This window comes from Macrosteles quadrilineatus, unplaced genomic scaffold (genome assembly GCF_028750875.1).
Source record: "Macrosteles quadrilineatus isolate MER2022 unplaced genomic scaffold, UCM_ALF_1.0 Scaffold_4__1_contigs__length_99947679, whole genome shotgun sequence".
NCBI classification, from domain to species: domain Eukaryota; kingdom Metazoa; phylum Arthropoda; class Insecta; order Hemiptera; family Cicadellidae; genus Macrosteles; species Macrosteles quadrilineatus.
The window spans coordinates 61,066,371-61,186,263 of NW_026542597.1; the positions used below are offsets into that span (position 1 = coordinate 61,066,371).

At 35.3% G+C, this 119,893-nt stretch overlaps 3 protein-coding genes and 1 long non-coding RNA gene across 7 annotated transcripts; 2 read left to right on the forward strand and 2 right to left on the reverse strand.

Annotated features, from left to right (window-relative positions):
- Nucleotides 1-14,617: 14,617 nt before the first annotated feature.
- On the forward strand, nucleotides 14,618-43,507 carry LOC128991434 (zinc finger protein 160-like). Of its 3 annotated transcripts, XR_008490646.1 has the most exons (5): nucleotides 14,618-14,863; nucleotides 19,678-19,768; nucleotides 21,054-21,196; nucleotides 28,652-28,789; nucleotides 43,364-43,507. XR_008490646.1 is itself a non-coding variant. In XM_054414303.1 (4 exons), exon 4 carries the CDS (start codon nucleotides 29,153-29,155, stop codon nucleotides 30,458-30,460), a length of 1,308 nt encoding a protein of 435 aa, XP_054270278.1. In that variant the 5' UTR covers nucleotides 14,620-14,863; nucleotides 19,678-19,768; nucleotides 21,054-21,196; nucleotides 28,652-29,152; the 3' UTR covers nucleotides 30,461-31,855. The 3 variants fall into 3 exon arrangements, 2 of the variants coding, with proteins under 2 accessions (XP_054270278.1, XP_054270279.1); XM_054414303.1 differs by lacking the exon at nucleotides 43,364-43,507 and having other exon boundaries at nucleotides 14,620-14,863; nucleotides 28,652-31,855; XM_054414304.1 differs by lacking the exons at nucleotides 21,054-21,196; nucleotides 43,364-43,507 and having other exon boundaries at nucleotides 14,620-14,863; nucleotides 28,652-31,855.
- On the reverse strand, nucleotides 36,548-86,246 carry LOC128991431 (transforming growth factor-beta-induced protein ig-h3-like). 2 transcript variants are annotated; one of them, XM_054414301.1, is made up of 14 exons: nucleotides 86,078-86,246; nucleotides 82,378-82,476; nucleotides 81,323-81,387; nucleotides 77,418-77,563; nucleotides 76,685-76,861; nucleotides 69,327-69,458; nucleotides 68,969-69,137; nucleotides 67,169-67,378; nucleotides 66,252-66,389; nucleotides 65,275-65,390; nucleotides 63,298-63,518; nucleotides 60,845-61,001; nucleotides 56,762-56,884; nucleotides 36,548-36,683 (listed from the first exon to the last, which is right to left on the reverse strand). In XM_054414301.1, the coding sequence occupies exons 1-14, from the start codon at nucleotides 86,191-86,193 to the stop codon at nucleotides 36,582-36,584; spliced, it is 1,971 nt and encodes a 656-aa protein (XP_054270276.1). In that variant the 5' UTR covers nucleotides 86,194-86,246; the 3' UTR covers nucleotides 36,548-36,581. The 2 variants fall into 2 exon arrangements, with proteins under 2 accessions (XP_054270276.1, XP_054270275.1); XM_054414300.1 differs by lacking the exon at nucleotides 36,548-36,683 and adding an exon at nucleotides 53,533-53,786.
- LOC128991438 (uncharacterized) lies at nucleotides 71,230-74,074 on the reverse strand. The gene is made up of 3 exons (XR_008490647.1): nucleotides 73,784-74,074; nucleotides 72,020-72,131; nucleotides 71,230-71,618 (listed from the first exon to the last, which is right to left on the reverse strand). It is a non-coding gene; the product is annotated as an uncharacterized LOC128991438 (long non-coding RNA).
- A 6,078-nt stretch (nucleotides 86,247-92,324) lies between the features above and the next one.
- LOC128992971 (DNA repair protein RAD51 homolog 3-like) lies at nucleotides 92,325-117,702 on the forward strand. Its single transcript, XM_054416718.1, has 8 exons — nucleotides 92,325-92,424; nucleotides 93,184-93,293; nucleotides 93,807-93,934; nucleotides 98,375-98,481; nucleotides 99,733-99,917; nucleotides 102,996-103,124; nucleotides 109,788-109,976; nucleotides 117,516-117,702. Exons 1-8 carry the CDS (start codon nucleotides 92,325-92,327, stop codon nucleotides 117,543-117,545), a joined length of 978 nt encoding a protein of 325 aa, XP_054272693.1. The 3' UTR covers nucleotides 117,546-117,702.
- The last annotated feature ends 2,191 nt before the right edge of the window (nucleotides 117,703-119,893 follow it).

Sequence of the window (119,893 nt, forward strand, 5' to 3'; positions counted from 1 at the left end):
ACCTTTCTGCCAGAAAGGGCAAAACAACAGCTCCTGACTCAAACAGTCTATAGGGTACAGGGTCAATTCGAGTCACTTTCAGATTTCATTATCCAGGTGAAAGAATCAGCAGAAATCCTAATACCAACAGAATACGACTTACTGGAGGTAATATTGACAGGTATAAACGCGACAAATAGGGCACGTCTTGCGGGATTCCCGCCGCCGACCAAACTTGATGATTTAATAGCGCTTATCCCAAAATTAGAAGTTGTGAGACAGTTAGAGGAGGGTAGCAACTCGCAATCACGCCGATGGGAAACCAGAGCAGAAAATAATAGGCAATTTACACCTCAAAACAGGCAATTCGCACCTCAAAATAGGCAATTCACACCTCAAAACAGGCAATTCACATCTCAAAATAGGCAATTCACACCTCAACATAGGCAATACACACCACAATACATGCAACAGCCACATGGGCAACCAAGATTCCCAGATCGACCACACATGCAGCCAAGTACATACTATAGGACACCAGTGCATAACAGTGCATATCACGGCGCACCGAGGCAGGTCAATGACCCCACACACTACCGCCCGCCCACCGACACTACGAACCAACACACACCTACACACAATACACAGTTAAACTCCAGAGGAGGCCGATAATTGGCGCTCTCGCACCTCCGACACGTCATAGCGCCTATTCACACACAACAATCAACCAAGACACACACACACATAGCCATAAAAACAAAAATGCTCCAAACTTTCCTAAATTAAAAACATGTACAATACCAATTTTTTTCGGCGACATTGAAACAAATGCACTCATAGATACAGGTTCTACGACGTCAATTTGCTCACGATCCTTTTTTGATACAATCAAAAATAATCACTTAATTACAAAATCAATCACTCCGATCAATCAATTCGCTATTTCAGCCTCAGGCGACAAGGTAATTTTCTCACACATGGCAAAGCTACACTTTAAAATTAGACACTTCTCTTGGACATTCAGTTTCCTAATAGCACCTAAATTGCCAATAAACATTGTATTAGGGTTAGATTTCCTCACCAAAACAAAAGCAATCATAGACGTGGCGAATCACAATGTAACATTTCCATACGGGACAAGACCGGTCATGGCCATATTACACACAGACCAACACGATAGTAATCTACAAGAAGACAAAACTTACACCTTGGGCGATAATTTGACACCAAACCAGATACAACAAATACACAAACTATTACAGTCATTTCCAAACACAGTATCGAAACGATTAGGGCAAACAAAATTGATACACTACGACATAAAATTAAAATCTCAGCAGGTTGTAAGGAGTAGGCCGTACCAATTCGCACCGCCAAAACTCGAAGCATTACGTAAACAAATCGACGACCTATTACAAAAGGGCGTGATAAGACCATCATCCTCCGAATACAGTAGTCCAGGATTTGTAGTCCCCAAAAAAGGAAACAAAACGCGATTTGTAGTCAATTACAAAAAGCTCAACGACTTGATTAATTTAGAGTCTACGCCAATGCCAACCGTCGAATCAGCATTTCAATATCTAGGTCAAGCGAAGTGGTATACATTATTGGATTTGAACAGCGCATACATGCAAATACCGTTGACAGAACAAAGCAAAAAATACACAGCATTCGTCGTCCCATTTGGGGAATTTGAGTTCAACGTGGTACCATTTGGATTAGCCACAGGATCACAGGTTTTGACAAGGTTAATAGATAAAATATTTGGAGACATAAAATACAAATACATTTTCAATTTTTTCGACGACTTGGTAATTTATTCAAATGGGTCATTTTCAGACCATCTCAATCAAATAAAGGAAGTAATAACTAGATTACAAAACGCAGGTCTCACGATCAACCCAGAAAAAATGACTGTAGCATCTAATCACATCGAATTTCTAGGCCACATTTTTCGCAACGGCACAGTTACATTTGACACACAAAAAATTCAACCAATTCTTAACTTCCCAACCGGCCAACCCCCAAAAATGTCAAACAGATTTCTAGGCTAATTGGGATGACAGCGTATTATGCTAGGTTCATACCGAATTTCTCACACATTTCGGCACCATTAAACAAACTCAAACGCAAAGATACACCATTTGAATGGGGCTCTGAACAGGAAGCCGCCTTGCAAAGTATTAAAAAAGCTCTAACGTCACAACCAGTTTTAAGACTCCCAGATTTCAATAAAAAATTCATCCTACAAACAGATGGTTCAGGCACAGGACTAGGAGCGCAATTAGCACAGGCACACGAAGGTAGTTTATTACCAGTAGCCTACGCATCGAGACCACTAAGCAAACACGAAGTAAACAAATCCACAGTTGAATTAGAATGCCTAGCAGTCGTATTCGGATTGACAAAATTCCAACAATACCTCGAACACAGGGAGTTTACACTTCAAACAGATTGTTCAGCATTAACTTGGCTTCTAAATCATCCACGACAAGTAGGTAAAATTGCGCGATGGATAACATTCATTAACTCTTTCCAATTTCATTCTGAGCACATAAAAGGCAGTGATAATCCAGTCGCCGACTGTCTATCTAGGTTATACGAGGACGCCGACACACAACCAACAGTAGTAACACTAAACGATGACACTAATACACATTCAGTAAACATTTTGATGAAAATTCCAGAAGCTTTCAAAAACATCGACGAACATCAAAGAGACGACCCCACGTTGATCAAAATTATTAGGGACCCACATAGAAACCAGGCATATACAGTAAAGGACGGAGTGTTAATGCATTTAGCACCCGGCCAAAAGACACCACGAATAGTACTCCCCACGAAACTAATTGACATGATTTTCACATACTACCATTTAGCACCTACATCAGCACACCTAGGAATCAAGAAAACTATACATAAAATAAATCAATTTTTTTGGTCACCAAATTTAAACAAAATAATAGCCGACAAAGTCAGAACATGTCTCTCTTGCCAAAGATCCAAACAAGCTCCGAACACCAGGGTAGGCGAATTATCATCCGATCTAGCAACAAAACCATTCCAAAAAGTGTACATTGACTACGTAGGCAAACTTCCTAGGACAAAGTCAGGCAACTCATACCTACTATCTGTGGTGGACGCATTTTCAAAGTTTGTAATTCTTTTACCAGCTAGAAACGCGACAGCTGCCACCACAACTACACTTCTCACAAAACACATATTCTCACACTACGGTTTCCCGCAATACTTAGTATCAGACAACGCACCATCTTTCAAATCAAAACAAATGAAGGAAATGTGTTTAAACTTCGGAATCAAACACATATTTACATCACCGTACAACCCAAGCGCAAACAACGTAGAGAGAGTCAACAAAAATCTCAAAGTTGCTATGAGAATATATCACAATTCCGACAACCAAACATGGGATCAAAACATTCATTGGTTTCAAATAGCATTCAATTCCGCTCAACATGAAAGCACCGGTTCGACACCTGCAAGCTTATTTTTGGGGAGAGAAATAAACCATCCACTACAATTAGCCTGGGATTTAAATAAATTAATTGGGGAAGAACCTCAACCAACCACAGACAATCGCTGGCAACATGCACTTGATAACCTACGGAAGGCAAGAGAAAAACGCACACAATATTATAACAGCGGTCGTCAACCCAATCCTTACAAAGTAGGCGATTGGGTAATGTATAAAATGCACCCACAGTCCAAAGCAATAGACAACGTCAATTATAAACTCCAATACGCCTGGTCAAAACCGTGCGTGATTGACAGTTTCTCATCACCAGTGTCAGTAAAGCTAGTAAACCCCTCAACAGGTAAGATTGTGACAAAAGCCCACATTTCACAATTGAAACGATTTTTTCAACCAATTTATTAATCGAACGTCGTCGGAGTGCACAGTAGAACCTTAGCCTAGTTTAATTAGTTATAAGTAAACATCTAGCAAGAAATCTCGAGTAACTTGACTGACTACAACAATACTTAGCAACAATACTTCTCAACAATACGGTACACAATACAACCCCGGCACCGGCTGATAAGAGTGTCGAGAGTTGAGTCTAAGGCGTGTCTTTACCGAGGGCACGCTTACAGTTCTAGGCGCACTACTTGGCCGGAACCGGGAAACCAACAACAACAATACATGGCAAGTTGGCAGCGAAACACGTCATAGTGTTTGTAATTAATATATGCATTTCAATACCCCAGTAATCAACAACCTTTTCAATCCCCTTAAAACCTACAATCTGAGCAAAAGACTAATTTTTTTTTAAGAAATTTTTTATTTTTAATTTGCTCAAATTGGCTATGACGGGAATCGTTCGCCATAACACATTCTTATGACAGATTGCAACTGTCATATGAATAGTGCAGCCGACAGCTTACTTATGACAACAAACACTCACTAACAGTACTGGACTGAAAAATGACAACACATGAACGAGACAACTGACTACAGAACAAGCTAGACTTTAAACTATGGTAATTAGGCTAAGTAGAACTAAGTAGAATTAAGTAAAATTAAGTATTTCTGTGTTAATATAAGCAATTGAATCGCAAAGGTAAATACAACATTACATAAAAAGTATTAAGTAAGTAAAGTCATCCACGTATATTAAAATAAGATATATGGTATTTAGGCGTAATACAATCGTTATCAAAGTAGATAACAGCGCACACGACAATCCATATGTTTGTAAATAACAAGCAGAATTCTGAGCGTAGAAGAAGAGTTTATGTATTATATATTTATAAAGGGTAATTTAAATGTTTATTATGTGTTATACACTTGCATGCGTTAAAATAAAATACAAAAATATAGATAAATATATTTATGTTGCTGAGCGACAGAGAAGGAAATGGACTAGTAGGAAACAGACAATAGCAAGCGCCAGGCACGAGATAACACCGTCGTTATCAGTACAAACATCTGTTCCATTCAAACCTCTACTTCCGCCCTATATAAATAATCAAACCAAGCACCGATCAATCCTTCACATTGAAGGAAAATATTAAAACAATATTTGTTTAAAAAATTAAATTGTGCTAAGCCGTCGGTGAAATAAATAATTATTATTTAATACCTCTGTGCATAATTCTTGATAATTGGCACTAGAGGAGCTTCGAATGAATGTACACTTACAATAACACTATCATTCCTTACATCAACCAACAGATTTTCGAAACTCCATTCAACCATGAATAGCATCCAAACGGAAAGAGTGTATAATGTGTGTCACACTAGTTAATTAATTTATTATTAGTAAATCAACAGAAACTTAGTAATATATCTCCCAGTCAATCAAATCCATAGCATTTAAGTAGATAAACATTAGATTTTTTCCCTTTTATACTCAGTAAATTAAATTCCTTTTTTTAAATTAAGTAGAACAATTTCTTATTATTAGTAAATTCATTTAGATCATAAGTATCTATAGTAAACTTAAGTAGAGTAGTCGCGATCAATTTTTACCGAATATTTAGGGAATATATCAGTGATAACTAACATCAAAATAATTAATCATCAATCAAAACAATCTCCAAATTCACATCTGAGTAAACGTATCATCAACCTCATATCAACTTCAAAACCCAACGCATTTCATCCACCATTAAGAGGCGTCCAGCGATATAATTAGCGCCCCGAATTTAGTAAGGGCTCAAGAGCTAATTACGAAATTACGTCACATCACATCACAACAGTATACCTTCAAGAACTTCAGAACACTACTCCAGCTTCATTCATCAGTTTACACAACTTCATTCTTCATTCTTCATTCTTCCAACTACTCAACTTCAAGAAACTCATCAAACTTCAGCAACCTTCCATATTTACCAGCAATTACCAGCAATAACCAGACTTCAATACATCCATCTAATTTCATCAACCTTCAGTATTTCAACAACATTCCCAAATTCATCATCAATCATATATCCAACTTCATCAGCCAACAGATCTTCTCAACCCAACTTAATTAAATCTATCACTGATATACGCCCGCCCACATTTCTTAGAGCAGGTTTAGATTAAGCAATCCCACCAAACATAGTTATAAGAAATTCATTCAAAACCATAGTTACCTTTAGTTTATAAAAAAAAAAAAAAAAAAAATAGTTAATAGTTTATAAGCAAGACCGACACACATTATAACCTCAAATGAGTCAAACCAAAAGGAGTGCAGAAAACTGTTGGAACATTTCCACACCGACATCGATGTCACAACGACACAATCTCACGGCGAGCACAATAAAAATTAAAAAAAAAAAAAAAAAAAAAAAATTTCTTCGTCCTTCATCTTTCCCAAACCCCAAAATCACCCCAAAACTAGGAAAAGAAAAAAAAACAACCCCACCGGGGGGAGGATGTAGCGGATCGCTACAATAGCGCAAGTCACATGACTACGATGCGCGCGCAGTCACCCGGGTAGGCACGCGCAGCGAACCAAGAGCAGTACAGTGTAGTGTCGAGCGCCTGGAGCTGTACATCTAACTGGATAAGTAACTGTAGCCTAAGATGTCTAGCTAATAGAAGTAGGGGTTGGGGAAGGGTGTAGGTTAGGGCAGGAGTAATTAAATTATGTAACTTATTGGATTCTGGAATGGTCGTGGTCTGGCAATTAATATCATAAATTAGAATTCACATTTGCTAAGTCTAGTAACCTTTTTCACGAATTAGAATAAGTCCATATATATATATTTCTCTGTTCACTATATTATAATTAGATACATTAAGAACATAAAAGCTGGCTGTGATAGGCAGCTAAGGTAATATTGTGCACTTTGACGAGCTAAATTAATTCCTTGCAATAGAGTTGGGTTTCGACAGAAAATGTGCGTGATTTGGCAGTGGTTAGAGGAAGATATATAGGGCCCAGGTATCTTCATTTACACTCATACTACACCACATCATCACATACGGAGTGGAGTGATCAAGACCACTGGACTTACTTTATTGACCTAGCTGACCTGACCAGTGAGAGTGAATTGAATATTACGAGACCGAGCCGAGAAACGAGAAAGAAAGCGAGACCCAGAACGGAACGGAGTCCAGGAGACGTCCACCGACACAGGAATGGGCACACGGGAGGGACTAAGGCTAAAGGTGTAGTCATATCACCAGTGGCTAATGTATACTCTTGAGGCAACACGATTACCGTAACGAAACGTTGAGTTCTCAGCGGCGTTCGTGGCATAGTTAGTAGCGTTTCGATTTGATGATCTGGAGGTCCCGGGTTCGAATCCCGCTATGGTAACATCAACTTTTTGCCAACAAATTTTTCATATCAGCAAGTTTGGTTGGTTAGGTTAGGTTTAAAAAAAAAACCTAACCTAACCAACCAAACTTGCTGATATGAAAAATTTGTGACAGTTCAATTTTATAATACTAAATTTTAAAATTAATTAAAAATTATAAGTAATCATTAATTAGATTTTTATCTTATACAGTTTTAATATTAAGTTATCAGCAAGTCTGGTTGGTTAGGTTATGTTATGACAGTTTTATTTAAAAAATTAAAAATCTATATATATAAAAGACAAAGCCCTCACTGACTGACTGACTGACTCACTCACTCATCACTAATTCTCCTACTTCCCATTTACCTAGGAGGCTGAAATTCGGTACACCGATTCTTTGGGCATTAAATAGGACAACTAAGTAGTTTTTATTCTGATCGGGCTTTCGGGCTCCGCCCCAGGGGCCCTGGAGTTTCCCATGTCAACCTTATGATCTTACTAATATTATAAATGTGAAAGTTTGTGTGTTTGTTTGTTTGTTTGAAGTTCAATCACGCATAAACCACTGGACGGATTGGGCTGAAATTTGGCATGATGATAGCTTACATTCCCGATTAACATATAGGCATATTCTTATCTCAAAAATCCTTTCGGGCTCCGCCCCAGTGGCTCTGTAATTCCCCATGTTAACCTTATGAGTATTCATATTTAAAGGGAATTAAAGAATTTAGTCAGCTGTTTCAACTAAAAAAGTTGGTTTTATGATATGGAAATACATGAAAAAGTTTTTAAGATTTACCAACAGGGTGCAGCACTATATTTTTTTGCATTTATGAAAACAGCTAATTTGAACTAAGCAGCAACAAAAAACTGTGATTCGCAATGAGAACTGTCAAAGTAGGATTGTTTACAGTTATGTATATGTTTTTCATTTCATGAATAATTTGATATTTTGCGAATTGATAATTTATTTTTCTCTATTGTTTAGGTAAAATGGTAGAACATTATCCGGCTATGGTAGATGTGTAATACTATAGAATACTGTAAATTTAAAAAAGCAAATTTTATCAAACTGTGTCCTCCACCCATTGCAATCGCAAAGCTTGAGTATAACTGCAATAAGCATTTTATACTTATATTCCAACCCCGTACGAAGGACGGGTACTCTGCTAGTGTTTCATATAAGGAATTAATGAATCTTAACAGCTGTTTCAATTAAACAAGTTAGTTCTGTTCTATGATGTTCAATAGCATTAAAGTTACAAGGATTACCAACAGGGTGCAGCACTATTATTTTTACTTTCTCCCCCTATACCATAGTATATGGAGAAAGTATTGTTTTCGTCAAAATTTTCGAGTTTGAGTTTTGAGTGGATATATTCGTTTTGGGTCCCCCTGGACCCAAAAAAGTGGTTTTCGAAGTGATGTCTGTGTGTGCTTTCGTGCTGCATAAGCTGTGGGGACATGAGTGTGAATGTGACCAGACTGTGTGGACCTGGTCGCTTATGTGGACATCACACACGTCCACACAATTTTCACAGGAAATACATTAACTGTGTGGACTTAGTGATGTCTGACTAGTGGCGCTCCTACAGACTTTTTGGTGAACAAGGAAGGCTGCTGGCGGCTACTAGCAATGGGACTTGAGTGTTTGGCTTCCCAATTTCCTGATATAGAATACTCCTTGTACAACATTTCATAATAAATGAATAACCCAACCAACTATTTAAATAATTCTTACAGTTTGGTTAAACATAGCATAATTATCATTTATATATATTTATTTATCTATATAAATATTATTTTTTTTTAATTTTTATGCCACTTAACATTTTTTCATAGTTATTTATTTCACTATTTGTTCTTGTGATTCCATTTAGCTCATATTTTCATCCATCTTCTTTCATTTATTTATTTTTTCTATTTGATCAAATAGAATTAGATCAAAAGGTTAATTTAATTTATTCAGTTCATTGCACATTTATGTTTTTCTTTTCCATTAAATATTTGTGTACAATTTTTGTAAATACTTTGTTGGAATAAATATATAATTCATTCATCATAATAAATATAATGAGTGTGTGATATAATAAATCATTATGACATTTAAATGTTACATATATTATTCAATATAGTATTTAGTAAGTAAAAAAAACAATTTGCAAGATCCATTTGCAACAATTTGCAAGTGAATAGACAGTGCTGGCCAGACTTCACAGTTTTATCATTTTTTATTCTTTTTTTTATAATTTGATCAACATGACTATTTTTAACTATTGTGATTTTGACAGTATTTTAAAGAATCTTTTGACATACCACAATGTTAATACATTGATTATGGTTGCATAATTACTTGACGAAGTTCTAAGGAACGAAACTAGTCGTCATACCAGCAACTGTGGTTGGATGAGGTAATCCTTATATATTATTAATAAAACTTGTGTGTGTGTAATGGAAGCAAGTGGTTTACTAAGAACAAATAACAGAAGTCATTTGATTCATCGTTTTTGTCGTGAACGTGATGCAGGTGAACGTTTTCGTAAATGTATTTTTGTAAATAGCTAAAATCTTGTAAATAGGGGGATCAGTATTTTGTTTTGTCTTTAGTTTTAAGTTAGGATTAGTTAATTGACAAGAGTCATCCTGTAAAACAGTTTGTACTGAGGAGCGCTTGCTAATAAAGACATTTTTATTTATTTATTATTTCGTAAGTTTTTACAAAACATCAGGAAACATGAGGACAACGTTTTTTTTTTTATACTATCGTATGCCAGCCCAGTCATTCGATGAGCTTCTTCAGATCATGAGGCCTCAGATAACAAAAATAAAACACACATTTTAGGAATGATATTCTATGCTATCAGAATATTATTATGCCTGTATGTCCCACAGTGATAGCTGGCCGTGAACATTTTCGATAAACTTATCAACATTAAACATTTCTAGTAGATTCTAAACAACCTCACAACGCAACAGGATAGTTTGCACGAACCCCCGAGACTGAACGAGTTTTAGGTCTTTGTCTGGTCGTACTAAGATGATTGATTAATGCACTAAGTTAAATTTCAGTTGTGACAAAATTAGTCAGTACAGTTTTTTATCCCTGTCTTATTACATTCTTCCATTACAAAACCCATCATTAATTAAATGGCCATCATTAATTGTCTTTACTTTCTGGTTAACTGCGTCCTTAAGTACGGAATTTGTGAGTGTAGATGCTAAGTTTGAGAACGCATCACAAAAGAAATTTACACACACTAAAATCTGGTGATCAATAGTGGAAATAGGGAAATAGTGGAAATAGGGGCCACGACATAATATCACGACATAAATATTGGGAAGGTGGAATAAAACATTCTAGAATAGAAATATAATAAATTTAATGAAAATTGAATCCTTATGGGCAGTGAATCTTGTTAAATTAACATTTATAAGGTTTAATGTATCTAACGTTGTTGTCTCACCTGTGACATAAAAAAGAGCTTAATCAACAATAATTATGAACCACAGCTTGACACAGGGCCGTCCGAAGGGGGGAGGGGGGCACCGGGGCTAGTTGACCCGGGCGCCGCAGCAAATTTTGTTTGTGGTATTGTAGGTTTGCATGAATTGTAAAGGTTATCAGATTATGGCGTCAATAAATACGAATCTGAAAAATGAGGCAGTAGTTAACAATAATTTGTAACACTATAGGTGTAATCAAAATGTAAACGTAATGTGGTATGAAGCTTACATATGCGAATGCGACTAGTACTGGGGGGGGGGGCACCGCGACTAAATTTTCCCGGGTGCTAACAACCCTAGGGATGGCCCTGGTTGACAAAGCGTTTCGACATCTACATCATCCTAACAGTTTCTTTAGAACCGAACGGCTGCATTTTCCCGATAGATTCCGTTTTCCTAAAATTCATTCGTACGGACATAATTCATTTGAAAAAAATAGAAAGAATTCAATAATAAAGTGAATTACAATTACAAAATTGAGAAGACAAAATGTTTAACTTTCCTCTAATCGTAAGCGGTTGTCGTCAAGATGCTACCCCAACAAAACGCCACCATCTAGATGACCGAATGCTGGGTTGACTGTAGGTTGCAATTTAAGTGCCGTACCGACAGTATAGTCATTAATTAAAATATATACATTTTCCTTACGTCCGTCAGTAATTTTAATACGTGAATATGCTTTATTTCTTCTCATAAAACCTTTTGTACTGCCGTTGATTATGGACGCTAACTGACTACAAGTACAGGTAATGTATCATATATAAAGGGGGAGACGTGATTCTATGATAATATTTCTTTGTACTATCGCTCGCTGATTACTGTACAGAATCATCTTTTTCCTACCAGCATTAATCCATTTACACTATCGCCGATTATAGGCGCCAACTAGAGCTACAGTTCAACATAGTCAAGCTATAGTCAAATTTGAAACTGAATTGAGTACCTCATCTGAAAGGGCTTTCTGTTCAGAGACAAAGTCAGTTGGTGTCATAGATTAAGTCAAAATCAAATACAGCAAAGTATTTAATTTATATATTATTAATAGGCTTTATAAAATATTCAACTAATATTAATTAATAAATCAATATTGTAAAATAGGTACTTTCCTGTTAAAGGGAACATTCATTATTATCGATGATTTATTTTCGATATATCGATATTTTTGTTTTACTTCACGATTGGTACTTCTGTTTTAATATCTTCAAACGCATTTTGGCATTTAAATTACAAATTAAGAACCAACCTTGTTTTAGGCAAAAATAATAGCCTATATATTGGATTAGGACATGAAACTATTCCAAACTAACCTAACATAACTAACCAAACTTGCTGTATAGGCTAAGTTACCGTTTCAAAATTCCATGTGATAACAGAAAAGGCATTTTATGGGGAATAGATAGCCTATAAACGGAATTTTGAAATGTTACAGCAAGTTTGGTTGGTTAGGTTAGTTTAGAACAGTTTCATTTCAATATATTTTTTTTAAATTGTTTGTTGATACTGAACAATATTTATTTACTGTATTACTTGTCAGCTGTTATGTTTCAATTTGTTACTATCAATATATCGGATGGAAAACAAAAATATCGATATATCGAAAATAAATCATCGATAATAATGAATGTTCCCTTTAACAGGAAAGTACCGTAAAATATTAATATGAAATTAATATTATAAAATATTCATATCAAATTATACAATATTAATATATAATATTAAATTATATTAGTAATATGGAACCAAATCGATTGTATCACTGAAAAATATCGATAGTTCTAAAGCAATATCTTTATGAAGACATTGCTGGTGTTTTGGCCTGATATTTTAATCTGACGAGAAACTGTATTTCTTACTTATTAAATTTTTTTACAATGAATTAGTACATGAATATTGTTATTTCATATGCTACATAGCAATTCGGATGTGACTAATATACAACGATTTGTTTATAAAGAAGAGTGGAGCCATAACCTAAATATACTGTCAAAATGCAACCAGTGAAATTCCCAAACTGTGTGGACATTAACACCTTCAAGCGAAAAAACACTCGATTGTGTCAACATTTGCATTATCTGTGTGGACATGTGTACTAGGTTTTGCATTACCTGTGGGGACATGACCGACTCCTGCATTAACTGTGGGGACGTCCACACAATTTTCATGATTTTTTTACTACATTTTGACCAATAAACAAGGAGTGTTCTTTTATTCATCTTCAGTTTGAGGTTAGAAAGAACCTAGGATATTTTTTTTAGCCGTGTGCCTTGATGTCCACATAGTTTGGTTAAAATCCCATGTCCACACAAGTATAGGGATGGCGTGTATGTGTGTGTATGTGTGTGTGTGTGTGTCTGTGTGTCTGGATGTGTACAGAGCTAGAGACTACACCTGTGGTCCGATTTCGATGAAATTTGGTATGTAGGTTCTAATCTATGGTATCTCCAGGCGTTTTTTTCATTTTTTTTGAAATTTTGATTTTTAATGGGGATTTTCCCATAAAAACCCATAAAAAACCGGAAAAATCGGATTTTCTCAAAAATGGCCCGAACGATTTTGATAAAAATTTAGTATGTTGTAGCCCTTTAAATTCTGAATAAAATGGTACAAATCCCATATCTGTAAAAATTACGGTTCAAAAGTTATGGTCAAATATGTTATTTTCCCTTAAAAGCCCCATAAAATAATGAAAAATAGGATTTTAGAAAAAAATACGGTTTTGATTTAACATAGTATGTTATAGTCCTTACAATTTTGATAGTTTTTTTTTTAATTTTTTAGAAATTTTTATTTTTAATAGGGATTTTCCCATAAAACCCCATAAAAAAAACGGAAAAATAGGATTTTCCCAAAAATGGCCCGAACGATTTTGATAAAAATTTAGTATGTCATAGTCCTTTATATTCTGAACAAAATGGTACGAATCCCATTTCTGTAAAAATTACGGTTTAAAAGTTATTGTAAATTATGTCATTTTCCCATAAAACCCCCATTAAATAACAGAAAAATCGGATTTTCCCAAAAATGGCCCGAACAATTTTGATCAAAATTTAGCATGTTATATTCCTTTAAATTATGAACAAAATTGTACAAATCCCATTTCTGTAAAAATTACGGTTCAAAAGTTATTGTAAATTATGTCATTTTTCCATAAAACCCCCATTAAATAACAGAAAAATCGGATTTTCCCAAAAAAAAGCCCGAACGATTTTGATAAAAATTTAACATGTTATATTCCTTTAAGTTCTGAACAAAATTGTACAAATCCCATTTCCGTATATTTACTCTCACCGCTTACACATGATAAAGGTTGTTGACAAACTTATGGGAGAAAGTATGTGTCAGAATGCTGATACCGTTTATTTTATTTATGACAACAGCTAATTTGCAACCAAAAGGTGAGTGAGCGTAGCGAACGAACATCAACCTGGAGGCGAGTTAGAGTAGCGAACGAGCTAGCCTGAAGGCAAGTGAGCGCAGCGAACGAGCTCCAACCTAAAGGTGAGTGAGCGTAGCGAACGAACTTCAACCAGGACGTGATTGAGCCATGCGAACGAGGTTATCTTGAAAATTAATAAGTTAAACGGGGCAAAGTCCGCGGGTATAGCTAGTTTATTTTATAATTTTAAAACAATATTTTATAATTAAAAAGTTAATTTTATAACTAAATTTTTTCAAAGAGGTTCTAATAATTTTAGCTCAGTGGCGAACGCTGACACTAATGTTAGCCTTAGTCCCTCCCGTGTGCCCCACCGTCCTCACACATCTTTGTTCTTGTCGTTGTCTGTTGTCTTTTATATGGCCTCATGAATTTTATTCAAGGCCACGCCACATTTGTGCCATTTAGAAAAAAAAACATCTCAGTCAAATGATTTGTTTTTGTTTGTACCTTCTTGTACCTAACTTTGTGTGTCGTGTGTGTAAACTGAGGTTATGTCTACGTTTTTCTTTCTTATTTATTACCGTCCAGCCATAGCCAATTGGAATTGAGCCAACAGCCAGTTAGTTCCTACTTTGTCTTATCGAAAGACTGATTGTTTGTAGTCTGTTTTTTCATGGTTTGTGTGATATAAGATCAAGCTTCCATTAATTTGATCTAATTTCTCCAAAGCACACAATTTTTCAGCAGGTATGTTGGTAGCAAATGCATGCTCTTGGCCAATGTCTTTACCTAGGCCATTGAGTATAAACCTAACCTATAAACCTAAGGGTTAGGTTTATACTCAATGCCTAGGCCTAGGTAAAGTGTTTGCTAGGGCAGGGTTATTGTGATATTAAACTAAGTTAGTTTATAACAACCGAATGAGTAATATTGATTATTAAATTGTGTAATTTGATATATCGTTTGGTCAGTTAGGTTACGGTAGGTTAACCTTCTCTAGGCCTACCTAACTAACCAAACAATATTATCTAACTTAATAATCGATATATCGATATTTTCATTTGGTTGTTTGTGCAACAGATATGGAAGTGTACCCCAGCCGTTTGCTTGCAATTTTGAGCGGAGCTAGCAGATTAATTCAATGTCAATGATATATTTGTCTCACTTAAATAGAATGCCGGGTACCCAGAATGCTTATTTGCAGTTTCCAAAGTCAATTATGAGTCTGGTTGTTGTCCACGTGAATGAATTGTCTACTTGCAGGAACAAAATTCTATGTTTAATTTGGTTCTCATATTAAGTTACCTAAATAAAAGTCTAGGCTAGGCCTACTTGCAGTATCCAATGTCAATGATATATTTCGTTCACTTAAATGGAATGCCTATTGACAGTATCCAAAGTCAATGGTTCGCCTGGTTCATTTAAATGAACCAGTTAGATCCAGATTCCCCATTTACTAGATCACAACTGTTGTTCACACACAAGAATACAAATTTACAACTAGTGTAACAACAGATCCATTTATGTCTGAGATGACATCTTGGTTGCCAAGCTTAATTAGCTGTGACAAAGCTGGAGTAAGAAAAAGACAATTACCATCAATCACATAGCTTTGTAATGAAAGGAAATAGTCATTTATAATGCTGTCATCAACCCATTTGTCCTTCAATATAATGTTTAAATTAGTGATCTCCTGTTGCACTAAACTATTCTTAACTTTAAGATCTACAATAACGTTCAATTGTTTTTTTTTTGTCTGAGTCGATTGTTTTCATAGAATTTGTCACTTCCACCAATTTTACATTTATCGAGCTGTTCTCGGCCATTAAGGAAGTCATGTCATCTCTTTCTCGGAGTTTCTCCTCCAGCAGCCCGATATGTGATGTCAATGAAGCGATCTGAACAGCGGCATCGTCTTGAATTTGAAAAGAAGTGTTCATCTCGTTTTGAAGACGGTCTTTTTCCCTACATAGTTTGGAAGACATAGTTTTCACGTCAGCCATACACTCTTGTAGATCATTAGCCTTTTTTCCCTGTCATCATTTAAAAGTTCAAAGTTTTGTCAAATTTAGAAATATGTCGGGAAAGCTTAACCAGAGATCCATCCGGGTAGGTGGCTTGTATACTATTTATCTCTTTGGTCAGATCAAGAAGCGTAACGTTCTTGAAACTCTTGTATTACCGGTACGTCACCCGATTCGGTTTCATTAATAAACTCATCTCCGCTATTCATTGTCAATAAGTTGGAAGTATTAGTTTGGTCAATAATATAGCGTTTGGTTAGTTAGGTAAGGTTTAACCTAACTAACCAAACGATATATCGAATTAAACAATTGAATAAACAATATTAGGCCTAGGTACTCATTCGGTTGTTTGTGCCAACAGATATGGATGTGTACCTACGGTGTGTCATACACTAAAGGCATTCTCTGTTCTTCTGTCACTTTCTCGACTTCAGTTCTTACTGCTGCCAAACACGCCCGTTTAACCCAAATTTCGTGCGGGAAATCGTAGTACACACCGTAACCCGTATTTTTCAAGTTTTTCACCCTACTTATTATGTATTCAATATCTGAATCATAAGGCAAGTGAGCAACAATAGTGTCTTTTTCCTTTCCTAATGGATGTACCGGCCTATTGATGCAAACTTGGTTAATTCCAAAAATTTCACTACAAAAGGCGCCTACAACGTGCTTAAAATCTGATGTTCTTGGACCCCATATTAGTCCCCTGAATATAAGGTTATTCCTTCTGGCTTCCAACGGCTTTCCAAATCAAGCAACTTATCCATAATAAGCCTATTTTGGACCTCAAGTTCCCTAATCTGTTCTCTTTTGGAATAATTTTCTTCCTGCAGGACTGCTACTTGGTTAGATAGGTTAATTAAATCACTTTTTGTGGCCAAAGTAGTGAGTTTGGTGTCAAGAAGCTCAGACATAACATCTCTTAGAGCACATCTTAATTGACCTTTAGTTAGATCACCCACTTTTGCCTCGTCGTTTTCCATGTCTATGTCGGTTAATCCAATACACTTCTGAAGATTACCTGGTGAGGCAGGTGACGAACGGGATCTTCTCCGATTTGCACTTCTATTCGGAGTAAAAAAGTCACTAATTTTACTTTCAGTCATTAAAATTGGCACTGTAATAACTGGTAACTACTGTAGATTATCACAGGAACCCGCACTAAAGAACAGTTCCTAGAACGAACTAGAACGAAATTGTCCTCGGTCTCGGCAACACACAAACACGCAAACCTGTCCGTCTCCGACCATGTGCGGACTGAACCACAACTACTGATATCTTAACGACCAGTTCACTTCCCGACCCGAATTATCAGTCAATATCTTCCTTGAAGTTATAATTTTCGGTAAACACAGTACTGATAAACAACTCGGTAATAAACATTTATAGTTTACCAAATTATCGGTAGCTATCGACAAGCATGTCATACAACAACTGCACCAGTGGTGCCAACCTGGTTGATTACTATGACTGCTAAGTTTCGTGCAGATTGCTTCAGCCGTTCAGGAGGAGTATTTGTAACAAAAGCAGGAGTGTAGTATAAGAGCAACACTCGCTTCGCTTCGCTCCACTGAACAAGATGGCTAGGATACTATTCATACAACAGTCAAAAGAAGGGTAATTATCTATCGATCATGGACGAGTCTCGCTAAAATAATATTTTTGTCCCTTTAATTATGCTACCGTAAATAAAGTCCTGAATTGAAAAAAATGGTTGTCATTTTCCCCGAAAAAGCAGATAAAAGGAAAACAACATTTTTTCGAAGTAGGTCATGTGGGTTCTCAAATTAACCGGCGGAGTGAGATGAACAAGAATATGCAAGACTTTTCAAGATCTGATGGTGATTAACGGAGGTATACGGAAAAGCGTAGGAAAATCCAGTTAGCGCAAAAATGACAAAAACTACTTAAGCTAGGTTGGATTAGGTTAAAATAGATTAGGTTGGGTTAGGTTAGACAATAAATTAGATTAGCAATCAAAACCAGAATTTTGTCCCCTGTTCATATAACTAGCGTTTACACAACTGTAGATGTACAGCCAGGATTTTTACCCTCGGATTTTCCCCCCCGGAATTTTACCCCCAGGATTTTTACCCTCCGATTTTTACCCCTGGCCAGATATACAAATTATTGAGAATGATTAATTTTCTTCTTTCAGTTTTAATTTAATAGTAAACATTTTTATTATTATAGTAGTCTATGTTAATTTATTTGTAATCTCAACTAAGTAAACAGGATTTTGCTGTTTTATTTTGATATTCAGGATTTGGGTTTCTGGGGCCAACTGTTGGTATGTATGTAATAATCAAAGTAACTAATTTAAATGATAATTTGGTGAACAATTCTTAAACGATTAACCGTGGAAAAACAATTTATTTCAATTCTGTTGTACAATAACACAATATATGCCTTTTTGTTTCTTAAGGCACAAACCATAAGCTATTTATGAACTGAGGTAGGTCATCGAAATACCTGTTGTAAAATGTAGTTTTAGGCACCCGGTACAAAGAATTCGACCAATTGTTGTATTGATAAGGCCTACTGCAAGGACACCCAAATGTTTGTATATAAATATTTAACCAACAGTTAGCCCTAAAAATCGAATCCCAAAACTCGAATATCAGAATTGAAATTCAACCCTGTTTGATTAGTTAAGGTTACAAATAAATTGAAGTACAACTTATCAAATGTGTACCTACTATTAAATTAAAACTTAAAGAAGAAAATTAATCATTCTTACTTATTTCTATATCCGGCCAGGGGGTAAAAATCCAGGCCGTACATTTTGAGCTGACCTCATGAAGGGGGTAAAAGTCCGGAGGTAAAAATTCCGGCCCGTACACTCTAGGTTATTATAAATTTATGTGTTCTGATAAATTCTCATCCGTGAAAATATACGTTTAAATCCATCCAGGACGATGCCACTGTTGGGACGGTTGGGTCATTTGTAGCACTGCCTGGCCCTATTTATTGTATTGACATTGATTATTGTAATTAATAGGGCCAGACAGGGCTACAAACGAAGGTTAGTACATTAGATAGCAATATTGAGATAGAAGATGAACATTTTTCTGGTTATCCGACATTCAATAGTGAAGCAATATTTCACTTAATGGGAATGGTTAACAAGCTAATGTGTGGATTTAGGTATCTGAGGCTTGGCATGTATGTATGCAAAAATAAGGGATTTGGCCAAACTGAATGTCGTTTGTGAGGTGTCAAAGAACAAAGTGTAACTGATGTTGCACTCCAGTCATGATGGAGAAATGGTTAATTCCCCAACCTGAAGGTGACATGAAAGACTGTTGAACCAGGACGGGGCTCCACCTCGGCACTACGATGTCCCAAGTTCTTTTAATGACAGACTCGCAGATGGTTTGATTGGCCTCTGTGCTGAGAATTGCTAGGCTCTCTCCTAAGGATCTAGTATAAACTTTTGTAATATTTTTAAATAAAAGCTTTTGAAATTAAGTTTAAAAAACTAGCCTACCTGAAGGTTGCAATCTATGTATATGTAATAAAAATGGTCTTTTTCAGAATAGGCAGTCAAATTGAAGAGGAAAAGGAACTTATATTCATGTCGCAAGAAAGATAATTGACATAATCTGATATTTAAGTACATTAAACGGTAGGTAAAAAGCTTTTACTATACTAAAAGTACTACACAATGGAAGTAAGTTCACTATGTAAAACTTAAAATTCAATTTATGCATAACTTTTATATGGCTGATGCAATTTTATTTGAAAACTACATGAAATATAGTTTTTGAAACAAAGTTTTCTTAAATAGGCTAATTTAACTTGATGGAACATCAAAGTCAAGACAAAAAAGCAAATTGCCTCGAATAGGCTATGTTGTTTGATAATTAATACAAATACTATTTGAACAAGAGTTGATGAAATGTTATTGATACATATATATAATAACTGTTCAACATTTAACAAGTCCTACAAAAAAAAGACATATATTTAAATAGAAATGCAGAGCCAACCGACTAATTCTAATTAGTTACTAGCTTGTCTGTAAGAAATCAGAAATAAAAAAAAAAACTTAAAAATGTTGAATATCACTGAAATGCCTCTCATTAAGTGTCCAATATATAGAAAAATGTTTCCAACTCTATCAACAATGAAGTGTCATATATACTTATGACCTCATGAATGAGCGCACCACATCTGGAAGATCCATCCCAAATAGCTGCAATATGATGTTTCATACATTTACATTAATTCATTATTTGTCACTTCCTGGTTATTGGCGTTTATTGGTTTCCTGGCTGTGCGTTTAAATATGATTTTTAGCGAATTTCCCTATGAAGTAGCTATTACCGTAGGCCCGGGACCGATTTACTTTTTCATTTTGATGTCCCCAGAGGCCAAAAACACCATTCGTTCAAATTTTTTATATATATAGCCTATATATATATATATATATATAAATAAAGATATATATATATTATTAAGTAAATCAAAATACCACAGTACCCTAAAAACATTTTATTTTATATATATATATATATATATATATATATATATACAGACTTAATACATAGGTGTGCTATTCCCGTCATATGGTGACGTCAATCAGATTGCATACACCATTTTTACCATGTAGAAAAATGATAAAAAAATAAAAATCAAATCAAAACAAATCTAAATAATTAATACGCTACATGAATCTTTGTCGGTTGAACTCCTCCGCCATTTTTTTGTGCGGTGTCGAAGACCAAAGTGTAACTGATGTTGCATTTCCGTTCGAACCATGTTGGAGCAATGGTTGTTTCCCCAACCTGAAGGTGACATAAAAGACTGTGTTGAACCAGAAAAATGATTTTGAAATTAAATTTTAGAAAACTAGCCTACCTTAATGTTTACAATCTATGTATATATTTAATAAAAATGGTCTTTTTCAGAATAGGCAATCAATTTGTAGAGGAAAAGGAACTCATATTCACGTCGCAAGAAAGATAATTGACAATCTGCTATTTAAATACATAAATAACGGCTAAAAAGACAGAGTTTTTACTGCCTATACTAACGGTACTACACAATGAAAGTAAGTTCACTATTTAAAACTTAAAATTTAAATTATACATAATTCTAATATGGCTGATGCAATAATATTAACAAATCCAAAAAAAAAGACAAATATTTAAATAGAAATGCAAAGCCAACCGATTGATTCCAAATAGTTACTAGCTTGTCTATTAGAAATCAGAAATAAAAAAAAACTAAAAAAAATGTATAATATCAATAAAAAGCCTCTCATTAAGTGTCCAATATGTAGAAAAATGTTTTCAAGTTTATCAACAATGAAGTGTCATATATACTTACACACGGGCGAGCGTCCCTTTAGATGTTTGACTTGTGATAAAACATTTATTAAGCTACACCAAGTGAAATGTCATTTGTTGACACATTCTGGGAAGTGTCCTTATAAGTGCACTACATGTGGAAAATACTTCAAAACCAAGGCCACTATGAAGAATCATACAATTATTCATATGGGAGAGCGACCTCATAAGTGCACTATATGTGGAAAATCCTTCCAAACCAGCAGCAACATGAAGATTCATACATTAGTTCACACTGGAGAGCAACCTCACAAGTGTAATATATGTGGAAAATCCTTCAAAACCAAGGACAGTATCAAGATTCATACAATGATTCACACAGGAGAGCGACCTCATAAGTGCACTATATGTGGAAAATCTTTCCAAACCAGCAGCGATATGAAGAAACATATATTGGTTCACACAGAAGAGCGACCTTATAAGTGCATTACATGTGGAAAATCCTTCAAAACCAAGAGGGAAATGAAGGCTCATACATTGGTTCACATGGGAGAGCGACCTTATAAGTGCACTATATGTGGAAAATCCTTCAAAACCAAGGACTATATGAAGATTCATACAATAATTCACATGGGAGAGCGTCCTCATAAGTGCACTGTATGTGGAAAATCCTTCCAAACCAGCAGCAACATGAAGATTCATACATTAGTTCACACTGGAGAGCAACCTCACAAGTGTAATATATGTGGAAAATCCTTCAAAACCAAGGACAGTATCAAGATTCATACAATGATTCACTCAGGAGAGCGACCTCATAAGTGCACTATTTGTGGAAAATCCTTCAAAACCAAGTATGAAGTGAAAGTTCATACATTTGTTCACATGGGAAAGCGACCTCATAAGTGTACTACATGTGGAAAATCCTTTAAAAGCAAAATAGGCATGAAGCAACATACATTGGTTCACACCAAGTAGAGACCTTATGTGTACTATGTGGAAAATCCTTTTGATTTAGTGGCAATATGAAGAGACATTCATTAATTATTCACATTGGAGGACCTCATGAGCGCACCACATCTGAAGGATCCATCACAAATAGCTGCAATATGATGTTTCATACATTCATTCATTATTTGTTCATTCATTTCATTTGGTTAGGTGTTCTCAAATTCTACTATTAAGAAAATGAAAGAGTCAGCATTTCACGGCCACTAAAAATGTTTCTGGAGCCGCACCTGTCTCTAGACCTTTTAAAGAGCTTAAAAAAAAAATAACTTAGTATATCAAAGTGTTTTTGTACAATCATTGGTAACGAAGAAAATTAAAAAAAAAACTGTAAATTTAAAATTTCTATGTTATTGTTATGGAGAATATTGTAAAATGTTGTAGTTTGCTTGTTTATGGATATACTAGCTGTACCCGCGGGCTTTGCCCCGTTTAACTTCTTAATTTTCAAGATAAGCTCGTTCGCATGGTTCAATCACGTCCTGGTTGAAGTTCGTTCGCTACTCTCACTCACTTTTAGGTTGGAGCTCGTTCGCTGCGCTCACTTGCCTTCAGGTTAGCTCGTTCGCTACGCTAACTCGCCTCCAGGTTGAAGTTCGTTCGCTACGCTCACTCACCTTTTGGTTGCAAATTAGCTGTCATAAATTAAAAAAAATAATAGTGCTGCACCCTGTTGGTAATCCTCGTAACTTTAATGCTATTGCACATCATAGAACAGAACCAACTTGTTTAATTGAAACAGCTGTTAAGATTCATTAATTCCATTTAAATATGAGTACTCATAAGGTTAACATGGGAAACTCCAGAGCCACTGGGGCGGAGCCCGAGTGTCCGATCAGAATAAAAACTACTTAGTTTTCCTATTTAATGCCTATAGAATCAGTGTACCAAATTTCAGCCTCCTAGGTAAATGGGAAGTGGGAGAATTAGTGATGAGTGAGTGAGTGAGTCAGTCAGTCAGTCAGTCAGTCAGTCAGTCAGTGAGGGCTTTGCCTTTTATATATATAGATTTTGATCAAACTTGGCAAATTGATTTATTGTATACTATCCTTAAGTTTTACCAAAAAACAAACTTTATTAATTTCCTTGTAGCAGCAAACCCAGATACTCATTACACCTAATGTTTTTTTAAATAGATTTAATTGAAAGTCAATTGAGACAAATGGAAGTTTGCTTGGTTGGAAAGTTTACTGTGGCGGGGGTATTTTTTACACTGAACCCTGTTTATTGTATTCTTAGAGGAAGATGAAATCTTAAAAAAAAATAATTTGTTTTGGATTTCATGTAATTGGTGCTCAAAGTCAGCGTTTTGGTTCATAAATAGGAAAAAACAAAATTGTTTTTAACAAATTTTAAAAATACTACACACCCTCCTACATGTACCTTAAAAACCTCAATCAATTTATATAGCAAATATCAAAATATAATTTTTTACAAGCCCAAAGAAACCTACATTTAGATCTGATAGTTTTAACTTATCAATTAAAAATGTTTACGTATTTGTATGATTTACGTGTTATAGTTGAGTAAAGTTTCAGGGTGTCTACCAACCGGGAAAACCGGGAATTGTACTTAATTTTTTATTGGCCATGAAATGTACGGGAATTGTCCTTAAATGCCAGACTATGTCCTTAAATTTTTATTGGGCCATAATTTTATTGATCGCTAGTTGGTTAGGAGCACATAAAAGGTTTATCAGATGTTTGTTTACATTTTCATAATTTATTACTATAGTTATTATGCAATAAAAATCCCATTAGCAATTTCAAACCCATTAATATTTTATCACGACAATCAAGTGTCAAGTCAAGTACTTCCAAGAACTGTTGACTCAGTTATAGCTCATAAAAGTTGTATCACTTTTATTCCTTTACAACTTCTTTTTTTATTACTAGGGTAATTATTATGAGATCCCAAACCTATTTTATCGTGAAAATAATAGATTTATAATGGCTGTTAAATTTAACTTCTTACTTGTACTTTGGCTTGAAGATTCGATTTGCCGCGGCCATTGCCTAGTGCCATAAAACTGTTTATAGTTTCATATTAAACATGTAAATAATCTACAGTTTTATTTTGTAAGTTAACCCTTTTTTTATGGATATTTGATCTTTTAATTGACAAAACCACAAGCAATGTTGTTTGCATTAATGTTTTATCACTATGTAGGCCTGCTTGGTTTCAAGTTATGTCATTGCATTTTCTGTATCTTTGTCTTATATTGTTGGCTATTCAGGTTTCAATGTTTTTTGTTTCCCATATATTTATTTATTTTGAGTTGTATGCTTTAAGCAATCTAAATCTTATGAACTAGAATGATGTTAGTGACTTTGCTGCTATTATAACCTCATTGTTTGTTACCCAGTTTATATAGGCCCTCCTAAATAAATAGGTCTAGGCCTGGGTATTTTGATTCTTGAAAGAGCTGTAAAATATATTAAGAAAATGTAATTGAGCCTAGATAAACAATTAATGATTGCTATGTGTCTATATTAACTTTGCAAATGAAAATACAATAATCTTACTCTGTGCTTATTGCTTATTGGTAGCCGCTTACCATACCTTGATTTTGTACTAAGAACTGAGTAACAATATGCATTAAAGATTTTTTTCAAAAGTAGTCGAGAGCCTAACGTTGTGCCAGGGCGAATCATGCCAAATTAATCCGCCTGGATTGGATAAGCTATGTTATGAAGTTTACGTGACCGATGGAGATATTTGTCGCTATTGCAGGAGACAATGATTGCGTTTCTCGGTTACACTATAAAAGCTTTACCTAAAGTATAGGTAGGCCTATACTTGTTTACTTTCAATAAATTTCTATTTTGAAATTTTTAACTCTTATCTATTGTTATTTACTGTTCTCTCTGGTACAACTACAGTAAATAACAAGATTAATACAGTTTGACAAATCAGGAAAATTATTCGAAAGACCTAATGACACCGACAAAGGTTACGACAAAGTGTCCTTAAATGTACGGGAATTGTCCATGAATTTTTTATCCAGAATGTAGTAGACACCCTGAGTTTGGTTTGGCTATGTAAGTTGGAGATAACCTGGTTCATGTACCTTTAAAGCCATGTAAAACGCTCGGTAGATCAGGCACGCACACTAAGATAGTTTTACAAGCGCTCGGACTCGCACGCGCCAGTATCTCCCCCCTTCACCCCCTCGCCACGCCCAGCCGACTCCTCCGAGTTTTTATTATATTTAACCTATTTGTAAGTTTATTGAACGGAACATATCTTTACTTAGAAATCTCCTCAAAAGTGGATAGCTTCATTAAGTGCACATAAACAGCGGGAACTGAGCAAAGGACGCAAATTTACAAATGGCGGGTCACATCACTTTTGTTCGTCTCAAACTTAAGTTTAAATAAACGGATATTTCGCTTGTAACCGGAAATGTGCATTTCCGTTTGGTCATTATCTAATGCACAATTGAACAGTACAATAATCAAATCTCAAACAAATCTCTCTCTGTCCAGTAGGGTTTCAGCTCTCTGGATTGGAACATCACAAAGAACAGAACAGAAAAGAGAGGTTAAGGTACTGTAAACAACTTGACAGTTTAATTTACTGACAACAGTGACAACCTGCGTCTTTTGAGGCCGTAGTAGCCTACAGCACTTTAACACTCTCGCAGAATTAAATTGTACTAGTGCCAATCTTTGACGAGTATAGTATAGATAGTTGAGTTCACGCGCTCGAGGATCGATGAACGATGACATGCTAATTGTACAGTTAACCAAATAGGTTAATACGTTGGTTTCCTTTAGTTTTCCTTAAAATTACTAACAAGTATTCTTCCACGAACTAAACATTAGTGTGGAAAGGCGAAATTTCATATTCCATATATAATATTTCAAACGCCTGACCTCCAAAGCGGGACATTTCTAGGCGTCCCCTGGCCGATTGTAGCGGGTCGTATGGCCACGTTAACTATGGATGTTAAGATTATGATACATTTGTCTTATAGAGGTCACGTTTGTCTTGTAGAGGTTTTGTGCTAAGAATATTCGTTGTATAGAGGTTAATCAGTCCTAGCCCATGTCACAAACAAATTCGTCTTATGGAGGGTTTTAACTTAATTACTACGTTGTATAGAGGTGTTTTTAGCATTAACCTATATGAAAGTGTCAAGGGGATAAAAAAAAATCGTCTTATCGAGGAATTCGTTTTATTGAGGTTCGTACAAACAAGGTTCAACTGTACTAAAAAACCTAACACTTTTTGAAATGAACAATGATTTTATTGATGTAGAAATTAACAAATGATATTAGTGGACAATATAATTGAACTATGGTGAAATAAATTGCTAGAACTAAACTAATGCGGTTGTAACTAAATGTGAATTAAGACCAAAAGTGAGGTACGTGGAGGGAACTGCCTCTTACGTCCTATACAAAGCTATGTGAAGTTAACAATGTGATTATATATATAGATAGACTAGCAGAGTACCCGTTCTTCGTACGGGGGTGGCGTATAAGTATAAAATGCTAAGTGCTTATTGCAGTTATACTCTAGCTTTGCGTTTGCAATGGGGGAGGATAAGGCTTGTGAGAATTTGATTCTTTATATTTACAGTATGCTATAGTATTACATACTGTATATATTACTGTATAGTATATTCAATATAGTATTACTAATCTACCATAGCCTTTCTGTTCTATCACTGCACATAAACAATATAAAAAAGTAAATCATTCACACAATATCACAAATTATGTATTAAATTAAAAACATAAACATTACTTTAAACAATCCTACCTTGATAGGAGACTGATTGGGTTAGACACCAGCTACCTACGCACACCCCCGTGAACACAATGGGGACAATAAATGTGGTAAGGTAATAATAATGAATCTTATCACTTTGAGATCGATAGTTGGTGTGGTGTGTGCACTCAATGCTGCCTCCCACTTCCTAGAACATTCATTTGCTCTCGGCTCCTGTTGTATTAAACCATTGACTAAACATAACTTGTACAGTACATGCCGAGAAGGTTAGGTTTCAGCAGTCTGAACCCACTGTTCTAAAATATAATATTACTAGCTGTTTTGCCACCTCTTGGTTCGGGTAATGTTTTGTAAAATAAATTTTAGAAATACAGCTGTAAAAACTCAGACGACGGAAATTAACTGCCAATTAAATGGTGTACAAGTCTAATCACTTTGAAATACAGCAATGGAACCATATACAGAGTTATAAGAAGGATGGAGGACAAAGTCAAGGATTATACATAATTTATTTTCTCCAATTACTATCCACTAGTCATTGCGGGTAAATGTGGTTGTTCCAATCGCCGGTCCATCATCCTGTCATTGTGTCTCTTATTTTGTCATCTCTTACATTGTCAAATGTAGTTTTGTAGTTTTATTTGTAACAGTTTTCGTGCTTCTGTTAAAATTAAACTTATGCTAACATAATTTTTCACAATATACAAATTAATTCATATAGATATGAAGTATTCTTGTTAATTGTTGTTAATATTAGCCGTCAGTCATGGTAAAAAATACAAGGTGTCTGTCAGTTGGTTAAACTAAATTTCAGTGACTTGAAAATGAGATGGTCAGGCATGCAATAAGCCTATTTTTAAATGGAATATTATTTATTTACTCAGTCAAAGTAAAGGCCACAAGGCCCGTTTTTATTTTGTGCCGTATTGTAACAATATTGTTTTTGTTTAAAATGGCTGACATCTAAGACAAGTTGTAGCTCTTGGTCTCAGTGCAAATAGGGACATTGGGACTATTTTTATTTTTATACCATTTGTATCGGTCTCGGTATCGAATCAAGCGATACCTGATCGGTATCTAAAGAAAATACCCAGTTTCGGTATTCCATGATATATACCATGACTGAATGTCTTTTGTGCGGTGTCAAAGACCAAAGTGTAACTGATGTTGCATTTCCGGTCATGTTGGATCTGTGGTTTTTTCCCCAACCTGAAGGTGACATGAAAGACTGTGTTGAACCAGGAAAATGATTTTGAAATTAAATTTAAAAAACTAGTCCACCTAAATGTTTTAATCTATGTATATATTTAATAAAAATGAACTTCAACCTGGAGGCGAGTTAGCGTAGCGAACGAGCTCCAACCAGGACGTGATTGAGCCATGCGAACGAGATAATCTTGAAAATTAAGAAGTTAAACGGGGCAAAGCCCGCGGGTTACAGCTAGTATTTAATAAAAATGGTCTTTTTTCAGAATAGGCAGTCGATTTGAAGAGGAAAAGGAACTTTTATTCATGTTGCAAGAAAGATAATTGACATAATCTGCTATTTAAATACATTAAACGGCAGCTAAAAAAAGTTGTTACTACAATAAAAGTACTACACAATGAAAGTAAGTTCACTATGTAAAACTTAAAATTCAATTTATACATAACTTTTACATGGCTGATGCAATATTATTAAAAAACTACATGAAATATAGAAGCAAAGTTTTCTTAAATAAGCTAATTTAACTTGATGGTACATCAAAGTCAAGACAAAAAAGCAAATTGCCTCAAGTAGGCTATGTTGTTTGATAATTATAATACAAATAATATTTGAGCAAGGGTTGATGAAATGTTATTGATACATATATATAATAACTGTTCAACATTTAACAAATCCTACAAAACAAGGCATATATTTAGATAAAAATGCAAAGCCAATCGACAAACTCCAATCAGTTACTAGCTTGTCAGAAATCAGAATAAAAAAAATGTTTAATATCACTAAAAATCTTACAAATAAGTGTCCAATATGTAGAAAAATGTTTTCAACTATATCATCAATGAAGTGTCATATATACTTACACACGGGCGAGCGTCCCTTTAGATGTTTGACTTGTGATAAAACATTTATTCAGCTACATCAAGTGAAGTGTCATTTGTTGACACATTCTGGGAAGTGTCCTTATAAGTGCACAATATGTGGAAAATCTTTCCAAACTAACAGCTATATGAAGACTCATCATACAACAGTTCACATTGGAAAGCGACCTCATAAGTGCACTTTATGTGGAAAATCTTTCCAAACCAGGAGCCACATGAAGAATCATACATTGGTTCACATGGGAGAGCGACCTCATAAGTGTACTATATGTGGAAAATCCTTTAAAAGCAAAATATATATGAAGCGACATACATTGGTTCACACTAAAGAAAGACCTTATAAGTGCACTATATGTGGAAAATCCTTCAAAACCAAGAATGAAATGAAGCTTCATACATTGGTTCACATGGGAGAGCGACCTCATAAGTGTACTATATGTGGAAAATCCTTCAAAACCAGCTGCAGTATGAAGAATCATCATACAATGGTTCACATGGGAGAGCGACCTTATAAGTGTAATGTATGTGGAAAATCTTTCCAAACCAACGGCTATTTGAAGATTCATCGTACAACGGTTCACATGGGAGAGCGACCTCATAAGTGCACTATATGTGGAAAATCCTTCAAAACCAGCAGCATTATGAAGAATCATATATTGGTTCACACGGGAGAGCGACCTCATAAGTGCACTATATGTGGAAAATCTTTCCAAACCAGCAGCCACATGAAGAATCATACATTAGTTCACATGGGAGAGCAACCTCATAAGTGTACTATATGTGGAAAATCCTTTAAATGCAAAATATATATGAAGCGACATACATTGGTTCACACTAAAGAAAGACCTTATAAGTGCACAATATGTGGAAAATCCTTCAAAACCAAGGATAAAATGAAGCTTCATACATTGGTTCACATGGGAGTGCGACCTTATAAGTGTAATGTATGTGGAAAATCCTTCCAAACCAACAGTATTTTAAAGACTCATCATACAATGGTTCACATGGGAGAGCGACCTTATAAGTGTAATGTATGTGGAAAATCCTTCAAAACCAGCAGCAGTATGAAGAACCATCATACAATGGTTCACATGGGAGAGCGACCTTATAAGTGTAATATATGTGGAAAATCTTTCCAAACCAACAGCTATATGAAGATTCATACATTGGTTCACACAGGAGAGCAATGTACGTGATTGGTGGTTCTGAACCTGGAACCCTGACTGACAAATTGAGAAAAAATCTTATTCCTCTATAGAGCTATGCTCTAGAGCCAGCAACCTAATTCCTGCTAAACTCTAACTAAAATCTAACTAATCTAAAACTAAGGATTCATCTTGATGCCATCTTCCCTTAACCACACCCTAAATCAAATATCCAGCCTGTTTTAGGCCTGTGAGAAGGCGATCAAAGTGAGTACCTATGAGGAGATAGAAAAGATAAAATAACAGTTCTTCAGCTGTACCTAATTTCTGGTTTTATTAAGATTTTGAATAATTTAAATTTTATATAACTTGCTTTGAAAACTTAAACATGGTAGATACAAATTTAAATAATTACAAAACAAACCTATCTGTTTTTATGACACTGAAATTTACATTACAGTACTTGTAATTTTATATATACAACTAGCTGTACCCGCAGGCTTTGCCCCGCTTAACTTCATAAGTATAAATAATATAATGTACAGAACTACCTTAGCTTGTTAAATAATCATAGTTTTATATTTGTTGTACAAAATCCAACTAAAATTACCAACACTTCTAAAACGCTTGTTGATCATACTTTTATCACACATGCCAATTTAAATATATTCAATAATTAACTGATCACTGTTTATTAGGTTTAAAGATGTACTATTCAAATAAGAGCATTATATCAAAAGAGCAAGATAGTTCATCCTATTTTCAAAACACTGTGAACTATGATTTAGTGAATAGGAAGTGAAAACTGGGAAGAATGTTTCATTACAAATGACGTAAATTATAGTTACAACATATTTAATGGAAAACTAGTGTCTATTGCAAGTAATTCTATGTTAAGCTTCTATTTGAATGGTAAACTTTGGTCAACGGGAAATAAGTTCTGTTCTCTTTGTAATATGGGCGAAATTGAAACCACATTATATTTCATCGCTATATGTCCAATTTTAAGTAATCTTAGATTAACATTTTTACACAAAAGGGTCCTTTCTGAAGGGGATTATATTATTTTTTTAAATGGCAGGGATTGGCGAGTGTTAGTAAATTATTTAAAAAAACGCCTGGCAATACAGGTGGATTTTAATACAAGAATTTAACAATTGATAAAAATATCATACAAATTTAATCATCCAAACATCTCAACACAAAAAAAAACGATAAAACTATAGGAATTTAGAGAAACTGGTTAGATTGTATTTATATTTCTTAACTTAACTTTTTTATTTTAAAGGAATCCAATAACTGTTTTGTTAGATTTAGTTTTAGACGTGCCAACCCGGCAGACGACCTAGAGGTTATTGCTGTAGTGCGTAGGCACGTCCCCTGCGTGGGACAAATTAACTTGTATTGTGCACTGGGTATTTTGAAAATAAAACGCTTTTTCTTCTTCTTCTTCTTCTTCTTCTATTTTCAAAACACTGTGAACTATGATTTGGTGAAAAGAAAATTAGAAAGTGAAATATGGGAAGAATGTTTCATTACAAATGACGTAAATTATAGTTACAACATATTTAATGGAAAACTAGTGTCTATCGCAAGTAATTCTATGTTAAGCCGTAAACAAAACAGACTACATAAGGCAAAATCTTTCAGACGCTGGATAAATTCAAACCTGATTAAAAGATTAGATAAGTGTAAACAATTGTATGCTATACATAAAAAAGAACTTATGACTTAACTTTCAATAATTATTTCAATCGTTTCTGTGAGAAATTACAAACAGATATAGATACAACAAAAAATAATTACCTAACAAATAAAATTAATAACTGTAATGGTGATTCTGCTCAATACTGGAAGGTAATCAATAATACAATAGGCTGGAAAACGGCACTGTTTTAAGTGATCCAAAAAATGTGGCTGAAGAGATAAATAGCATAGATAAATCATACTTCCTTGCTTAGGCCTCTTTTATGCACAGCCTTTTCCGTCGGTCGGAATCTATCAGAATCTATCGGACTTTCCGTCGATGAGTGTTTTAACATGGTGTCAAATGGGACCCTTTTATGCACAACGGAATCTCCGTCGCGTTTCAGCGTTCCGTCGGCGCCGAGTTTCGGCGTTTCGTCGGAGCGTGTTTTTACATAGGTTCAAATGGAACCCTTTTATGCAACTGCGTTTTCCGTCGGGCGGAACGTAGTGCTGCCTGCCTACCCCACGCTCTGAATTTTGAATTTGAATTGAATTGAAAAATTCTTTATTGTTCTTTTCAAATACAACAGGTACAATACAATACATATTTATACACTAAGATTGTACATAAGTATTACATTAATATTACATGTTATTGTATTTATTCAAATATAAATTAAAAACAATATACTCTTCACAACATAACTAATTATTTTATTAAATAACGAACAATAAAGCCCTGAGGTTACAGAAGCTGTGCGGGAAACAAACATTTTTGGTAGTTGGAGCAACTCGTGGTTGGAAAGTCCAGCCCGTCTCCATTACCTCTGTCATCCACAGTATTGAAATCGCCTCATTATAAATAGATTATCATTATTCATTGTAATTGATTGAAGAGTACAAATAAAGAGATGTAATTGGGGAAAAATTACTCCGTTAGAATTACATTTCTGTTTAAATCCACGGAATAATACAAACTTACTGTTTTGTAGGAATAATACTACTTTATTCCCCAGACTGACATGGGAATTTTTGTATCAAAGGTATACCCGGGATTGATATGGGAATTGTTGTACAAATGGCAATCACACCATCTCATTGGCAACCCTGCAGTACTGCCAACACTGTCATTGCTTTCAACCCTAAGACTTTCATTCACCGGGTGTACACTGTACAACCCACCTCCATCGCCGCCGTCTTTTTTTCTTTACGCCACAAATGGGTATAAACCAATAAACATGGATCCATCTTGGATTAATGACTATGGAAAAATGAACATAGTTGGCAGCAATGACTACCCCCACTGCGGGCATCATAAAAAACTAGCATATTCCGCTCGGCGGAAAAACTGCATAAAAGCATAAAAGGGACAACGATTCCCCCTGACGATTTCGCCCGACCAAAAACGTCGTGCATAAAAGAGGCCTTAAGCTTGGTTTTCCTAGGCGCGGAAGCGGAGAGCAGAGAGAGGAATGCAGAGAGCGGAATAGAGATTAACATAGCATTCCACTCAGCTTCTAGGAAAACAGTAACATTAAATTACCTAGGACAAGTATTGTTAATTGCTTAAAAAACAAATAGACTGTTACAAAGATATAAGCATTTTAATAACATTAAAACCCTGACGCAAATATGCGACGGCAGTCTATTTTAATGTGACTAGCCGTCGCATGCAACGGCAGTCTATGGGTGGAAATCGGCCGTCGCAGGTCCATGTGAATGAAAAATTCCGTACCATTGCAGTAGCGAACGTGTTAAAAGACCAATGATCAGGAACACTTGGGTTCGGTTTCGACCTTCAAAAAGCTTACCATATGACTTAGGCGTAATCAGGATCAAACTGGAAACCTGCTGATTATAGGCCTACTGCACTATATCGACTCAGGTACAAAGTATGAATAGACTAGGTGGCGTGCGCAGAGGCATCCACAAAATTGAGCGGAGTCATCAAGGGTTTATATTATATTGTTTTGGTCATACTGCAGTAATACCAGTCGTTTTTAATGCATGCGTTGCGGGTCTAAAGTAGCATTTTTACTCTTTAGGAAGTAAAAATAGTTTTTATCCTCTATGGAGTAAAAATCAGCTGTTGTCAACTCAGTTGTAAATTTCTATTATAAACGATTGCATGTATCGAAATATGTATCGATTCGTGCTTCGTAATTATTTTAACCTACAGTCTACAGTCTCTTCCCATAGCGTTTTAGCATTGCAGATACATTAATCCATTCCCGCACTCAACACGCTCACCTTTACTACTTCCTTCACCACCCCCTACGTCGTGGAGCTATTTCCCTCTCTTCCCATAGCATTTTAGGATTGCAGATACATTAATGTAATTGCCAAAGACAGTTCCCACACTCTGCACTGCAAGCCTTCCTTCACCATTTCCTACGACATAGACTTGTTTCCTTCCCTTCTCATAGCATTTTTGGATTAAAGATACATCAATCTAACTGCCACAGATAGTTTTCACACTATGCTTATACTTTACTACTTACTAAGCCATTTCCTACATCGTGGACCGGTTTTCATCACTTTCCATAGCAGTTTATGATTGCAGATACCTTAATCTAATCGTCATAAACAGTTCCCACACTCCGGACAGCTTGCCTTGACAACTTCCTTCACCACTTCCTACGTCGTGGACCTGTTTTCCTCCCTTCCCACAGCATTTTATGATTGCAGATACCTTAATCTAATCGTCATAAACAGTTCCCACACTCCAGACTGCTCGCCTTTACTACTTCCTTCACCACTTCCTACGTCACGGACCTGTTTCCCTCCCTTCCCATAGCATCATAGGATTGCTAATACCTTAATCTAATGGTCATAAACAGTTCCCACACTCCGGAATGCTCGCATTTACTACTTCCTTCACCACTTCCTACGTCACGGACCTATTTACCTCCCTTTCCATAGCATTTTATGATTGCAGATACCTTAATATAATCGTCATAAACAGTTCCCACACTCCGGACAGCTCGCCTTGACTACTTCCTTCACCACTTCCTATGTCACGGACCTGTTTCCCTCCCTTCCCATAGCATCATAGGATTGCAAATACCTTAATATAATGGTCATAAGCAGTTCCCACACTCCGGACAGCTCGCCTTGACTACTTCCTTCATCACTTCCTACGTCGCGGACCCGTTTCCTCCCTTCCCTTATAATTTTTGGAATGCAGATACCTAAATCTAATCGTCATACTCCAGACTGCTCACCTTTAGTACTTCCTTCACTACTTCCTACGTCACGAACCCGTTTTCCTCCCTTCCCATAGAATTTTAGGAATGCAGATACCTAAATCTAATCGTCATAAACAGTTTCTACACTCTAGACTGCTCACCTTTAGTACTTCCTTTAGCACTTTCTACGTCACGGACCTCAAGCTAGTGTCATCATTTTATTATATTTATGATTCATACCGTTTCTGTTCTTATATCTGTGGAATAATGCTATCAGCTATTTCTTTTACATTCAAAAGTCAACAGCTGATCATATGTCTTTGTTTATGTGTCAAATACTGCTTCCATAAGGATTACATTGAAACTTTGAGACCCAGTGGGGCGGATTCCTGATAGACTTTTTTAACGCCATATAGATGTTGGCACTCACCGATATGGTCTTTATCACCATCCAAAATTTGAAAACGATTGATTCAGCCGTCTAGGAGGAGTTTGCGTATTACGAAATGCATAAAAGTCTACGTATGAGAGCTTCGCTCAATAAACTGAAAATATAACCTACAACGAGAGTTATAAAGCCTCCCTTACATCCACTTAAATTTTATTTTGTATGCCTATGCCCAACCTTCACATCCTAGGACGACAGTTCTAGCCCGGAACTGTTTTGTAAATTACTTCAGGATACTCCCAGAGGGTTGCGGCATTATCACATAGTAGATAAAATCCATTGGCAATTGGCAGGATTTGAACTCGGGCAACGAAGCCCCAAGATCTACCACTAGACCAGCTCGCTCCTCGCCTCTTCTCTCCATCCACTACATCCAAACTTTATTCCCAATCTTATGTAGTTTATATTATATTCATTCAGGTAATTCATGATTTACATTTTAAAATGACTGGATGAAAAACATATTTGTATTACTTAAAAAAGTATGTTTTCATTTACTGACCGGCAGGGCCGCGTTAAGGGTCAGTGGAGCCCTGGGCAAACCCAAAGCAGTACCCCCCTTTTTTCCTAGTGCGGGCAGGCGATGGTTGAGGGGCACCCTGTGAGCGCCCCCGAACCTCCGGCGCCCCTGGGCATATGCCCAGTCTGCCCGTTTATAAAAGTGGGCCTGCTGACCGGTGTAAGAATTAGGATTGCAGCAACAACTTTAGTACAAGATGTACAATTATAATTTAATTTTAACAAAACTAGTCTAACTTTTCAACTGAAGTCTTAAATAATAAACTAGCCATATTCTCTAAAATATGTAACACACTTAAGAGCCTTCACTAATGCACATTGTATTTTCTCAAACATCGTTGTTGTCTTCTGGTAGTAATACTTTGTCAATTTTGTGAACAACTCCATTTGATGTCAAAATGTCACATTCTGATGCTGTTGCGCCATTCACCTGAAACAAATCGTTTTCATAAATTATTGCCAATATCTTACTTGGGTTTAGAAAATGTGAAAGTATAGTTAAGTTAGAATGTTATCAATCTTTAGTTTTATTTGAATGTTGTTTTCTTTTCTTTTTGCGCTAACTGCTTTGTCTGTTCAATTTCACTGTTAGACATTTTAAGATTGTTGCAGTTGAGTAGCAGAGGAATCCACTTCGGAGTAAGAGCGAAACGTCTGGTAGTTAACTTGATGTGACAATATTAACAGAAACTTGACTGCTTTCTATGACTATTGCTTAAGGTGTTATGTCTATTGTGATGTAGAATTTTGTTTTTATGACTATATAAACTATTGAATTGATCGCTATGATTCAAGTCGATTGCTTCTAATTTTTGACATCTAGATTTTTTGGAATGTGATGAAATCTGAGAATGTTGGTACATCTGACCATACAATGTGGCTCTCCCGAAGTCTAAGCGTAGGGTGGGCAAGCTTCTTGGTCATTGTAAATATCAACAAAGTATCCTAACTTTGCACTGGTTGACCTAGTTTTTCTAGAGCACGTAAATGCTTGTTTACAGAATATATTAATGATCTTACTCTAATCCAGACTACCTTTCAATTTTGTTGATATTGTATAGAGAAGCTATGTGATTGTTGATGAGGATTCTTTTGTTTTCAAATCGTTACTATCAGGACACTGATAGCTGGACCGTGAAGTGATGTTTTGAGGTAATGAAACTTTTGTGTATCTGTTAGTGAGGTGTTGTCACGGACGAGAGAATTAAATATTTCTTGAAACGATGTCCACTCCTTGTATTTCCCACCACATGTGGGGAGTGTTATAGTAGTAGTAGGCACTTTGACATTGATGAGTTATTAGAAACTACAGAACTAGATGGGGTTGAAATTGGTTGGTTGTCGGTGAGGAGAGCTTCTGCTTGGGCAATCAATTCAGAATAAATGTTTTCAAACGATTCTCTTTCAGCTTCGTGATCTGATTCAGTATCAAGAAGCTCTATGTCTCCTCGTATCTGTTCAAATTCTTGTAAAAGAGGCTGAAATAGGGCTAGTCTTATTTTTAATTGGGACACGTCATTATCTTCTATTGCATCTTCATACTTTTTAAATCTCTAGTAAGTTTGGCTTTGGTCTGTCCTCGCTTTTGGCATAATGTTTTTAACTGATGTTCTGTCATATTTTGTGTGTGCAAAGAGGCTTGTAAAAGGATGAATGTTGTTTGAAACTGAACGTGATGAGGTTGGGAGTGACTTACGGTGCTGCAGCTGTGTAAATCCAATCAATGGACACTGAGTCACTTGAAGACTTGAGTTCACTGAAATCGCGACAGAGACGGTTCGACACGTTCTGATGACGAAACTATAATGCTTACGGTACAATTGTTCCACGCGATCACTGATAAATAATCGCGGCTCGATGGACCATGTTGCGGCACGTGATGTGCGCCAATGTTTTGGTAATACTAAAAAACCTAACACTTTTTGAAATGAACTATGATTTTATTGATGTAGAAATTAACAAATGATATTAGTGGACTGTATAATTGAACTATGGTGAAATAAATTGCTAGAACTAAACTAATGCGGTTGTAACTAAATGTGAATTAAGACCAAAAGTGAGATACGTGGAGGGAACTGCCTCTTACGTCCTATACAAAGCTATGTGAAGTTAACAATGTGATTATATATGTAGATAGACTAGCAGAGTACCCGTTCTTCGTACGGGGGTGGCGTATAAGTATAAAATGCTAAGTGCTTATTGCAGTTTTATACGTACTCTAGTTTTGCGTTTGCAATGGGGGAGGATAAGGCTTGAGAGAATTTCGTTCAATATATTTACATATGCTATAGTATTACAGATATAGTATAGTATATACAATTAGTATTACTAAATCTACCATAGCCTTTCTGTTCTATCACTGCACCTAAACAATATAAAAAAGTAAATTATCAAACATTCACACAATATCACAAATCTATTATATTATTAAAGTGATACAATCAAATTTTATGTAAACGGTTAAGGTCATTTAACAAATAAAAATATAGGCATATGGCACATCAAAATGAAGCTTAGAGTGTGTAGATTTGCCGAAAAGTATTGATATGGACGAATTTCCTGTGGGCTCTGCCCCACAGGCTGATTTTCAAAGGGCTACGCCTTGCATGTTTTAAAGTTAACGCTATTCGAATAATTTAGTGAACAACAGCTAGCCAATGCAATTGACAATATAGTTTGTTTGTTTACATTTTTGTTTACTTATTTTATTATTTACTTTTATGTCCTTAAAAGAGGTGCGGTGAATTAACAGTGAAGCTGAAGCTATTTCTAACTGTTTGATACAAGTGAGTGATTAAAGGTTTTCGAAACACGATGAATATGAGACTAACAAACCATGTATGTTGTTCGTTCTAAAAGGTTGTCACCGATCTTTAACAGGTCGCTATTTCATTGAAAAGTATTGAAAAAGAGCGGCGAGTTCAGGTACAACCGTACCCACCTCGGCCACCTTAGGACGTAAGGTATGAAGGTTCCACTGCTTTTAACATCCTTTCAGATGAGAATTCCTCGAACTTGGGCCCTTTAAATGAAATATAAAGTCAAAGTTGAATAAAATAATTTAATGGTCGCTTCTGTACATCCGTGAATTCGGGGGTAGAACCTCTTGTTATGTATTAAATTAAAAACATAAACATTACTTTAAACAATCCTACTTTGACAGTTCTCATTGTGAACCTTATCACTTTTTAATGCTATTGAGTATCATAGAACCAACTTGTTTGGTCGAATCAGCTGACAAAATTAATTTCTTTTAAATGTGAATACCCATAAGATTAACATGGGAAACTCTAGAGCCACTGGGGCAGAGCCTGAAAGGAGTTTTGAGATTACAATATGCCTATATGTTAATCGGGAATGTGAGCTACCATCACCCCAAATTTCAGCCCAATCCGACCAGTATTTTTCACGTTTACTTGTTACAAATATACATACATACATCCAAACTTTTTCACTTATAATATTAGTAGGAATAGTAGGATAATAATAAGATAGGCTATATAGATGGACTAGCAGAGTACCTGTCCTTAGTACGGGGTTGGCATATCAGTATAAAATGCTTATTGCAGTTGCACTCAAGCTTTGCGTTTGCAATGAGGGAGGACATAGTTTGATAAAATTTGCTTCTTTAAATTTACAGTATTCTATGGTATTACACATCTACCATAGCCCTAATGTTCTACCACTTCCCCTAAACAATAGAGAAAAATAAATTAATACAAAATTTGCATAATGTCGCAAATTATTCATGAAATTAAACAAATTAACATAACTGTAAACAATCCTACTTTGACAGTTAGTTCTCATTGTGTATCACAGTTATTTTTTGCTGCTTAGGTCAAATTAGCTGTGCAAAAAAAAAAAAAGTGCTGCACCCTGTTGGTAAATATTATAACTTTTTAATGCTTTTGCATATCATAGAACGATAGAACCAACTTTTATAGTTGAAACAGCTGACTACAGTCGGGACCAGCAAGTTTGCAGTTGAGGGAGGAGCCTATTTACCATATGGTTTTGAATGAACCAATGAGAACCGTGCGGTGTTGCCAAATCTAATAATACCAGCTGATTTGAAAATATTGCTCAGTATATTTTAATTAGTGTTGTCAACGGGCGATGTGGCAACGTCGCACTAGCCTTGTCTTGTGATTGGCTGCCACCAACTGCAAACTTACGTGGTCCCGAATCTCAATTCTTTAATTCCCTTTAAATATGAATACTCATAAGGTTAACATGGGGAACTACAGAGCCACTGGGGCAGAGCCCTAAAGGATTTTTGAGATAAGAATATGCCATATGTTAATCGGGAATGTGAGCTATCATCATGCCAAATTTCAGCCCAATCCGTCCAGTGGTTAATGCGTGATTGAACTTCAAACAAACAAACACACAAACTTTCACATTTATAATATTAGTAAGATGTATAACCAATGCAATATCATATCAAACAGCTGCTTGATTTATCACTTTAACACAAAATATTAGGATTAGGAGTTATTTATGACGGAATATAATGGCACTACTTATGTTAATAAAAAGGCTACTGTATTTGAAAGAGCTAGAAACACACTCATTTTTACTATCAATTTCTTATTTTCAACAATAAACCAATATCGTAGAAAGCTATGCCTAACTGATAAGGTTAGGCACCAGACCTACGCAAACCCCTGTGAACACAATGAGGACAATAAATGTGGTAAGGTAATAATAATGAATCTATCACTTGAGATCGATAGTTGGTGTGGTGTGTGCACTCAATGCTGCCTCCCACTTCCTAGAACATTTATTTCCTCTCTGCTCCTGTTGTATAAAACCATTAACTAAACATAACTTTTACTGTACATGCAAATCTTACACGGGGAAGGTTGGGTTTCAGCAGTCTGAGCCCACTGGTCTAAAATATAATATTACTAGCTGTTTTGCCCCCTCTTGGTTCGGGCAATGTTTTGTAAAATAAATTTTAGGAATACAGCTGTAAAAACTTAGGTTTATCATCAGACGATGGAAATTAACTGCCAATTAAATGGTGTACAAGTCTAATCACTTTGAAATACAGCAATGGAACCATATACAGAGTTATAAGAAGGATGGAGGACAAAGTCAAGGATTATACATAATTTATTTTCTCCAATTACTATCCACTAGTCATTGCGGGTAAATGTGGTTGTTCCAATCGCCGGTCCATCATCCTGTCATTGTGTCTCTTATTTTGTCATCTCTTACATTGTCAAATGTAGTTTTGTAGTTTTATTTGTAACAGTTTTCGTGCTTCTGTTAAAATTAAACTTATGCTAACATAATTTTTCACAATATACAAATTAATTCATATACAGGGAGCGGCAAAATAATCTGACGGTTTTCTTTGCCGCCCTGTCGAGCGAATGAGTGGCGTAGGGTGGTGGGAATAGGGGCATTACAAAGCCAACGTGTGAGCATTTTTAGTAGCCATGGAGCCGTGGGATAGCTGAGCAACATGTATTTGTAGTAGAAGTGTTTTTAAAAGTGGAAATTCCTGTGTAGCTGTTCAGTACACGTTTCAATGTGGGTCAAAGAAGAAAAGTCCCAAGTCGAAACACCATTTTGCTGTGGGTGGGTAACTTTAGAGCTACTAGTTCGGTGTGAAACTAAAGAGAGTGAGGAAGACTGTATGTTGTGGTTCAAAGTGTGATTCGTCGCTCGTAATGAAAATGTTGTTACGTGTAAGAAAATCAATCACTACTTGTTCTGAAAAAGAGATGCGCATTGCATCTCTGGGTTTCAACTGTTGCACAATTGCCATTTTGTATGATTGGAAATGCAGGTCGTATTGTAATACTCTTCTACCGAGCGGCCAGACAAGTACAGAGCTGCAGATTATTAACGTTTAGACCACTGAGGACTAACTTCCACAGCTTCTCTCACTCTCTCAGCGTTCTCTAGCGTCCGGGCTGACCTTGGACTTGGACAGCCTGTTGGCTTTTTTCAATACTGAACTAGTAGCTCTGAAGTTACCTACTCACTGCAAAATGGTTTTTTGAGTTGGGACTTTTCCCCTTGGACCCACATTGAAACGTGTACTTAACAGCTACACAGGAATTTCCACTTTTAAAAACACTTCTACTACAAATACATGGTGCTCAGCTATCCCACGGCTCCATGGCTACTAAAAATGCTCACACGTTGGCTTTGTAACGCCCCTATTCCCACCACCCTACGCCACTCATTTGCTCGACAGGGCGGCAAAGAAAACCGTCAGATTATTTTGCCGCTCCCTGTAGATATGAAGTATTCTTATTAATTGTTGTTAATATTAGCCGTCAGTCATGGTAAAAAATACAAGGTGTCTGTCAGTTGGTTAAACTAAATTTCAGTGACTTGATAATGAGATGGTCAGGCATGCAATAAGCCTATTTTTAAATGGAATATTATTTATTTACTCAGTCAAAGTTAAGGCCACAAGGCCCGTTTTTATTTTGTGCCGTATTGTAACAATATTGTTTTTGTTTAAAATGGCTGACATCTAAGACAAGTTGTAGCTCTTGGTCTCAGTGCAAATAGGGACATTGGGACTATTTTTATTTTTATACCAGTTGTATCGGTCTCGGTATCGAATCAAGCGATACCTGATCGGTATCTAAAGAAAATACCCAGTTTCGGTATTCCATGATATATACCATGACTGAATGTCTTTTGTGCGGTGTCAAAGACCAAAGTGTAACTGATGTTAAATTTCCGGTCATGTTGGATCTGTGGTTTTTTCCCCAACCTGAAGGTGACATGAAAGACTGTGTTGAACCAGGAAAATGATTTTGAAATTAAATTTAAAAAACTAGCCCACCTAAATGTTTTAATCTATGTATATATTTAATAAAAATGAACTTCAACCTGGAGGCGAGTTAGCGTAGCGAACGAGCTAACCTGAAGGCAAGTGAGCGCAGCGAACGAGCTCCAACCAAAGGTGAGTGAGCGTAGCGAACGAGATCCAACCTAAAGGTGAGTGAGCGTAGCGAACAAACTTCAACCAGGACGTGATTGAGCCATGCGAACGAGATAATCTTGAAAATTAAGAAGTTAAACGGGGCAAAGCCCGCAGGTTACAGCTAGTATTTAATAAAAATGGTCTTTTTTCAGAATAGGCAGTCGATTTGAAGAGGAAAAGGAACTTTTATTCATGTTGCAAGAAAGATAATTGACATAATCTGCTATTTAAATACATTAAACGGCAGCTAAAAAAAGTTGTTACTACAATAAAAGTACTACACAATGAAAGTAAGTTCACTATGTAAAACTTAAAATTCAATTTATACATAACTTTTACATGGCTGATGCAATATTATTAGAAAACTAGGCTACATGAAATATAGAAGCAAAGTTTTCTTAAATAAGCTAATTTAACTTGATGGTACATCAAAGTCAAGACAAAAAAGCAAATTGCCTCGAGTAGGCTATGTTGTTTGATAATTATAATACAAATAATATTTGAACAAGGGTTGATGAAATGTTATTGATACATATATATAATAACTGTTCAACATTTAACAAATCCTACAAAACAAGGCATATATTTAGATAAAAATGCAAAGCCAATCGACAAACTCCAATCAGTTACTAGCTTGTCAGAAATCAGAATAAAAAAAAATGTTTAATATCACTAAAAATCTTACAAATAAGTGTCCAATATGTAGAAAAATGTTTTCAACTATATCATCAATGAAGTGTCATATATACTTACACACGGGCGAGCGTCCCTTTAGATGTTTGACTTGTGATAAAACATTTATTCAGCTACATCAAGTGAAGTGTCATTTGTTGACACATTCTGGGAAGTGTCCTTATAAGTGCACAATATGTGGGAAATCTTTCCTAACTAACAGCTATATGAAGACTCATCATACAACAGTTCACATTGGAAAGCGACCTCATAAGTGCACTTTATGTGGAAAATCTTTCCAAACCAGCAGCCACATGAAGAATCATACATTGGTTCACATGGGAGAGCGACCTCATAAGTGTACTATATGTGGAAAATCCTTTAAAAGCAAAATATATATGAAGCGACATACATTGGTTCACACTAAAGAAAGACCTTATAAGTGCACTATATGTGGAAAATCCTTCAAAACCAAGAATGAAATGAAGCTTCATACATTGGTTCACATGGGAGAGCGACCTCATAAGTGTACTATATGTGGAAAATCCTTCAAAACCAGCAGCAGTATGAAGAACCATCATACAATGGTTCACATGGGAGAGCGACCTTATAAGTGTAATGTATGTGGAAAATCTTTCCAAACCAACAGCTATTTGAAGATTCATCGTACAACGGTTCACATGGGAGAGCGACCTCATAAGTGCACTATATGTGGAAAATCCTTCAAAACCAGCAGCATTATGAAGAATCATATATTGGTTCACACGGGAGAGCGACCTCATAAGTGCACTATATGTGGAAAATCTTTCCAAACCAGCAGACACATGAAGAATCATACATTAGTTCACATGGGAGAGCAACCTCATAAGTGTACTATATGTGGAAAATCCTTTAAAAGCAAAATATATATGAAGCGACATACATTGGTTCACACTAAAGAAAGACCTTATAAGTGCACAATATGTGGAAAATCCTTCAAAACCAAGAATAAAATGAAGCTTCATACATTGGTTCACATGGGAGAGCGATGTCATAAGTGCACTATATGTGGAAAATCCTTCAAAACCAGCAGCAGTATGAAGAATCATATTATATTGGTTCACACAGGAGAGCGACCTTATAAGTGTAATATATGTGGAAAATCTTTCCAAACCAACGGCTATATGAAGATTCATCATACATTGGTTCACAGAAGAGCAATGTACGTGATTGGTGGTCCTGAACCTGTAACCCTGACTGACAAAGTGAGAAAAAATCTTATTCCTCTATAGAGCTACTCTATTAGCCAGCAACCTAATTCCTGCTAAACTCTACCTCAATAGAAAACTAAGGATTCAACTTGATGCCATCTTCCCTTAACAACACCCTAAATCAAATATCCAGCTTGTTTCAGGCCTGTGAGAAGGCGATCAAAGTGAGTACCTACGAGGAGATAGAAAAGATAAAATAACTGTTCTTCAGCTGTACCTACCTAATTTCTGATTTTATTAAGATTTTGAATAATTTAAATTTTATATAACTTGCTTTGAAAACTTAAACATGGTAGATACAAATTTAAATAATTACAAAACAAACCTATCTGTTTTTATAACACTGAAATTTACATTACAGTACTTGTAATTTTATATATACAACTAGCTGTACCCGCAGGCTTTGCCCCGCTTAACTTCATAAGTATTTGCATGGCTCAATCACATCCTGGTTGAAGTTCGTTCGCTACGCTCACTCACCTTCAGATTGGAAATCGTTCGCTGCACTCACTTGTTTTCAGGTTAGCTCGTTCGCTACGCTTACTCGCCTCCAGGTTGATGTTCGTTCGCTACGCTAACTCACCTTTTGGTTGGAAATTAGCTGGTGTCATAAATTTAAATAAATGGTATCAGCATTCTGACACATACTTTCTCCCATAAGTTTGTCTACAACAAGTTTCTATACAACCTTTATCATGTGTAAGCGGTGAGAGTAAATATACGGGAATGGGATTAGTAAAATTTTGTTCAGAATTTAAAGGACTACAGAGGCCTACTAAATTTTTATCAAAATCGTTCGGGCCGTTTTTGTGAAAATCCGAATTTCCAAGTCATTCCTTTTATTGTTTATAATACTTTGATAAAGGATTTTATGTTTTAATATTTAACATTGGAGATTTTAAACGTTGTATATTGCACAGGTGTGCTGCGATTGGGGTTTAATACATTTGGACTTATTAAAGAGTAAAATTGTTTTCTGTGCTGCACCCTGTAGAAACACTGTGGCACTATTTCAAATCATGACTAATGCTAATACAGAATGTTGTGATTATTTAAACCTACAAAACAGTTGGTGAAAGTAAACATCTGCTTTTAAATTATATTTATTTGTAAACATTGTAGATCAAAAAGTCTGACATTGGCCCACTTAAAACCCTCTAGGGCAGAGCCCTTTATAAACATAGCCCTTTTGGTATGAAACAAACTCATGAACAAACAATTATAAGACTCCTAAAAAACCTTTTGGGCAACCTAAAGCCGATAAAAAGGTAGGAAATATTGTGTTAAACGAATTCATCAATCACGTTTTTTAGGGAAAACAATCGTCATACTTATCTTCCCTTCATTTAACTAAGATTTTAATGACTTCACTCTAGCCATCGCAATTAGCTGAATTTACATAAAACCTCAAGATTAACCGTCGATTTCGACGGGGTTCCACTAGTCTATATACTAATTTGAAACTGTTTTTCTTTGTGACAGCTATTTTGAGAGAACGGCTGGGCGTAGAAACACGGTAGAGGTGTCTAAAGAAAGGGCTTGGTCTGTAGATGAGCCATCAAAAGAGAAACGTGGTAAATTCCCTTGGGGCTCAGCCCCAGTGGCCTTTAAATTCCCATCCCATGTTATTCTTATGGGGGGAAAACGGGTTTTTGTCACAGCTAATTTCAGAGAAAGGCTGGGCGTAGAAACTCGGTAGGGGTCTCTAAAGAAAGGTCTTGGTCTGTAGATGAGCCGTCAAATGAGAAACGAGGTAAATTCCCTTGGGACTCTGCCACAGAGGCCTTTAAAGTCCCCTCAGCAGATTTGTTTACATTATGACCATATGTACAATTTTACACAAATTTTTAATGAAACAGCTGTTAATATTTAAATTGTGATTTACTGAATTTGTCAAAAATAAAGTATTTGCAATAGTTTTTTCTGATTTTAAAATCGATTTTCTTCTGCATCGTGTCATGTTTTGCAATATAATATTCTATTGCCAAATCAGTGGAAAATCCTAATATCACAGTAACTCTTAATATTATTTCTTATTGAGTTAACTTATGTCTATTGTATGGGTTGGTTTCTGCCTTTTTTACCACTTCTTGGAGATTGTACGTAGGCGTGTTGCACGTAGATGATATTCTTTGGCGTATTGCATCTGTAGACGATACTATGGGTTGGTGTAATTATTACAATGGAAAAAAATGAAAAATCCTGGACAATTTGATATAGGCCTACTGAAAATAAAACTGAATTAACACTGTGCTACATTTCTTTGGGCAATCATTGAAAGAGCCGATTTGCAAACAATGTAAACATAAGAATGTCATAGAACACAACCAAGTAGAAGAAATAGAAATAATGTTTTTTTTCTTCATTTATAATCATTATTATAGAGAACTAATGCGGCTATGAGTTGGAAATATTTGTAGAAAACTCTAAAAACAAGATCAGCTTTTGAAAAAAGATAAGATATTTACAAACAAACAAAGTTTGTAATGCTTCGCAATTGCTCGAATTCGAGCAACAGGTACACTAGTGTAAATGAAGAGGCCAATGTATCACAAATTAATATTGAAATGATTACGGCTGATGTTATGGTTCTGCAGGTAAAAATAAAAAAAAACACATTTTCCAATGTTTTTAGTATTTATAGATTGTTAATGTACTCTGAAATTACTTTTATAAATGAATTATCTGATAAATTAATTGATTTGAAAAATAATAGGCTACTATTATTATAGATGTGAATATTAATTTATTAAGTTCTAGTCAAAATAATGTACAGAACTACCTTAGCTTGTTAAATAATCATAGTTTTATATTTGTTGTACAAAATCCAACTAGAATTACCAACACTTCTAAAACGCTTGTTGATCATACTTTTATCACACATGCCAATTTAAATATATTCAATAATTAACTGATCACTGTTTATTAGGTTTAAAGATGTACCATTCAAATAAGAGCATTATATCAAAAGAGCAAGATAGTTCATCCTATTTTCAAAACACTGTGAACTATGATTTAGTGAATAGGAAGTGAAAACTGGGAAGAATGTTTCATTACAAATGACGTAAATTATAGTTACAACATATTTTGTCATCGTCAATTTTATTATGCGTGATTCGATCAACTCGATATCACGGACGATCAGTTATTATAAAATATCAGAAATGACAAAAATAAATGTGAACAAAACCCCATCTTCTTTATTTCATTCAAACATCAAACAACAACTAAACTATTTACTGTTTTTTAACAAAACAATTGAAAAACATATGACTGTTTATATATTAATTATTTAAACAGTCTTTTGGCAAACTTATATGAAATATATTGAGGGGTTTTCATTATCAATGATTAATCATCGTACGTCAATCATCCCCCCCAAAACCCTCAATATGTATTTCAAATCTTCTTCTTTCTAGACCTTAAGTTATACCCAGGTGAGGCATCGTTATGGTCTTCTGCTTCTTGCACATCATTTTCTGCTTGAGTTGCTTCACGGAGAGTTTGCGGGAGTATTTTTAACTCCGACATTAAAACCTTTTTAACATTAACCATAATTGGTGGATCAGACCTCAAGAGGTACACTCCCTTCCCTAGCTTGTGTTCCACCTCAAAGTATTCACACGACGTAACATTGAACGCAGGTAGTATCTTGGTGTCCGTTGCAGTTGACGTGACCACAGGAGAATCGGTCCGATGCAGGATCCCATCCTCGTCTCCTGAGATGGCTGATGAGTCCTCGATCATCTCTGTCCCTCGTAGGATCTCTTCTGCACCTCCTGTGATGACCGTTGAGTCCTCGACCCTCTCTGTTGGCCGCAGGATCTCTTGTCTATCTCCCAAGATGGCTGATGAGTCCTCGACCATCACTGTCCGTCGCAAGATCTCTTCTGCACCTCCTGTGATGACCGTTGAGTCCTCGACCCTCTCTGTTGGCCGCAGGATCTCTTGTCTATCTCCCAAGTTGGCTGATGAGTCCTCGACCATCACTGTCCGTCGCAAGATCTCTTCTGCACCTCCTGTGATGACCGTTGAGTCCTCGACCCTCTCTGTTGGCCGCAGGATCTCTTGTCTATCTCCCAAGATGGCTGATGAGTCCTCGACCATCACTGTCCGTCGCAAGATCTCTTCTGCACCCCCTGTGATGACCGTTGAGTCCTCGACCCTCTCTGTTGGCCGCAGGATCTCTTGTCTATCTCCCAAGATGGCTGATGAGTCCTCGACCATCACTGTCCGTCGCAAGATCTCTTCTGCACCCCCTGTGATGACCGTTGAGTCCTCGACCCTCTCTGTTGGCCGCAGGATCTCTTGTCTATCTCCCAAGATGGCTGATGAGTCCTCGACCATCACTGTCCGTCGCAAGATCTCTTCTGCACCTCCTGTGATGACCATTGAGTCCTCGACCCTCTCTGTTGGCCGCAGGAACTCTTGTCTATCTCCCAAGATGGCTGATGATTCCTTGACGATCACTGTTTGTCGAAAGATCTCTTCTCTATCTCCCAAGATAGCTGATGAGTCCTGGACCATCTCTGTACTATTCAGGATCTCATCTGTATCTCCCGAGAAGGCCAATGAGTCATCAAACGGCTCTGTCTGACGTAGGATCTCTATACCTCCCGGGATGGCCGATGAGTCCTCGGCTAACTCCAAGATATTTTCCCGATTGTTGAATTTGATTTCATTGTATTTAATTTCGATGTCCGATTTGTCTGTTTCATAGGTGTTAGTAATAAGTTTAGTTTCTGATTTTGATTGGTTTTGGTTTTCCGAAATCTTTTTAATGGAGGATGAAATTACATTTTTGATGCCTCCCAAATGAGTATCCAATTGTTTTGATCGAGTATCTAACTGTGCCGAAATCTTTACTAGTAACATACTCACCGGGTCTGCTGGTGGTTCTCCTAATTTTGTAATTTCTTCTTAAAATCCTGTCACGGTCGCCAATTGTCATCGTCAATTTTATTATGCGTGATTCGATCAACTCGATATCACGGACGATCAGTTATTATAAAATATCAGAAATGACAAAAATAAATGTGAACAAAACCCCATCTTCTTTATTTCATTCAAACATCAAACAACAACTAAACTATTTACTGTTTTTTAACAAAACAATTGAAAAACATATGACTGTTTATATATTAATTATTTAAACAGTCTTTTGGCAAACTTATATGAAATATATTGAGGGGTTTTCATTATCAATGATTAATCATCGTACGTCAATTTAATGGAAAACTAGTGTCTATTGCAAGTAATTCTATGTTAAGCTTCTATTTGAATGGTAAACCTTGGTCAACGGGAAATAAGTTCTGTTTTCTTTGTAATATGGGCGAAATTGAAACCACATTACATTTCATCTCTATATGTCCAATTTTAAGTAATCTTAGATTAACATTTTTACACAATAGGGTCCTTTCTGAAGGGGTTTATATTAGTTTTTTAAATGGCAGGGATTGGCGAGTGTTAGTAAATTATTTAAAAAAACGCCTGGCAATACAGGTGGATTTTAATACAAGAATTTGACAATTGAAAAAAATATACAAATTTAATTATCCAAACATCTCAACACAAAAAAACCGATAAAACTATAGGAATTTAGAGAAACTGGTTAGACTGTATTTATATTTATTAACTTTAAAATATTGGCCATAATTGTTAGTTTAAGGAAAGATTTCTAATTTTATTTTAAAGGAATCCAATAACTGTTTTGTTAGATTTAGTTTTAGACGTGCCAACCCAGCAGACGACCTAGAGGTTATTGCTGTAGTGCGTAGGCACGTCTCCTGCGTGGGACAAATTAACTTGTATTGTGCACTGGGTATTTTGAAAATAAAGCGCTTTTTCTTCTTCTTCTTCTATTTTCAAAACACTGTGAACTATGATTTGGTGAAAAGAAAATTAGAAAGTGAAAACTGGGAAGAATGTTTCATTACAAATGACGTAAATTATAGTTACAACATATTTAATGGAAAACTAGTGTCTATCGCAAGTAATTCTATGTTAAGCCGTAAACAAAACAGACTACATAAGGCAAAATCTTTCAGACGCTGGATAAATTCAAACTTGATTAAAAGATTAGATAAGTGTAAACAATTGTATGCTATACATAAAAAAGAACTTATGACTTAACTTTCAATAATTATTTCAATCGTTTCTGTGAGAAATTACAAACAGATATAGATACAACAAAAAATAATTACCTAAAAAATAAAATTAATAACTGTAATGGTGATTCTGCTCAATACTGGAAGGTAATCAATAATACAATAGGCTGGAAAACGGCACTGTTATAAGTGATCCAAATAATGTGGCTGAAGAGATAAATAGCATAGATAAATCATACTTCCTTGCTTAGGCCTTTTTTATGCACAGCGTTTTCCGTCGGGCGGAATCTATCAGAATCTATCGGACTTTCCGTCGATGAGTGTTTAACATGGGTTCAAATGGGAGCCTTTTATGCACGACGGAATCTCCGTCGCGTTTCAGTGTTCCGTCGGTGCCGAGTTTCGGCGTTTCGTCGGAGCGTGTTTTTACATAGGTTCAAATGGAACCCTTTTATGTAACTGCGTTTTCCGTCGGGCGGAACGCAGTGCTGCCTGCCTAGCCCACGCTCTGAATTTTGAATTTGAATTGAATTGAAAAATTCTTTATTGTTCTTTTCAAATACAACAGGTACAATATAATACATATTTATACACTAAGGTTGTACATTAGTATTACATGATATTGTATTTATTCAAATATAAATTAAAAACACAATACTCTTCTAATAATTTAACTAATTATTTTATTAAATAACGAACAATAAAGCCCTGAGGTTACAGAACCTGTGCAGGAAACAAACATTTTTGGTAGTTGGAGCAACTCGTGGTTGGAAAGTCCAGCCCGTCACCATTACCTCTGTCATCCACAGTATTGAAATCGCCTCATTATAAATAGATTATCATTATTCATTGTAATTGATTGAAGAGTACAAATAAAGAGATGTAATTGGGGAAAAATTACTCCGTTAGAATTACATTTCTGTTTAAATCCACGGAATAATACAAACTTACTGTTTCGTAGGAATAATACTACTTTATTCCCCGGACTGACATGGGAATTTTTGTATCAAAGGTATACCCGGGATTGATATGGGAATTGTTGTACAAATGGCAATCACACCATCTCATTGGCAACCCTGCAGTACTGCCAACACTGTCATTGCTTTCAACCCTAAGACTTTCATTCACCGGGTGTACACTGTATACCCACCTCCATCGCTGTTGTCTTTTTTTCTTTACGCCACAAATGGGTATAAACCAATAAACATGGATCCATCTTGGATTAATGACTATGGAAAAATGACCATAGTTGGCAGCAATGACTACCCCCACTGCGGGCATCATAAAAAACTAGCATATTCCGCTCGGCGGAAAAACTGCTTAAAAGCATAAAAGGGACAACGATTCCCCCTGACGATTTCGCCCGACCGAAAACGTCGTGCATAAAAGAGGCCTTAAGCTTGGTTTTCCTAGGCGCGGAAGCGGAGAGCAGAGAGAGGAACGCAGAGAGCGGAATAGAGATTAACATAGCATTCCGCTCAGCTTCTAGGAAAACAGTAACATTAAATTACCTGGGACAAGTATCGTTAATTGCTTGAAAAACAAATAGACCGTTTCAAAGATATAAGCATTTTAATAACATTAAAACCCTGACGCAAATATGCGACGGCAGTCTATTTTAATGTGACTAGCCGTCGCATGCAACGGCAGTCTATGGGTGGGAATCGGCCGTCGCAGGTCAATGCGAATGAAAAATTCCCTACTATTGCAGTAGCGAACGTGTTAAAAGCCCAATGATCAGGAACACTTGGGTTTGGTTTCGACCTTCAAAAAGCTTACCATATGACTTAGGGGTAATCAGGATCAAACTGGAAACCTGCTGATTATAGGCCTACTGCACTATATCGACTCAGGTACAAAGTATGAATAGATAAACTGAAAATATAACCTACAACGAGAGTTATAAAGCCTCCCTTACATTCACTTAAATTTTATTTTGTATGCCCAACCTTTACATCCTAGGACGACAGTTCTAGCCCGGAACTGTTTTGTAAATTACTTCAGGATACTCCAAGAGAATTGGAGAATTATCACATAGTAGATAAAATCCATTGGCAATTGGCAGGATTTGAACTCGGGCAACGAAGCCCCAAGATCTAGCACTAGACCAGCTCGCTCCTTGCCTCTTCTCTCCATCCACTACACCCAAACTTTATTCCCAATCTTATATAGTTTATATTATATTCATTCAGGTAATTCATGATTTACATTTGAAAATGACTTGATGAAAAACAGATTTGTATTACTTAAAAAAGTAGGTTTTCATTTACTGACCAGTGTAAGAATTAGGATTGCAGCAACAACTTTAATACAAGATGTACAATTATAATTTATTTTTTACAAAACTAGCCCAACTTGCCAACTGAAGTCTTAAATAATAATCTAGCCATACTCTAAAATATGTAACACGCTTAAAAGCCTTCACTAATGCACATTGTATTTCCTCAAACATCGTTGTTGTCTTCTGGTAGTAATACTTTGTCAATTTTGTGAACAACTCCATTTGATGTCAAAATGTCACATTCTGATGCTGTTGCGCCATTCACCTGAAACAAATCGTTTTCATAAATTATTGCCAATATATCTTACTTGGGTCTAGAAAATGTGAAAGTATAGTTAAGTTAGAATGTTATCAATCTTTAGTTTTATTTGAATGTTGTTTTCTTTTCTTTTCGCGCTAACTGCTTCGTCTGTTCAATTTCACTATTAGACGTTTTAAGATTGTTGCAGCTTAGTAGCAGAGGAATCCACTTCGGAGTAAGAGTGAAACGTCTGTTAGTTAACATGATGTGATAATATTAACAGAAACTTACAACTCAGTAATATTGACTTTGACTATTGATACAACTATAACATTACATCCTCATGTTTAAGTCGTCAACTGTTATTTTAATCAAAATCGTTATAGTTGATGTGAGCCACAGACAGATCATGCTGATTTTAACTACTGATATTTCTTTCGAAATCACAACATTTTAATACCAAGTCAAACAGATGGAACATCTTATTGTGAGCTTAGTTATAGCATAGACAAATAGAATAAATATAGACCGTCAGCTATGCTGCGGTTAGCATAAGTTCTGGTGTCCACCGCAAGGATTGTCGTGTTGTTACAGCGCATACCGCTGTAGTGCTGCTGGTAGCCTACGGTGAGGAGCCGACGACGGCAGCGAATCAAACACCAATCAGCACATAGCGGATCCTTCCTTTGCCAGTCTATATTTACTCTATTTGTAGTTATATAGAAACGGTTGATGTTGATGACTGAAATATGTCAGAAACAAAAAAAAATGTTTTTTAATAGGCCTAAATAATTGGCGACAGCTGGTCCATTATATAAGATGTCTACTTCAGTTCCATATCCAAAAGTCAGTGGTAGGCCTAATACCTATTTTATTGACACATTCAACAACAAAAAAACTTCATATTAGTTTTGAATATGTTGACACATTCAATTGGAATATTATCCAGGTGTAGTTTTCTGAAGCAAGAGTATTGCATTCCTTTCATAAGATTGCTTCGTTTAGCTCAGCCCTTGAGGAAAGATGACCCTATTTCAATTTTCAGTTTTAGCTTCACATTAAAATCGATAATATTTTCCCATTCTGATTTTGTGGTAGTTATATTATGCCCTGTATAAGTTGGTTTGGACGTCTCCTGAAATGATGATTTTTAGACATTATTTTTTTATTATATGAAACCCAGAAAAGCAAAATAATATTGAGACTATAGGACGCTTGCTGCTCCGCAGCATTGAAATTTATTTCATAAAATCTTAAGATAATTTATTAAACTGAATATTAGTTACTCAAATTAATAATTTATGTTATAAATAAAATTTGTTTATTTACACCATTACATTAAATAACAAAATAAAATATAAATACAAATATTAAATCATCTGCCTTTACAACACTTCTCTCCATACAATATTCAATGTGCGTCGTCCTTTTGGTTATATTTCCACTTTAACTTTTTCGAATGATTTTCCTCTCGATAAGGCGACATACAGCTGACCATGGCTAAAAACTGGTTCAGGCAAGTAGACTCCAACCCGATCAATTGTTTGCCCCTGCGCTTTATTAATGGTAATGTAAAATGCTACCTTACCATGGCTCAATTGGAAATTGTCTTCGCTTGAAAGAAAATGGCACAGTTGTATCTGAAGGCGAAAAATCAATGCGTGGCAGGAGTACTCGTTGCCCGATGTTCTTCCCCGTTATTATTTCCAAATCTAAAATATTTTTATGCATTTTCTTTACAATAAGCCTTGTGCCATTTAAAAGACATGTTGTATAATTTAAAAAAAGCAAACAATTAAACTTATGGGGAATAATACTGAAGGACCGAGTGAATTTAGTGTAAAAAAAACTTAATTTGATAAAAAACGTAAAGAGAAAAATGAGTAAGACTTATTAGAAAGAATTGAATTGTTGCAATGAAAAATACAAAAGTACATATGATTAATGTAAACAAATGTTGTTAAACATTTGTAAACAGCTGACATAGAGGAATATAAAATTAGTGTTTATTCCTTTACAAAGAGTAACTTTTCCTTAACATATCAAATTTATGTTTTTTGATTGTAATACAGTATTTTGAACATAACTGATACGAACGATCTATATCTCAAATGAAAGCTTGTATTTCTAGGAGTATTTTAAGAACAAAACATATAAACAAACTAAAATAAAAATGGGGTTATTGATCACTGGTCGTCGGTAAATCCCAAAATAATTACATTTTTTATTGTTTGGAATTCAGCAGCGCGCTTCAGGTACGTCCGATCTTAAAAATCAAGGGCTCAAATGAAAGCTGGTATTTCACTGAAGGTTCTTAGACCAAAACATATAGGATTACGTAATTATAACTGAGGAAACATATCTTCAATTGAAGTAACAATTTAAAAAAAATCTAATTTATGTTTTTTGGTCAAGTAATACTGTAGATAAATGAATGCTGATGCTTGATGGCAAATCTACGCGTGCATACCTTTAATTTAAGACCAAAATTATGAAAATCGGTCGGGTAGAAGAGCCGAACGGACTCGGAAAAGAAAAACCAAATTTATCTCCCATAAGAAATGTACAGGGAGCAAATTATGTTTGTGCATAATTCGAGTAATACGTCAGATAAATGAATGCCGATGCTTGATGGCAAATCTACGGGTGCATACCTTTAATTTAAGACCAAAATCATGAAACTCGGTCGGGCAGAAGAGGTGGACGGACTCGGAAAAGAAAAACCGATATTTTTTAAATATATAGATGAGTGACAGGCACCAGTGGAAATATGATTGAATTCCAACCCCTTTAATCAATTCACAGATTGCAAAGATTACCGTATGTCTAGATTTCTCCAATCTACATCACAGCTACCACTACAATATTTTTTTGGCAAATAATTATGTTTAATTTTTCAGCATTATTTGATCTTAGCATTGACTATATATACCTACAGGTATATATAGTCTAACAAATTTCAGCAGTGTACGGTACTAAGAAAAATGTCTCAATCTTACCTTTATCCTACCATCTTCTTGTGTCATTGAAAGCATGTTGAAATATGATGGAACACTGTAATGTAAATCTGGTTGGAGGTTGTCAGTCATCACCATCGTTTGACTTATGTGATTTTTCACCACCTGTTAAAAAGAATAATTACTTGACTATTGTATAAAACCACGCTGATTGTATAAAGTTAATAAGTCAAACTAGAGGTCACCCCTGTGGTCAAAAACTCGACCAAAATCTATATATATATAAAAGGCAAAGCCCTCACTGACTGACAGGGCCGGTTTAACCCATACGCGAACTACGTGGCCGCATATAGTGCCACAAAAAAGTGGCGCCAACGGAACATTTTTTTTTAACGTGAACAACGTAATTTTGTTTATTTTTGCTTAGAGTTCAAGTATTCAAAACACCACAAAAAGGCATTTATTCTGTTTGTACTAACAGCACTTGAAAAATGCGTATATTTGTACAGCACTACAACTCAAGGACTCGACTCAATGCCATTTGCAGTTTCGATTTGTAGTGAGCTGATGCTCGGTAGGCGGCAGCGTACAGCGTGGCCCCTGTGGGATTCATTTCACGACTCACTCACTAATGCACGAGATAAGCAAGCGCGCAGCGCCACTTGTCACAACAAGAAACTTCCCCCACCTTTCCCTCCCTTCTGCCTCTGATCCTAGAGCAGAACATTATTACGTTGTATTGCAGTTGTATACGTATACCGTATCGGTATCGTATTGGCGTTGTTTTGATGATTCATGATTGTTGATAAGTGAATGATTACGAGTGTTTTAAGTTTAATTTATAATTAGCGCATTAAATAAGAAGAAAGTATAAACTGAATGAATGAGTAAAACATATTGCAAGCCGATACTAAGAAAACAATGGCAGAAAAAAAGAAACCGTCTGGCACTTATAGAAAGCATGGCGAATTTGGAAGAGGAAGATAAAAAAACAAGGCAAATCAATGAGTAGATTTTTGTTGAAATAATCTGGTGGCGAGTCCAGTCAGCCCAAAGAAGTCACGATAGAAGACGGCAATGACGTAGGTATTTATTTATTTATTTTCCAAGGAAAGATTAAGGGTGTGCTCTACCTCAGCTCGGATTTCTCAATACGAAGTTGCCGAACGCCTATGTCCCTATACCATTGCATTGAACAGCACCACGAAGAGCGCTTGCAAGCCTTTCGAGTCTGGGTGATTACATAGTTATCCTTCAACTTTTTAGTTAACTAACTGCAGGTTCTTGTTTTTAAGGATCTATTTCACTTTTCCCGTTTTTTATTTTTTCTCTAAAAACTATTTGTATGCTTGTAAAACTTTGTAAAACTTGTGATAAAAAACGTGTATTTTAACATTTTTACCAACCTTTGAGCTCAACATTTTTTAAATTATCAAAATTTAAAAAAACGGCAAAACTACAAATATATTTAACGAAAAATATGACACCAAGATCATTTAAATCGGTTCCCAATTGGGGCTACAATCATACATCAGTGTGTAGGATACCGACCGACCAAGTCAGTGTAGCCGCAAACCTGAGCCCGTCCAGCCGTGCGCACGGTGTTATCACAGTATTTCGTTATCTAAATGTTTCGTACGTGTCGTGTATGTGTGATAAATGTAAAATGTTTTTGGACTATTTATTTAATATATTGACGCTGTTGCTACAAAGCAACATAGAATTAGATTCAACCTAGTGACAATGGAGCTGAGGATGACCTGATGGTTGAAACGCGTACTCCACAGAAATTCATGGATTGATGACGTAAGTTATTTAATTATTTGATAACTCAATCCGTTGTGCTACAATCTCAACATAATGTTTATCATAGTTCTACATATGTTTATTTGCTAATTTACATAACACTAGCTGTGTGCCCGTTCTACGCACGGGGATCTTATAGTAGTCAGTTGAAACCTTCTTATATTAAGATTAAGAACAGCAGTTAGTTTGCACATTTGCAGATATGCTGGCAAAACTATTATATACAAACCTTCGCAAATACAGTATCTGACAGTTCAAGCCAAAATAAATGCTTCGCAATTAAATTTCACCCGGATCGTTATGGTCCATATGTCCAATGATTAAACTAAAAAATGTTTTATAGATCCATGAAGCGTAGCCCTAAAGTAGGCCTATAATTGAAAGTTACTTTCCACATCGGTTAACTTAAACGTATTTAAAGTACTACCTCAACCTCACCATTTAACACTTTATTCCGGTTGACATTTTCAGTACTGTATCAAAGGTGCTCTTGTCCATTCCGTGAAACACTGAGGAATAAGGACAATGCGTTACCAACAGACATACACACAACAATCCAAAAAAGGCCACGAACTATTGATACATAAACAATATAAAGGCGTAAACAATTCATGATGGTTTGCCCAACAAATGTTTTACTCAAATAGGTTATCATTTTCTTAGCATACCGGGTAAGCTAAGATTTGGAATCCAGACGGACATCACTTAAATTGAATACGGACGGCTCTAATAAATAAGGTGCAACACCAACGATAACTAATTTGTAAACTACAGTGATGTGTTGGTACCTACGTAAAAATGATTCTAGCAGCTACCAACGGTTCTAAGGAAAAGAACCAGTACCTACGTAAGAACCTACCTAAGAACTATAGTACATCCGACCAATTAAATACATTAATATCTAGTCCCGAGGTTATTGATCTCTTGCTTTTGGATTTTCTCGTAAAAAGTTATAGCGTAAACTTATCGGTGTCAGTTTGAAAAAAAAAACAACCTTAAACAACTTTTTGTTATTTAATAGATTACGCATTCTCTAAACAGTGATTAGTATATCTATTAACATTAGAAGGAAATGTGACGAAAATCACACAATGTTGGGGTTTTGGTCATTTGTAATTATATTTCTTAAGTAGGTAGGCCATGTATTCTATGGAAAAGTACCGGTATCAAGGATCGTCGTCAAAAAGGTTGTTATGAATAAATATGTAGGCTTACGTACCCAAGATATGAGCTATGGGCCTATTGGCTGTATGGTCCAGCGATTGCATCACACGGTGAGTAGAAACAGAAAGTGACACATTGGAAAAGCGAGTTTAGCACTTCCTCTGTTAAACCTCTTTTACAATCACCCACTGCAGTGTGATTTTTTACTTTACACTTTACACAACCGCCATTGAAGCGCCGTCAATGAGTGGAAACCTTTTTTGTAAGCTATTGGCGACGATCATTTCAGTGTCCCAGCCCTATACAACACTGATTCAAGGTCTTCTTTCTGGTTGTCAAAACTCAAGAAACATTTTATACTCAAAGAATTTCTGGTTCCGATTTGGACGATGTCTAGTTATTTAATTTCATTTACGGTTACACTATTAGACTATATTATTGCACTTGCGATTAATTAAATCCGTTATGTAAGAAAAACGTTTTTAATCTCACTTGGTTGGGATTTGCTTTCAAAACGTGATTCGAAATGATTGCGGTATTTGTAAACAACATTTGTAAACATATCATTGACAGCTAGAAAAAAATAATCTTGATCCGAACAGCTGTTCGTTATTTCATAGACGATTATGTGATAAAAATTGAACGAAAATTTGACAAAAATCGCACAAAACTGCATTTTTGAACGTTCGTAATTTTATTTACAAAGTAGTGAGGCTATATTTAAATCACTAAAGACACTCTCGCCAATCCAGTGAATACATTCAAATGACTTGGATCTTGATAGGTACTCTGGTTTTCACGGAGAAGATTGCGTAAAATGCCATCTTGAGTGTTACAGACAAAGGGAAAGACAGACAGACAGACAGACAGACAGACAGAAATAGAGATAAGACTCGTTTCTGCTTCTTTAATGAATAAAACGTAAAAATAACCTAAAAGTATATAATTCTGAGCAAAGTACAGACAAAACTCTAATTTTATTTATATAGATTTACTAATTTAACTGTCTGTCAAAAAGTTTACTTCTAACTTTTCCTATAGACCCTAATATAAGAAAAAAAAACTAAAATACCATTCAAATTTATAGAAATAAATTTTTAAACATTGACTTATTTTGTGATTTACTGAATGTGTAAATCTAGTAGTTAGGTTTACCTTAGTCATATATAAAGAATCAGACAGCATTTGCTGCAGATGAAGTTTGCCGATCTTTTGGAAAGCTTCATCACTTGGTACAAAAAATGTTTTAGGTTTGGTGAAATCCAAGTCAGAATTGTCAGATGACACTTGTTCCATAGCCTTCAGGAAAATTCTGCAATAACAATAACATTATTTAGCATGAGTATAGTATATATATTTGTTGAAGAATAAATCTACACACAACAGTATTGCCAGCGTCAACTTTACCACTGATCTTCATTCGCATGATAATCAGAAGTTTTACAATAAACGGAACGTATTTGAACCATAGTATTTGAATCATAGAAGATATCGCAAAACCAGTAATCACATGATTTTTCTGAGAGCCATTTTGCAAGGATAATGTTGTTAGATAATAATTGTACAATACTCTTTTGCTCAAATCCGTTTAAATTTGTAGAGTTTTGATTCAGCCCGTGGAATTTAGATTTAGGCCTAAAAATGCTTTAAAACACAAATGCTTTAAAAGGAACGTGATTCAAATAATGTTTTGTGTACATGGCAATATACCAAAATATTAGTTTGATTAATTTCATATGGATTATACAACATTTCCCTGTAAATAGCCCTATTACTGACCGAAATGATTTTATAAACAGTTTAAGTACTTACCATCCCTTAAAACAATCATTGATTACTTTAAATGTTAATTCTGAGCAATTATTTGGTTAACCCCAATTTTTTTCATACTTCACTACGGTCATCTCGATGCTCTTAGAAAACAAGAAACATATAATTTAAGCCCCGCAAGGCCATCGTGCAGGTTGCAGAGCGATAAGAACTTTCAAATTCCAAGCGATAACAGTGGCTTGCCAAGGTTAGTATATAGGTTGCGGGAGATGTGCGGAAGGCCAGTTGTGACAGTACCGTTATGGCTATGGCTAGTGGTTCCTCCAATAATCGTTTTTTATGTGACGGGTGTGAGAACACGTTACTTAGTTTTAAGTGAAGATCAGGAAAAGTTAACACTTTTTTTGTACGAACACAGCGTTTTGCAACGTACCAAAGTGTGTCCACAATGTGGCAGGTTAATGACGTTAAATGAAGAAAAATACGACATGTTTAACTGTTGGAATAGAATCGAGTCTACACCATTTGTATCGGTGAAGTTTACAACGGAAAACCATCGCAACAGAACACTGATCCAGTTGCCGCTGACTCGGATGAGGACGTTTAACCCAGCGATTACTGAGGTAATTTCTATTTGTATATAACATATATTAACTTTTCGGGGCTGAATTATGTTTTTTTTAGTTTCACATAGATATCTCTAAGGCCAGTTGCGACAGTACCGTTATGTTTGGTTAGGTTAGGTTAGGTTAATTCATAACCTAACTTATCCTAACCTAACCTAACTTAACCTTGCGGGGCTTAAATTATATGTTTCTTGTTTTCTAAGAACATCCGGATGACCGTAGTAAAGTATGGAAAAAATTGGGGTTGACCAAGTAATTGCTCAGAATTACCCTTTAAATATTGTTACACATACATTAATGGCTGTAAATAAGAATTAATACCTTAAAATATAAGTGTCTGGTTTGGTCCCGAACATTAGTTTGGGCTCAGATGGAATTTGTCTTTAAGCTGTCAATTAATTATGCTATCTAAGAAAAGGTCAATGGTATCAAGACCAGAGTTTGCACTGTTCACTTTACAAAATACCCCTGGCGCAGCAAACCTGGGCGAATTTTCAATTTCCTGAATTGATTTTGAATTATATCTATAAAATTAATACTTAGGTTTAACAAGTACCTATGTTTATTGCTACAGGGAAACTAATAAAGTTTTTTTTTTAGTAAAACAGATAAAAAAGTTTGTAAAGTTTGATCATAATATACCATAAACAAGCAAAAAGAAAACTACCTACAACATTTTACAATATTCTCTATAAGACCAACATGGAAATTTTAATATATAAACTAAAAAGTTTTTTGAATTTTCTCCGTAACCAATAACCGTACAAAACATTTTGATATACTAAAGTATTTGTTTTTTAAGCTCTTTAAAAAGGTCTGGAGAGAAATTCGGAAATTTTGTGTTTTGATGGTAAAATTTAGAAAACCCTATTTTCCCCCATAAAACTCCCGTTAAACCCTGTTCCCATGGTCCAATCATGCTGGTTCACGAACTCATTTAAGTTTATGCCTCCCTACACCGTTAAAGCAAATTTCATCAAAATCGAATAAAAATTACTCGAGTTATCGTGTATTTACGGACACATATATATACACATTTATAACAATTTAAACAAATAGTGTTTTTGGCCTTTGGAGAAAAAAGGAAATCGGTCCCGGGCCTAGGTCTTACCATGCCACCTAATAGCTACTTCCATATAGGAAAATTCGCTAAAACATAAACAATTCCAATGTTCTTATAAATAATGTTATGAAGAGTCACATGCTGATTACTTGTAAGTTCCATTCTGATGGAGGTACTCCCCAGCTGTCTGGTTGACTGGGGACAGTGCCTTGTTGATGACATGGATAACTCCGTTGATGCACTGACGGTCAGCTCGCTGTACAGAGGCACCTTCCACTGCTGCCATCACACGAGGACCTACGTTGGTCGTTACACCTGCGCGGTACAGCTGAATACGCAACGGGTTTTGCTCGTCCAGGGACATTAGTACCTGGAATAGAGTGTTTATCGTAAATTATAAGTTAATTATATGACCAACTGTTATGTGGCCAAACCACAACGTGGCTGCTTTGAGGTTCACCCACCGTTACTTTGGGAGACCTAGCCCAGGCGTTAATTATAAAGAGCAATTGTATGTAACGTAGGTAAACCATAACGTGGATGCTTCAATTATCATCCATAATCACTTTAGGAGATGTAGTCCAGGAATAAAACACAAAACTTGTATAGAAATATTTTTTTCTTTGAAAATGTACAAAAAAACAAAGATTCTTAAGGTTGAGTAACTTGAAAAAAATGTGAATAGTTTGTACATCTATTCACTAATAAAAAATAATATACATCTACTAGCTGACCCGGCGAACTTCGTATCGCCTAAGTTATAGGTTTCCCCTAAGACAGACCGATGGAAAGAAAGTACCGTTACGTTTAATTTTCAAGATGATCTCGTTCGCATCGCTCAATTACGTCCTGGTTGAAGTTTGTTCGCTACGCTCACTCACCTTTGGGTTAGAGCTCGTTCGCTACGCTCACTCACCTTTAGGTTGGAGCTCGTTCGCTGCGCTCACTTGCCTTCAGGTTAGCTCGTTCGCTACGCTCACTCGCCTCTCTCGTTCGCATCGCTCAATCACGTCCTGGTTGAAGTTCGTTCGCTACGCTCACTCACATTTTGGTTGCAAATTAGCTGTTGTCATAAATGTAAAAGAAATAATAGTGCTGCACCCTGTTGGTAATCCTTGTAACTTTAATGCTATTGAACATCATAGAACAGAACCAACTTGTTTAATTGAAACAGCTGTTAAGATTCATTAATTCCATTTCTCATAAGGTTAACATGGGAAACTCCAGAGCCACTGGGGCGGAGCCCTTTTAAGAATTTCGAAACGGGAAATAGTTTACGTCCGATTCGCATACCTACAGAATTTACACACCAAATTTCATAACGATCGGTGAAGTCGTTCCGGAGGAGTATGTTTGTGACAAGTAAACGCAAAAAAACTGGTCGGATTGGGCTGAAATTTGGTGTGATGATAGCTCACATTCCCGATTAACATATAGACACATTCTTATCTCAAAAGTCCTTTCGGGCTCCGCCCCAGTGGCTCTGGAGTTTCCCTTGTTAACCTTATGAGTAATCATTTATATTAAAACTTGTCAGGGTTTTTTAATTTCACGATTCTGAATCAACCACTTGATGGATTTTCATATCACTACGTGTTGAAAGAAAGATAATTTTTAGAGCTAGGGAATGTCGAAGCTATTTTAGTTAAGGGTTTCAGTTTTTTAGATCGTATAGGCCTATAATCGGATGAAAGAAATAGGTGATCACTTGATATTTGTTTACAAAACGATTGTCCCTATTCGCAAAACTGCCTGAATTTTTCTTAATGCGTATAAACTAGCTGTTCTGAATTATATTCAGTTTTAATCGACTACTTGATTCCCGTACGTAGGACGGGCCATCAGCTAGTTATGTATAAACTAAGGGGTATCAATTGCAAAAGCATAAATATTCAAGATCATATCCAATTTTATTATTAAAACCAATAGTAATTCTATAAGAATTCCAGTGATTTATCCCTTGAAGCTCCTATTATTGTAGGAGGTAGCCTTTTAAAAAGAACATGGAAGAAATTTCAAAATCAACACAGTATCTCAAAGACCTTCATGTAACATCTGTGTATTAATAAAAAGAATGAATAACAATTAAAAATAAGTTATTAATAAAGGTAGCAGATTTTACTTACCTGATTGTTGTTCATTCTGTCTGTTTTTATTCGCCCCTGGGTTGAGTGGAACAAAACAAATTTACGGGCCTTCTCCTTGTTGTTCTTTAGAGAGCTGAGGATTTCTGCCGGGAGTGCTGTAAAATAAAGACTTAAGTTGCCTATGTATTATTAAAATTTTTGTTGGCATTTCTGCATTTGCTTATCCTGTATGTGCCTATCTACACCTTTGGGATGGATTAAAATGTTATGTTATGGATCACCCTAAACCCTAGGACTTTTATTATTTTAACCAGTTAAACTAGATTTTTCAATAAGCAAATGAAAGGAATGCTTTAGGAAATCTTAAAATTATTGATAAATGTCCATGTCACAAGGGCTGTCGGTAAAAAAAGGTAAGCTCCATAAGCTCCTTTCACAACCAAGTACTAGTTCAAATCGTAGGCCAGCTCAAAAATCCCCTAACTATAATCACTACCTTAAAGAAGACAAATGAACAACCATAACCTATACCGTGAAAATATCCGTAAAAAATTGTGAAAATGCTTAAAGCACCTCTATAGTCCATCCAGCACTCCTTATTCAATTACAAATATTATAATTCCTTATAATAATAATAGTAATTCCTTATACAATTCATAGGTTTAAACACTTTATCTCATTCATCTGGCGATGGATTTCAATAGTGGTTAACACCACACCTTAGTCCACAGAAATCGAATCATAAAACATTCAAACTTGGTGGGAACATTGATTTTCCTTTTCATTGTTTTGGCAGCTATGACACTATGAAACTATTGTTTATGCCTAACTGTAGCATAGTAGAGGATATGGCTGAGGTGATTAAAATATCGTTGATTTAAAAAACACCCTTAATTTTACAAATATATAAAGTAATATCTTTAAAGCAGCATATCATTTTTAAATCAGTTATTTTAAAACCAAATTAACTTAAAAAAAAAACTATCTAAATGAGATTAGTTCATACTTTGACTTACAAAACATAGCTGCTTCTGATGGCACAAATATTGTGTACTCTCCAAAGTTTTCAAAAGCATCCTCCAAGCCAGAGAATCGAACAAGCTGCAAGAAAGATGACAGTTTCTCCTCCTCCAATATTTGGATAATGCTTTTAGCTGGTGAAAAACAGAATAATATTTTAAGATTAATATTTTATCAGTTGTAACACATAAATCAACCTTTAATTTTTTAAAACCAACTTCACCTTGTAATCTTGTAGTCTTGTTACTGACTAAGTTTTAATAATTGACACCTACTGGCATACGTGATACGTAAGTAGATTATTATCTATAATAGTACTGACTAAGGTTGACATGTTCCTTAAACTTAAAAATCATGCTCTTGATTCTTACATTACATTTGCAGTTTTTGGAAACATTTTTGAGTAAATACAGTAGTAGATCACTCAGATAAATATTAGTTATTAACAAGGACGGTGGAAAACATAAAACAATCCAAATTGAACATAGAATGATTTAAGTCTTGTTTGTTTGTATGCCTAATGTAAACTGCTGTCTCCAATATTTGTCCAGCAATGTGTTTTACAAATTAGGGTTTTACAGGTAGGCCAACATCAGGTTTTCACCAAGTATATTTGGGATGCACTAGAATGCTCTTTAAAATCTTAACTTCTTTAATATATCAGTAGAGGTTTTAAAGACAGCGTTGGGATTTAGGATGGATGTTCATAGTCTGCTGTTTGTGATATAAATACAGTGAATAACTAGTATAACTATGACAGTGTAACTCACTTGGGCAAACTAGTGCTGACTTCAATGATAGAATAATGCATGCAGCAGTCACAATTTCAGGCTTATCAGCTCAAAGCACTACCTTCGATCTACTGTTTTTGATACAAGCTTGTTAAGTTTTTAACTAAAAACTTCATTCTCACCTCTATCTGGCATCAGAACGTTGTCTACCAAGTAAATTACTCCATTGAGTCCAAGTGTAAAGTCCGCTCGTAGCCGATTGTCATCTACTTTGACACCTTTCCTATCACAACTGATGGTGACCTTGCCAGAGCCCAGAGTGCGCACTTTGTGTTCGTCAATAATAGCAGGAGTACACATTGCATGAGGCACTATGTGGTTGTCTAGCAGTTCTGTAATCATACCAGTTGTATATTATTATTTGCTACTATGATACATAACATTTGGATTCTTTCTAATATTATAAATGTGAAATTTTGTGTGTTTATTTGTTTGTTTGTTTGAAGTTCAATCACACATTAACTAGGTACTGGACAGATTGGGCTGAAATTTGGTATGATGATAGCTCACATTCCCGATTAATATAAAGGCATATTCTTATCTCAAAAATCCTTTCGGGCACCGCCCCAGTGGCTCTGTAGTTCCCCATGTTAACCTTATGAGTAATTATATTATAAGGGAATTAAAGACTTTTTTAGTCAGCTGTTTCAAATAAAAAAAGTTGGTTCTATGATATGTAAAAGCATTAAAAAGTTATAAAATTTACCAACAGGGTGTAGCACAATATTTTTTTGCATTTATGAAAACAGCTAATTTGAACTAAGCAGCAATAAAAAACTGTGATTTGCGATGATAACTGTCAAAGTAGGATTGTTTACGGTGAAGTGGTAGAACATTATTTTATGACTATGGTAGATGTGTAATACTATAGGGTACCGTGAATTTAAAGAAGCAAATTTTATCAAACTGTGTCCTCCCCATTGAAAACTAAAGCTTGATCATAACTGCAATAAGCATTTTATACTTATATGCACACCCCGTACGAAGGACGGGTTCTCTGCTAGTTGTCAAATAATGTATGTAAAAGTTGAACAATTTATTTTAACATCAAAGCGTTTCTCTGTGTTGAAACTTTAAATCTACAAAACAATAATAAGAATGATACTTCCGTTTGGATCAAAAGCATAAACCCTTAACCAGGCGATGAGGGAAAGTTTTAGGAACCGATAAAAGAAAATGGAGAAAGAAAAACCAAGCGTAATAGGAAAGAAATGGATCCGTTTTAAGCACCAGACAATGTTGCTGAATCAAGAACTGGACGTGTTATAAGAAGGGGAGATGAGCTAGCAAAAACATGAGTGGAGATAAGTTAAATTAGTATAGATGAAAAAGTCGGATGGAATAAGATATCCGGGATGCTGGAAGAAGTAGAAAGATGAATTAACCAAAGACATGTAAATGTATAAAAAAGTGTTAGAAGTTAGTTTGCATGGCCAAATACTTTCTTGGGTGTAAATGGCTATGGGGTAGGGATACATTTTTCATTGAAATGCTTTCAAAAGTTTAGGTTTCTTAGGCAATTTTTCTATTTGGCTGTTCATGCCTTAGCTATATGTGTATTGTGGCTATCAAGAGGAAAAATAGATGTCCAATGTCATACTGGGCAAGGTGTGAAATTTCCCTAGTTATTGTTGTAAGTGGTTATAAAGCAAACTTAATAAATCAACTAGAAATTTACCTCACCTGTAGGGTTTTTGCTGCTGAGGTATTAATTTTGTTACAGAATATCAGCCGATTCTCTCGCCAGAACAGTCCATTAAATATGTAATGATTGGCAAAAGCTCAGTTCATTTTGAAAACATCTTTTGATTGGTTGGCAAGCCCTGCAGATATCTTCATCCAGGTTAATTAATTTAATTTTAATTAAATTTTTAATTTTTATATTTAGTTTAAATTTTAATAAAGGTAATTTTAGTTTTTACCTCTTAAAGCATTTCTGTCGTTCAGTATTTTACTAAGTCGTGAAGGTTGAATCTTCGTGAAAGCTTCATCTGAAGGAGCAAATATTGTGAAAGCCTGTTCTGGGTCACGCAGTTTGACCATAAGTCCTGACTTGTCCATAGCTCGTGATAGTTCTTGGAATCTACCGTCCTGAAAAATATTAGGTGAAAAATATATTAGGCTAGTTGGATAAATCTTATCAAAGGTCTTTAAAAATACTTGTTTCTTCTGTGTATAATTTTTTTCTAAATGAATAAACTTAAGTTGACTTATTGAGTTGAGCTGTCTTACCTTATACAATTATTGGTTGCTATTAAAATAGATACTTATCTGATTTACCTGAGCCAGAAGTTCTGCCAAATCCCTCTCCAGAGAGTAAGAAGGTTCCAACAGGCTGCTGATTATGTGAACCACTCCGTTGTTTGCTTCTTGGTCCTTGCGCTGCAGTAGTGCACAGTTCACAGTTTCTATCTGGTGGACAAAAAATTATTTCATAAAATTTTTTTAATGACCAACTTTGGGAACAATAGGGTACTTTGTTTTCCTGACCTGCTAAAAACAGCCAATAAAATTGAAAATGAAATAAGAAATAAAGAAGCGGTGACATGCAGGTATTACATGGAAGAATAAAAACTATTAAAAGAGTTCCAAACACCTGTCAGAAACATAAAAAAGGAGGGAATTAGTAGTTAAAAATTATAGTCATAATTCAACCAGTGTGTACGCTAGAGTATATGAGCATTTAAACAGTGGCCAAAACAACTTAATATCTTGTTAAAATGAAATATTGAGGAAAAGTTAATGAACATTTGAAGACAATGTGCAGAGTTTGAAGAGTATATTGAAACACAGATACACATAGAAGACCAGATGTTGAGATGAAGGAGAATTTTAGGTAGCTTCCCTAGTGAAAAAAATCCAGTTACTGGCCAGGTTCTGGCCCAGGTTCCAGAATTGGCAGGAACCTGGGCCAGAACCAGAACCTGGCCAGTACTGTTCCAGAACCTGGCCAGTACTGTTACAGAACCTGGCCAGTACTGTTCCAGAACCTGGCCAGTACTGTTCCAGAACCTGGCCAGTACTGTTCCAGAACCTGGTCAGTACTGTTCCAGAACCTGGTCAGTACTGTTCCAGAACCTGGCCAGTACTGGTTCAGAACCTGGTCAGTACTGTTCCAGAACCTGGCCAGTACTGGCCCAGAACCTGGCCAGTAACTGTTCCAGAACCTGACCAGTACTGTTCCAGAACCTGGCCAGTACTGGTCCAGAACCTGGCCAGTAACTGTTCCAGAACCTGGCCAGTACTGGTTCAGAACCTGGCCAGTACTGGTTCAGAACCTGGCCAGTAGGCCTACTGTTCCAGAATGTATTGGTTGTTTGAGCTTGCGAAGACGACCCACTTTTACATGAGAATGATGTGAAAAAACATAATTGTGTTAGTATTTTATCACGTCTTTCACATTTTCTCAAATTAAAATACAGTAACGTTTTTGTATCCATAGTTTTTTGTATTTTACGTGAATAACTCGTTAAAAATATTTACCTTTTTACATGAGGGAAAGGAATTTATCGACGGGTTTTCCAAAAAATTAAATTTGTATGCTGATATTTTTACATTATTGGTACATGACGATTGTTTGTTATTTCCATTTATATAACTCTTTTGTAGAAAATGATTGTAAAGGGTCACACTCTTGACTTACACTTTCCAATCAGACAAATACTGCCATTATCTTATCACAATTTCCACTCTTTTCTACTTACTGAAATCAACGGCAAGACTCATTAATTTTATATAGGCCTAAACCATGGTTATTGATGAGCATGATTACTTCTTACTGAAATGGTTGAGGACCCTATAATTCTGCAGTTTATGTAAGATTAGGTACTCAATTACAATAGACACTGTTATACCTAATAAAAAAAAACCTTTTTTGTTATTTCCGTGCTATTCAAACCGTGAAACAAAATGAAAATAACCAAATACATATCTAATATTACCATGAATGTATCTCTGTCTATATTAACCATGTCTAATATTAACATGAATCTCAATCATACCTAATATCAGACAATTTTACGGATTGATACACAATTTGTAATTGAGGTTAATTATCTTTTTAAAATATACCTAACAATATTGATTGTTAAATTAACTAATTTCTATTGAAACTGTTTGTAAAGATGGCTTTAGGCCAGCATTTTATCGATTTTTTATGTAGGCCTATAAATCTTAGGCCTACCTTAGTGACAAAATCAAAAGACAATGCACAATTTAACACAGGATTATTAGGTCTACTAGCTCCTTTGTTGGTAAAAGAATTATTATTTGTGAATTTTCTTCTATTTTAGTCAGCAAGGTAATACTGCTGTTAAATTGATCATCCATTACAAAATATTTAATTTTGTTAATGTTTATCCATAGGTATTTGAAAAATTACCTCATTAGCAAATGTGTAGGCCTTAATCAATATTCAGCATTATACTCCAACATGTATGTATTTAAAAATATTACATTAGATCTTTGCACTTATAAATAATAATGAATTTTAAAGACATAAAGATTATCTAAAGATTGAGTCCATGAGCCATTTATGGGATGCAGTCTTCGTCCTCCTCAGTCGTTTCTTTCCTGAAAAAAGTAACATTATATTATTAACATTGAATATTCGAAACTGGTGTTGGATGTAAATTTTTAAGAGATGACTCATGAACAGATTTCTTATTCTAAAGCAGAATCAGAACACCTGGCTTCTTTCAATTTACTGAGCCCTTTTTTGCCATTAACTCCTTAAACATATCATTTTGCTTTGGTTGAGAAAATGTTGCAGTTTCTAATAAAAAAAAGTGTTGGTTTTAATTTGTTTGTCTATAGGCCTACCTATTAGTTTTGATATCTTAGAGAGATAGGCTATGTGCAAATAAATCAAGCATCAACTCTGTAAGGCAAATGAAACATTAGGCTAAGTTTTTACATTTTGCTTTGATGGTGACTAACATCATCTATTAATCAATCATTAGGTATCAAATTACCTTCCTTCCTACTTGCTTACAATTCGATTTCATGACGGTCTTAGCCAATCTTTTGTCACCGTCTCGATGTTTCTTTTTCTTTGGCCTCTGGAAACTGGTTGAAAAACAGCTTCTGTAAGAAATAACAAGAAGTTTGCTATTATTAATAGTAGGCTATGTAGCACTAGTAACGTGTCAAAATCTAATCTCAAAACCACCAAAACTTTGAAAAAGGTTTCAGCTTGAAAAGGTTCCATCAGCGAGTTTCTAGATTCAAAACTTTAAATGGGGAAGACAGACAAAAAGAAGTTAAACCTTTGACAAGAACTTCATGCACACTTTTTTAACTTTATTTTTTTGCAATCTCATGTAACGGTGATTTGCCGTTGAGAATAAATAAATTTGATTGAATCAAAATCAGCTTAATATATTTCTCAATGCTGTAAAAGGGCCTAAAAATCAACCATAATAAAGTTTTCCCAGATCTACTCATGCTTAAATAGGGTACAGTTCACAAAACTCGGCATGGTGCAATAAGGTGCTTCGACAAGCATAACCCACGCACATAAAATGTGCCGCAGCCGATTCTCATTCAATTATCACAAATTTCAAAAGTATGGATACAATAACCAAGCTATGTAGGCTACATACATTTATTAACAACATAAAATTTGTTCTAGCCTAACTTACTTTCAGTTAAGAAGTAAACAGGCCTAGAAAAATCCATACCGCTGAAGAAACGTAACAGATTTTGACGCAAATTGGTTAGCTAGAACCCTTATATTTACTTATACTTAACTTAACCTAGGATATGTAAAATGTCGCAAAGTTCAGGTAAATTAGAACAAACTGGCTGTCACTGTCAATACCGTATGAATAAATTATTGGTAAGTTATCAGTCGAGAAATGTTACCAATAACTTAATTATAACATAAAAAAGGCCTCATCCATAGTGTGACAGTAAATAACAAATTAAGTTATTCTAGGAATTGGTCAAACAAATACGTTAGATAGGAGTACATTTTCGGTTTGTTGGAAGTTATTTTTGGTTAGCTTATGCTCCCTAGCCTAAGTTTAATTTACTGCCCTTGGCTCGATTTTATTTTTATCCTACCCTACCTAGCAGTACCGGTAGCCTATTTTTAACTTATGCCTAAGGAATTTATTTTATGAAATCAACTATCCTTTAAGGGTGTAAGAATTATTTAGGTGTAGGGCCTAACAATTGAGTTACGGTAGACTATTTAAGATATTTAACTTGTAACCTAACTTTTAATCTAGGCTTTGACTAAGGCTGACTGCATAGGTTTAAGAAAATGATTGTAGTAGGCTAAGTTAGGTATATTCCTATATAGGTTATTAAAAGTTGCAGATTTGAAACTGTGGCCAATGGTTCACCTAAGTAAGGTTAAAAAGTGACATCGCATTAGGACATGCAGTAAAACGTTAGGACTCCGTTCAAGTAAAAACCAAACTTTCAAAGAAAGCCCCATCAAGGCTATAGGCCTACTAACATATGTACTAAGATTAAATCCAATGCAAATTTGTTAGGTAGTCTAAAAACTTATAACTGTAAGCCAAAGCCTGGCTAACTCATTTAGGTTCGTTTTCTATAAGTAACTTAACTTAACTAGGCCTACCGGTTTATAACTGAACCTAACTTTAATCAGTTTAAAGAAAGACTAGCCTAGATGTTGCAGAATTTTTATCGAACCTAATTTTTGATGTGTAACTCACATTGAAACTTATTCTAAAGTAGGCCTAATGTTATTTTGAATTCCTTACCTTGGTTTGGGAGACAGCCTCTTCAATAACGATATTCTTTGGTGAAAGAAAACTAAAAAACTGAAGGTAAACTACCTAACAACAAAAATCTTAGGCTACTAATATAATATGGATACGATTATACACTATTACATTTTAATTTTAAATTGAAAGGACTAAGTTATACTTTTGCAAAGTCAAGAGGTTAGGCACAACAGCCAAGCAAAGATGGCGACGCCGATCTTTTGACAGTTGGAGTTGGAACAGAAAAATCAGTCCCCTCCCCTCCTCTGCCACGGACTGCACTGGACCCTGTCATTAGCTCTCAGTCTGGCGCGAAAATTCTTTTAAAATTTAAATCTTGCTCAATTTTTAAAAACAATACAGTAGTTATTTTAATCAATCTTTTATTTTGGTTGTAGAGATAATTAGGACACATACTTGTCCTATGTATGGGTATGTGGTAGTACTGTAGTAACTTTAATATTTTACAGGAAAAAATCACAAAAGTTGCAAAAAATATAAACCCTAATTTTCACAACACTGAGAGGTTGCACCATTTAAATTTAAATTATAAGGACCAAAATATACTAATTTTGATCAATATAGGTTAAAAAAACACAGTTTTCCTCTATTATATATAAAATAACATATAAGTTACAGTAGCTTTTAAACTGTAATTTTACAGTAATAGGCGTTGTAAAATTTTTTTCTGAATTTAAAGGGCTCTAACATACTTGTTATTTATAAAAAATTTTTGGCCAATTTTTTAAAATAAGATTTTGCTATTATTTCATGGGTTTTTATGGAAAAATCACCATTAAAAAACAAAATTTCAAAAAAGTTAAAACTTTGAAAACCCATGGTTTGGTACTTATTACTTGCTGAATTTCATCACAATCGGGCAACACTTGTGGTCTGTAGCTCTGTACAGATTTGCTCATTATGCAGGGGCGGCTCCAGGAATATTATCTTGGGTAGGCCTGACATATATCATGATAGAGTTTGATTGGGGGACGAGAGGTTTGAAGACTTTCCCCGCAAAAAGGAAGGAATTTAAAAATTTACATGCAAAATAATAAGTTTGAATGATTTCCCTTTATTTTCATATAATAATTTCTTTACTTATTTATAATTTTTTTTAAATCTACCAAAACTTTGGGTAGGCCTGGGCCAACCTGGCCTGCCCTCTGGAGCCGCCCCTGTCATTATGTATAAATTAATCGTTATCAGTAATCTCCAATTTACCAAAGTGAATAACTTGTAAAAAAACAACAAACACATATAATTGTGTCTGAATTCTGGACCAGAGGCCATTATCAGCCAAGAACACTGCCAGTATCATCCAGTACCAGCAAAAACCTGGCCAGTATCAGAATCAGAATATAGTTTTATTGCCATAATAATACAAAAATGTACTGGGCATAAGTCACTAAAACTATCAAGTAAAACCAGACCCATTAAAATAAAGATACAAACTTCAATATCAGCCCAGTACTAGCCAGAACCTGGCCAGTATCAGCCCAGTACCCTCCAGAACCTGTCCAGTATCATTCCAGAACCTGGCCAGTATCGCCCAGAACCTGGCCAGTATCACCCAGAACCTGGCCAGTATCGCCCAGAACCTGGCCAGTATCGCCCAGAACCTGGCCAGTACTTGTCAGTACTGTGGCAGAACTGGTCAGTTCTGTGACAGTACTGGCCAGAACCTGGACCAGAAAATTTTTTTCACTAGGGTTGGTCATGAAAGAAGAAGAGAGGACATTGTGATGATTAAAAAAGTGTAGGGGCACCAAAAATCAACTTGGATTTGAGTAAGTTTGTTATGGGTTTGTTATTGGCAGATCTTGTCTACAGGTTGTGCAAGAAAGCGCCATGTGGCCCTATCTTCGCCTGTACAGTTAAATAGTATTTTATATATGTTTGGCCAGACCCCAGAACACAAGATACATAAGACATATTTATTTTCAGTTGACATTTTTGCAATGTAAGTAAGATGCTAAGTTACCTTAGTATCGTATTGTGACTCTTATACCTCCTCAAAGGGCGGATGACGATCGTTATTTTTTTTAAAGAGTGGTGGCCTCTTTTAACCTTGTATTTCCCTGTCCACATTGACTAACTGGTGCAAGGATCGTATACAGCAAAGTGAGTGACCAAGGGGTGAGCCGATACAGTACAAAGGTGATAAAATGTTTACAACAGTGCCCAGGATCCGAACCCACGACATCGCTTCCTTCGGCCCGAAGTCTGTGACGCTACCAAATAAGCCACCGACTGACCCTAAAATTTATTGAAGACATTATTTAAATTGATTTGCCTTCTTCAGATCATATTCAAGAACATCAAACCTCAATTTTGATGAGGTCGTCGAAACATTAAACACACTTACACAAACAAATATACAAAACATAAAAACATTAAATATTTTACTTCTACTGTGGCCACAGGTAGGCCTTATGCACTGACTCTGAGGAGGTATAAGAGTCACAAGATGATACTAAGGTAAATTAACCTCTTATTTATATGTTAAGTGACTCGAGACTATACACAAATGAAATTTACGATGTATTGGACGAGTCAAACATTTTTCATGCAGAGCAATTGTCAAATTGAGAAGTGTTTTCTGTACTTTGAAGTCTACGATGAAAAAATTACATTTTAAGTTAATTAAATAGATGAGAAGTAGTGCTCCTCCCAGAAATAAATAGAATTTGAAAAAAACATTAACCAATCTCATCCTAGTTTAATCCATAAACCCCTTGAAATTCTTTCTACACAGTTTTATTTACAAACAGTTTGCTATTTAATATCTTGCTCAATTTGGCTACCAAAACGTTAATGTTAAATTGTCACTATTTCACTACAGTTAATTGGTCCTATACACATATTTTCTATATTGGCAGGTCACATGATACAGACCCGACTAGAGTACTTGTTGATCCGCAGTTTGTGTCCGCTGTATCGTGTTGGTACCAGCAGATCAGCCTTGAACTGAGCTGAAGTAACTCGGCCCTCCACCAGATGATACTCCAGTATAGGTCTGAGCTGGTCTGGACTGGCTGTGTCCAATCTGATCCTTCGGTCCCTCGGCAGATCCTAGGAGGAACATAGTTCTTGAAATGCCATTAGTCATTGGGCTGTTAATGATGCTATGTAACAAAAGGTTTTCGTTAGTACAGACAAGGAGACATAGTACTCATTTGTCTTTGAACTTACAGTGTTGCAGTCGTAAATTTTCCAATGCGGAAAAGCTTACCAAGGTCGCGGAAAAATACAGGTCGCTTACCTATAGCCTATATAGTTTCTTTAAAAAAAGCAGAGTGGGAACATTGATCCCACGTGTTCCCATCCCCACCAATGCTTTGGTAGTAACAAGACAATGATTTGGGCCATCCCTCACCAAAATCGTCATAAAATGCTAATGATGTAAAAGTTTATAAAATAAAATACATCCCTCACCGTTAAGAGTCATCGCAGTGTTCACACTACCTTGAGGACAATTTGATGATATTTTACTATATAACCTGGATTCAATTTAACTCAAACTGTACCTATTGTTTAAACAAACCAGGAATATTTTTGCAAGTATTTGATATACAGTACAGTACCTGTAACAAATTTAAAATCAAAATATTAATTTAGTCAGACTTACTTTAAATACTTCATCTGATGGTACAAAAAGAGTGAATGGACCATCGTTACTCAGTTCCCTTGTTAGGCCAGCCTTTTCTATATATTTGACAAACTGACTTGCACCAAGCTTCTTGGCTGTCTCCAGCACATTCTGTAGAGGTGTTACTGGAACCAAATAAAATGAATGTGCAATTCAACTTTGAATAGAAATGTCAACATAGATTGTCCCATAATGCAAAACTGTCACTCGATTTATATAAAAATGTTTTGTCTATGTATTACATAGAATCATGAAGTTTTGGTTGTTTTTCTGTTTGATAGCAGGTGTTTTGGACGTAAAAAGACAGAGAAAAATGGAAAAGGAAGAGTGGTAGAAAGAGTTTTCTACTAAAGGATCAAGTTTTAGAAAAGTTTGAGGCAGAAATTCAGAAGTGAAATACAGAAGAATTTGATGATGGTGGTTTTGCAGGAGAGATTAGCTGATGGATGATGGTTGAGGTTATCAAGGAGAATAACTCAGTCGATGATGGAGACAGGTGGAAGTTCTTTTAAATAAAAACTCTAGATTCTAGATGAAGGAGGATTTCGAAGGTTCTTGGAGAATATTAAAGTAGATGGATGGTGGTAGTTCTAAAAGGGAAGAATGATTCAATGATTGAGTTATAAGTAATTGAAGATAGAAGTTTCACAGGAGAAGAAAGGGTGTGGTAGAGGTTCTAAAAATATTTCAAGAGGAGGTATAAATTTTGGAAGTGCCAAAATTGGCAGCCATTCTTTTACTTCTAAAATATTCATAATACTTCATAAATTCTAAAAAAATATAAAAGTACTTATCAAGAATAATATCAAATAAAAAAATTAACAAAATAGTTTCTTTGTTATTTATCGTGGATAGGCTTTGATTGGTAAAAATAAATCCAATCAGGATACCAATCTTTAATGGTTTCTATTTTATTTTAAAATATAGCACTTTCCTAGTAGGTACATTGAACACAAGTAAGTCGTGGAATGATGGCAGTTCCACAGTAATGAATTAAGAGTAATATTAAAACTCTTCATAGGCTAGTCAAATTAAGGGTAAAAAAGGTTTAACATCAAACTAATTGTAAAAGAAACAAAGTAAGGTTTTTTAGATGCGGAATGGTGTCTTGAACAACATATCAAAAGTCTACCAAAATCCACGCAGGGGAAGTCCACCATATTGGCCGCCATCTTTGATTTTTCAAAAAATCTGAGACTTATGAGTATTATGGCTCTTGAACGACCAAATATCAACCGAATAAGGCAAACAAAGTGTCTATTTAATATAGAATTAAACCAGCTTTTTGATTATGCGTAACATGTAGACATTTGACAAGGCAAAATTTAGCAAATCCTAAAAAAACCTCGAAATAAAGGGATTTTTAAATATTTTTTCTCTTTAGTCCCCTGAAACTAAATTATTACTCAATTTAAAAATTGATCAAGTCAATAATATTTTTTTTACATTCTAAGAGGTTTATAATAATATATATATACCAATATATCATCAAAATTGTTTAAGCCAAACTTCAGTGAACCTGCTTTCTCATACTATGAACACTCAGCTCTTCTGCTGTTTATAGGTAGTCATGAATAATGGTTGTTAGAACTAAAGAGCTAATATGTAAGTTTACTAAAACACATAATATAGTTTAACAATTGACAAAAATAAATATTAACACGGGTTTTTTTAAGTCGAAGTGGTTTATATCAGTAAATAAAAAAAAAAATACCAGCACTTATAACCCAGTAACCTTGTTATAAAAAGCAAGGTCTACCTTGCATGAAATGGGGTAGTAGGTTTCTTTTTTTTATGTTGTTTGTAATAGTACCGAGATGCTAAATCCAAATTTTCGACCTCGGCGACCTTCCGGATCACCACGAAAATGCTGAAAAATCGGCGGAATTTCACACTATTTTTACGTTTGTGCGATTTTGACTCTGAAGCATCACTTTTTCATGTAGAACAACAATAATCATTTTTAAAGTACATTACATTACCTATCGTTTAAGACCAAAATGGTTAATACAGGCCTAATAGTTCTCAAGATATGACCCAGCAAACAACGGCTAAAATTATCAAATTTTGAACTTGTTTAATGTTTGGCTACGTTAACCCCAAAGCATAATTATTTAATATTTTTCATTAAAACAACCATAATTACATTACAACTACATTAAATTACTCACAATTTAAGATTAAAATGGTGATTATAGGCCTAACACATTGAGAGATATGCCTCTTCAAGTTTCCTAAAATCTGCCATAAATGATTGTATTTTAAGTTTCAAACTACTCAATTTGGTCAAATTTTGTAAAAGAACCATAATAAGAAATAAACAAATTTATTTCATTTCAACATTAGATTGTTTTATAAAAAAACTTTTACTGTAAAATGGAAACAAATCCATCGTATCTATCTACATAAACACACACGCACATTGTTACTATAAATGGTTCTCGTGGATAGAACACAGGCCTGGGTAGAACGGTATTTATTGTATTTGTATTGTCGCGTGAGCCGGTTGGAGAACACTGAGGGCGATGGCGTCTGTGATTAGGTGATACTTGTACCTTTGGACATGAACTCGTCTTGTGGGGGTATCAGTTGAAGATTGACTTGTATGACTAACTTGAGACTTTTGGATGTGTGCACTATAATTTAGTTTTTCAATCGATTGAGACAAGGGTAATGGTGAAAATCTATGTGTGAAGAAGTGCTTAAATCTTCATCCGACTGCTTCAGGACACATAACCTGTGAAACAATGTGAGGGAGCCAATAGTCACCTTTATATTGCCATCAGTCACAGTATTAACTTAAGGATAAAGATATACTACATATTCTTCCTTTTGTATCTGACTTATTCATATTTTTCACATAAAACTCTTATCATCGCTTCCTTGTCAATATCTCTAGCCATTGAAATTTCCCCTCCAACAATTCCACTGCTTAAGAACATTATAACACCGAGGTCGAAAATTTGGATTTAGCATCTCGGTACTATTACAAACAATATAAAAAAAAGAAACCTACTACCCCATTTCATGCAAGGTAGACCTTGCTTTTTATAACAAGGTTTCCGGGGTGTAAGTGCCGGTATTTTTTTATTTACGATATAAACAACTTAGACTTAAAAACCCGTGTTAATATTTATTTATGTCAATTGTTAAACTATATTATGTGTTTTAGTAAACTTAAATATTAGCTCTTTAGTTCCAACAACAATTCATGACTACCTATAAACAGCAAAAGAGCTGAGTGTTCATAGTATGAGAAAGCCGGTTCACTGAAGTTTGGCTAAAACAATTTTGTTGATTTATTTGTATATATATATTATTATAAACCTCTTAGAATGTTTTAAAATATAATTTATATAAAAAGTATTAAAAATATTATTGATAAAATATTATTGATTTGATCAATTGTTAAATTGAGTAATTATTTAGTTTCAAGGTACTAAAGAGAAAAAATATTTAAAAATCCGTTTATTTTGAAGGTTTATTTAGGATTTGCTAAATTTTGGCTTGTCAAATGTCTACATGTTATAACAAATCAAAACGCTGGTTTAATTCTATATCACATAGACACTTTGCTTGCCTTATTCGGTTGATATTTGGTCGTTCAAGAGCCATAATACTCATAAGTCTCAGATTTTTTGAAAAATCAAAGATGGCGGCCAATATGGTGGACTTCCCCTGCGTGGATTTTGGTAGACTTTTGATATGTTGTTCAAGACACCATTCCGCATCTAAAAAACCTTACTTTGTTTCTTTTACAATTAGTTTGATGTTTTTCCTTAATTTGACTAGCCTATCAAGATTTTCTTACTATTTGCTTATTAATAAGTAATTTTAACCTTAAAAAAATGTTTTGGAATGGTACATCTTTGTAGTTGCATTACCTCCTGTACATCCGTGAATTCCTGGTATTTGTCTGAAGCCCTCACAACATTCATATCTCAGCAATCTAAAAAATATAGATGATTTATATTGAATGTTTCAGATTTTATTTGTAACTAAAGGGTTGTTTTGTTAGAATTTGGGTTGTGAATAGTGCATATATACTTTACTGCAATGCAATCTTAACAAGTTTCTTGAAAGAAGTAAGTTGATACTGTTTAAGCTTTAATTGAAACCAAGGCTCCATTTCAAGGGGCAGGTCCAAGTCAAGTCCTAGTAAACTTATGTCCAGGTACAAACTCCTAGGTGTTGACAAAAATCGTAACACAATAATTGTGCTGCAAAGTCACACCTCTTAACATGGCTGAAGGGCATTATTTCTACCTAACATGCAGACGTACATATTTTAAGTGACAGCCTCAATAAAAAAACAATTCAAACATACTAATTGTTATTATCTCCAGCGGTCACGTCAAAATCGTGAAGTTCTTCCGCGATTACACAGCTATATCCCACAATCATGGAAGCATTATACACTTTTTCGGCGATCACGGAGACATTGTGAACGTCGTCCGCGATTCCGGTGAATTCCTGAGTATCTTCCGCGATTACGGCGCAATTCTGAACAGATTCCCCGACTACGGATACGTCACACACATCTTGTAATGTTATGAAGACGTTGTGAACGAACATCATCATCCGTGATCTGATCACGGAGACTTCATGGTCATTTTCCGCGACCGTAGCAAAATTCTGGCCATCATGCAATTCCCAACCACAATCCCCTTGACTACCATGATTTTGATAGAGTTTAAAACTAACCATAACAATACTTGCTAATATTGTACATTAACATCAGCATAAACAGAATTTTAAAACTAATATCACAAAATCTAACTTTCTTCTAAAACAACAAAAAGTTTAAATGTTTATTTATTTTAAAACATAACGTAATAGCAAAAATAATTTTGTATAACCCCTAAGTGATTTTCCACTTTGTTAAAACGACTTACTAATAGGCTGAAACAAATATTTTACTTGTACAATTGCTACTCACGGCTTTGATCCACATACATCTCGGCTGTTCCAGTATTTACACTCTGTCCAGATCTGATGTTTTGTCTCTGGGATCTCCTCCACCACACATGCGTTTGGTCTGCAAACATAAAAACATCTTGGATAACTAAGGCTAACGTCAAGAGTTGTCAAACACCAATAACTACATCACTATTTGTTAATTTATGTCAACAGTTGGATGTAATAATGTTTCAATGGAAAATATATCATTTAGGTTGGGTAAATATAAAATAATAGTTTGATATTAATGCGTGATCGCTCTTACACAATTCCCTCGGAGACCTTTATTTCCATTGCTTTAGTGCACGTGTGTATTATACTGTTGTCGATATTGAAGGAGCACCCAGTTTGTCAGGCAATCACCCAGTGTGTCAGGCAAGTATCGATCGGTCGCCGTCGCCGATACTGTATCGACGTCGGTACTGTATCGACGTCGGTATATTGATGTCGGAGGTTGGTCTGCGTTGCTGTACAGTAGTACCTATGCTATATATTTGTTTTGTACTACTGTCGCCGATATTGAAGGAGCGCCGAGTGTGTCAGGCAAGTATCGATCAGTCGCCGGTACTGTATCGACGTCGGTATGTTGATGTCGGAGGTTGGTCTGCGTTGCTGTACAGTAGTACCTATATGCTATATATTTGTTTTGTACTACTGTCGCCGATATTGAAGGAGCACCTAGTGTGTCAGGCAGGGAAGCAGGTATCGATCAGTCTCCAGTATCGACGTCGGTATGTTGATGTTGTAGGTTGGTCTGCGTGATCGCTCGCAATCGCTCTCTCGCGTGACATACAGGTGTTATCTCCATCTTCGTCTCGGCTCGGCCAAATGCCAACGTCTTCGACTGTTCGACTTTTGCCATTACGTTCGCCCCTCCTCCTGAACGTCGATTTCCATCGATAGTTAATTTGCTTTCAGTCGTTATAGCCAGCGTAATTGTGCCTGCGAAGTTTATATATATAAAGAACGTAATGAAACCTTCTGACGAATATAGACATTTACAGAATGAAAGGTACATTCTTCCATAATATGCAACTGCGGACCTATTTAATCGGTATTTATATTTGTATATATGTCTACAGTCTGTATGATGGAACATGTACCTATCTTGACCCGTTCTACCCGGGGGCTTGCAAGTGGTTCAAGGGACGGGCCACTGGGCCAGTTCCCAGGTCTGGATAGTCTGGAGACAGGTTCCATCATACCGACTGACGGTTCGATTCCAAACCGTGTCCTTTATAGAAAAGCAATTGCGATATTGATTGAGATACATTAGTTATTCAGTTATCCGTTACAGTACACTGTTACTATATAATGTTAGCATTGAAACCAACCTGAGCAGCTACATGGACTTTGGGTTTGCGTGACACAATATTGGCTGAATCATTTCAAATGCAGTGCGACTTTTTCACAAAGAACGATAAATTCTCAACTGCATTCGCTGCCTAGCACGGTTGCTGTTGCGTGTTAATACAGATCACACAACACATTTGTAATCCAATACTTTCAGCGTTGTATTGAAGTAACCTAAATAACTGGCTAGTAAATTATAGAACTTAACCATCATTGTAAGTGGTTAGGTTGTCTTTCACTATCGTAGATATTGTGTGCGTCTCGTTGATGCAGTAGGATATCGGCATAAAATGATACGATAAAACAGGTTATATAGATAACAAACTTAGCAACTCTCCACGAACATGACTCTTTTCCACTTCGTAATTTTACCACCCCGATTTCTGAGCAAATTTTTACATACAATTACCTTACCAATTGAGATGGGCTCGCCATCTAGGTGCGTATTTCAATCCAAATTTGTGTGAAGGAGAAGTATGCGTGTGGTGATCTGTGTAGCTTTGTTACTGGCTAAGATCAGCTGTTTAATTAGCCGGGATCACTACTATAACCACTCAGCTACCCAGCCAATCTCTCTTCTCATAATCGACCCAAACTTCTGTCAAGGCCCGTAGATATGGCAAGGTCTGTTTTGGTAGTATAAGCCCAAGGAAGGACACAATATGATGAATGTCATGGTACATCATACTAGTTGACCCTTCAATTGACCAACAATTAAACAAAGCGCCGGCGCCTCGCCTCGTGTCGCTCGCCTATTGTTTATTGCTCTGTGTTGTAGGCTTACGGCCAGGAAGTGCTCCTCGTATATGTTTGTCGCTACATTAATTAGTGTACAATGTCAAACGAATTGCATTACTGTAGTTGGATACCCGAGTGGTTAGAGTGTTTTTAGTCTTAACGTATTCAGTTAAAAAATCGAGCTGTTTTCAGGTTAAAATCATGCCAATTACCAGGTCTTCGCTATAATACCTTTAATACTTTACCTACATTGAAATGGCGACCATACAAAGTAGGGTTTTTAAGCCTGGAGATGAGTGTAGTCCATGCAATAGTGCCACGATCTTCTGGGTCTCGCCTGATGTAATGTGTAAAATTCTAGGTTGTTAAGTTAGTATGATAAAATAATAATAATAAACCTAGCCGGTTCGATCTCAAAAAATGTTTGAAGTACCTACTTATTAAAGTTCCATGCCTTTGGCCTTCAAGCTGTGTAGCCAAATCAATTTAATTGGGCTTTTAGATTATTATGATCAATGCATCAGCAGGTCTTCGCAAGTATCGAAGTTTTCAATTATTCTACTTTCGTTTTTCTCTCACACCGTGTGTCAACGTCGTCCCAACATATCACCACAGATTAAAGAGAGAGAGAGAGAGGCATCTTTCTTGTCTGTAGTAGTGTAGTACATATCATGAGAATAAAGATATATAGCTACATGTGTCATTTTGTGATGCCACCAAACAGGGAACACAGTTGGATGCATTTCCCAAATAAAAAGGAATTATGAGTTAGGCACGGGTTTCTATAGCTAATTCAATGTAATTATTTCATAGCCCAAAGATTGAGGATAGCACGTCCGATTTCAATATACTGTATCTGAATATCCTCCTCTAATCCTTCTGAGTAGGCCTACTACTAAAAAATTAAAAAAATCTAGTATGCAGGCATTTTAACCTCTCAGCTAAACATACCAAGCAGTATCCGAGCAGTAATATAATATATAGTTATTGATGTTAAATTAAAAGAATAAAACCACTTATAGTTAATCAAAGCTTTTGGCGTGTTTTAATGGCAGAGACATTCGTAAGCGTTAGGGACTTTCCAAAAAGAAAATCTCTGGTACCGGTATTATTTGTGTGGTAGCTTATTGTTATTTAAGCTTAGAAAATGGCATTTATAACTAATTTGAATGTTTTATTGTAGTGGACTACTTACTAAAGCTGAATCCAGTCGCATAGTACTGGAAAACTATAATGTTGAAAATATTTTAGCCATTTCGTCATTAGTTTAAGCTTGTGAAACATATTTGTTCAGTATAATACAAATTAACAAATCCATTAAAATTAAATAAGCCCTGCCTCTTTTAATTTTGCATTACAGCCCATAACATCGACGTGCTACTGGGTAATACAACATTTTTTAAATGCATAAAATACACCAAGCCACTAAAACAGCCTTAAGAAACACCAAAAACAATTGGTTATTAATTTTTTTTTTATTTAATTATTGAACAGTGTTTTTTTTTTTTCATAACCAACGTAATGCAAACTCACTAGAAACGCTAATTACTTAAATTTTCTACTGCTCTACTAAAAGTGAAAAGAATTACCCTTGCTCCTGGGCAAGTTTGATGTTCCACCAAGGGATGGTAGACCCGGAGACGTTACTGGAGACGAGCAGCAGGACGAGGAGGGTACAGAGTGGTGCGCCACTGAGCCGAGACATGACTGCACTAGTGCCACTGTCACTGACACTGGTGGAACGCCACCTCCGCTACCGCCGCTGCCACTACTGCTACAGTGCTACTACTTTACAGTTACGTTACAGTGGCGTAGTAGCAATCGATAGGTCAACTCGACTTCGATACCATCGATAATTTGTTCTTAAAGAGTTTAAGAGACGAATGGGAAGCAGAATACCAATTAAGCTAGTCTGAGGTAATCGATAGGTTGAGTCAACTTCGATGCCGTCGACGTTATGCTCAAGTAGAGTTAATTAATAGTAACTAATCGATAGGTAATAGATACACAATCGATAGGTCAAAGTCAACTTCGATGGGACGTTATGTTTGGTTTACCTATTTCATTTTGTGCCGTTGCAAAGGAAACTGTCCAAACCCTAGAACGGCTCACGATTCGGCGCCGGCGTAGGCGCAATAAGAAATCCGATATTACTTTATGTTCTCAGACACTATCATAACCCAATTTTGAACGTGCTATAAATCAAATTGGGTCAATACTACAAATTGTGGGATATAGGCTAGTTAGAGGTCGCGTTTAAGCGATATAATTGTAGGGGGGACTTGTTTTTTATTAACCATAACTATAAATGCGTCTAACATGTACCACTATGAAGCCCAGATCTCTACGAATAAAAGTTTCGTCGAGATTGACACGGCCGTCGTCTGAATACCCCGAATCTGCAATAAGTGATCGTAGAAGCACATCCAGGAATACTGTTTCTAATGTAATTTGAATGGTGAATGGAACAAGTTTCGTCACTGACGTTTGCATTACTTTCATAAATAAATTCGCAAGAATAATTGATGTAAAGTGGCAATTACACTTCGGGAAACGAATTAGTAAAACAGATGTCAAACTATGTATAGGCCTAGCTTACATTTTTAAAACCGTCCTATTTATTTGGAAATTTCTATCGGCCTAGTGGATACATTTTTGGTTTGTAATAATTCCCACATTTTGGATAAGTTTAAGTCCAATATCTTCTAGAGTTAACCACTCATCAAGTAAAAGTCCCTATTCCAAAGGAATGTCCCGATCTCGTCGTCTGCTATTCACTTACTTACCACCTTGTTAGTAGCTTGCCTATTAGTCCAGGCGCTAAACGGGTTGAGTATGCACTGAAAGTCTGACAAAATTTGACTTTTGATTATTGTTGGGGACATCTAGTAGATGAAAAAAATCGATGATGTCGCATTTCTAGGGTGGTCACAACTCGGGGGGGAGGGGGGGAAGATGCGCGGGTCATCGGTTTACGTTTCCGCGTCTAACTCACAAACGGTTAATGATAGAAAGGTGAATTAAGCGTCTATCTACGCCTAAAGATATTGTCTTTTAAAAAGTAAGTACAACCTTTCTTCTATCTCTTATACTTTAGGCGCTAATCAACATTTATTGCAAAAAATAAAATATAAAAATACTTTAAAATGAAATATCGGAAATATTGCGCTTGTTTAGGGCATGTTACAAACTATTTATGGTTAGAAAAACTAACAAGTAGTACAACAACACCAAGTTTAAAGAAATCCGTGCAAAAACAACAGAGCTACGTTGATTTCAGTAAGAGTAAACGTGGTAAATTCGTAGTAGTATCGAGGCGCGCATGGATGGTACACGTAGCCCACAGTCAATATAGGTTTGATGTTGTAAGTAACTATGGGAAAGCTGAATTTTTCTATGCTGTTAGACCATGTTGAGATGAGCATTTTCCCAAAAGTCCCCACTCCTACCCCTTTGTGCTTTCCTCTACCCCCCCCCCTTTAGATAAATTTACAGTCTCTTAGAAATTAAGCTATAACTTAAAAACGGGTAAGGATACTAACGCAATATTTTATTAATCATTTTGCGTTACGATATTCTACAAAAAGTGTATTTACCATGGTATCCTAAATATTCATAGTTAAAAAATATCATAAACATAAAAAAATATTTTTTACGGATTAATTTATGAAACATTTCTTTGTCGATTTTTTATACGAGGTCGCACAACAAAATGTTTGATACAAAATTTGGGGTGCATAGTTTACATTTTAAAATGATACATAGTTATTAACAGTTTGTTTGCATATAGTGGTTATAGATACAGTATACATAGATGTTATAGATGGGTACAGTAGGTACAGTATATTGATTTTACAGGACTCTGGCTTTTTTGTGCACCGCAACAATGAAAAAAATTACGTATATTATGGTTTTTGTATTTGAATTTGCCGCTTTATATAGATTATATTAACGTTATGTAGCTCATTCAGTACATATACAGACTGTAGTGGATACATATGAATGAATATCGTGCATTTGCTGCTGTACGCCAGAGCCTCATTTTATTATACAGGGTGTCCCACCTAAAGTGAACCAATAGATAACTTTTTTTATTATGAGATATAGAGTTAACTTCTTATGGCACACTACCCTTTATTTTAAGTTGTTTTTTTTAGTGGTTTCGAATTTTAAAAATATGTTCGCCATTTTCCAATATGGCTGACAACTTTGTTAGTCCTATGGAATACCCTGTATTTTATGATTGTTTTAGAATGTAAACGCACAATTTTTAAACCTTTTTATTCTTGACATTTTTTTCTAAAGCTACTTGTTTAGGAGTTACATCGAAAAAGAAATGGTTTGTGAGTACATCCTGCATCCTGTAGCTCATAAACGAGTAAGTTTGAGAGCGGAAATACAAAGAATAAACAAGTTTTCAAATCACATCTACATTACCAAAAACCATAAAATAAATTGTTCCAATATCAAAGTAAGCTAGCATTTTTGAAAATGGTGGCCATTTTTAAAACAACAAAATCAGTATTTTTTAACGTATTTTATATATTTTTTTAAACGAGGACTTATATGTGACTTATTTATTCTTTGCACTTTCTCTCTCAACTTACTCGTTTATGAGCTACAGGATGCCGAATGTACACCACAAGCCTTTCTTTTAGATATAACACGCTGTAACTCCTAAATGGGGTAGGTTTAGAGAAAAAATGTCACAAATAAAAAAATAGCTTTTAAATTCTAAAAGAATACTAAAATACAGCGTATTCCATAAGAAATAACAAAGTTGTTGGCCATATTGGAAAATGGTGGATATATATTTTTTATTCGTAACCATCCCTAAAAACATTTTTTACAAATAAAAGGGGTCGTCTAATAAAAAGTTAACTCTATATGGAAAATAAAATTTATGTATGTTCACTATGTAATCTCAGCCGGGATGAAACGTGTACCCTTTTATAGCAGAGTGTCCAATTTAAAAAAAGATACGTCAATTTTGGTCTAACAAGTTATATTTAAATGAATATGAGTTTTTTTGAATTTTTAAATGGCAAAGATTGGCGGGCACTTGGAAATTATCTTAAAGAGGCATGGAGTAAAGGGTGGGAATTGATAATGGAGTATAATTATTAAATTTAAGAATTGAGATATCAATACAAAAATTGGAAAAATCTATGTAATTTAAAAAGTTTATAACATATTGTTAGTTAAGTATCTATCAAAGTAAATTATAAAAGTAACAGGTTTGTTTTATGAATTATTAACTGTTTGTAGGAAAAATTCAGATTCTCAGTAGGCTACATTTAAATTTTATTATTCATTCAATTGATATCTGATCTATTAGTATGTAGTGCTATTTGTGTATGTTCTGTAGTGAAAATCAGTTTATTTTATGAATAATTGTATGTGATTCATGGAATTTTTTTAAACTGTTTTAAAATATTTTAAAATCAGTGTGTCTAACACAAAACAGACGGTCTTTGACCATTGTTCTTTGCATTTAAATAAAAAACACTGTATTGATATTTTATTACAATGAACACATTTTCTTCTTCTTCTTCTTCTTCAGAAATCTATAATAATTCTTTTTTAATATTTATTCATCTAATAGTTCTTTTTGTAGATAATCGTAACGCAAAATGATTAATAAAATATTGCATTATTATCCTTACCCGTTTTAAAGTTATAGCTTAATTGCTGAGAGGCTTTAAATTTATCTAAAAAGGGGGGTTAGAGGAAAGCACAAGGGGGGAGGAGTGTTGACTTTCGGGAAAATGATAATCTCAACATGGTCTAACAGCATAGAAAAATTCAGCTTTCCCATAGTTACTTACAACATCAAACCTATATTGACTGTGGGCTACGTGTACCATCCATGCGCGCCTCGATACTACTACGAATTTCCCACGTTTACTCTTACTGAAATCAACGTAGCTCTGTTGTTATTGCACGGATTTCTTTAAACTTGGTGTTGTTGTACTACTTGTTAGTTTTTCTAACCATAAATAGTTTGTAACATGCCCTAAACAAGCGCAATATTTCCGATATTTTATTTTAAAGTATTTTTAAATTTTATTTTTTGCAATAAATGTTGATTAGCGCCTAAAGTATAAGATATAGAAGAAAAGTTGCAATAACCTTTTTAAAAGACAATATCTTTAGGCGTAGATAAACGCTTAATTCACCTTTCTATCATTAACCGTTTGTGAGTTAGACGCGGAAACGTAAACCGATGACCCGCGCATCTTCCCCCCCTCCCCCCCGAGTTGTGACCACCCTAGAAATGCGACATCATCGATTTTTTTCATCTACTAGATGTCCCCAACAATAATCAAAAGTCAAATTTTGTCAGACTTTCAGTGCATACTCAACCCGTTTAGCGCCTGGACTATATATCGTATCGATGTTTACTATCTCGTATCGATGTTTACTATCTCGTATCGATGTTTAATATCTCGTATCGATGTTCACTATCGAAGAATCTATAGTTTCATTCGATAAGTGTGACCTATAGCATTTACCTGTCACCTTCACGTTTGACCTCCTCCGCCCCTAAAACCACCCTACAATCCGACACTTTGATGATTTATGGCCCTTCTCACGCGAGAACATTGATACACATTCATACAGCGTTCCTTTTCTAACAAAACACTTTGTATATTTTGGGTATTGGGTTTCTCGTTCGCATAGAAGAATGCAATCAGGGCATTCCGACATGTCAGCTTTTCTTACTGCAAATGGTAATAAGTTGACCATATCTGTGACATTCTGTATTCGATTTAATTAGTCAAATGTGATTGTACATTTATGGCTATTTGAAACATATTTTTAAATTTTTGTGAAATTAATTTTGAACAACTCCTCCTAAACATTTTCACCCAAAGGAAAACGTTGTAGGATAAGTTGAACTTGCCTAGGTTTTGAAAACGAAAAATTCTTACCGCACCATAAGCAAAAAAATGTAGATAATTGCAACACCACTTTGACATTTATTCATTCTAGATTACCGGTATCTAATGATTTGCATCGTGATTTGCATACTGAATTTAGACCTTGGATTAACATGTATTTTTTACCTGTGGACTAATATTTACTTTAAAACATTTTTGGATAAAATTAATTAAGACTATAATGGCTTGATAGGCCTATTAAATTAACTTCATTTATTGCTACCTATTGATAAATATTGCTATTGGTTTGTTTCTAAAATTAAGGTAACAGAACTGTTAAAAGCTAAATTATGAAAATTCTAGGCATATTAGGGATAAAAAAAAATAAAATTCAAACTTTTAAATAAAAAAAAAGATGTAATATCATACTGACATATTCCAAAGCTAATATATACTAAACTGAGCCTTTAAAATAGTACAGTATTTGTTAGGTGACACATTTAAGTTTGATAGTTTATGTTTTGATCTAAAATATTTGTTTTGAAATCAGTTCTGTCACAAATTTAAATTTTAATGTTATTAATTTAACTTAAACAATATAAACTCTTAGCTCTAAAACTCATGATTAAATTTTTAAATTGTTCAATGTTGAGTTTTATTTCCAATCATTAAGTTCTCTGTTATATCTTTACTGTCTTAATGATATAATTTAATTGTTGATTGAGATAATGAATGCGTTTTAATATACAGTATTTCTTTCTACCTATATTTTTTATACAGCTCTCAGTGGCAAAATCATATTTAAGGAAAAATAAATATCAATCCGCCTCAATTTTTTCCATACATTTTAACTTGGACACTTTTAGACGCAAATCAGTTAATTCTTTTTTGTTTTTAGGTAACTTGAAAGAAGACATTTTACATTAGTTTTCAATAAATCTGACAGTATAGTATGTTGCCAATCTGCTGCCTTGAACTCCCTGGGTTTGCCATCAAGAAACTCCAAGATGCAGGCTTTGTGTATGCTGATGATCTCTTACAGCATGGCGAAGGTAATTATAGTGCTCCCTTGGTTATTTGCAAATGCCAATAGGAGAATCTTATCTATGTAAAAATTACTTATCTACTACCGGTTATCTTTAAGTAGACATGTATATGAAAAAAGTTCCCAGTTTGCCAGTTTGTGGTGGCACTGAAGAAGCTCTACTTTGAGCAGATGGTCTCGGCTGGCGTGTCCTAGGGCTACTGTTTCTTTGCGCATTTGCTGATGCGTGTATACGAGAGTGAGTAAATGTGTTTTTTTTGTTAGATTTGCATGTACAATATTTTCTTTTTTTTCTGAGACGTGTTAAATATGTTTATGTTTAATTACATTAAGTAATCCTATTGTGTATTATTATTTCTATATATTTATGAATGTCAGGTTAAGTGTAAGAAAGGGCCATGTGGCCCTAACTTTGCATAAAAAATTAAGGATTTCATTTCATTTATATGAGTATACAATTTTTATGATCCTATCTAATACTCTTGAAGTTTCTAACCTGAAAAAAATTCCTTTTATTTTGGTATTCAATCAAATAGTATTAACCAACTGCTTAGAATGAAGTTTTAATAAACTGTCCAAATAAAGTTGTAGACCAACAAAATATAAAAATTAAAACTAAACTTTCTCTTTTTAAACATGAAATTGATTTGATTTGATTTGATTTGATTTGAAAAACTCTCAACGCCTTAGGTACCGGTAACATCGATGTTTTATATGAACTGTGATGCTTTAAGAGTATATGATATTATACCTGTTTTTGCTTTAGATCTGGATCCAGAAGTAGAGAAACTGTTCAAGTCACATCCAGAAATACAAGATAATCTCAAAAGTTGCATGAAAAGCCCAAAAAAGATTACTGCACTCACTCTTTTAGAGGTAAGAAATCAAGTTTGTGTTCTAGTTTTAGGGTAAATTTGGATTCTTGTGTTTCATTTAAGTGATCCTGGCTAAGAAGTTGAGTGATTCTGGATTTAAGTTGTGCATGTCATTGTCTGAAAGAATTGAATGGAAACAAATACTGTACAGTATAAGTGAATAAAAAAAGTGATTTTTGAAACACCTGTAATACCTAGCCAATTCCTTCCACCGTGTAACCAACTCACTCTGTAAAGTAATATATACCGGTACAGTTATATAAAGCGCGGTAATAATAGGTGAAGGGAGTTTTAGAGTACAAAAAAAAAAAAAAAAACATTCTTTGTTTAATACTTTTTTTATTTATAGGAGTACCACAAATTTGGGCTGTATAGGCACAAGTCCCAAAGTCTAACCATGTTATACAATGCACCAAGTCCAGTATCAGTAGGACCTAGGCTAGTTGGTTTGGCAGGGAGAGCTGGTTGGGTCAGTTGGGTGCCCAATAAATTTATAATCCCATTACGATTTCAGGAAGAAGAGAAGTGTGAGAAGATCGTGACATTCAGTTTGAGGCTGGACAATCTTCTGGGAGGAGGAGTCCCTCTTGGCTCTATACTAGAAGTCTGTGGTGCTCCCGGCAGTGGGAAAACTCAGTTGTGGTACAAATACATTTCTTTATCTCTGTTCATAATTGAAGCACCATTAGTAAATTATAATCATTGGGACAGATTTTGCTAGTTTTTTAATGGTTAAAACAAGTAATAGTAGAAGAAAATAGCTATGTTTGTTTAGTCTTTGATTATTATGAATACTGAACAGATTTTTCTTAAGAACCTTGACTAATAAATATGTTGGCGAGGACTTAATATATGGACTGAACTGCGCCACCAAGTGTGCTGCTGTTTAGTTTTTAGTCTATACTTAATTGGGAATGTGCCAGAAAGAACATGCATTTTGCTAAATTTTCCTCATCCTTAATGATCTTGTGCCTACCAAAAACATGTAACATAAAGTTTGGATTCTTGTGTTTCTTTGGTCCTGGCTAAGAAATAGTCAGACTCAGGCAGTATCACAGCTACTCAGGTTGCTTAAGAGGCGGTCGGACAGAGATTCTCGGCCGCCGACACTGGCCGTCACTTTAACATGGAGCGCATTTAATAATTCCTCGTTTTCTGGTCTATCCGTGTTCCAAAAATTATTTCCCACACTCAAAACATTGTAAATACATGTAGGATTAAGACTGTACAATATAAAAATCATAATGTTTACTTATAAGCCGGATATAAAATAAATCATTTCTTACATTTCCCATAAGGAATTGCAATACTTTCTGCTAAAATATAAAATGACTGGCACTATAAGCAATTCTGGTTCAAACGCCATATTGAAGAGCATATATTCATTAGTGTATTGAGTGTGACAGATATTTATTTTTCGATGGTCAACATTAAGTTTTGTATTTTTTTGTAAAAGCTTGCAAAAAAGCCTTGCTTGCCGACTGAGTACTAGTTCGACGATGTCCCGGCCGATGGCAGCACAATCGATTGTGGACTGCAGAACACGTTTTCAAACCGCGCCAAATACAATTCATTTAAACTGGCCACAGATCTGTTTAAATAAATAAATAACGTTATGTCGTTACATCCCTGATGTATTATAATGCCAAGGAAATGATGATATTTAATTCACAGGAATCTAAGAATCTAATATTTTTTGGACTGTGTATTTACCGTATGTATTAAAATATTACTGTCATCAGAGATAAAAGTAGTTCTACAACAACCGGTTTGATACAAACTATTCATCAATATAAAACAAGTTCCGTTAGAATAAACGTCTCTTTTGGTCATACTTAGTACGTTAATTACGGACTTAGCTGTATAAATAATGTTTACAAATACCGCAACCATTTCCGATCAAGTTTTGTAAGCACATCCAAACCAAGTGGGATTAAAAACGTTGTGCCTTACTTAGCCGGTTTAATTAATCGCAAGTGCAACGATTGTTTTTGAGTTTTGATAACCGGGGAAAAAGACCGTGAATCAGTGTTGTATAGTGATCAGTGCTGGGAAACTTACATGTTTTAATCATCTCCACCAATAACATAAAAAAAGTTTCCACTCATTGCCCTTCAAGGACAGTTGTGTTAAAGTGCAAAGTAAAAAAATCACAACTGCAGTGGGTGATCGTGGATGTTGCTACCATCTTGGAAGATCTTTCTGATTTCGCTGTGATCGTAACAGAGGTTGAACTTACAGATGTAGCTAAACTCGCTTTTCCAATGTGTCACTTTATCCTAATCTTTCAAATAAGAACCCTTTGTTTGGATAAAGGTTTTTTCTTCAAACTGTCATTAACACTATTTGTGCTGTCGACATGTTTGAACATAAAAGTTGCATTTATTTCAATGTTAAGCAATTGCGGGAATTCCCGTCATCAGCACCCAACGTGTTAATAAGTTAATATTAAAGGCTGCTTACAAATAATGCTATTAATGGGAAATAGCTTTGATTTTCGAAAAAAACTCCAAAACCAAGGGAGATTAATAACTTTGATACGGTATGAATAGGTTTGAATAGGCGAAACATGTTGTGAGTTCTACTTAACTTACTACAATTGAACTGTTGACGTAAAGGTGCGTACCTCATATTAGTCTAATTAAACAGTTCAGGGGCTACATCATGAATTTTAATTTTACTTCAATACTGATACCAAGACACCACATCAAGTGAAAGATTTTTTAGGGACAATAATTATTGTAGTTTTTTTTATATAGGTTTGAGCATCTATATATTTAATACGCGACATGAAACTTTGTGAACAATAAGGCTTTTTTGTTTTAAGATTTAACCCCACATATTGTATAGCAAAATGTTCGTCTAGGTGTGTAGATGTGCAAACTGGCTTTAGATTTTCAAAATATATCTTTTTTAAGGGCGTGGGCTGCCCTCAAAGTTCCTTCCATAAGGATAACATTGTGATTGATTTGAATGTTATTGTATTCTAAAACAGATGGCAATACATTAGTAAAAAAAAATCCCAGCTGTTTTGTTTAGTTTTGAAAAATTCTCAGCAGTATTCACTTCGCGAGATGGCATTAAAATGTCAGAAATGTGGTGCGCTACATTTTAAAGAAGCACAAAGAGGACGAGGCGAAGGATTTTCATCCTGCTGCCATAAAGAAAAGTGAATCTACCATCATACCGAGAAATCTATTATATCCAGAGCCTACTTAATAGAGCAAATCAATTGAGCAGAAACTACAAAGAGAACATTAGATCGTACAACTCTGCGCTCGCAATGGTCAGCACTCGAGCTAAAATTGAAGAACATAACGGTGGAGGGCCTTTCATGTATAAGGTGCACGACACAATTTATCACTCAATTGGCACCTTTCAACCGTCAGAAGGGGAGCATCCCACATGTGCCCAAATTTATATCTACGGTCGTCGAAACCGCTGTTCAAGAAAGAATGCTAAACAAAGCTAATGTCTCTTGCAGCACTGAACTCATGGACATTTTGACTCAACATTTGGTTGATATTAATCCATACGCGCAAGTTTTCAGCACGATGAGCTTTGTCCTGCAAAATACTCCTACTGAACAGCAAAAAGAACTTAGAATGCATACAGCCAACGATCGAGCTCAAGACCAACGCCGATACAACGACGCAACTTCTAAAGACGTTGCTATAATATCCTAATTTATTATTCGTGCGAATTCGCACGGGTTCAACTAGTATACTTTAAAGGTTTTATTTATGCTATTTTAAATGTATTATATATTTTTTAACGTTTAACATTTATTTTTGCGTGATTTAATATTTGTAGTTTGTGTACATATAAGCTACCTTTTTATTTTTACGGTCTACTAAACTGTGAATTTTCTCCGTAACCAATAATTGTACAAAAACACTTTGATATACTGAATTATTTGTTTTTTTTTAGCTCTTTAAAAAGGCCTGGAGAGAAATTGGGAAATTTTGTGTTTAGAGGGTCAAAAATTAGAAAAACCAATTTTTACCCCATAAAACCCCGTTCCCATGGTCCGATCATGCTGGTTCGCAAACTCATTCAAGTTTATCCCGCCTCCCGCCTTACACCTTCAAACCAAATTTCATCAAAATCGGACAAAAATTACTCAAGTTATCGTGTTCACGGACACACACATATATATAAAAATTTGAACGAATGGTGTTTTTGGCCTCTGGGGACATCAAAATGAAAAAGTAAATCGGTCCCACTTCTTAGTCTTACCATGCCACTTACGGTAATAGCTACCTCATTATAGGGAAATTCGCTAAAATGTATGGGATAGGCCAAGTAGTTACATTATTGAGCCCAGTAGGACTAGTATATTATTTATAATTGAATGCATTATCATGTATAATTATATTAAAATTAAGTGTATAAATCAAAATGTCTTACTGAAAGTGCTATTTGTATCTCCAAATATTTTTTGTGTGGAAAATTAGCATATTGTGCGGTGATGAACTGAGACCTGCTGAGACGCAAAGGGTGGGTGAGCGAAGGTAGGAAACCAGTAAAAGTGAAACATGCGGTGGGACAATAGACAAGGGCTAGGACACAGGCTGAGGGTAGTCGAGTTGATGCTTTCAAGTTTCTAGGTAACACAGGGTTGTCAACAATCTCAGATCCCGTTATACGACAGCCACGAAACTGGTGGCCAAGGGTGGTACTATTACAAAAGTCTGTTTTGGGAGGACTGTGTTGTTGCTCGTGACGCCTGCAAAATGTGGGATACGGGGCTCTATCCGACCGCCTCTTAACTCCATTCTACACTCACCCTTCATTCTTATTCAGCTTAAAATATGCTCCACAGTGTGTGTCATTGTCTTAAGAATTTAATTGAAACGAATATAAGATACTTGATTCAAGGAAACTTTAAATTATTAAATAGTTCTTGGGACTCAAAGGGATTATTGATTGGATGGTCAATCATTTTTACTCAACCCCTCTAATTAAAAACTGAAATCCAAACTGTTTATTTAATCCAGATGTTTGAAAACTGTTTTAGAACCAAACAGTGTAAGTTGTAAACACTCTTCACATTCAGATAGATGACATGTGTTCTTTTAGTCTACAGTTGTGTGTCAGTGTCCAGCTACATCGCAGTCTTGGAGGTCTGGGAGGCGAAGCAGTCTATATAGACACAGACGCTGGGTTCTCACCAAACAGACTCTCAGGTACTGTAGATAAAAATTGCAGCAGAACTTTAGCTGCAGATTTAACCCTAAGCCGACTTTGTACATATCATGTATTTCGTATACCTTTCATATATCTTCCAAATTGCACACTCCATAGTTGAGGAGTGTAATAGAAAATATTAAAGACCTTTTTTTTAAGAGGTTGGCGGCCTCTTTTAACCTTGTATTTGCCCGTCCACATAGACTAACCGCTTGTGCGTGGATCGTATACTGCAAAGCAAGGAGTGAGCCGGTACAGTACAAAGGTGATCTGTACTGATAAAATGTTTTCGGCAGTGACCAGGATCCAAACCCACGACATCGCTGCCTTGGGCCCAATGGCCCAAAGTCCGTGACCGTAAGCTATACCGACTGAGCCCCGGACTCACTTAACACGTTGAGGCTTTATGGGTTATACCCAAGTTGTCAGTAAGCTAGCTGAAAAATACATTTCATGTGGCAGGCTAAAAGCAACTTATAGTGATAAATTATCAAACAGATAATTCATTGCCATGATCAGCTGTTTTGGTTTACAAATTCAATGACTTATAGAATCATTACTATAGATTTATATGGTGGCAGCACTTACCTTTCTTTCACACTTTATGGTTTTCACTAGGGGTAAATTTTTAGTAGTGTAAAGAAGAGCATGGGAGCTTTCATACTACATGGTTACGGCGATGGCAGAAAACAGTACCATCTTGCAGCCGTTTACTGCTACTAGACCGGACATTTGTCACACCGTGGCTGTCAGTGGTACCTAGTACGTGTAGTTGAATGCAAGCTTTTTCATACTGCACAATTTTTTATCTGAAAGAGAGCCCACCAGCCAGTGCAAATAGATCAGCTGTTGCAATGTTAATTGTTTATAATCTGACTGTTAATTGGACACTGTTTATGTTTTTATTGTGGTGTTGTAAACACAGTCATTTTGCTGTACGGTCAGGAACCATGTAATGTGAAAGAAACATAGACACAGCTTAAAATCGTTTTTTTTTTCAACCGGAAAGAGTTAAGTGCCGGAAGGTGCGTAAGTGTCTGAATAAGTTACCTTTTTTATGTTTTGAAATCTAACAGTTGAATTGATTATCCTCGCTATCAACCTTTGAAACAGGCTTATTTCAAACCACTTATCTGTATTATGTATTATATGTATTATAAGTGGTTAAAATGGTACAAACAAAATTAATGTGGTAAAACTTATACATCTAATAAGTACGCAAATAAATTTAAAAAAATATTATTTTTCAGAAATCAGCAAGGAATGCAAAGAACATTGCTGTAATATTGGTAGACAAAATAAGTTGTCTTCTGAACTACTGCAAACTTTAGAAAGTCAATCTTTTGAGCAGTACCACTATATTTCAACACAAGATCACTACCAACTATTAGGAACTGTTCTCAGTCTAGACGAGTTTATGAAGGATCATCCACAGGTAAAAACAACCAACCTTCCTTCAAATAGTATACTCAATGATGTTTATGATTTTAATAGTGGTGAGTCAAAAACAAATCTTAAATCTACCAAAAAATTTATGAAAAGTTTCGGTTTTGTGATGTGATTGACCAGTTTTGAGATTCAAAACTAAAGCGTATTCAATGAAGTGACTTCATATCCATTTAACTAATCATTGTCAGGTCAGGAGTTTATTTTTTTCACTGTTTGTTGTTAAAAAAAAGTTTTGTAGTGTAAATGGGGCCAGGAGTCCAAATGTTTCAGTTTTGCTTGGTTAAAAAGTTAGCATAGTTTACAGAAATCAGTTTTTTACGTCAGCGTACTCTGTTCTTGGCTCAATTCACTACGTTTATTTCTGTTCTAAAACTGGCTACAAATTTAACAATTGAATGTCTTATCTGCCTTCTGTTGCCTATCTATTTAATTGTAAAATATATTAGAAATGAATAATCCTCGTTACTGTGATAAGGACATCCAGAATATCATCCAGAATTTTTTAATTTTCAGATTACAAAGAGTAACAACGTTAAGTTTTATAAATAAGCTAGATTATTGGGCGCCATGTGTTCAATTTCCTAACAGGCTGCAAACCAGTTTTATAATTAACAAATCGTAAGTTATTAGTACAGAGATACATGATAGAGGTCTTGACTTAGAACCAGTTTATAACTGCAGCCAGTTTGTGCACCAATACAAGTTAACGGTCTCAGTTCTCTAGTAAGGCAACTGCTTAAACACATTCTCATTGTTATCTTTAATTTGAAAAATAAAAAAAAAACTTTAAGTACGGTATACCAGTCTGAAGATATAGAATAATGAAAAAATGACAAAGAGAATGATAGGTTCAAAAATAAATTCACAACAAGAAATAAAGAATGAATGTACCTTTCTTTGAGACCAAATATATTTTTAGCCTTTTAGAATTCGGGGCATTAAGGGAATGGAAGGATTCTGCTTTCTTCTATGCTTATACATCTATAAAGCATGAAGTAACTTAACTACTAGATAGTGATTTTATACCAACACCCCTCTAAACACACTCTTAACACGTTATGCGACGCCGCGGTCATTGCCACAGACCGAGGTATACATTTGAATCTTACACACAGACCGGCTGTCACTTGGATAACAGTACACACAGACCCCGGGCGAAAACCTGTAAAACAGTGATAATTTACATTGTAATACGCTACAATCGTGTTTGTAAATAATGTATTCTTGTTTTTTTTGTATTATTAATAACCTTTTGTAATGTCGCATATTTGCGACGCCCGGTCTACAGCGAAGACAATAGTGAAAATTATCATAGTTTTCTTGAAATAGACCAAACGTCGCATATATGCGACGGCTCATTTTTTGTGTTTTGAGGTGAAAGTAAGTAAAATAAAAAACAGATTGATCAAGAACAGTTTATAACTGAACAAATATAAAAGCTACATAGGATAATTCAGCATGAATACTGCATACATACAAACAGTGATGCAGAAAAGTAATGACCAGTTTTTCCAACTATCATATGACGTCACCAATAATCATATCCACAGACCAAGCTACGCAGTTGTGCGTCAGACATCTCTGTAGACCACTGCAGGGAATTCAGTGCCTTCAAATAGACCGTTACAAAGATATGAGCATTTTAATAACATTAGAACCCCGACGCAAATATGCGACGGCAGTCTATTTTAATGTGACTAGCCGACGCATATATGCGACGGCAGTCTATGGGTGGAACCCGGCCGACGCATATGTGCATCGCTGGTCCATGTGAATGAAAAATTTCGTACTATTGCAGTAGCAAACGTGTTAATCATCTTCCCCATGGATCTTAGATTCTATAGTAGAGGAAAGCTAAGATTGAGACCCTTGAGTTAAATAAATTGTACCATTACTACTGGTCTACTAGTCTACTCCCCGTCTAAGTTTCTAGTCTATCTAGTGTATCTAGTCTAAGTTTACTGCACTAGTTCTGTCCCCTCTTTTATTACCAGTTTTACGCCTGCATTAAGCAGCGTATAGACGGACACAGTAGAGCCGGAGAGTTGCTGGCTGCAAGTACTTCGTCATTTGCTTATGTTTTGATCTATACTAACTGAGGCTGTTCTATTATTTTTGAAATGTCGTTATAATATTTTACTTTTACAGAGAATAAGTCATTGTAAAATTATTCATGGATATAGGAAATAATTAAGATTCTAACAGTAATAAAATACCCCTGCCGCAGCAAACCTGCAGACTAATCGAATTTCCATTTGCCTGATTATAATTTCACTAAAATATGTTAGAAAATTACACTAGTGATAGGTTTGGAGCTATTGTAATAGTTTTTTATACATTACAAACCATTCAACATGTTATTTGATTATACATTAAAATATATCATTGATTTTGTATCCTAGGTAGCTTAAATAAGTGTTCACAGTCTGAGTTAACACAACGTACATTATCAAGCTAAGTTATACAATGCAATTTCGTTTCTAAATTAAATGGTTGGTGTGAAACCATTTTTAAGACATTTTTTAAAAACCAACATCGTCACAAGTTTACAAGCTGGGTATTTTACATGTAGTGTAAGCCAACCCAGTTTACTCCGCTGCACTTGGTTGATAACTTCTGTTGAAGAGGCTGTAGAAAATGTAAGAGACTCTCATCGCCTTTTGAGCAAAGATGGTAAATTACCTAAACGTACCCCACGGCCAGTTCTAGTTAGACATTGTTCTGCGGTAAGCGAACAATATTCTGGCGCCCCCCCGCTTAAAAACAGATTTAGTAGTAAGGATTATATTTGGTTTCATTTTAAAATATGTGTAAATGAACATATGAACATCTGAAACGAGCAAAGTATGAATTAAATTTACTAGCAGGATTTGAACTTTTGTCCTAGCCAAAAACCCTTTTTCTTTTTTATTTTGGAAAATTACCCCGTGTAGTGTTTAACCTAGCCAATACACAGCTGAAATAGTGAAATGAACGATGATTGAAGGACTTGTATTGAAGAGCAACACTGATTCCCACAGTTCTCTTTCAGATTTATTCAATAATGCAATGTTCTCTCATCCAGGTGAAACTCATAATCATTGACAGTCTTGCTTTTCCTTTCCTTCACCTGAGTGATATGCTGAAACGAACTGTCACAATATGTAAAATGCTAAAACATCTGGAAGATCTTGCTCAACGCTACAAATTGGCGGTAAGTGTGTTTTTGATTGTGACTTGTGCAGGGAGTTTGTAAGGGTAAGTTCAGAGGGTTTTAGAGTAAAAAAATAGTTTGATTTGTAAATTCTATAAAGGGTGTATTAATTATTTAAGATATTTGATTGTGTGTGAGGTAAAATTATTTTTTGGATTATTATAAACAGAGTTTGAGCTGCCTCCAGGACTATGTTGATAAATTACAATATCATTGAAAAATTATATCAATTAAAAAAAATATAGCCTATACTCTTGATATCCTATGTCTATTTCTTCTGCAAGTTAAAGAGGAATAAATTAACATTATAACCTCTTCATTTACACCACCAGAATTCTACAGATTACCCAAATAAAACCAATATTACTATAGATATTCTTGAATCTGTACTTTCCTTTTTCGTCATGAAAAAATTATGCTTAGAACGTACCAAGAACTAAAACACTACTTGAACCTTGTACTATTTACTGTAGACTAACCAACTCAAGGGAGTATGTTTAATAGATTTTACCTTCGTCCTCTTCTACAATAGAGATCAAGGAATTGTAATATTTTCTTCATTTTCAGTGTAGTATTTATATATGCAAAGATTTTGTACCAATTAATATCTTTTCTATAGGTTGAATAATTTAGTAGTTTCTTTTTATTTCCATTATTTCTATTTTGTATTGTACGTGTATTTAACTCCTTGTTCGTATTAAATTTATTAACAGCTTAGGTGTAAGAAAGGGCCATTTGGACTTGACTTTCAAAGTCAAAGTCCTATATTAACCTAGATTTAACAATACACATTGCATTGGCCAAAATTCAAGAAATTACAATTATTACAGATTAATTAACTATAGTAAATACATACTGTATATACAAATGGTTTGGTTGTGATGTTTAATAATGTTAAAGACTACCAGCAAATTCCCGGACGCTGTTGCAGACCTTATTTATCAAGATGGACAACTTAACACATTTCCTGAATTTTCCAATGTCCTGTACGGATTTCAAAGGGAGAGGGAGGTCATTAAAAAGTTTTACTGCATTGAAGTGGAAGTTTTTTTTTAAGAAAGTGGTTGAGTGTCGTGATACTGAAAGATTGAAATTATTGTTGCGGAGAGGATAACTATGGATACTTGGAGAGCTATGATGATTGGGTTTTCTTAATAAATGATAATGTTTCTAAAATGTAAATGGAAGGGAAAGTTTAGAACTATGTGATCTGAAGACATCTTTGCAGGATTGACGACGGTGAAGGGAAAAAACAGTTTGTAGAGCCTTTTTTTGGAGCTTAAATATGAACTGAGTCCATTGGCTTTCACGCCCCCAGACAGGTACAGCATATGTCAGATAAGGATAAACAAGTCCATAGTAGGCTGTCAAGAGAACCTCGGACGAAACGGTATGTTTAAGAGTGCGGAGCATGAAAATCCCTACAGATATCTTGTTTGAAATGTGATCAATATTCTTGTGAAATTTTAGGTTCTCGTCAAGAAGGTACTTAACATCTGGGGAGGGGCAAATAGTGGTATCATCAAGAAGAACGTGTATGTCAGTGTCAGTGGATGTGCGATGCTGAGAAATGCTAAATTGAAGGAGTGTGGCTTTGTTGGCATTCAAGCAAGAGATTAGTTGATTATCCTCATACCACTGAAGCAGGCAGTTGGATTCAAGAAATAAGGTCTGTTCTAAGGCCAGCATACTAGGATTTGAAATGTTGATAGAAGTGTCATCGGCAAATAGGCAAAGGTAATTGCTAGATTCAAGCTGGATGGAACATCATTTATGAAGATGAGGAAGAGAATCGGACCCAAGACGGAACCCTAATGGGGCACACCTCTGCTGACTGGGGCTTCTGAAGAGGAAGTGGTTCTACAAGTAGCCACTTTTATTTACAGCTAGTATCGTAACAAACTGTTGACTGTCTTTCAGGTAGCCTACGAAGAAAACCAGGCATGAGCGATTCCTCTAATACCCAGATCATTCATTTTGCTCAATAGTATGTCATGGTTCACGAGGTCAAATGCTTTGCTAAAATTAAATAACATCCCTGCTACTTACTTGCTGACGTTAATCCATATCCCTCACCATTCTGTTTATGAGACCAAGCATCAAGGCCGTAGCCAGGACAAACTTTTGGGGGGGGGGAGTCAGGTCAGGGGTGTGGAACACCCCCCCAATACGAGAGGGGGGTCTGGGGGTCCTCCCCCGGAAAATGTTTTATATTATTTTTAAAGTAGTTTAGTGACTTTTTAACGCCTAACTGTCTCTAATCCTAAAAAAAAACTACCGTTTAACCTGTTGTTTGTCATAAGCAAGTATAAATTTACAAATTATGACAAATTATAAAAAAATATGACGATTGCATTCATAAATTTGTAACCATACTCTAGGCTACGGCCATATCCTCCTAAACACGTTTGGTACTTTCTTCAGCCCCTTGAAGCCCCCTCCCCTTGGAACCACCACTGGGTCAGGTCATGACTGTGGGTAACAGATTTAAAAACTTTCATTCAAACACCAATTCCCATGATTATTTCTAAAATGTTGATATAGTTACATAGGCCTATGTACAATATTACAGGAAGATAAAACTGTTTTGTTTGAGTAAAGTATTTTTGTTGAACCTTCGTAGTTTTATTACCTCTTTAATAGATCAGGTTTATTAATAGAATTATTATATGAAATATGAATAGTTACTGTAAAACATAATAAAATATAAAATATAATCCTCCGTTGTGGTTTCTAATTTAACTTACACTTTTTATTAAACCTACTGTCGGGTCAAAAAGTATAGATACTCGAGTTTGAGCTTTTATTGCAACGTAACCAGTAGACGTAGAAAAATACAAGTTACATCATAATTTTAAGAATTTATTTCTGCGTTTATGTGTGTTGGTTTCAAATTTTTTATTCAGTTTCAACTCAGCCTTTCAGCGGGTTGAATGAAAAAAGTACAGGTTTTTCGGCGCTTTACCAACAACGGGCGACTTTAACATTTTATAACAAACAAACTACTTATCTAATCGTCATGAAACTTTTATAGCTTTTAGAACATATACTTATAAAGCATATTTATAAGTTTTAGCATTTTCGTCAGTAAATAAAAATTCTGTTATGGTGTTTGTAAAGGCGTTTTATTTCAGGGACGGGACAAGTTAGAAACTCCGATGAAAGCTTAAAATAAAGCTCTTAAAAAGATACAAATGAAAAGTTGAGTTGCACATTAGCTAAGTGGTCTTTAATAATTAAAATGGACGTATAATCAAAGCTTTTCTGAAACGCAATAGTGCGTGAAATTTGTAGGTACCGCTATCGATCCGCAGGCAGGGAGTTCTCCCTGCCCAGGACCGGTTTTGGCAGCACGGACGCTCGAACGATGAATCATACATACCCCACGAGGTTATCTGCCTACGAACCACCCTTACTCCACTCTACCACTGAGTCATACATAATTACATACATTCCATCCCTGCAATGTTATACATATTATACATTGTGGTCTAGACATATTTTCCTCAGCCTGTCTGTGTTATTCGTTGTAGTCAAGATGCTCAGAGCACCACATTTATCAGAAGGTGAAACCTACTGTGATTTTAAAGGCGATATGTTTTGTTCTTTTGGAGTCAAGTGTAATGACAAGCGATGTAATGACAAGTGATGTTCGTTGGTTTGATCCGTGCTGCCAAAACCGGTCCTGTTAATTAAGTGTTAATTTTTACTACTAAATTTCGGGATTTCGGGGGGGGGGGTTTGACCCCCTAACCCTCCCTGGCTACGGCCTTGCCAAGCATGGCACTGGTTGTCGATCTGTTTTTTCTAAATCCGTGCTGGTTTTCATATAAAATATTTTGGGACTCTAGGAAACTCCATAATCTATTAACAACTGCTTTCTCAAATAGGTACTTTACTAATGGTTGGTATTCAATTGATTGGCCTGTATAATTAAATCATTTACTTTCCTTAAGGATATCACTGGATTCATTTACTAAATAATACTTGAGTATGTTTAATCTATGACTTAGGGAAAATTGTGTAAGTTACGCCTCAGTTGTTATAAACAGTTGCATGATAACACAATTGAGCCTTCCCAACTTAGTTCTTTACAGAGATGAAAAAACAGCTGACTGCTTAAAAAATTAACCGGGCTTATTTTGAGGTTATGTTATGTTCAGTTAAATTGAATTTCACGTTTACCGCTACGTCAATTTTTAATTTAAACAACTGTGGTGCTAAGGGTTTCGCTTCAGAGAAGCTAGCATATAATTTTATTTAATTTGTATTCTTGCTCTATTATATAACTCTTAATAACTGTCCATACAACTGTTTTTTGGATATTTTAGCCTACTTACCTCAAGGAAGGGTTATGCTAGAAACATAACCTACAACTAGCATAAGTGTAAAATCATAATTTTTACTAATTATCGTCATGTATTCTACAATTTTCAAGCGCTTTAAGAAAAGTCCAATTAAGATTGGAACTCACAATGGCGTATTTCATTGTGATGAGGTTTTGGGAACTTACATGTTACAGCTATTGTTTCCTGACTCAAATATTGTTAGATCGCGCGATGATAACGTGTTAAAAGATTGTGACATAGTTATTGATGTTGGCAATGAATATGATCCAGAAAAATGCCGATTTGACCACCATCAAAAAGGTTTCAATGAAAGCATGAGTTCTATCATCCCAGGTAAACAGTGGACCACAAAGTTGAGCAGTGCCGGACTAGTTTATTGCCACTTTGGAAAGGACATTATCAAGAAAATTTTAGGTGATAGTACAAGCCTAGATGAAGTTGAAGCTGTCTTTGATCATGTGTATGAGAATTTCATTCAAGAAATTGATGGAATTGATAATGGCATCCCTATGTTCGATGGTGAGCCTAAGTATCGGATTACAACCAATTTGAGTAGCCGATGTCACCAGTTTAACAAGCAATGGAACACTCCTGACAGTGAATATGACGAAGAAGCATCGTTCTCTGAGGCTCAGAAATATGTTGGAAGTGAGTTTATTAGCAAAGTAAACAGAGCAAGTACAATTTGGTGGCCAGCAAGAAGTATGGTAGCTAATGCTATTGCAAAGCGATTTAGTGTTGATCCGAGTGGGCAAATCATTGAATTGGAGGGACATTGCCCTTGGAAGGAGCATTTTTTCAATCTTGAGAAAGAATTGAGCATTGAAAATCCCATCTTGTTTGTAATTTTTTCTGATAGTCACCGAAATTGGAGATGTCAAGCAGTATCAGTCAATGCTGGAAGTTATGTATGCCGCCAGTTTCTTCATCATGAATGGCAAGGATTGCGTGATGAGGAGTTGTCCAAAATCGCTGGGATTGAAGGATGTATATTTGTTCATCACTCTGGGTTTATTGGTGGCAACAAGAGTAGAGATGGGGCTTTGAAAATGGCACTCAAAACTATTGAGTTGAATAAATCATCAGAATTATAACTCGATAGGGTACCGGTAAGTTATTTTTTAGTGCTGACTTTGTGATATTCTCACAACATTATTTGGCTGCATTAATAGGCCTAATCATAGCATAGTTCCGGTACCCCTAGCCTAAATACAGATTTAGTCTTTGATTTAAAGTTTGTCTCATAAAATCTTTAAGCCAGTTTCTAAAAAAAAGAATTTAAGCATGAGTAGGCCTTAACAAGTTAAGTTAAGTTAAATGTAGACCTAAATTATTTAAACTGAGTACGGTAACTCGAATTTCAATAGTAACCTAGGCTACCTTTTAAAACCGCAAAGTGTCAATGTTCAAAGACCAACAAGATAGGCCTTTACTTAAGTTATTGGTCATAATGAAAAACCCAACAAACTAAAATATTAAGGTAACATAGGCTAAGTTAAGTTAGCTTAGAACTTAACTCTGTATTCTATATTTTACAACTCACCTGGTGGAGTAGTTTAGGACTAACTTAAATTAATATGCTAGAGTGTCAAGTTTAATTGAGCGTTAGGCATAGCTGTTAATTCAATTCAGACTTGGACAGGTGGTCCTGTAATCCAGCTACTAGGAGGTCACAAATTGTGGATATTTATAGGTATGCACTGTGGATGCGATACTCCCTGGTGTGGATTAACGTCTGCACTAGTGAGTACTACGACTATCCGCAGTACTATCTCGATAATTAGACCAATTCGTATATAGCCCTACCAAGGCACCTAAAAATGTGGTTCGGATTCCACTATAAACTGTAGGCCCCTTAGTTGCCATTAGGTGTATGGGCTATTAATTAATAGCTGTGTAAGGAATGTCGGCCTTAGTCACTAACAAGACTACAAGATCGCCCCACTCATCCTACACTCATCTCCATTCATACTTGGCTTAAAATACCTACTTTGTATGGTCGCCATTTAATAAGAAAGTATTAAAGTACATTTTTAAATAGTGTAAAAAATTTCACGGCTGAACACCAGTGACAAATGTACAGTTGGCCTGATTCAGAATTTCACATCTTTAGAAGAATAGATACCTTGGCTAAGACTAGAAGTACCTATTGATAAACTATTAAGGTAGGCCTATAAGTTAGGTTGGCCTACAAGTCTCCTTTCTACCGGTACTTGCTATGTATTATTTGAATACAAGTTGGTTTACGTAGTCTGTCCTACTGTAAACTGGATATTTAATGTACAATTACATTTACCAAATGTGTCTGTTATAGGTTGTTGTTACAAACCACTTGACAACTCGCATTTCCCGTGGAGAAGACCAGCTTGTACCAGCCCTCGGAGAATGTCTTGGCCATTTAGTAAACAACAGACTAATTCTTGGTTTCTTGCCATCAACATCTCAATTTGCTGGAGTCATTTTCAAAAGCCCCAATCTGCAGAACAGTTCCGCTGAATTTAAGGTTGGTAGGCTATGGAATTGTTGCTAGTAAACTTTACTTTCATATACGGTAATCTTACTGAGACACATTTATATTAGCCTATATTCCCATGTAATTAATTATATAAGCTAACTGTAGGGTAGACCTGGACTGTTACTCCCCACTTGGGTTCTTAATTTTTTTAAATAATGTTTAGAACGTCTACTCTACTTAATACAAAAAAGTTATTTTTTGCTGCCCAAACGCTCATTTTCAGCTATCTAAGAGCTCTACCTAGGCATTCGTTACGGTAAGGTAAAAATCTATAACAAAGAATGAGCTGTACTTTTTGTTTATTGTAAAAAGTTTGTAAATTTCATTGTGAAACCTTTAAATGAGGGTTGATTCTGATCCTTGATTCAAGAAAACTGTTGATACAACTATATTTTGAAGAATTGTTAATTCTCTTACCGGTACTTTGTGACTTTGAATTAGCAGTGAAATTATGACTATCCACTGCTGTCGGGCCAAGCCAGAGAAATCCTGTGATTGCAATGACATCTAAAATTTTTTATTGGCCTTGCCTAAATTTCACATCGTACAGCTCTTGGAATTTCTTTAATATTCCAAGAACCCTGCTTAAAAAAAGTTAAAATTATTAAAATACCAAAATAAGTGATTAGTGACTTCTCAAATCTTCGTATTCCTGAATTTAAATAATGAAATGAAAAATGTCTATGCGAGAGAGAAATTTAGGACTAGCAAGTCATTTCCAAACACTTAACTTCTAAAACATAAATAATACTATTCATAAATATTCAGTTAATATTCAGTTAACCCATTCTGATATCATTTAAACGATTAAATTGTTTCATTCCATCTTAAAACTTTTTGTGAGTATAATAATAGACATAATAATAGTATAATAATAGTTCATTTAAAAGCATTTTGTTTGTAGTGTTGTGTAACATTATGATAATTATTAAATATATTAATGTGATAAAGGCACAATAGTTACGTCAGCGTGTAAAAATTATTATAAGCTCTAGCCACAAAATTAGATTAGGCCTAGTGTGCATTCATTACCATGTCATCATCTTCAATCTGTGATTGTGGTGTCCCAATGTACTGAGAGAAATCATTACTTCTGCAATTTCTGCAAAATCATGGATTTATCCAAGAGGAGTGGAGGAGACATTATCTTTTTTCTGGGGTGTCTAAGAAATAATTTAAAAGGGGACATGACGCTGTCAAGGGGACATCTTAATCATCTTCTGCAATCGTGAAGATATCAGTATCAGGAGTTTTCTTCCTTCATGCAACATTTACTGATCCTTTCTGCGATTTCAAAAATAAAAGCTTATTGTACCGAAAACCGATACTTGCTTTGTTTGGCCTTCCTCTCGTACCATGCCCCTAACATAATTAGTGTCATTAGCAAATATACTAAAAAATACTGTAGAATGGCATATAGTAAGGCAACACCAAAAAAATACTGGCCCCAGCTTAATATTCATCTTGCAGACTGCAGTAAGTTACCTTTCACCTGAACAATTGTCTGTCATCCAGTGGCGGTTCCAGAGAGGGCCATGGCCCCCCCCCGAGAATCAGTTATTTTTTTATTTTTTTCAAGCTTTATAATTTGAAAAATTGACTTAAAAATTGCCGCGCACATCCCCGTTTCCCACCATCCTATGCCTTCCTCACGTCAGTGCGTCAGTCATACAGAACATACTACTACTAGTACAGGTAAAATAGAGTTTTATAAACAACAAAATTTGTACATTCATGAAATTTCACCTGTGAGTTACTAATAATATGAGAAATGAAGATCCGATGAGTCCCCAAAATTTTGGGCGTGCTAAGGCCCTTTTTGTTCCGAAGGGCCCTTAATCCTGAATAATTTTGTTTTTACGTTTAAGGTCGTGTGAGGTGTGGTTTTCGATGGTTTTAGTTATTTTAAATCGATTGGGACTAGTTTTATGTGTATTAAACCACTCCGTACAGGGTGTTTAGAAATATTAACTACTTTTTACAATATTTAAACATTTATTCATAAAGTGATAAAATTAGTTACTTCCATGCATGCTCTATATAAAAAGGGATTATTGAAAATAACTGTAATTCTTTACTATATAAGAGAGAAGGATCTCAAGGAGTAAGAGAAAATATTAAATACCCCGTCACAGCAAACCTGCAGACTAAGCTAATTTTAATTTGTCCGATTTTTAATTAAATCTAATAGTTTAATGAATACTTAGGTTTGCTGCTACAAGGAGGCTAATAAAGTGTGTTAATAGTAAAATCTTAACAGCCTAGTATAAAACAAATACCACTCCATACAGGGTGTTTTGAAATATTATTACTTTTTACGATATTTAAACATTTATTCATAAAGTGAAAAAAAATTAGTTACCTCCATGCTCTATATAAAAGGGGATTATTGAAAATAACTGCAATTCTTTACTATATAAGAGGGAAGGATCACAAGGAGTAAGAGAAAATATTAAATACCCCCGTCACAGCAAACCTGCAGACTAAGCGAATTTTAATTTTACTTACTTGATTTTCAATTAAATCTAAAATAGCGTTGCGTTTAATGATAACCTAGGTTAGCTGCTACAAGGCGGCTAATAAAGTGTGTTTATAGTAAAATATTAAAAGCCTAGTATAAAACAAATAAATTTGACAAGTTTGATCAAAATATATCTATTAACAAACAAACAAAATCATTGTACACTATTCTACATGAGAATGACATGGGAATTTTAAATTTACAATTTTAGTATTTTCATCCGTAACTAATAACCATACAAAAAAACGTTAATATACTAAATTATTTGTTTTTTAGCTATTTAAAATGTTCTAGAGAAAAATTGGGAAACTTTGTGTTTTGAGGGTAAAGTAAATAAGAAAACCCAATTTTTACCCCATAAACCTCGTTCCCATTGTTCAGGACAAAAATGCTTGTGCCGACAATGCTGCTCTGATGTCTTAGTGCTGTCCTGGTCGTCATAACCACGAAAGATAACTGTACTTGGATTGATTGAAAATAAGTTTGAGGAACTTAAGATACAAGTTGCAAACGTCAGTATGTATGAAAGGTGTTTTTGCACCACATTGTTCATGCTTTAAGATTGGTGTTGCCTGTTCTGCAATATGCAAGGTTTTAGGTTTGTAAAGGGGAATCCTGCTTGAACACCAACTTCAAAATCAGTAAAGATGGACAAGTTGCTAAGAATAATAAAATTTTTAATGAGTCGTCTGAGAATAATTATTGTGATAATGAAATTGTAAAGAGAGATACTACATAAATTGTAGAAAAATAGCTTTAGTTTAAGTACTTCATTTTAATATGTAATGTAAGGTTATATACAAATGCAATTGTTTTAATTTTTAATAAATGTAAAAAAATAACTTAAATACTACCTTAGAAAAATACATATCAATTTGAAATTGGTCTTAATAGATTTGCATAATAAACACGTTGAAAGATTATTCACACCACCTTAAAAGTTGAAATTTTTGCTTAGTAACCTATGTTATCATGTTATAGTGTGAAACTTCATCCATCCCCTTTTAGCGAACATCCCATTTAGGAGATAAGCTATTACCGAAGGTCTCATGGTAAAACATAGACCCGAAACCGATTTACGTTTTCATTTCGATGGCCCCAGAAGCCTAAAGCACCATCTACTCAAAATAGTATATATGTGTTTATATCCATATATAATATAATATATCCATGTTATATACGTGTCCATAAACATGATAACTCGAGTAATTTAGGTTCAATTTTAACGAAACCGGCATAATCGGTCCATGGAACAGGGTTTTATGTGGTAAAAATATGTAATCTTTGACCCTCAAAAGACAAAGTTTCCCAATTTTTCTCTACAGCATTTTAAAGAGCTCAAAGAAAACAAATAATTTAGTATATTAACGTGTTTTGTAAGTGTGTTAGTTACGAATAAAATTCAAAAATAGTAAATTTAAAATTCCATGTTATTCTTAAGGAGATTAGTGTAAAATGATTTTGTTTGTTTGTTTATAGATATGTCTTAGTAAAACTTGTCAAATTTATTTGTTTTATACTAGGCTATTAAGATGTTACTATAAACACACTTTATTAGCCTCCTTGTAGCAGCAAACCTAAGTATTCATTAAACTATTAGACCTCATTTCATTAAACTATTAGATTTAATTGAAAATCGGGCAAATTAAAATTCGCTTAGTCTGCAGGTTTGCTGTGACTGGGGTATTTAATATTTTCTCTTACTCCTTGAGATCCTTCCCTCTTATATAGTAAAGAATTAGTTATTTTCAATAATCCCCTTTTATATAGAGCATGCATGGAGGTAACTAATTTTATCACTTTATGAATAAATGTTTAAATATCGTAAAAAGTAATAATATTTCTAAACACCCTGTACGGAGTGGTTTAATACACATAAAACTAGTCCCAATCGATTTAAAATAACTAAAACCATCGAAAACCACACCTCACACGACCTTAAACGTAAAAACAAAATTATTCAGGATTAAGGGCCCTTCGGAACAAAAAGGGCCCCAAAAAGGGCCTTAGCACGCCCAAAATTTTGGGGACTCATCGGATCTTCATTTCTCATATTATTAGTAACTCACAGGTGAAATTTCATGAATGTACAAATTTTGTTGTTTATATGGAGTGTTTTTGTATTATTTTACCTGTACTATACCCACCATAAAAAAATGCGGCTCAGTAGTCAGTTGAGTATTTGTTTTGTTACGTTTTTTTTATAAGTAACACAGTTTTATAAGATTCAACATATGTGCATCCCTCCACTTAAGCACAAGCACATGACAAAATTATAATGGTAAGTAATGGAAGCGTTTAAGGCTTAAGCTTTGCTTAGCTGTTTTCTAAGTTAGGTTAGTCTAGACTCATGATTGAGCAACCGCCATTACAGTACTACGAGTGCGACGTTGCCGATGTCTACCTGACTACCACACTGTCGTTTCTACAGAGTATTCACTCACGTAGACATGTGCGTTCGAGTGTATACCTCATCAACGTCGCAGTGTTGCATGCTCACCCGCCTGGCTGGGAAATGTAGTACAGATACCATCTATATTATAACTTAATACGGAGTACGCTTAATCTAATACTCCCCTGGATACTGGTGCGCTGTGTGGTGGAAAAACAGGACGTGCCCACCATTCAAAATGGTGGGATACTGAGGCCGGCGCCACCAGCGGGTCGTATGGACCTCTCTCTTTTACACAAACATACCTTTGCTACACTTATTTTTTAAAATAAAGATTTCAAATTTATATATTTTTAGACAGTGCTTATTACTGTGTAGCTAGTTAGAACCTTAACTTATTTTTTTATAGTTTATTATTATTTAGGCAAATTAAGATTGATGGTCGATTTTTAACAGCACTAAAAACGTCAAAAATGTATTAAGCGGAGAACTTTTTTATTTTCCGAAACAATCATTGTTAAAGGAATACAATGCGCGTCGACATCATGAAACTAAACATTTAAAAATAGATAGGTGAAATAACAGGGCCGGTAAGAACAGAAAAAGGTTTATGAATGGTTTAAGGAAGTTTTGCATTTAAACTCTCCCTTTCAGATTACAAGAGATTTAACTTTTTCTTTGTCAGAGTGCTTAAAATCGATTTTGTAAGTATAACTTTTCCAAAATTTCCCGGACCCCCTCCCACAATGGGGGGGTATTCCATACCCCCCAAACCCCCCAGAGGTTGTGGCCATGCTGGCCTAGAATTAAAATAGCCCCACACCCTCGATAGAATGGCCCCCTCCGAAAATTAGCCCTGGACCCGCCCTTGCTGTCATCCACCTTTACCAATTGCCGTCAGCATAGAGAGAATCGATTCTTACTTTATATTGGCAAGAACAAGACGTTTATCTCAGATTCAAAAGTAGTTGTTGGCAGGTTATGCGGTTAACCCCCTAATATAAAGGCAATGTTAAACCGATTTTCACACAGATGGGTACACTTGATTGAAAGTCAAATGGAGGAAGGTTCGTAATTATGTGAATGTTAGCCCACAGACAGTACCAAGAGTATTTCACAATCCAGATGAAGCAGTGCTGTCTAGATATTAGAAGCTAAGGTCAAATTTGTAACAACAGGACTTCACTGTTTCTGCAAATTTGTTATACATTTTTATTAATTTACATAATTTACACTGGCCCCCTTTACTGAATATATTTTAACACGTTCGCTACTGCGCGTCGCATATATGCGACGCCGCGGTCATTGCCACAGACCGAGGTATACATTTGAATCTTACACATAGACCGGCTGTCACTTGGATAACAGTACACACAGACCACGGGCGAAAACCTGTAAAACAGTGATCATTTACATTGTAATACGCTACAATCGTGTTTGTAAATAAATTATTCTTGTTTTTTTGTATTTTTTATAACCTTTAGTAATGTTGCATATTTGCGACGCCCGGTCTACAGCGAAGACAATAGTGAAAATTATCATAGTTTTCTTGAAATAGACTAAACGTCGCATATATGCGACAGTTCATTTTTTTGTGTTTTAAGGTGAAAGTCAGTAAAAAAATAAACAGATTATTCAAGAACAGTTTATAACTGAACAAATGTAAAAGCTACATAGGATAATGCAGCATACTGCATACATACATACAGTGATGCAGAAAAGTGAAGACCAGTTTTTCCAACTATTATATGATGTCACCAATCATCATATCCACAGACCAAGCGACGCAGTTGTGTGTCAGACATCTCTGTAGACCACTGCAGGGAATTCAGTGCCTTCAAATAGACCACTACAAAGATATAAGAACTTTAATAACATTAGAACCCCGACGCAAATATGCGTCGGCTCGGGAGACTAGCCGTCGCATATATGCGACGGCAGTCTATGGGTGGAAACCGGCCGTCGCATATGTGCGTCGCTGGTCCATGTGAATGGAAAATTTCGTACTATTGCAGTAGCAAACGTTTTAAATTACAATTGGTTATTAGCAGCATAGCATGGTTTAAAAATAGACCTTTAGTAGATTTGTCATCTTTATGGATCAAAGAAGACAATTATGGAAGATCGTGGAAGACAATTCTATTGTTAGCTCCAGGCCACTAGGATCCTGGTTTGTTTATTGTTACTTGAGCTGTTGAAATACTCAACCAAATAAAACAACCTAATCATAAACAATAACTCAGAGAAACACAAATCATGAAATTAACCCTAAAACAATAGTAACCATATTTTGTCGACACTAGCTCCCAATGTTACCAACATGAAGGAGGTTAAAAAATGAGCTTCAAATGTTACAATGGGATGAGAAGTATTTATATTATTTAGTGTATGGTAGCAGGTACCATAAGCCTAAATGAATGTTTTTAACCAAGGACCAGGTACATCAGACTGTCCATCCCTACCATTCCTTTCCATATGAAACCTTTATTTTTGTCCAGGTACAATATTTCCACAGTAACAGCCATGCCTATTATAAAGCTATGCAATAAACCAGCTCTACTGTGCCATCTTATCTTCCTTCTGTTTGTTTTAAGCTTTTCTTTGTTTGTTTCAGGTCACCCGAGGTGGCATAAGAGACATCTGATCTGCTAAGGTTTTATAAATCAGTTCTATTTTAACTCTAAAACAAAGGAAAAGTTTAAGTTTAAAATATTTAAAAATTTTGCTGTGTTTAGGTTTTCCCAAAATGTTATAGAATGATGAAGTTGTCAAAGAATATAAACTTTTTTATAAATTTGTAAGTGATTCTGATTTATTTTATTTCCTCTAATTCTAACAATCACAAAAGATAACACAGTGGAGTGGGCAAACATATTCAGAGTGGATTTCTCAGTAAATATCTTTACTTGAATTTCATTGGCAGTGTAATAAGTTTGAATTGTTAACGTAAATTCCTTATTTAAGCTCTTCCAATATAACATCAAGCCCTTTGTAAGTATATGCAACATTTTTTTAAACATTCACATGTGAATAGTAAGGTTATTCATGAACAAATGGCACTCTACATTTTATCTGAACAACAAAGTAGTGTTCATGAGAAGTTAATACAAATATAAAGGATGCTTTTGATAACCACACTGGGACATGCAGGGGTAAACTATAGTAGGCTACTTTAACCAAGCAATAAAGACACACAATAAAAAACTTATTTACTTGAATACTGCATCGTTGACCGACAAAGTCGGAATAGATTGCGTCACATATAATAAATACTACTACAGGGTGCGGCAAAAAAACGATCCATTTTCTTCAGCGCACTGTTAAGCGACAGGCCGTCTGAGGGTGGTAGGAGTAGGCTCGTTGGATAGCCTATACAATGCCATTTCTTGTACTCATAGAGCAGTGGTTGTATGAGCTACGCGCTGTTGTTATTTAGTCATTTAAAAAAAGTAGTAAATTAGTCATTACAACTCAGTGGCAGTTCCATGCTTTTATTCTATTAGGTCAACATGGAGAGGTTCCGTCATGATTATCTGTATGGATAACACAATTAAAAAGATTATTATTCAAACTGATCTGTAGGGATTAAAATGAACCTCAAAATTCGTGTAACTGCGTAGTCAGACATGTTCGGGTAGCCGCTTGTTTTCGGGCTGGCCTATGCAGACTGTTTTCCACAGCAGCACGAACTCTATCGAATGTTAGTTGTTTCGCGTCCAATCTGCCTTTGGACGGCCTTTCAGCTTCTTTTCTAACACAGAAGCCGTTGTTCTAAAGTTAGTAACTGTAACGGTTCGTTTTTATGTGTTACTTCTTTTAAATGATGTTTATTATTATATAATATATTGTGGGGGGTGAGCTCGCTTGGCAGTGAGCACAAAGAAAGGTACTCGAGATTCGATTATACAAAATTCTATATTATATTCTCAACACAAGTAGTTTTAATAATTACAGAGATAAAGGGAAAAATAGAATATAGATATTATATCAAGAACAATGAATGGCAAATACTAAATGACAAAATATGATTTTCAATCAAAAAATAATTGTTTATGTTATTATTCTCAAAATAACTATTCAACCAAAGAGGCAATAGAAATTGGTAAATTTATATATATTATTTCAAATAACTCTGTGTTATTAAAAGTATGAATTTAATGTGACAAGTATTAAGTGTCTTTATAAGTATTTCAAATCTATCTGTGCTCTAAGTCCAAAAATATTAAAAGAGTATAACGGCCTTACCTTGGCCAGCCGGCGCTGGTTCCTAAGGAAGAGTGAGTTATTGGTAAAAGGTCTACCACCGATGGTACTTTCAATTTGGCTGCAAAGAGAGAGGGTAAGGCCATAATCAGCAATTTGTTGGGTATTGAACCTACTGAATGCAAGAAGCAGCACAAAACTGCTTACACTCAGCAATCTACTTTACTCAACCAACTGCTGTAACTGATACTTCTACAATTGTTTGATTGATTGAAAATCATTTACAATATGAATTTTAAAATTTTTATTGAATTAAAATTTTCCCCAAAACGTCCTACCATTACATAACCCACCGCATTATTGTGATACGAAACGGAACTTCTTCATGTTGCCTTAATTGAAAGAATGCATGAAACTGCTGATGCCGCTGGGTTGCAATGAATGAATTCAATACTTTTTTAAAAACACTCCATAACAACCGCACGTAGCTCAGGCGACCACTGCTGAAAGTTTTGTGATGTGTCTGATGATGCCAGCATAGCTGGCAAAAGGCCTCATAAAATTAAGAATTCATAAATATTGCTTAAGTTTTTATTTCAAATTTACATTAGGGCTATTTACTAAGGAATTAGGCATTTTACAAGGGCTTTTTGTAAGTAAGAACCAATTTTGCGTATAGCTCCGTAGTTCGCATGTACGCTGCGCTAAAGTGAGGCTTCTCAGCGCTTACTGACATCATTTGTGAACAGAATGACACCATTTACAGCTCTATTGCTCACGTTTATACTT

Bases quoted from the DNA above. Each gene is read 5' to 3' on its own strand.
- LOC128991434 (XM_054414303.1), top strand. From the start codon at position 29,153: ATGTTTAATATCACTAAAAATCTTACAAATAAGTGTCCAATATGTAGA.
- LOC128991431 (XM_054414301.1), bottom strand. From the start codon at position 86,193: ATGTCTCGGCTCAGTGGCGCACCACTCTGTACCCTCCTCGTCCTGCTG. The intron at 76,862-77,417 runs GTAAGTCTGACT...TGTTCCTCCTAG, and splicing joins CATCAGATGAAGTATTTAAA to GATCTGCCGAGGGACCGAAG. The intron at 66,390-67,168 runs GTGAGAATGAAG...GTTTTTCACCAG, and splicing joins CGTTCTGATGCCAGATAGAG to CTAAAAGCATTATCCAAATA.
- LOC128992971 (XM_054416718.1), top strand. From the start codon at position 92,325: ATGTTGCCAATCTGCTGCCTTGAACTCCCTGGGTTTGCCATCAAGAAA. The intron at 93,294-93,806 runs GTAAGAAATCAA...TTACGATTTCAG, and splicing joins CTGCACTCACTCTTTTAGAG to GAAGAAGAGAAGTGTGAGAA. The intron at 109,977-117,515 runs GTTGGTAGGCTA...TGTTTGTTTCAG, and splicing joins ACAGTTCCGCTGAATTTAAG to GTCACCCGAGGTGGCATAAG.